The sequence below is a fragment of the Oncorhynchus kisutch genome, unplaced genomic scaffold, assembly GCF_002021735.2.
Source record: "Oncorhynchus kisutch isolate 150728-3 unplaced genomic scaffold, Okis_V2 scaffold3875, whole genome shotgun sequence".
Classification (NCBI taxonomy): domain Eukaryota; kingdom Metazoa; phylum Chordata; class Actinopteri; order Salmoniformes; family Salmonidae; genus Oncorhynchus; species Oncorhynchus kisutch.
The window spans coordinates 189,882-313,324 of NW_022265820.1; the positions used below are offsets into that span (position 1 = coordinate 189,882).

General features: G+C 43.9%; 6 protein-coding genes and 1 long non-coding RNA gene across 9 annotated transcripts; 1 reads left to right on the plus strand and 6 right to left on the minus strand.

The window, feature by feature from the left end:
- Nucleotides 1-11,204: 11,204 nt before the first annotated feature.
- rtn4rl2a (reticulon 4 receptor-like 2 a) lies at nt 11,205-18,281 on the minus strand. Its single transcript, XM_020472425.2, has 4 exons — nt 17,927-18,281; nt 16,493-16,719; nt 16,012-16,245; nt 11,205-15,716 (listed from the first exon to the last, which is right to left on the minus strand). The coding sequence occupies exons 1-4, from the start codon at nt 17,982-17,984 to the stop codon at nt 14,841-14,843; spliced, it is 1,395 nt and encodes a 464-aa protein (XP_020328014.1). The 5' UTR covers nt 17,985-18,281; the 3' UTR covers nt 11,205-14,840.
- Nucleotides 18,282-58,394: 40,113 nt separating this feature from the next.
- On the minus strand, nt 58,395-63,729 carry LOC116372060 (beta-crystallin B1-like). 2 transcript variants are annotated; one of them, XM_031821136.1, is made up of 7 exons: nt 63,647-63,696; nt 63,145-63,200; nt 62,900-62,994; nt 61,737-61,855; nt 61,208-61,340; nt 60,589-60,731; nt 58,395-59,401 (listed from the first exon to the last, which is right to left on the minus strand). In XM_031821136.1, exons 3-7 carry the CDS (start codon nt 62,987-62,989, stop codon nt 59,230-59,232), a joined length of 657 nt encoding a protein of 218 aa, XP_031676996.1. In that variant the 5' UTR covers nt 62,990-62,994; nt 63,145-63,200; nt 63,647-63,696; the 3' UTR covers nt 58,395-59,229. The 2 variants fall into 2 exon arrangements, with proteins under 2 accessions (XP_031676996.1, XP_031676995.1); XM_031821135.1 differs by lacking the exon at nt 63,145-63,200 and having other exon boundaries at nt 63,647-63,729.
- Nucleotides 63,730-71,836: 8,107 nt separating this feature from the next.
- On the plus strand, nt 71,837-77,093 carry LOC109880707 (beta-crystallin A1-like). The gene is made up of 6 exons (XM_031821128.1): nt 71,837-72,269; nt 73,209-73,285; nt 73,369-73,487; nt 74,787-74,928; nt 75,873-76,015; nt 76,508-77,093. Exons 2-6 carry the CDS (start codon nt 73,211-73,213, stop codon nt 76,653-76,655), a joined length of 627 nt encoding a protein of 208 aa, XP_031676988.1. The 5' UTR covers nt 71,837-72,269; nt 73,209-73,210; the 3' UTR covers nt 76,656-77,093.
- Nucleotides 77,094-82,585: 5,492 nt separating this feature from the next.
- On the minus strand, nt 82,586-93,747 carry LOC116372052 (protein unc-93 homolog B1-like). Of its 2 annotated transcripts, XR_004209102.1 has the most exons (14): nt 93,560-93,736; nt 92,995-93,126; nt 91,480-91,621; nt 91,104-91,257; nt 90,366-90,527; nt 90,071-90,200; nt 89,844-89,937; nt 89,049-89,173; nt 88,564-88,746; nt 87,846-88,119; nt 87,437-87,555; nt 86,493-86,615; nt 84,788-86,210; nt 82,586-84,753 (listed from the first exon to the last, which is right to left on the minus strand). XR_004209102.1 is itself a non-coding variant. In XM_031821125.1 (13 exons), exons 1-13 carry the CDS (start codon nt 93,560-93,562, stop codon nt 85,947-85,949), a joined length of 1,905 nt encoding a protein of 634 aa, XP_031676985.1. In that variant the 5' UTR covers nt 93,563-93,747; the 3' UTR covers nt 82,586-85,946. The 2 variants fall into 2 exon arrangements, 1 of the variants encoding a protein (XP_031676985.1); XM_031821125.1 differs by having other exon boundaries at nt 82,586-86,210; nt 93,560-93,747.
- Nucleotides 93,748-93,981: 234 nt separating this feature from the next.
- On the minus strand, nt 93,982-96,320 carry LOC116372053 (mitochondrial import inner membrane translocase subunit Tim10). Its single transcript, XM_031821126.1, has 2 exons — nt 96,101-96,320; nt 93,982-95,379 (listed from the first exon to the last, which is right to left on the minus strand). The coding sequence occupies exons 1-2, from the start codon at nt 96,169-96,171 to the stop codon at nt 95,187-95,189; spliced, it is 264 nt and encodes an 87-aa protein (XP_031676986.1). The 5' UTR covers nt 96,172-96,320; the 3' UTR covers nt 93,982-95,186.
- A 489-nt stretch (nt 96,321-96,809) lies between these two features.
- On the minus strand, nt 96,810-113,924 carry LOC109880710 (uncharacterized). Its single transcript, XM_031821124.1, has 9 exons — nt 113,881-113,924; nt 113,406-113,530; nt 106,282-107,139; nt 106,042-106,133; nt 105,497-105,796; nt 104,849-105,094; nt 104,469-104,721; nt 98,768-103,078; nt 96,810-98,446 (listed from the first exon to the last, which is right to left on the minus strand). Exons 1-9 carry the CDS (start codon nt 113,898-113,900, stop codon nt 98,079-98,081), a joined length of 6,573 nt encoding a protein of 2,190 aa, XP_031676984.1. The 5' UTR covers nt 113,901-113,924; the 3' UTR covers nt 96,810-98,078.
- A 1,131-nt stretch (nt 113,925-115,055) lies between these two features.
- Nucleotides 115,056-121,696, minus strand: LOC116372058 (uncharacterized). The gene is made up of 4 exons (XR_004209104.1): nt 121,556-121,696; nt 121,393-121,476; nt 120,786-120,881; nt 115,056-117,556 (listed from the first exon to the last, which is right to left on the minus strand). It is a non-coding gene; the product is annotated as an uncharacterized LOC116372058 (long non-coding RNA).
- Nucleotides 121,697-123,443: the final 1,747 nt, after the last annotated feature.

Here is a 123,443-nt window from a genome sequence, read left to right on the forward strand (position 1 = left end):
AAACACACTACACTGATATATTTCCTACACTGATATACACACTACACTGATATACACACTACACTGATATACACACTACACTGATGTATATACTACACTGATATACACACTACACTGATATGTACACTACACTGATATACACACTACAGTGATATACACACTACACTGATATATACACTACACTGATATACACACTACACTGATGTATACACTACACTGATATACACACTACACTGATAGATACACTACACTGATATACACTACACTGATGTATACACTACACTGATATACACACTACACTGATATACACACTACACTGATATACACTACACTGATATACACACTACACTGATAGATACACAACACTGATGCATACACTACACTGATATACACTACACTGATATACACACTACACTGATTTACACACTACACTGATGTATACACTACACTGATATACACACTACACTGATATTTACACTACACTGATATATACACTACACTGATTTATACACTACACTGATATTTACACTACACTGATATACACACTACACTGATATTTACACTACAGATAACTAGATAGTAGGGTAACAGAGGGAGGGGAAGAGAGGAGAGAGAGAGAGAGAGAGAGAGAGAGAGAGGACTAAAACACAGACAGAACAATCAGATGTGTGACAGTAAACTGACATTAGTTAATGAGGGTCCATGGAGATAAAGGAATGATGCCAGTACAGAATAAAGAAAGACAGAAATGAATAGGTGAACGATGCTTAAGGGCCTGTGAGAAATGGAAACAAACATGTGCAACAGGGAAAGTGTGAGGGAGAGGAGGAAGGAGGAGAGAGAAGATGATGAAAACAGAAAGAGAGAAGAATGAATGAAATAAAGATAGAGAAGGAGACGTGAGAGTAGATGTTATGTTCCCTGCAAGGTGATATGAAATAAGCCCCAAAATATGCTAAATAGATGAGCACACGTTGCATACCTCACGTGCATGCTGTGTGCATGTGTGAAACTCTGTGTTGATTTTGCCGTTATGGGCATGTGTATGATTCAGTGTAGGTTGTTCATTGTTGGGTGGATGTGTGAATGAGTCTGTCTGGGTGTGTATTGTGTGGGGGCAAGTTGTGACAACTCCCAATTTGGTCACACTGTTGACGTATAACTTCCGGGACCAAAATATTTATCAGACTGCCCAATTGTTTCTCCTTTGACTTTATCCCCCTTCTCCTCTCTACACTTCCCTCCCTCTCTCCCCCTCTCTCATTAATATTCATTGATCTCTCTCTCTCTCTCTCTCTCTCTCTCTCTCTCTCTCTCTCTCTCTCTCTTCTCTCTCTCTCTCTCTCTCTCTCACTCACTCACTCACTCACTCACTCACTCACTCACTCACTCACTCACTCACTCACTCACTCACTCACTCACTCACTCACTGACTCACTGACTCACTCACTCACTCATTAATATGAATTGATCCAGAAACAGATCCAAGGCACTCTCCCCCTCTCTCGTCTGGTTGACTCCAACTCTGCCTCACTGGTGATTGACATGGCTGCTGTCCAATCAAAACCCACTCGGCCCATATTTTAACGTGTGGTTGCGTCATTGTGAGGTCTGTTGGCTCACATGTGTTGCATCCAATGGGAATACAATGTTGGCCGGCCGGACAGTCCTTGGCGTATGTGTGCGTGTTCTGCGTGACGTTCCATTGAGAGAAGTCAGTATATTTCCTTATTTAGATCAGGAAAGCTAGGGATTAGTCACTAATAGTTAATGTGCTGTTCTGTACTATTGATGTCATCCGAGGGATGATTCTGGTCAAAAGTAGTGCAATATATAGGGAATAAAATGCCATTTGAGACAAAGCCTAAATGTGATGCTTCTGATGGTACAATACGAACCGCTTAAAAGTGTCTTCTGTCTTCTGTACAGTACATTGAGTGCATTCATTCACTTTATGACCCCAGAGGGAATCAAACCCACCACACCCTGGTGTTCAGTATATAACCCCAGAGGGAATCAAACCCACCACCCTGGTGTTCAGTATATAACCCCAGAGGGAATCAAACCCACCACCCTGGTGTTCAGTATATAACCCCAGAGGGAATCAAACCCACCACACCCTGGTGTTCAGTATATAACCCCAGAGGGAATCAAACCCACCACCCTGGTGTTCAGTATATAACCCCAGAGGGAATCAAACCCATCACCCTGGTGTTCAGTATATAACCCCAGAGGCAACCCACCACCCTGGTGTTCAGTATATAACCCCAGAGGGAATCAAACCCACCACTCTGGTGTTCAGTATATAACCCCAGAGGGAATCAAACCCAAGCATTTCGCTACACTTGCATTAACAAACCCACCACCCTGGTGTTCAGTATATATCCCCAGAGGGAATCAAACCCACCACCCTGGTGTTCAGTATATAACCCAAGAGGGAATCAAACCCACCACCCTGGTGTTCAGTTTATAACCCCAGAGGGACTCAAACCCACCACCCTGGTGTTCAGTATATAACCCCAGAGGGACTCAAACCCACCACCCTGGTGTTCAGTATATAACCCCAGAGGCAACCCACCACCCTGGTGTTCAGTATATAACCCCAGAGGCAACCCTACCACCCTGGTGTTCAGTATATAACCCCAGAGGCAACCCACCACCCTGGTGTTCAGTATATAACCCCAGATGCAACCCACCACCCTGGTGTTCAGTATATAACCCCAGAGGCAACCCACCACCCTGGTGTTCAGTATATAACCCCAGAGGCAACCCACCACCCTGGTGTTCAGTATATAACCCCAGAGGCAACCCACCACCCTGGTGTTCAGTATATAACCCCAGAGGCAAACCACCACCCTGGTGTTCAGTATATAACCCCAGAGGCAACCCACCACCCTTGTGTTGCTGGTGCCATGCAAATTCCCTTCCCACAGCAGATGAGGCTGTTGGGAGGAGCTATAGGATGATGGGCTCATTGTAGTGGCTGGAATGGAATCAATGGAACGGTATAATTTGCATCAATCATATGGAAACCACATGTTTTACTTTGTTCCATTCATTCCATTCCAGCTATTACAATGAGCCTGTCCTCCCACCAGCCTCCACTGTTCCACAGAGACACCCAGGCTCTGTCCCAAACGGAACCCTGTAGTGCACTACTGTTGACCAGAGCCCTGTGGGCTGTTTTGTTTTTATGTTGTGTACTGTTGTTGGTTTTGTTATGCTGTGGCTGTAATTGTCTATTAATTGTCTATTAATTCATTCAACCAATCAATCAAGTTTCCCAATTTACACTCCGGCAATGCCAGAGCCACCCTTCACTCCGGAGCTGCCAGAGCCTCCCTTCACTCCGGAGCTGCCAGAGCCTCCCTTCACTCCGGAGCTGCCAGAGCCTCCCTTCACTCCGGCGCTGCCAGAGCCGCCCTTCACTCCGGCGCTGCCAGAGCCGCCCTTCACTCCGGCGCTGCCAGAGCCGCCCTTCACTCCGGAGCTTTCAGAGCCGCCCTTCACTCCGGAGCTGCCAGAGCCGCCCTTCACTCCAGTGGCGCCCTCTACGAGGGTCTTCAGTCCGGGGCCCGCTGCGAGGGTCCCGCACCCAAGCCGCCTCCGTAAGGAAGGCCCACCCTGGACCCTCCCCTTTAGAGTCAGGTTTTGTGGCCGGAGTCCGCACCTTTGTGGGGGGGTACTGTCACGCCCTGGCCATAGAGAGGCTTTTATTCTCTATTTTGGTTAGGCCAGGGTGTGACTAGGGTGGGCATTCTATGTTCCTTTTTCTATGTTTTCGTATTTCTTTGTTTTTGGCCGGGTATGGTTCTCAATCAGGGACAGCTGTCTATCGTTGTCTCTGATTGAGAACCATACTTAGGTAGCTCTTGCCCACATGGGGTTTGTGGGTAGTTATTTTCTGTTTAGTGTGTTATGCACCTGCCGGAGCTGTTTCGGTGGTTTCTTTTATTCCTTGTTGTATTTAGTGTTCAGTTTATTAAAATAATGATGAACATTTACCACGCTGCATCTTGGTCCTCACCTTCTTCCACCAACGGTGGTTACAGGAGCGGTCTTCTGGTCAGGCTCCGTAGATGGGCACATCGCGCACCGCTCCCGAGTATACTACTAGCCTGGTTTCTTCACGCATCGCGCCGACAGAAACAAGCATCTCTCTGGTAAGAAGAAGGGCGGGGGTGTATGCCTTATGATTAACGAGACGTGGTGTAATCATAACAACATACAGGAACTCAAGTCCATTTGTTCACCTGACCTAGAATTCCTTACAATCAAATGCCGACCGCATTATCTACCAAGAGAATTCTCTTCGATGATAATCACAGTCGTGTATATTCCCCCAAGCAGACACATCGACAGCCCTGAAAGAACTTAATTCGACTCTCATTCGCGCAAAACTGAAAGCGCGAACCACTGCTTTTAATCAGGGCAAGGTGACCGGAAACATGACCGAATACAAACAGTGTAGCTATTCCCTCCGCAAGGCAATCAAATAAGCTAAGCGTCAGTATAGAGACAAAGAGTCGCAATTCAACGGCTCAGACACGAGAGGTATGTGGCAGGGTCTACAGTCCATTACGGACTACAAAAGAAAAACCAGCCCCGTCGTGGACCACAATGTCTTGCTCCCAGACAGACTAACCAACTTCTTTGCTCGCTTTGAGGACAATACAGTGCCACTGACATGGCCCGCTACCAAAACCTGCGGGCTCTCCTTCACTGCAGCCAATGTAAAACATTTAAACGTGTTTGCCCTCGCAAGGCTGCAGGACCAGACGGCATGCCCAGCCACGTCCTCAGAGCATGTGCAGAGGAGACCCCAGAGGTGTGTTTACGGACATATTCAATCAATCCCTATCCCAGTCTGCTGTTCCCACATGCTTCAAGAGGGCCACCATTGTTTCTGTTCCCAAGAAAGCTAAGGTAACTGAGCTAAATGACTACCGCCCCGTAGCACTCACTTCAGTCATCATTGAAGTGCTTTGAGAGACTAGTCAAGGACCATATCACCTCCACCCTGCCTGAAACCCTAGACCCACTACAATTTGCTTACTGCCCCAATAGGTCCACAGACAACGCAATCACAATCACACTGCACACTGCACACTGCCCTAACCCATCTGGACAAGAGGAATACCTATGTAAGAATGATGTTCATCAACTACAGCTCAGCATTTAACACCATAGTACCCTCCAAACCTGCCCTGTGTAACTGGGTCCTGGACTTCCTGACGGGCCGCCCCCAGGTGGTGAGGGTAGGAAACAACATCTCCACCCCGCTGATCCTCAACACTGGGGACCCACAAGGGTGCATTCCCAGCCCTCTCCTGTACTCCCTGTTCACCCACGATTGCGTGGCCATGCACACCTCCAACTCTATCATCAAGTTTGCAGACGACACTACAGTGGTAGGCTTGATTACCAACAATGACGAGATGGCCTACAGGGAGGAGGTGAGGGCCCTCAGAGTGTGGTGTCAGGAAAATAACCTCACGCTCAATGTCAACAAAACAAAGGAGATGAACGTGGACTTCAGGAAACAGCAGAGGGAGCACCCCCCTATCCAAATCTACGGGACAGTAGTGGAGTGGATGGAAAGTTTTATGTTCCTTGGCGTACACATCACAGACAAACTGAAATGGTCCACCCATACAGACAGCGTGTTGAAGAAGGCGCAGCAGCACCTCTTCAACCTCAGGAGGCTGAAGAAATTTGGCTTGTCACCAAAAACACTCACAAACTTTTACAGATGCATCCTGTTGGGCTGTATCACCGTCTGGTATGGCAACTGCTCTGCCCATAACCGTAAGGCTCTCCAGAGGGTCTCCAGAGGGTCGTGAGGTCTGCGTAACGCATCACTGGGGGCAAACTACCTGCCCTCCAGGACACCTACAACACCCGATGTCACAGGAAAGCTAAAAAGATAATCAAGGACAACAACCGCCTGAGCCACTGCCTGTTCACCCCGCTATCATCCAGAAGGTGAGGTCAGTACAGGTGCATCAAAGGGAGACCGAGAGACTGAAAAACAGCTTCTATCTCAAGGCCATCAGACTGTTTAACATCCACCACTAACATTGAGTGGCTGCTGCCAACATACTGACTCAACTCTAGCTACTTTAATAATGGAAAAATGTATGTAATAAATGTATCTCTAGCCACTTTAAACAATGCCACTTTATATAATGTTTACATACCCTACATTATTCATCTCATATGTATATACTGTACTCTATATACCATCTACTGCATCTTGCCTATGCCGTTCAGCCATCAGTCATTCATATATTTTTATGTACATATTCTTATTTATTCCTTTACCCTTGTGTGTGTATAAGGTAATTTTTGTGAAATTGTTAGGTTGGATTACTTGTTAGATATTACTGCATGGTGAACTAGAAGCACAAGCATTTCACTACACTCGCATTAACCTCTGCTAACCACGTGGATGTGACAAATATAATTTGATTTGATTTGATTTGAATATGAGACCAAATACTAAACTTTTGAGTACTTTAATACACTATAAGTGAATATGTCCCTATATTTATGACACCTTCAAATGGGGGTACTAGATACATAAAGTGAGTTCATTTCTAGACGGTAAAACTGACTTGTATGAAAATCCCCTTAAAAGAAGGTGACATTCTGTACTATTACCTCATATGAAACATTTGATCTTAAATCCGAAATGCTGGAGTATATAAAAGTTTTAGGTTCACCGTCCAAATAAATACGGAGTGGAGTGTATGCCATGGCCATGAAGCTGCGTTTCCCAAACGTAATAATCAACTCATTACCGGCTCTGTTTAAATGTGCACCCCTTGGGGAAACAGCCATAAAGGCTATAGTCTGTTCCACATACATTAAGGCTCATATGAAGAAAACACAGGTCCGATATGATGTAATATTTATGTATATTCATATTATTATCAGTGGCGTAGTGGAGGCTTAACACATATAAACACAGAAACCCACATATTGTAAAAAAAATGCATTGAATATATAGGAAGTGTTAATTTATTCACCACCAAGGGTGATCAGCGTTTACACACCACATCACTACTGTACATTTCTGATTATTACTGTATGTTTAAATATAATATTATTCAAACAGAGCAGGTGTTTCCTGCATGGTGGTGCCATTCTCTGTCTCCACACTGCTGCTCTTACTGCCATCTGTTTGGGAGAGATGGAGGAAGGAGAGAGAGTTGGGGAGAGATAAAGGTGTGAGAGAGAGAGAGAGAGAGAGAGAGAGAGAGAGAGAGAGAGAGGAGAGAGAGAGAGATGGAGGAAGGAGAGAGAGATGGAGGGAGGGAGGAGAGAGAGATGGAGGAAGAAGAGAGAGATGGAGGGAGGAGGGAGATGGAGGAAGGAGAGAGAGATGGAGGAAGGAGAGAAAGATGGAGGGAGGAGAGAGAGATGGAGGAAGGAGAGAGAGATGGAGGAAGGAGAGAGAGTTGGGGAGATATAAAGGTGTTAGGGAGAGAGAGAGAGAGAGAGAGAGAGAGAGAGAGAAAGAAAGAGAGAGAGAGAAAGTGAGGAGGAAGGGACTGTGAGAGCGAAAGGTGGGGAGAGATAAATGAGAGAGGGAGAGAGAATGAGGGAGAGAAAGAGAAAGAGGGGTGGAAGGGCTTGTGAGAGAGAGATGTGAGGAAAAATAAATAGGAGAGATAGAGAGAGAGAGAGAGAGAGAGAGAGAGAGAGAGACAGAGAGAGAGAGAGAGAGAGAGAAGGGGAGAGAGCGGTTGTAGGAGGGACAGAGAGTGGGGGATAAAGAGGGGGAGAAAGAGAGGGAGAAAGAGAGCAATCAAGTAAATAAGTGTGTGAAAGAGGGACTATGCCTTTTAATTAAATGAACTATAGTGGTTAAGGTTCAATGTACCTTGTGTTTTCCAGCACTGTATATACAGTATATTTAAAGCAGAACTGACAGAGTTCTAGCAACATGACATGTTATTACAGTCTGTTCATAAACACGCCCAAGAAGAGCATGAGTTTAAAAATAAATTCTAACAAGCGAGCACTAAGATATGGTCAGTTTCACGTTTTCATAAATTCCTAGAATGTTTGGGGATTACATATACGAAGACATATGTTATAGCAATATAGAGTGGGAAAGCGGCAGAGCGTTTTGACAATTAATAGACACTGCAGGAAATAAAACCCAATGAAAACATGTCTTGTCCAGGACCTGAGACTATGCAGACCAATGCGCCATAGCCAATCAGAGCTACAGCTACACTTTGAACTGGACTGTGTGTTTCCAGGAAGTAGGGCCTGTCCTCATTCACTTTGAACTGGACTGTGTGTTTCCAGGCAGTAGGGCCTGCCATCATTCACTTTGAACTGGACTGTGTGTTTCCAGGCAGTATGGCCTGTCATCATTCACTTTGAACTGGACTGTGTGTTTCCATGCAGTAGGGCCTGTCATCATTCACTTTGATCTGGACTGTGTGTTTCCATGCAGTAGGGCCTGTCCTCATTCACTTTGATCTGGACTGTGTGTTTACAGGCAGTAGGGCCTGTCCTCATTCACTTTGAACTGGACTGTGTGTTTCCAGGCAGTAGGGCCTGTCATCATTCACTTTGAACTGGACTGTGTGTTTCCATGCAGTAGGGCCTGTCCTCATTCACTTTGATCTGGACTGTGTGTTTACAGGCAGTAGGGCCTGTCCTCATTCACTTTGAACTGGACTGTGTGTTTCCAGGCAGTAGGGCCTGTCCTCATTCACTATGATCTGGACTGTGTGTTTCCAGGCAGTAGGGCCTGTCCTCATTCACTTTGATCTGGACTGTGTTTCCACGCAGTAGGGCCTGTCCTCATTCACTTTGATCTGGACTGTGTGTTTCCAGGCAGTAGGGCCTGTCCTCATTCACTTTGATCTGGACTGTGTGTTTCCAGGCAGTAGGGCCTGTCCTCATTCACTATGATCTGGACTGTGTGTTTCCAGGCAGTAGGGCCTGTCCTCATTCACTTTGAACTGGACTGTGTGTTTCCAGGCAGTAGGGCCTGTCATCATTCACTTTGAACTGGACTGTGTGTTTACAGGCAGTAGGGCCTGTCCTCATTCACTTTGATCTGGACTGTGTGTTTCCAGGCAGTAGGGCCTGTCCTCATTCACTTTGATCTGGACTGTGTGTTTCCAGGCAGTAGGGCCTGTCCTCATTCACTTTGATCTGGACTGTGTGTTTCCAGGCAGTAGGGCCTGTCCTCATTCACTTTGATCTGGACTGTGTGTTTCCAGGCAGTAGGGCCTGTCCTCATTCACTTTGAACTGGACTGTGTGTTTCCAGGCAGTAGGGCCTGTCATCATTCACTTTGATCTGGACTGTGTGTTTCCAGGCAGTAGGGCCTGTCCTCATTCACTTTGATCTGGACTGTGTGTTTCCACGCAACAGCGTGACTTCAGATCATTAGAAAACATTCACCAAAAGAAACAAAATACACCTGAAAGTATTTCTGCAGTAATGTAAATACCACAGGAGTCCTCTTACATGTGGGAACTTTACAGTCCTATTGATCAAACAACCATGAACAGGTAGGCTCTCCACCTCAGTTATGAACATCAGGAACAACAAGTCCAACAACTAATGCTAGCCTGAATGAGATGAGCTCAAATCTAACGAGGGAACATTAGATAAATGCTCTCAAACTTTTTCAGCTATTTAACAGTCAAAATGTCAGCACTAGCTGTGCCACTAGAGACTCTGGGTTCGCGCCAGGCTCTGTCGCAGCCGGCCGCGCCTGGGAGGTCTGTGGGGCGACGCACAATTGGCCTAGCGTCGTCCGGGTTAGGGAGGGTTTGGCCGGTAGAGATATCCTTGTCTCGTCGCGCACCAGCGACTCCTGTGGCGGGCCGGGCACAGTGCACAATAACCAAGGTGACCAGGTGCACAGTGTTTCCTCCGACACATTGGTGCGGCTGGCTTCCGGGGTTGAATGTGCGCTGTGTTAAGAAGCAGTGCTTGGTTGGGTTGTGTTTAGGAGGACACATGACTTTCGACCTTCGTCTCTCCTGAGCCCGTACGGGAGTTGTAGCGATGAGACAAGATAGTAACTACTAACAATTCAATACCACGAAATTGGGGAGAAAAAAGGGGGTAAAATTCTAAAATTTTTAACAAAAAAACAAAAAGTAAAAAGTAAAATTAAAAATAAAATAAAAATAAAAATGTCACTGATAAACGATGGGGAATAGTAGGTAACCTGCTGGTCCTCCTGCAACTTGCCTGCCGATGCATGCAGTCCCAACAAAGTACCCAAGCTAACTGGCTAAAGTTGGCTAGATTGCTAGCTACTTCCAGAAGCAAATGAGAGAACACCTCATGCTGACCATTTGACTTGCCCTAGCAGAGCTGGTTAGGCTGTTTACATGTTATCTAGAAACAGTGCCTCCCAAGTGGATGCAGTAAACAGTGTACCAAGCAGGCCTGCTATGATTTACAATCTCATAACAATATTTTTGGGACTACCGAGAAATGTATTTGTGAATTATATTAATCATGCATTGAACTGCATCCATCTATTCTGCCAACAGTGCCTTAGTGTACATCATGGAACATTGAGTCAAATAGAACCTATTTGTAAAAACTCTTATAAAGTTGGTTTTGTAGCTTAAACTGGGAATTTGATATATTTTACTGATATTATTGTCTGTTTGTTTCATATCTGCAAAGTAGCTAAAACGCTGTCAGTTCCACTTTAAGAGACTATTGTAATATTGATGTACTGTACATTAAGAGCCTATTGTAATATTGATGTACTGAACATTAAGAGACTATTGTAATATTGATGTACTGTACATTAAGAGCCTATTGTAATATTGATGTACTGTACATTAAGAGACTATTGTAATATTGATGGTGTTACATGGTAACTGTTATCATCTACAAATGGACATTTACCTGGAAGTCGAAGAAAGTATTGGTGTGTGTGTGTGTGTGTGTGTGTGTGTGTGTGTGTGTGTGTGTGTGTGTGTGTGTGTGTGTGTGTGTGTGTGTGTGTGTGTGTGTGTGTGTGTGTGTGTGTGTGTGTGTGTGTATGTATGTATGTGTGTGTGTGTGCGTGTATGTGTGTGTGCGTGTGTATGTGTGTGTGTGTGTGTGTGTGTGTGTGTGTGTGTGTGTGTGTGTCCCTCTGGACTTTCCGAGGCTGATATCCAAATCCTTCAAATGATACGCCCACGCAAATCATTTTTTCAAAACAAAGTTCAGTATTTATTTCTTTATATAATGTTGCCTCTTTCCTTCCACAGTGAGAAAGATGACAGCAGAAGACAACTCAATCTCCTCACACAGTCAAGTAGATACCAAAATATTGTTTTCTCACACATACATACACTCTCTCTCACACTCTCTCACTCGGTCAAGCAGGCAGGTTTAATTTACAGTCCAATCATTGGGTAAAATGGTATGACTGGGGCTTTGGTCGTCTGAAAGTGACCTGACTGTCATGGCCACAGAAGAGCACCGAGGCCCAGTTTGACCTCACCCTAATGGCTGACATATATGGATGGACACAGTGTTACCACAGCAGAACAGAACACAAACCAATCCCTGGACTCTATTATTAGTGAACAGCGTATTGTTGAGTCCATAGAATCCTGTTTCTATGGTTGACTCACATGTATTGAAAGGCTGTTTCCCAAAGGGCACCTTACTCCCTATTTAGTGGTCTACATTTGAACGAGGCCCATGCATAGGGGACAGGGTGCCATTTGGGATTCATCCCAAAATCTCCAACTGAATAACATAGGTAATGCTTTTCTTTAAAAGCCAGGTGATTTCAGAAAGCACAATCTATGTAACTACTGTAACAGAAATAGATTGGGAGGACATTACATGGAGCTGCAAGACTCTGTCTGTGTCTGTCTGTCTGTCTGTCTGTCTGTCTGTCTGTCTGTATCTCTCTCTCTCTTTCTCTCTGTCTGTCTGTTTCTCACCACGTAAGGTGTGTGTGTGTGTGTGTGTGTGTGTGTGTGTGTGTGTGTGTGTGTGTGTGTGTGTGTGTGTGTGTGTGTGTGTGTGTGTGTGTGTGTGTGTGTGTGTGTGTGTGTGTGCGTGCGTGCATGCGTGCGTGTGTGCCTCTGTTCTCCTCCTACTCATACCCTATCTCGGGCCTGTCCTTGCCCTCTTCACCTCTACTGAAAACATCTATGTAAAAGGAACGGTCTCTCTCCTCCCTCCTTCCTCCCCTCTTTCTCTCTCTCTCCTTCTTCCTTCTGCTCCCTCCTTTAATTTCTCTCTCTCTTCAGAGGGATGGAGCACGCAGGGGTGAGTGCTTTACAGAAACAGGTGACCGGTAGGATAAAGAAAGGAAAAGAGAGAGACAGAGAGAGAGGGGATGATTCGTCAGCACGCCTACCCACCCTCCTACAAAGCCTTGTAGAAACTCAGACAAAACGAGTAGGAAGAAAGGAAGAGGAGAGGAAGTCTGTTTTTGGTCACCTCCTCAGAGGTCCTCCTCCTTTCTCTGACGTTGCTTCAGCTGTCCGCCAATCAGATTCCAGTCTCTCTTTTAAACTGTCTTCCGTCGATCACTGGTCGCCAAGGCATGAATAGGTCAGTCAGTCTGTCTCTGTCAGCATGTCAAGGAATTACGTCTCTCTGTGAGTCAGCAAAGTCTGTGAGTGACAATTTGGTCCCTCTGTTGTTCTGTCCATCTGTCAATCAATCTCAGTAAAGCCACAATGTAAATGTCCTTGTCTCTCCCTGCTGGGAAACTGCCAGGCTTTTCCACCCATTCATTCTGTGCCAGGATCTCTGAGCTCAGTAGTCCAGAACAGTCCTATTGGAATAATATGGCTGGTCAATCACTAGTCGGTCTTATTGGTTTGGACTGTCCAGTCCAGTCCAGTCATCACGTGTGCCATTCTATGTCTCCTTCACTTCCAGTTCTAGATCTCTTCTTGAGTTCTATGCAGTTCAGTTACTGGTTGATTCTTCTGAATCGAACTAAGTTGATTCTTCTGAGTTGAACTAAGTTGATTCTGCTTAGTTGATGTGGGGAGGGGGAGTATTAGACTAGAGATATTGGGGTGGGTATGGTAGTCGGAACTGGGGGGCTGAGTTGAAAACACTTCATTTGTTTGTTTACTCATCATCAAGTTTTTGGCTATAGGACTAACAAGCAGTCATGGGCTCCGTCTGAAATGGCGCCCTGTTCCCTATGTAGTGCAGTGTCAAAAGTAGTGCACTACTTTCACCTTCCAAAGAAGTGAGTGAGCATTCCAAGAGAGAGAACAAATTACTTAAAGAGATCAATTATTGATCAAGTAAAATCAGTTTGAAACACAACAGCTGCTGCACCCAAAGAAAAGTCTCACAAATGTTATTCAGAATCTCAATAGGTCTTTTTATCTCTCAAACGGGTCATGTCACGCATTCCGTCAATGACATCACAAACAAACAGCGATAGCCAATCAGAACAGCGACTGACACTGCCAGACAGGAAGCATCCTTCCCCTGTGGCTTCTATGGTGATGATGTCATATTTACAGGACATGAAGTTATACAAAGACTGAACTTGAATACCTGAAGTGATTGCTTGTCTCTCCTATTAAGTATCTCATGGTCAAAGGACAGTACTGTCATTTTCTCTCTCTCTCTTTCTTTCGTTCTTTCTTCATTTCACCGTGTCTCACATTCCTTTATTTATTTATATTGCCTGTGCTGTCCTTGCTCCCTCTCTTCCGTTCTCTTTATTATTGAGAATCTCGACAACCCTTTCTCCCTCCCTCTCTGTCCTTTCCTGTTGCGCTTTCTTCTCTTCTCTTCCACCCTTCTCCCTCCCTCTCTGTCCTTTCCTGTTGCGCTTTCTTCTCTTCTCTTCCACCCTCTCTCCCTCGCTCTCTGTCCTTTCCTTTTGCGCTTTCTTCTCTTCTCTTCCACCCTTCTCCCTCGCTCTCTGTCCTTTCCTGTTGCGCTTTCTTCTCTTCTCTTCCACCCTTCTTCCACCCTCTCTGTCCTCTAGCTTCTTCCTTTGGTAACTTTTTAACTCCTCACTCTCTCTGCCTTTCTCTCTCTCTACCTTTACATATCTCTCTACATATCCTCTCTGTGTGTCTTTCTCTCTCTCTACCTTTACATATCTCTACATATCCTCTCTCACCTTCTCGTACTCTGGTGACTGCCTCTCTTTCATTCCTTCATCCCTTCTTTTCTCTCTCCCCTTAGCGATTTTTCTGTAAACAATCCATTATAAAGTAGGCATCATGGTAGACAACATATAAGAAGGATATCCCAACTGCACTGCACCATCAAGTACACCCACCTATTTACAGTACAGTTGTCAGAGTTAGTACAACAATAGAAATGTAGATACTGTCGTAACTGTAATCATAGCACTTGTAGTAGCAGACGTATTCGGAATAGTAGTAGTCGTAACATGCATATAATAGTCGTAGCACTTGTAGTTGTAATATTCCTCCAAGTGACAACAGTTATAGCATTCGCAACAGGAAGTAGCACTGGTGTTAGCTGTAGAGCGTTCCAGGTGACCACTGACCCCTGATTGCAGGCGTTGTCACGGCAACCAACACACCAGACAGGTGAGATGCTACCTGTTGTAGTAACAGCCTTGGTTGACTACTGTACTGTACTATATTGTACTATGTACTGTCAGCCATTGGTGTTTAACCCTGCATTAAGTTAGAAGTAACAATCTAACCCCCCCCCCTTTGTATCCCCTGCTGTCCTGTACTACTGACAGAGGTTATCCAGTAGGACATCAGAGGGTTAACTAGGGAGGTACAGAGTCTTTAACAAGGGGTTCCCCGTGCCCTGAGAGGGGCCTGGGGCGAAGACAGGAACGGGAAGTGGGTACTCAGTCTGATTCAGCCAAATATGAGGTGTAGATTGATGGAGACGGCGAGTAGCGAGAGGGCGAGGAGGAGTGAGAGAGAGGGGGATGATGTGGGGGTGGAGGAGGAGTTGGGAGGGAGGCCATCGAAGTCAGGCGGACACTCGAGCTCGAAGCATCGCAGCGTGGTGCCGGCGTCCTCGTTCTCATAGTTCGCCCAGTACTCCTCAGCATCGAGTTTGGGTAGTGCTGCCTCTTCCTCACCGAGCTCGTACTTGACGTTGGTGGAGGACACGATGGGTGGGTTGTTCTTTCCTTGGGGGAACGGGAAGGCCTTGATGGTCTCGGAGCTCTTCTCGAACACTGCCTTGGTCTGGGACTGGGGCTTGTGCTTGGAGAACCACCATCTTGTCTTGGTGCTGAAGGTCCTCGTGGTGGAGCCGGCCAGGGTGCCAGGGTCGGGGAGAGGGCAGAGGGCGAAGTCCATCTCACGGAGGAAGCGGAGGTCCATCCCGCGGCGGGGGGACGGGGAGGAACACAACAGCTCGGACGATGAGACGCGGGCGCCACGGAACCACTCCCACAGGGGGAGGGCCTCGCAGCCACAGGACCAGGGGTTCCCATTGAGACGGAGGAACTCGATGCCCTGGGTGTCACGGAGAGCCTGGCCGGGGAGCTCAGCCAATGAGTTGTTGAACAGGAAGAGCATGGTCAGGCGTCCGAGGTCGCGGAACGCCCGGCGGTTAACCTGGCGCACACGATTGTCGTGGAGAAGAAGGCGGTCCAGGTTGACCAGGCCACGGAACACGTTCTCCGACAGAGTACGGATACGGTTTCCATGCAAGAAGAGCTGGCTCAGGTTGATGAGGTCAGAGAAGAGGTCATCCTGGAGAAAGTGGAGCTGGTTCTCCTACAAGGACAAAACAGGAAACAGGAAGAGGAAGTGGTCAGGTGGGATCAGGTGATGATGGGCTACATCTCAGTAGTGGTGAGGTGAGAAACATTTACACCTTCCACTAAGGGCATCTCATAACTATCACTGATGCAGCATGATTTGAATCATGATACAACACGATGTGATTGTGATTATATAAAATGATGTCATTTTCACAGCTATGAGAATTCCCTGTAGTGTGTGTGTATGCGTGTTGTGTGTGTTTTCATATGTGCCCGTGTGTGCATGAATATATGTGTACTGCCCCTACCTGCAGGTAGAGGAACTGCAGGCTGTACAGCTTGTGGAACAGGTCGTGGGGCAGGGCGGTAAGCTTGCAGCGGTGCATGTGGAGACTCTGGAGTTTCTCCAGGCCCCTGAAGGCGCCTCCTTCCAGCCTGCGCAGGTGAGAGTTGTCCCCCAGGTCCAGCTCCTCTAGATCCCTCAGCTCACTGAAGGAGCCAGCCTCAATCCACGTGATGTTGTTGGAGAACAGCCACAGGACCTATAGGGGAGAGGGGAGGAGGGAGAGGAGGAGGAGGGAGAGTGTGAATATCAATATGTATTCTAGGGTCAGGTATTATTCTATGGTCATATTGTAGGTAAGACTCTGGACTCAAACTTAAAAAGAAAAACAAGGGTTAGGAGCAAAGATAGAGGCAGAGAGAGTTAGAAAGAGAGAGAGAGGGGGCAAAATAATCACACACTCAAACACCCGCCATGTCTCCTTTAAACAATCTATAGTCTCTTACCTGAGTCCCGAAGCCGAAAGAGCCGACTCTGAGCTCCGTAATTCGGTTGTTCTGTAGGAACACACGCTGCGAGTCGTAGGGCACGCCGACGGGCACGGAGGTGAAGTTCTGCGCCTGGCAGCTCACGGTCATGGGAGTCGGGTAGCACACGCATAGATGCGGGCACGCCGCCGACGGACCGGGCTTGCCGAGGACCAGCCACACCACCAGCCATAGGGAGAGTCCGCCTGGGAGAGAGAGGGAAGCGGGGAGAAGTGAGTCTAGATGTGGGGTCGGGAAGGCGAATCTAGCGGGAGCTGTCCGATAGCTGTGGGTGGTTCTGAAACTGTTTGGTGGTGGCCCAGGTGGCAAACTGCTGCTGGAAATGTGGCAGTTGAATCCCAATACAGCTGATCAGTCAAATCTCAGATCACAATCAAAGTGTTGCTTATGTACCAAAGTAGTTATGGATGCAGCAATAGTTTTTTTCCCACATTTGAACACGGAGATATGAGGAAAAGATAGCTGGAGCTGTCCACTAACAACGGTGCTGAAACCGTTGACGCAGACACTCAACTGCTGCACTAAACCACATTACTACCTTCAGTTGATGCTAAATACTTTATGCAAAGCCTTTGTTTAATCTGAATGCCTAAAATGTATCATTTTGAAATAGTTGAAAACATCGCAAAATATCATCATCAATATACTGATTAAACAATTCACGCTCAATTTAGACAATATGAAGCTCATAATCAGTCAAGATTACAGCATCATGAGCCCATATGATGACAGAGATGACGTATGATCACTTTAGAAGGCGTGATTGAGTAACCAAGTCTGTGCGTAAAACTGTCTGTCTCTCTTTGCTTGCGTAAGGCATTACGCACGGCAGTATCGCAAAGTAAACCCAAGTAAATCGCATCTAAAACTATTACAAACATATTAAAAGTCTAAGTTAAGTTCCATATCTTACACAGGCGATATCTGTCTATTGAATAGTTGCAAAGTAGGCCGACATCATAAAGTAAAATCAAAGTACAATCATAGCAAAATTGCAAGTTTAAAACGTCCTGTACTAAATCTATTTTACAAACGTATTGGAATTACAATCCATGCTGATGGCTGCATCTAACATGGCTGCAAAGCCCGCATGTTGTTGAAATATGATCTGTGAATCATGCATTCCATTGCTAACTGGGTGAATGATTACCAAACTATAAAATCAGATACTTTGTCAAAGTCATAGCAGCCTAACTAACGCACAACACCTCTTACACTATTACATTAGAAGACCAACAGAATATAACGGGAAACCGTTAGAAAAGTGGTAGAAACAGGTCAACTGGAGGAAGGATTCTCAAAACAAGTAAGATAGTTTCTAAACGTCATAGTAACTCACAGTACAACAGTCTAAACCAATAGATGGTGGTAAGAACATCCGTAGAAACTTACTTTTGCAGGTGCGCATGAATGAACATTGTCTGCTCCGAGCGGTTGTAGGGGTGTCCATTTCAAACCAAAGCCGAAAGCGAGTTAGCCTGAGAGGGTGAAATACTGCCTGCTATCTCCGCTGACTGGTACTCTGGACGATTGGTTCCCGAGTCGGAGCGACTGAGAGAGTACCGAATGTTGGCTCCCGGTGTCCCATTTATACTCGAGAATCCCGTTAGCGCCTACGGTTGTGGGCACCACGGAATCCCCTACGTCACGGGCCAAGATCGAGGGAGGGGGGTAATTGAGAGAAGAGAAAAAACGGAAAGAGGAGGGACCGTGCACTGTGCGTGCGGGTGATGAGAGGATTCTTGGAGAGACCGCGCGCGCAACCGCAGATAGCCTAGAGGACAGCGCTCCAAGATGGAGAAAGGAGTCGATTCAGACAGAGTCACGCGGGAGGGAGGGATGGAGTGAATGATTGAGTGAGTGAGAGGAAGGGAGGGAGGTACGTAGGCACGATGCCCGGTAATGACTGCGCTTTGTGGAGGAGCGGAGGACGGGTAGAGAAAGCAGCACTAGGTTCGCTGCCTGGCTCGCGATCAGAAGCCTCTATGGTCTGTTTCCGGGCGGCAACCGCACGCCTCTGAGAGAGGGGGGATAGAGAGATGAATGGAGAGCGAGAGAATAGAAGGAAGAGAGAGGAAAGGAGATCAGTGGGATTAAAACCAAATCTGATTAAACAGACGGAGGGGGGGACATTTACCTACTGCCAAAGGGAGGTTGTCGCACAGACATTTCTGAATGAATAATTCTACTTAGCCTATAAGGAGTGGAGACTTAGTAAATAAAACCCACAACACTCTCATATGTGCCGAAGTAGTTGGTGACATGTGACATGAGACAGGAATGAATGAGTAGTCTTAGATATTATGAGTGGGACACATTCAGTTTGAGATACAGAAGGATTTTGGAATGTGAAGGTGGGGGTTCTAACGATATAATTGGGATTATCATTATATGGATCCAACTGGCTAATTGGTAAAACTCAGAACGTTTTGGTGTACCTGGTCTGTCCAGCAGTGTTTGGCTCATTTGGTACTGTATACTTTCAAGCCAACCCAATGACAACCCCTGAAGACTGACTTGCTTTAGCTCTCTAGGCTTTAGTTCAGCGGACTAACACAGTCTTGTGGTGGACAGGAGACCCAGTCGGCTACATACAGACAGACATGTAAAGAGACAGACAGACAAACGTAGAGAGACAGGCTTTAGCTCAGCGGGCTAACTCAGTCTTGTGACATGCAGGAGACGCAGATTCCCCTGACTCTCCCACACTATCAGCTGAGTGCGTTAGTTCCCTAGGTTTTAGCTCAGCAGGGGAACACAGTCTTGTGACATGCAGGAGACCCAGATTCCCCTGACTCTCCCACACTATCAGCTGAGTGCGTTAGTTCCCTAGGTTTTAGCTCAGCAGGGGAACACAGTCTTGTGGCACTCAGAAGACCCAGATTCTAAACCCAGTCAGTCACATATAAAGAGATGAAGGAACAGCCAGTTAATCAGATGAAGGAACAGCCAGTTAATCAGATGAAGGAACAACCAGTTAATCAGATGAAGGAACAACCAGTTAATCAGATGAAGGAACAGCCAGTTAATCAGATGAAGGAACAACCAGTTAATCAGATGAAGGAACAGCCAGTTAATCAGATGAAGGAACAGCCAGTTAATCAGATGAAGGAACAGTCAGTTAATCAGATGAAGGAACAGCCAGTTAATCAGATGAAGGAACAGCCACCTAATCAGATGAAGGAACAGCCCGTTAATCAGATGAGTGATGGAGGGAATCCATGTTGTTGTTTTACACCTCCTCCTCCTGAAGATCTGGAGCTCAGTACTCTACTGCCCACTGCCATGATGCATGAATAAACCACACACACACACACACACACACACACACACACACACACACACACACACACACACACACACACACACACACACACACACACACACACACACACACACACACACACACACACACACACACACACACACACACACAGGCTTTCCCTTACCACTCCTACACACACCACCCGCTCTGTGTGTATGTGTGTGTGTGTGTGTGTGTGTGTCTGTGTGTCTGTGTGTGTGTCTGTGCGCGCGTGTGTGTGGATGCATTTGCTTTCATGGATGCATGCTTGATTTGTGTGTGTGGGTATTTGTGAGCGTGTTTGTGTGAGTGTGTATGTGTGTGAGTGTGTATGTGTGTGTTTTGTTATGTGGCCATTCCAATATCTGTGAATAATTGATGTTTGTGACATAGACAAATAGAAATAGAGGCTTCCCCCTGCCACCCCCACCACCACCAGCTGTACATAGTTTGCCTTCTTGTGTGAGTGTGCGTGCGTCTCTCTCTCTCTCTCTCTATCTGTCTGTACAGTATCCGCCCGTCATGTCTTGCTGCACAGCGAAACCCAACATCTCTGATCCTAACCAGCTGGAATTAACCTGCCACCTTATCAGTTGGTGGCAGGAATGTTGCTACAACGTTGCTCTCTCCAGATGAAGTCAAACAGTCCCACTGTCATAAAGACCCCATTGAGAGTGAGGTGGGTGAGTGGGGGGATGGATGAAGTCAAACAGTCCCACTGTCATAAAGACCCCATTGAGAATGAGGTGGGTGAGTGGGGGGATGGATGAAGTCAAACAGTCCCACTGTCATAAAGACCCCATTGAGAATGAGGTGGGTGAGTGGGGGGATGGATGAAGGGGGCAAGGGGCGGTGTGTGTGTGCTACCAGAGGTGATGGTGGGGCTGGTGTCCGTCCATCTGATCTGAGGTGTGCGGTGAGGGTCAAGCGAGTCGATGTTCGCCTCTGAGCCAACACACCCATGGGGTGTGGAGACAGATGGGGAAACAGGTGGACACACACACACATGGTCGGGTACACACACACACACACACACACATGGTCAGGTACAGTACACACACACACATTCATACAGTTTACAGACGTGGAGAAACACACACACTCCCAGTCAGACACAGAAGCATCTTTGACTTCCGCTATGCAGCTCACTGCTATAAGGCCAAAACAATTGAGCTTTTTTTTATTTCATATAGTCTTGCTCCTTTCCCCTCTCTCTCTCGCTCTCTCGCTCTTCATTCCTTTTGTCTCTCTCTCTTTCATTCACACTGTCCTCTACAGGAGTTTTCATTCCTAGCCTTGGCGTCACCACTTCCGATTCACCATATCTAATTTCACTTCCTTCCACGACACTTACATGACTGGAGAGTGTAGACACACACTCTATCGAAGCATTGTGAAAGTAGTGTATACCCTCTGCACAGGATGTGTGTGTGTGTGTGTGTGTATAGAAGCCCTTTTTCTCAACTGACTGGAATTTCAGTTAACTTGGATGTGACCTCAGCTCAGCTCTGCTGTGTACTCTTCATAGGAGCTCCATTATCCCTCAGCTGTAATAGACAGTATGCATCTGAAACAGCACCCTTTTCCCTATATAGTGCACTACTTTTGACCAGGGTCCATAGGGCTGTGCTCAAAAGTACTGCACTACAGTATATAGAGGATAGGGTGCCATTTTGGACAAAGTCAAAGTCTCAAGGCAACATTATTGGCTTGTCTCTATGCTGCTCTGTGCTGTTATAAAGAAGCAGTAGACACTCCCAGCCATTCAATGAAGAGTTAATAGTGTTCACGACTGTAGTGTTGTAAAGTTGAATTTCCTGGTGATCAGTGCCTCAGCAGCTCTCCTTTGGTGGATGTCTACCTTCTTTTACTAGGACTTCGAGTGCAACTTCCTTTTTCTGAAGTTTAATTTCTGTTTCAACCTTTTGGTTGTGCATCTACCTACTCTCTAAAAGGAGGATGGAGTGAGGGAGGGGGATGGAGAGAGGCAGGATGGAGAGAGTGGTGATGGAGGATGGAGAAAGGTAGGATGGAGGATGGAGAGAGAGTGGAGGGATGCAGAGAGGCAAGGAGGGATGGAGAGAGGGAGAATGGAGAGAGATGCAAGGAGGGAGGAGGGGGATGGAGAGAGAGTGAAGGGATTGAGAGAAGCAAGGAGGGATGGAGAGAGGTAGGAGGTATGGAGAGAGGTGGGAGTGAGGTAGGAGGGAAGGAGAGAGGCAAGGCGGGATGTAGAAAGGGAGGAGAGAGGGAGGAGGGAGGATGGAGAAAGAGTGGAAGGATCGAAAGAGGCAAGGAGGGATGGAGAGAGCGAGAATGGATGGCAAGAGGTAGGAGGGATGAGAGATGCAAGGAGGGATGGAGAAAGTGATGGAGAGAGGTAGGAGGGATATAGAGAGGGAGGAGAGATGGAGAGAGGGAGGAGGGATGGAGAGAGGGAGGAGGGATGGAGAGAGGGAGGAGGGATGTAGAGAGGGAGGAGGGATGGAGAGAGGTAGGTGGGATGGAGAGAGGGAGGAGGGATGGAGAGAGGTAGGAGGGATGTAGAGAGGGAGGAGGGATGGAGAGAGGGAGGAGGGATGGAGAGAGGTAGGAGGGATGTTGAGAGGGAGGAGGGATGGAGAGAGGGAGGAGGGATGGAGAGAGGGAGGAGGGATGGAGAGAGGTAGGAGGGATGGAGAGAGGAAGTAGGGATGGAGAGAGGGAGGAGGGATGGAGAGAGGGAGGAGGGATGGAGAGAGGGAGGAGGGAGCATGGAGAGAGAGTGGAGGGATGGAGAGAGGTAAGGAGGGATGGAGAAAGGGATAGAGAGAGGGAGGAGGGCTGGAGACAGGCAAGAAGGGATGAGAGAGAGAAGGAGGGATGAGAAAGGGAGGAGGGAGGATGGATGGAGATATTCAGATGCTTGTCCTGTAAAACATTGGCCTACATTAAGTCCATACATCTTATCCAGTTTTTCACCTCTCCTTCCCTCTCTCCATCCTCCATCCCCCTCTCCGTCCCTCCTCCCTCTGTGCTGAGCTAATGCTCTCTCTCCTCTCTCCTCCTCTCGCTCACTCAGTGGAATAGCAAGGATTACCCTCTTTTCTCTCTCTCTCTCTCTCTCTGTCTCTCTGTCTTTCTCTCTCTCTGTCTTTCTTTCTCTCTCTCTCTGTGTCTGTCTTTCTCTCTCTCTCTGTCTGTCTTTCTTTCTCTCTCTCTCTCTCCCTCTTTCTCTCTCCATCATTTCATCGAACCACCCAATTGAATGTTTTTTCTCCATACCTGTCACAGGCCCGCAGTGGAATATACACACAACCCCCCCCCCCCCCCCCCCACACACACACACACACACACACTTCTATTCTCCCGCCTGCCCTTCCCACCAAATCCCAATCTCCCTCCACTCCTTCCCTCTTTCTGCTCTCCCTCTCTCCCTCGTCTTTATTTATAAACTCTCAGACACAGGCACATCTCAAGGATGACGCAAATGTGAATGCAATGCACCAAACCATGTGGGGGGTGTGGGGTGGGGGGGGGTGGTGGAGAGAGAGAGATGCGGGTGGATAGGAATACAAAAAGGAAGGGGAAAAAGAGGGAGAAATGGAGATAGAGAAACAATGTGGGGCATTGGAACAGCCAGGACTCTCAAAAACATTGTGCTATCTAGAACCATTTGTCCCTGTAGCAGAACTCCCATAACCAAGGTTCCAGATAGAACCCTTTTAAATCAGATAAAAACCATTTTGGTTACAAATAGCACCCTTTCAAGGGTTCTATTTGGAACTCATGGTTCGATGTGGAACCTACAAGGGTTCCATATGACCAGAAAAGGGTTCTATTTGTTTGAGAGTGTACTCTACTGGATCAGTCAGTACTCATCTACTACCTGACATTTACCAAACTCACACAGCTCCATTTGGCAACAGCAGAATTACAAATTCCAAGGGTACACCATGAGGTTCATGAACTTCTTTACCTGTCATTTACCTGTCAGTACTAACCTACTACCTGTCATTTACCTGTCAGTACTCACCTACTGCCTGTCATTTATCTGTCAGTAGTCATCTACTACCTGTCATTTACCTGTCAGTACTCACCTACTACCTGTCATTTATCTGTCAGTACTCACCTACTGCCTGTCATTTATCTGTCAGTACTCACCTACTACCTGTCATTTATCTGTCAGTACTCACCTACTACCTGTCTGTCATTTATCTGTCAGTACTCACCTACTGCCTGTCATTTACCTGTCAGTACTAACCTACTACCTGTCATTTACCTGTCAGTACTCACCTACTACCTGTCATTTACCTGTCAGTACTCACCTACTGCCTGTCATTTATCTGTCAGTACTCACCTACTACCTGTCATTTACCTGTCAGTACTCACCTACTACCTGTCATTTACTTCTCAGTACTCATCTACTGCCTGTCAATTAATCTGTCAGTACTAACCTACTACCTGTCATTTACCTGTCAGCACCTACCTACTGCCTGTCATTTATCTGTCAGTACTCACCTACTACCTGTCATTTATCTGTCAGTACTCACCTACTACCTGTCATTTACCTGTCAGTACTCACCTACTACCTGTCATTATGATGTCAGTACTCACCTACTACCTGTCATTTACCTGTCAGTACTCACCTACTACCTGTCATTTACCTGTCAGTACTCACCTACTACCTGTCATTTACCTGTCAGTACTCACCTACTACCTGTCATTTATCTGTCAGTACTCACCTACTACCTGTCATTTACCTGTCAGTACTCACCTACTGCCTGTCATTATGATGTCAGTACTCACCTACTACCTGTCATTGTGATGTCATACACTGTACTCTAATCCTGTCAAACTTCTACTCCTGAGTTCTGTTCTGTACTGTCAGGCTTTTTCTTTCCCCATCTCTCTCTCTCTCACTTTCTTTTCTCTGTGAACAGTGAACACACCCACTCGTTTGTCTGAGGAAAAGGGAGAGAAAGAGCAAGGAGTTACATATCAATCTTATATCACTCAACGAATGGAAAACAAGACTTCTCATAGAAGCTGAGACAGAGCATCAACATTATGACGCATAGAACTGTCAGAACTAACTCACAAATGTGTGTGTGTGTGGTGTGTGTGGTGTGTATGTGTGTGTGTCAGCCAACCCTTTCCTCCTCTACATCATTTCATCATGTTTGACGTACAGTTTTGTAGGCCACATACATTATGCGCATACATTTCGAATGTGTTGTGGGAGCACATAGGTTACTCACACCAAACTGATTTATGTAATATTAATAGTTCCTTTTTCATCAGCTAGTCATGAATGGGGATAAGGAGAGAGAGAGATCCAAGGCATTTTTAAAAGAGCAACAAGCGATTTAAACCGATTGACTGATAACAATTACGTCTTATTTCAGTATATTCACAATTGAATGGATGTTAAGTCTCCTATATAGGGGGCTTTGAGTAGTTCTGGAACGGTTCTGACTGGGCTTTTGCAGTTACCATATTACTGCCACACCGGCAGTCATGCGTCAGGACCGCAGTCCAATTCCACATGACCATGGACTCATGGTAATCGCCTCTTATGCACTCTGGACATGCATTGGTAGGACCCAACTCTCTAATGACTGTGAGGTGGTTAATGGCCTGGTACTCAGGGCTCTATTTTCCCTCTACCCACTCTGACATCAATCCAAATGCAATCAAGAATCACAACAAACACTTATCATCAAAACAGTATGATGCTTTTAAAACTCACCGTTAGGCAAAATGCAATTTGGCATACACACAGGCCCATGCACTGAGTTTACAAAACATTAAGAACACCTGCTCTTTCCATCACATAGAATCCAGGTGAACGCCATGATCCCTTATTGATGTCACTTGTTAAATCTACTTCAATCAGTGTAGATGAAGGGGAGGAGACAGGTTAAAGAAGGACTTTTAAGCCTTGAGACAATTGAAATATGGATTGTGTATGTGTGTCATTCAGAGTGTGAATGGGCAAGACAAAATATTTAAGTGCCTTTTGAACAGGGTATGGTAGTAGGTGCCAGGCTCACCAGTTTGTGTCAAGAACTGCAACACTGAAGGGTTTTTCATGCGCAACAGTTTGCTGTGTGCATCAAGAATGGTCCACCACTCAAAGGACATCCAGCCAACTTGACACAACTGTGCATTGTAGTCAGCATATAAAGCATTTGATTCTTCCGTTCTCTTTACAGTGGAGTATCATTTGACTTCCAGTAGTTAAGTAATAGATGCTCTAATATAAGTCACAACAATAGTAGTGTTCAACCCAATGGGTATCTCACCACATCCCCATATGCCATGTCTTGAAATATGCAGACAGAGGGCTTAAAAGTAAACGTACATTGTAAAACTTCTGACAGACAGCTTTCTAACTCTGCCCAGGGTAGCCTGGTGGTTAGAGTGTCTAGGTAAGGGTAGCCTGGTGGTTAGAGTGTCTAGGTAAGGGTAGCCTGGTGGTTAGAGTGTCTAGGTAAGGGTAGCCTGGTGGTTAGAGTGTCTAGGTAAGGGTAGCCTGGTGGTTAGAGTGTCTAGGTAAGGGTAGCCTGGTGGTTAGAGTGTCTAGGTAAGGGTAGCCTGGTGGTTAGAGTGTCTAGGTAAGGGTAGCCTGATGGTTAGAGTGTCTAGGTAAGGATAGCCTGGTGGTTAGAGTGTCTAGGTAAGGGTAGCCTGGGGGTTAGAGTGTCTAGGTAAGGGTAGCCTGGTGGTTAGAGTGTCTAGGTAAGGGTAGCCTGGTGGTTAGAGTGTCTAGGTAAGGGTAGCCTGGTGGTTAGAGTGTCTAGGTAAGGGTAGCCTGGTGGTTAGAGTGTCTAGGTAAGGGTAGCCTGGGGGTTAGAGTGTCTAGGTAAGGGTAGCCTGGTGGTTAGAGTGTCTAGGTAAGGGTAGCCTGGTGGTTAGAGTGTCTAGGTAAGGGTAGCCTGGGGGTTAGAGTGTCTAGGTAAGGGTAGCCTGGTGGTTAGAGTGTCTAGGTAAGGGTAGCCTGGTGGTTAGAGTGTCTAGGTAAGGGTAGCCTGGTGGTTAGAGTGTCTAGGTAAGGGTAGCCTGGTGGTTAGAGTGTTGGACTAGTAACCAGAAGGTTGCAAGTTCAAATCCCTGAGCTGACATGGTACAAATCTGTTGCTAGGACATCATTGAAAATAAGTATTTGTTCTTAACTGACTTGCCTAATAAAATAAATATATACACTTTGGGAGCCATGCCATTCTAAAGAGGTGTATTCTAACAATAATATTTATGGGGAGATGGTTCCATTTAATTAGATCTGCTTTCATGTTGTTGAGTAATGGGATAAAGTAATCTTCATTTATTTGTTGTTCGAGGTCACTTATTTTAAGCATCCTAAGTATTTAATATTTTTCGTTGGTCAACATAAAGGATTGCTGTAGATCATGAGTAATTATTTTTCCTATTGCCATTTTTTCCACGTTAATGTTAAATCCTGAGATCTTAGAGTATTCCGAAAATATTAAAACAAGTGGGGCATTGAGTTTTCAATATTAGTCAGATATATCAGGATATTGTCGGCAGATAAGTTTACCGTATATTCATGTTTACCAGTACTGATATCTGTTACGTTTGGGTACTGTCTAATTCTTACTGCAAGTGGTTCATTTGCCAGTGCAAACAGGAGGGGGAGAGGGGACATCCCTGTCTTGTGCCCCATTCTAAAGTAATTTAGTCAGATAATGTATTATTTGTGTATATTCTTTCTTTAAGATATTTACAGTGCCTTCAGAAAGTATTCATACACCAGGTTTTCCTGTAGGGGTTTGCCTGTGCTTAGCTCTATGCCATTTCTTTTTGTCCTAAATTACTCCCTGGTACTTGCCGATGACAAGCGCAGCCATCACAATACTTGAAAATATGAAGAGTGGTACTCAGTGATATGTTGTGTCGGATGTGCCCCCAACATAACACTTTGTATTCAGGACAAAAAGTTAATTTCTTTGCCACATTCGTCCAGTTTTACTTTAGTGCGTGTTTTAGAAGAAAAAAAATCTGTAAAGGTTTCCTTTATTCCCTCTGTCATATAGGTTAGTATTATGGAGTAACTACAATGTTGTTGATCCATCCTCAGTTTTCTCCTGTCACAAACTCTTTAATAGTATTAAAGTCACCATTGGCCTCAATGTGAATTCAAATCATATCAAATGTAAAATAAAGCCCTTTTTACATCAGCAGATGTCACAAAGTGGTTATAGAGAAACTCAGCCACAGGAAAAACTGCAGAAACTGGATCAGTAGCACGGCCAGGTGGACTGGGGACAGGGACATCAAGGAGTCATCAGGCCAGGTAGACCTGTAGACCTGAGACATGCTCCGGGGGGGGGGGGGGAGAAGGAGCATACTTAAGTTCACACAGGACACCAGATAAGACAGGAGAATTACACCAGATAAGACAGGAGAATTACACCAGATAAGACAGACTGACCCTAGCCCCCCGGCACATAGACTATTGCAGCATAGATACTGGAGGCTGAGGCTGAGGAGGTTGGGTGACATTGTGGCCCTGTCCAACGATACCGGACAGGGCCAACCAGGCAGGACATGACCCCCCCAACACACATTGCCAAATCACAGCTCCCACACCACTAGAGGGATATCAACACACCACCAACTTACTACCCTGAGACAAGGCTGAGTATAGCCCACAAAGTACTCCTCCACCGCACGAGCCCGAGGGGAAGATCACGTCACTGACTCAACCCACTCATGTCGGGTACAGTGAAAGAAAAGCCTGGCACGACGTGGCGCACCCCTCCACAAGAAAGAGCTCTAGTAAGTCAGTGACTCAGACCCTGTAGTAGGGTCAGAGGCAGAGAATCCCAGTGGAGAAAGGGGATTCGGTGAACAGCAAGGGCGGTTCGCTGGCTCCAGTGCCTTGCCGTTCACCTTTGCACTCCTGGACCAGACTACACTCAATCATAGGACCTACTGAAGAGATGAGTCTTCAATAAAGACTTAAAGGTTGAGCCTGAGTCTGCGTCTCTCACATGGGTAGGCAGACCATTCCATAAAAATGGAGATCTATAGAAGAAAGCCCTGCCTCCAGCTGTTTGCTTAGAAATTATAGGGACAATGAGGAGGCCTGAGTCTTGTGACCGTAGCGTACATGTAGGTCTGTACGGCAGGACCAAATCAGAGAGATGGTAGGACCAAGTCCATGTAATACTTTGTAGGTTAGCAGAAAACCCTTGAAATCAGCCTTAGCCTTAACAGGTAGCCAGCATAGAGAGGCTAGCACTGGAGTAATATGGGTGTAAAAAAATGAATTATTGATGATATATTCGTCAAAAGAGAAATCAGGGTCCAGAGTAACGCCGAGGTCCATCACAGTTTTATTTGAGACGACTGTACAAGCTTGAGATTAATTGTTGGATCAAACAGCAGATCTCTGTTTCTTTGAGTTTAAAAATAAATCATTTGCTGCCATCCACCTCCTTATGTCTGAAACACAGGCTTCACGGTAGACAATTTTGGGGCTTCACCATGTTTCATCCAAATGTACAGCTGTGTGTCGTCTGCATAGCAGTGAAAGTTGACATTGTGTTCCCGAATGACATCACCAAGACTGACCTTCATGTCTTAAAATAATGATGGGGTGTCGTTTCTCTTTGCTTATTTGAGCTGTTCTTGACATAATATGGACTTGGTCTTTTACCAAATAGGGCTATCTTCTGTATACCACCCCTACATTGTCACATCACAACTGATTGGCTCAAATGCATTAAGAAGGGAAAAAAATCCTCAAATTAACTGTTAACAAGGCACTCATGTTAATTGAAATGCATTCCAGGTGACTACCTCATGAAGTTGGTTGAGAGAACGCCAAGAGTGTGCAAAGCTGTCATCAAGGCAGGTGGCTATTTGAAGAATCTCAAATATGAAATATATTTTGATTTGTTTAACACTTTTTTTGGTTACTACATGATTCCATGTGTTATTTCATAGTTCTGATGTCTTCACTATTATTCTACAATGTAGAAAATAGTACAACTTAAGAAAAACCCTTGAATGAGTAGGTGTCTTCAAACTTTTTCCTTGGTTCTGTATAGTAGGGCTAAAGTGACTAGGCAACAGGATAGATAATAAGCAGCAGCGTGTGTGTGCGTGCGTGCGTGCGTGTGTGTGTTTCCCCATTCTCCACCCTTCTCCCAAAAAGTACACTTGCATGAATTGAACAACGTCTGAAACTCCATCCAGCGAATGCTTACTCTAATCCCATGCTTTTAAATCCTTGAGTGAAGAATCGGAACGCAGCCTCAGAGCAACTAGAGTGAAGTTGCCCAAAGCCATCAAGGTCAGACGTGTGTGTTTCTCTCCCTAATGGTTACGGTTAGGTTTTGGAGAGAGTAAGCTGATCCTAGATCTGTGCCTGAGGGCGACCGTTACCAGTAGAATACGTGATAGCCTATCATCTTGAGACCTCCCACAGACCTGCATGTTGACTATCTCTCTAGCAGTGATCAGTCCTCTAATCAAGCAATCACACAAACACACACACACACACACACATTAACTCACACACACTCACCATCCAACAGACCCCTGAGGAGAGGTTTAGGCACACACACACACACACACACACACACACACACACACACACACACACACACACACACACACACACACACACACACACACACACACACTTCTGGGAGTACACAAAAACAAATACTGAAGTGCGAGTGCACACACATGCAAGCACACACGTGCACACACAAAGCCAATAAACTCCTGAGGTGCGAAAGAGTGAAAGATGCGAGGGAATTGACAGTGGGAAGGTGCAGAACTAGATACACAGAGAACACACACACATATGGTTTGCTTAAACACACACATACGCACACACACAGTATGCTTAAAGGACAAACACAGCCATTTTTATATCAATATCAAATCATTTCTGGGTAACAATGAAATACCTTACAGTAATAGATATTTTTAGAGAAACATTTTGCTAGGACTGTCTGGGAGTGGGGAGGATAAAACTAAAAACTAGATGCTATTGGCAGAGAGGTTGAGAACTCTGCTATTAACCAATTTACCTCATGATGATGTCACCATGGAAAGCCAAAACACCCGCCATGCAAACCTGCTGATTAGAAGGTCCTGTGTAGATTGTATTTTCAACCATAAACTATCAGGAAATAATACTGATCAAATGTTGTCAGACTTTTTCAGTGTTAGTTTCATCAACTGTTGTACAATATGATACAAAACACAGGGTCTTTAAAAACATACACTGGGCCTTTAAACACATACACTGGGCCATTAAACACATAGACTGGGCCTTTAAACACATACACTGGGCCATTAAACACATTCACTGGGCCTTTAAACACATACACTGGGCCTTTAAACACATACACTGGGCCATTAAACACATAGACTGGGCCTTTAAACACATAGACTGGGCCTTTAAACACATACACTGGGCCATTAAACACATTCACTGGGCCTTTAAACACATACACTGGGCCATTAAACACATTCACTGGGCCTTTAAACACATACACTGGGCCATTAAACACATTCACTGGGCCTTTAAACACATAGACTGGGCCTTTAAACACATACACTGGGCCATTAAACACATTCACTGGGCCTTTAAACACATACACTGGGCCATTAAACACATTCACTGGGCCTTTAAACACATACACTGGGCCATTAAACACATTCACTGGGCCTTTAAACACATACACTGGGCCATTAAACACATAGACTGGGCCTTTAAACACATAGACTGGGCCTTTAAACACAGCTTTCTGAAACACACACTTATCCTCACCCCCATGGGTCCTAGATAAGACCAGATACAAGATATCCCACAATCCCCGGCTCTTAAGAGACTCTGTGTGACGTCACTACCAACTGATCATCATAAGTGTGTCTGGAGCGAGGGCTCTCTGTGTGTGTGTGTGTGTGTGTGTGTGTGTGTGTGTGTGTGTGTGTGTGTGTGTGTGTGTGTGTGTGTGTGTGTGTGTGTGTGTGTGTGTGTGTGTGTGTGTGTGTATGCGTGCGTGTGTGCGTGCGCTCATGCGCGTATCTCTGGGGTTCGGACGGGAGACAAGAGACTGACGTCAACACTTCTCAGTACCCATATTTGGCCTTCTCACAGATGAGGGGAGAGGAGGATGCTGAAACCCTGTAGGTGTTTCTGCCACCAGCGCCACCAAGTATTTATAGATTCATTTAATGGGATGTCGGTAGGTGAAGCAGGTGGAGAAGTTAACCCTGCTAGCCCATAACATAATGACAACCATATGTTTCTTAGAGCTTGGTGAGAGTGTAGTGGTAATACTACATACAGTATATTATATATACACCTCACATGCGGCTCATAATGAGACTCTGCAATTAGCCCATTAAATGAATTATCTGACTCCATAAGATCAATAGCAGAATGCAGGAACACTATAGTTACGGTAATAGAACACTATAGTTGAGTTACGGTAATAGAACACTATAGTTGAGTTACAGTAATATAACACTATAGTTACGGTAATAGAACACTATAGTTGAGTTACGGTAATAGAACACTATAGTTACAGTAATAGAACACTATAGTTGAGTTACGGTAATAGAACACTATAGTTGAGTTACAGTAATATAACACTATAGTTACAGTAATATAACACTATAGTTACAGTAATAGAACACTATAGTTACAGTAATAGAACACTATAGTTACGGTAATATAACACTATAGTTGAGTTACAGTAATATAACACTATAGTTGAGTTACAGTAATAGAACACTATAGTTGAGTTACAGTAATATAACACTATAGTTACAGTAATAGAACACTATAGTTACAGTAATAGAACACTATAGTTACAGTAATAGAACACTATAGTTGCAGTAATAGAACACTATAGTTACAGTAATAGAACATTATAGTTACAGTAATAGAACACTATAGTTGAGTTACAGTAATATAACACTATAGTTACAGTAATATAACACTATAGTTACAGTAATAGAACACTATAGTTACAGTAATAGAACACTATAGTTACAGTAATATAACACTATAGTTACGGTAATAGAACACTATAGTTGAGTTACAGTAATAGAACACTATAGTTGAGTTACAGTAATAGAACACTATAGTTGAGTTACGGTAATAGAACACTATAGTTACAGTAATAGAACACTATAGTTACAGTAATAGAACACTATAGTTACAGTAATAGAACACTATAGTTACAGTAATAGAACACTATAGTTACAGTAATATAACACTATAGTTACGGTAATAGAACACTATAGTTGAGTTACAGTAATATAACACTATAGTTGAGTTACAGTAATAGAACACTATAGTTGAGTTACAGTAATATAACACTATAGTTGCAGTAATAGAACACTATAGTTACAGTAATAGAACACTATAGTTACGGTAATATAACACTATAGTTGAGTTACGGTAATAGAACACTATAGTTGAGTTACAGTAATATAACACTATAGTTACGGTAATAGAACACTATAGTTGAGTTACGGTAATAGAACACTATAGTTGAGTTACAGTAATAGAACACTATAGTTACAGTAATAGAACACTATAGTTACGGTAATAGAACACTATAGTTGAGTTACAGTAATAGAACACTATAGTTACAGTAATAGAACACTATAGTTACAGTAATAGAACACTATAGTTACGGTAATAGAACACTATAGTTACGGTAATAGAACACTATAGTTGAGTTACAGTAATAGAACACTATAGTTACAGTAATAGAACACTATAGTTGAGTTACGGTAATATAACACTATAGTTGAGTTACAGTAATATAACACTATAGTTACGGTAATAGAACACTATAGTTGAGTTACAGTAATATAACACTATAGTTACAGTAATAGAACACTATAGTTACAGTAATAGAACACTATAGTTACAGTAATAGAACACTATAGTTACAGTAATATAACACTATAGTTGAGTTACAGTAATATAACACTATAGTTGAGTTACAGTAATAGAACACTATAGTTGAGTTACAGTAATAGAACACGATAGTTGAGTTACAGTAATAGAACACTATAGTTACAGTAATAGAACACTATAGTTACGGTAATAGAACACTATAGTTACAGTAATAGAACACTATAGTTACGGTAATAGAACACCATAGTTACGGTAATAGAACACTATAGTTACAGTAATAGAACACTATAGTTACAGTAATAGAACACTATAGTTACAGTAATAGAACACTATAGTTACAGTAATAGAACACTATAGTTGAGTTACAGTAATATAACACTATAGTTGAGTTACAGTAATATAACACTATAGTTACAGTAATAGAACACTATAGTTGAGTTACAGTAATATAACACTATAGTTACAGTAATAGAACACTATAGTTACAGTAATATAACACTATAGTTGAGTTACAGTAATATAACACTATAGTTGAGTTACAGTAATAGAACACTATAGTTGAGTTACAGTAATAGAACACTATAGTTGAGTTACAGTAATAGAACACTATAGTTACAGTAATAGAACACTATAGTTACGGTAATAGAACACTATAGTTACAGTAATAGAACACTATAGTTACGGTAATAGAACACTATAGTTACGGTAATAGAACACTATAGTTACAGTAATAGAACACTATAGTTACAGTAATAGAACACTATAGTTACAGTAATATAACACTATAGTTACAGTAATAGAACACTATAGTTGAGTTACAGTAATAGAACACTATAGTTACAGTAATAGAACACTATAGTTACGGTAATAGAACACTATAGTTACAGTAATAGAACACTATAGTTACGGTAATAGAACACTATAGTTACGGTAATAGAACACTATAGTTACAGTAATAGAACACTATAGTTACAGTAATAGAACACTATAGTTACAGTAATATAACACTATAGTTACAGTAATAGAACACTATAGTTGAGTTACAGTAATATAACACTATAGTTGAGTTACGGTAATAGAACACTATAGTTACAGTAATAGAACACTATAGTTGAGTTACAGTAATATAACACTATAGTTACAGTAATAGAACACTATAGTTACAGTAATAGAACACTATAGTTACGGTAATAGAACACTATAGTTGAGTTACAGTAATAGAACACTATAGTTACGGTAATAGAACACTATAGTTACAGTAATAGAACACTATAGTTGAGTTACAGTAATATAACACTATAGTTACAGTAATAGAACACTATAGTTACAGTAATAGAACACTATAGTTACGGTAATAGAACACTATAGTTGAGTTACAGTAATAGAACACTATAGTTGAGTTACAGTAATAGAACACTATAGTTACAGTAATAGAACACTATAGTTACAGTAATATAACACTATAGTTGAGTTACAGTAATATAACACTATAGTTGAGTTACAGTAATATAACACTATAGTTGAGTTACAGTAATAGAACACTATAGTTGAGTTACGGTAATAGAACACTATAGTTGAGTTACGGTAATAGAACACTATAGTTACAGTAATAGAACACTATAGTTACAGTAATATAACACTATAGTTGAGTTACAGTAATAGAACACTATAGTTGAGTTACAGTAATAGAACACTATAGTTACAGAACACTATAGTTACAGTAATATAACACTATAGTTACAGTAATAGAACACTATAGTTGAGTTACAGTAATATAACACTATAGTTGAGTTACAGTAATATAACACTATAGTTGAGTTACAGTAATATAACACTATAGTTACGGTAATAGAACACTATAGTTGAGTTACAGTAATAGAACACTATAGTTACAGTAATATAACACTATAGTTACAGTAATAGAACACTATAGTTACAGTAATATAACACTATAGTTGAGTTACAGTAATATAACACTATAGTTGAGTTACAGTAATAGAACACTATAGTTGAGTTACAGTAATATAACACTATAGTTGAGTTACAGTAATATAACACTATAGTTACGGTAATAGAACACTATAGTTGAGTTACAGTAATAGAACACTATAGTTACGGTAATAGAACACTATAGTTGAGTTACAGTAATATAACACTATAGTTACGGTAATAGAACACTATAGTTGAGTTACAGTAATAGAACACTATAGTTGAGTTACAGTAATATAACACTATAGTTGAGTTACAGTAATATAACACTATAGTTGAGTTACAGTAATATAACACTATAGTTACAGTAATAGAACACTATAGTTGAGTTACAGTAATAGAACACTATAGTTACAGTAATATAACACTATAGTTACAGTAATAGAACACTATAGTTGAGTTACAGTAATATAACACTATAGTTACGGTAATAGAACACTATAGTTGAGTTACAGTAATAGAACACTATAGTTGAGTTACAGTAATATAACACTATAGTTGAGTTACAGTAATATAACACTATAGTTACAGTAATAGAACACTATAGTTGAGTTACAGTAATAGAACACTATAGTTACAGTAATATAACACTATAGTTACAGTAATAGAACACTATAGTTGAGTTACGGTAATATAACACTATAGTTGAGTTACAGTAATAGAACACTATAGTTGAGTTACAGTAATAGAACACTATAGTTACAGTAATAGAACACTATAGTTACAGTAATAGAACACTATAGTTACAGTAATAGAACACTATAGTTACAGTAATAGAACACTATAGTTACAGTAATAGAACACTATAGTTACAGTAATAGAACACTATAGTTACAGTAATAGAACACTATAGTTGAGTTAAAGTAATAGAACACTATAGTTACAGTAATAGAACACTATAGTTACAGTAATAGAACACTATAGTTACAGTAACAGAACACTATAGTTACAGTAATAGAACACTATAGTTACAGTAATAGAACACTATAGTTACAGTAATAGAACACTATAGTTACGGTAATAGAACACTATAGTTGAGTTACGGTAATATAACACTATAGTTGAGTTACAGTAATATAACACTATAGTTACGGTAATATAACACTATAGTTACAGTAATAGAACACTATAGTTGAGTTACAGTAATATAACACTATAGTTGAGTTACAGTAATATAACACCATAGTTACGGTAATAGAACACTATAGTTGAGTTACGGTAATATAACACTATAGTTGAGTTACAGTAATATAACACTATAGTTACGGTAATATAACACTATAGTTGAGTTACAGTAATAGAACACTATAGTTACGGTAATATAACACTATAGTTGAGTTACAGTAATATAACACTATAGTTGAGTTACAGTAATAGAACACTATAGTTACAGTAATATAACACTATAGTTGAGTTACGGTAATAGAACACTATAGTTGAGTTACAGTAATAGAACACTATAGTTGCGGTAATAGAACACTATAGTTACAGTAATAGAACACTATAGTTGAGTTACGGTAATAGAACACTATAGTTGAGTTACAGTAATAGAACACTATAGTTACAGTAATATAACACTATAGTTACAGTAATATAACACTATAGTTACAGTAATAGAACACTATAGTTACAGTAATAGAACACTATAGTTACAGTAATAGAACACTATAGTTACAGTAATAGAACACTATAGTTACAGTAATAGAACACTATAGTTGAGTTACGGTAATAGAACACTATAGTTGAGTTACAGTAATAGAACACTATAGTTGAGTTACAGTAATATAACACTATAGTTACAGTAATATAACACTATAGTTGAGTTACAGTAATAGAACACTATAGTTGAGTTACGGTAATAGAACACTATAGTTACAGTAATAGAACACTATAGTTACAGTAATAGAACACTATAGTTACAGTAATAGAACACTATAGTTACAGTTCACTGGTCACGATGGCAACACCCATCCGTAGCACGCGCTCCAGCAGGTGTATCTCACTGATCATCCCTAAAGCCAACACCTCATTTGGCCGCCTTTCGTTCCAGTACTCTGCTGCCTGTGACTGGAACGAATTGCAAAAATCGCTGAAGTTGGAGACTTTTATCTCCCTCACCAACTTCAAACATCAGCTATCTGAGCAGCTAACCGATCGCTGCAGCTGTACATAGTCTATTGGTAAATAGCCCACCCTTTTCACCTACCTCATCCCCATACTGTTTTTATTTATTTACTTTTCTGCTCTTCTGCACACCAATATCTCTACCTGTACATGACCATCTGATCTTTTATCACTCCAGTGTTAATCTGCAAAATTGTAATTATTTGCCTACCTCCTCATGCCTTTTGCACACATTGTATATAGACCCCCCCTTTGTTTTCTACTGTGTTATTGACTTGTTAATTGTTTACTCCATGTGTAACTCTTTGTTGTATGCTCACACTGCTATGCTTTATCTTGGCCAGGTCGCAGTTGCAAATGAGAACTTGTTCTCAACTAGCCTACCTGGTTAAATAAAGGTGTTCTCAACTAGCCTACCTGGTTAAATAAAGGTGTTCTCAACTAGCCTACCTGGTTAAATAAAGGTGTTCTCAACTAGCCTACCTGGTTAAATAAAGGTGAAATAAAAAATAAAATAAAAAACAGTAATAGAACACTATAGTTGAGTTACAGTAATATAACACTATAGTTACAGTAATATAACACTATAGTTGAGTTACAGTAATATAACACTATAGTTACAGTAATATAACACTATAGTTGAGTTACAGTAATAGAACACTATAGTTACAGTAATATAACACTATAGTTGAGTTACAGTAATATAACACTATAGTTACAGTAATAGAACACTATAGTTGAGTTACAGTAATAGAACACTATAGTTGAGTTACAGTAATAGAACACTATAGTTACAGTAATATAACACTATAGTTGAGTTACGGTAATAGAACACTATAGTTGAGTTACAGTAATATAACACTATAGTTACAGTAATATAACACTATAGTTGAGTTACAGTAATATAACACTATAGTTACAGTAATAGAACACTATAGTTGAGTTACAGTAATATAACACTATAGGTACGGTAATAGAACACTATAGTTGAGTTACAGTAATAGAACACTATAGTTGAGTTACGGTAATAGAACACTATAGTTACAGTAATATAACACTATAGTTGAGTTACGGTAATAGAACACTATAGTTGAGTTAAGGTAAATGGCAATCAAGAAATGTCTGAGAATGGAATTGTATTTAATTACTTTGTGAAATGAATGGATTCTTAAGCATAAAGCTTAAGTTACAAACATGACAAGGCATTATTCTAAGCATGGTCAGAGAGAGAGAGAGAGAGAGAAGCCATAGCTCCTGGGAGAGGGAGAGACAGAGAGTAGGTATCTCACCACAGAAGGACAGGAACATAAGAGAAAGAACTATGAATCTAAGACCATTTTATAAGCTTCTGAGTTGTTTGGATTCTAAATGAGTTGTCGACCAATAGTATTACTGTAAAGTTAGCCACCAATCAGAAACCAGACCTACATGACTGAATCACAACAGAACCTCAGCTTCTCGGAGATGAGACAATTGGGTTGGCAAAACAACACAAAGCATGCTGAATTGCTAAGACAACACAGAGGACATACAGGACATACAGTTGATGAGAAGAGACTCTTCAGGGCTGCCCTGCAAGAGTGTGGCTGTCCTATGGTTATTTTGCGTACTACCTTTCCACAACATTCTGGGAATGGCTCAGGGTACACAGCTAGCACATAACGTTCTGAGAACCATGTTTCTTAGGTGGGAATCTCAGTACTTCAGCATAACGTTTTCTACAGGTTTCTTCATGGATCTATTTAAAGTCATGTTCTCAGAAAATTAAGAAAACGTTCCATAAAAAACACATTAGAAAAAATGTGCAAGGTTGAAAGAATGTTGAACCTTGCCATATATGTACCATTCTAAGCATCAACAAAACTCTATCCTCTGTCTTGTTAAGTGTGGTCAGGTGTGTTGGCCACACCCATCCCAATGAACACTTGTCTCCTTTGAAATGGGCTCTGTTTGAATAGAGGCAAATGAACAGCTTTGTACGAGTTAAACAAACAGAGAACAGAGGATCATAGGTTTGAATCTCACTGACACCATGCCACAATAGAAAATACATGTGTTTGCATGATTAGTGCCTAAGCAGATTCATTTCCATGTGCCCTATAGATGGGTTAGATGACAATGTCAGGAAAACAACGTGAACACGCTTCAATGGGGCAGAAGTTAGTCAGTTGTTGTGATTCTGGATGGCCAGATGGCTAGCAACAATAAGAAGAAACTGCCATGTGGGGAATCCAAGAGGTCCTTTTCATCTTGTTCTTGATACCATGTCAATGCTAATTATGGCAGATTTGCTAGCTAACTAACCAACAGCTAATTGTGTATGAGAGACAATAAGTGCTCACTGTGCAAATGTATTTACGTTTACAATAAACATCAGAGACTAAATATTGTTTACATTTAGTCAATATTCTTAGCCAACCCAAACTGTTTTGCCCCATAGTTGCCCACGCATTTGTTTTGTTGCTAAACAACCAACCTGTCTGTCTGTGCTGGGAGTTCAGAACAGTTAACCTAAGCTAGCAGTGTTATTAAAATTCTTACCTGACTGTCTGTGCTGGGAGTTCAGAACAGTTAACCTAAGCTAGCAGTGTTATTAAAAGTCTTACTGTATGTAACATGATCTCAGAAACCATATTGAATTATCTTCAAATAACCTGTAATTTCCATTCTCAGAACGTTAATAAAACCACACAGGAAAACGTTCAGGGAACCATAGAAAAATGTTCTCGGAACCTCCCTGGAACCTAAGAATGAACATTCCCAGGACAGGCTACATTTTCACTTCCGCTCTCAGAAAGTTTTTAAAAAAGTTCAGTTTTACCAGTTAGGAAAAGCATGGCTTCGTCCCCAGAACCAATGGTTAGCTGGGAAATGTTTTATCCTTTCAGGTTGGAAAGAAGGAAGGAAGGGAGGGAGGGAGGGAGGGAGGGAGGGAGGGAGGGAGGGAGGGAGAGAGAGAGAGAGAGAGAGAGAGAGAGAGAGGGAGGGAGGGAGGGAGGGAGGGAGGGAGGGAGGGAGGGAGGGAGGGAGGGAGGGAGGGAGGGAGGGAGGGAGGGAATAGTGGAGATTCCTGGAGCTTCTTCAGTGAGTCATTGCAATGTTTAGAGTTGTAGGTAGAATGAAATAAAGACATTTGTGCATAAAACAAATGAACTTTATCAGCCCTGTCTCCCCTAGGAATCCAACAACATGTTCACTTACTGGTAGCCCTGTCTTCCCTGGGGATCCAACAACATGTTCACTTACTGGTAGCTCTGTCTCCCCTAGGAATCCAACAACATGTTCACTTACTGGTAGCTCTGTCTCCCCTAGGAATCCAACAACATGTTCACTTACTGGTAGCCCTGTCTCCCCTAGGAATCCAACAACATGTTCACTTACTGGTAGCCCTGTCTCCCCTGGGGATCCAACAACATGTTCACTTACTGGTAGCTCTGTCTCCCCTAGGGATCCAACAACATGTTCACTTACTCGTAGCTCTGTCTCCCCTGGGGATCCAACAACATGTTCACTTACTGGTAGCTCTGTCTCCCCTAGGAATCCAACAACATGTTCACTTACTGGTAGCTCTGTCTCCCCTGGGGATCCAACAACATGTTCACTTACTGGTAGCTCTGTCTCCCCTAGGGATCCAACAACATGTTCACTTACTGGTAGCTCTGTCTCCCCTGGGGATCCAACAACATGTTCACTTACTGGTAGCTCTGTCTCCCCTAGGAATCCAACAACATGTTCACTTACTGGTAGCTCTGTCTCCCCTAGGAATCCAACAACATGTTCACTTACTGGTAGCCCTGTCTCCCCTGGGGATCCAACAACATGTTCACTTACTGGTAGCTCTGTCTCCCCTAGGGATCCAACAACATGTTCACTTACTGGTAGCCCTGTCTCCCCTAGGAATCCAACAACATGTTCACTTACTGGTAGCTCTGTCTCCCCTGGGGATCCAACAACATGTTCACTTACTGGTAGCCCTGTCTCCCCTAGGAATCCAACAACATGTTCACTTACTGGTAGCTCTGTCTCCCCTGGGGATCCAACAACATGTTCACTTACTGGTAGCCCTGTCTCCCCTAGGAATCCAACAACATGTTCACTTACTGGTAGCTCTGTCTCCCCTGGGGATCCAACAACATGTTCACTTACTGGTAGCTCTGTCTCCCCTAGGAATCCAACAACATGTTCACTTACTGGTAGCTCTGTCTCCCCTAGGAATCCAACAACATGTTCACTTACTGGTAGCCCTGTCTCCCCTGGGGATCCAACAACATGTTCACTTACTGGTAGCTCTGTCTCCCCTAGGGATCCAACAACATGTTCACTTACTGGTAGCCCTGTCTCCCCTAGGAATCCAACAACATGTTCACTTACTGGTAGCTCTGTCTCCCCTGGGGATCCAACAACATGTTCACTTACTGGTAGCTCTGTCTCCCCTAGGAATCCAACAACATGTTCACTTACTGGTAGCTCTGTCTCCCCTGGGGATCCAACAACATGTTCACTTACTGGTAGCTCTGTCTCCCCTAGGGATCCAACAACATGTTCACTTACTGGTAGCTCTGTCTCCCCTAGGAATCCAACAACATGTTCACTTACTGGTAGCTCTGTCCAGCCCAAGCACATCATAGATGAAACTCGGGCTGTTCTCCGTGCACCTTACTTTTTGTAGCAGGTTAGGAGAATTAGGGGTTAGGAAATTGGTTAGGGTTAGATAAAATGCTCAAATTGTCCTCGACACAACTCGAACATATAACCCTGCGAACGCCTTGTTTCCACTAACGCGATTCTGCTAATAGACTTGGAAAGACCCATAGAGATAGATAGAGCACTCATCATGGATATTGTCATAGAGGTCTTTCACAATATTAAAGTAGTCAACTGGATGAATTTGGAGCAATCAGCCTAAACAAGAAGAACATGTACTACGAGATAGCCTCAATGGCACTGCCCATGCTGTCACAGACACTATGATGGCACAGACACAAAGATGAGTCCTCTGTCTATCTCTATGGAAATACCCTGCCTGGTCCTTTGAATCCACCTGTACACTCATATACAAATATAATCAAGGTTTGAAATGATTCAGTTTTAGTCAAACATTATATCTGTTTTTATATTTTCTGGTGGTTAATTTTCTGTCTAAAAATGATTTGTATTGATGTTCCGGTCCCACGACCATCCGCTGAAGAAAACGATCTGCCCGCAGGCTGAATCCCTGGTCGACATTAATCTACCTCCTTACCTCCTTACCTCCTTTCCTAGAAAACACTATGTTCATGTTTACTTGAGGTGTTTGAGTGTAAACCCTACACCTGATTTCACCCAGCCATGGAGGGTTTAAGCCCAACTAATATTAAATATTTAATATTTAATATTTAATATTTAATTATCTTGTTAGTTGGGTGGTGAACCTGTAACATTGCATTTATATAAGGGTGTTGGGGGGGGGGGGGCTAGCTCTAGACTGATGTCACCGGTTCTATATTATTATTAGACCAAAGGTGTGGGTGTTATGGAGAATCTGCCAGTAGTTTATGAGTGAGTGAGAAACCATGTTAGCTACCTTGTGTTGAAAGAAGATGAATATTAAACTTTGGAGTGTAAATAGAGGACAGACGACGTCATCGACACTCTCAGAACAGCTCTACTTGTTTGTACAATGTACACATAGAAACACCAATATCTGTTCTACTCTTGTTTTACTTTTTTAATCGATTTCTGTATATTATTTTGGTGTTTTTTCTTTCTCCCCGTTTATTATTTGACTTGCTAAGCACTTTGAACTGAATTTTGTAACGAAATAACTTGCCAAATAAAGTTTGCTTTGATCGTTTCTGACCTGCGTATGTGCAGTGGACATGAGTCATGATGTTCATGGTAACGTGAGGAGGTAGCAAGCCCTGCATGGGGATTTCATGTGGCCCTTGGTCAACAAAGGATTTCCTCTTGATCTGATGGTTTACATGTTGGTTTCTACAGCGGCAGACTGGGGTTCATAACTCGCCTAGAACATATCTGTCTGTGTTTTTGTGTCAGTCCAACACAGGTGGTACAGCATGTGAGCTGTTAACGTTTTCATGAAGAACCCCTCCACTGTGTTCTAACTAGACTGTAGCTATATGAAGAACCCCTCCACTGTATTCTAACTAGACTGTAGCTATATGAAGAACCCCTCCACTGTATTCTAACTAGACTGTAGCTATATGAAGAACCCCTCCACTGTATTCTAACTAGACTGTAGTTATATGAAGAACCCCTCCACTGTATTCTAACTAGACTGTAGCTAGATGAAGAACCCCTCCACTGTATTCTAACTAGACTGTAGCTATATGAAGAACCCCTCCACTGTATTCTAACTAGACTGTAGCTATATGAAGAACCCCTCCACTGTATTCTAACTAGACTGTAGCTAGATGAAGAACCCCTCCACTGTATTCTAACTAGACTGTAGCTATATGAAGAACCCCTCCACTGTATTCTAACTAGACTGTAGTTATATGAAGAACCCCTCCACTGTATTCTAACTAGACTGTAGCTAGATGAAGAACCCCTCCACTGTATTCTAACTAGACTGTAGCTATATGAAGAACCCCTCCACTGTATTCTAACTAGACTGTAGCTATATGAAGAACCCCTCCACTGTATTCTAACTAGACTGTAGCTAGATGAAGAACCCCTCCACTGTATTCTAACTAGACTGTAGCTATATGAAGAACCCCTCCACTGTATTCTAACTAGACTGTAGTTATATGAAGAACCCCTCCACTGTATTCTAACTAGACTGTAGCTATATGAAGAACCCCTCCACTGTATTCTAACTAGACTGTAGCTAGATGAAGAACCCCTCCACTGTATTCTAACTAGACTGTAGCTAGATGAAGAACCCCTCCACTGTATTCTAACTAGACTGTAGCTATATGAAGAACCCCTCCACTGTATTCTAACTAGACTGTAGCTATATGAAGAACCCCTCCACTGTATTCTAACTAGACTGTAGCTATATGAAGAACCCCTCCACTGTATTCTAACTAGACTGTAGTTATAGGAAGAACCCCTCCACTGTATTCTAACTAGACTGTAGCTAGATGAAGAACCCCTCCACTGTATTCTAACTAGACTGTAGCTATATGAAGAACCCCTCCACTGTATTCTAACTAGACTGTAGCTATATGAAGAACCCCTCCACTGTATTCTAACTAGACTGTAGCTAGATGAAGAACCCCTCCACTGTATTCTAACTAGACTGTAGCTATATGAAGAACCCCTCCACTGTATTCTAACTAGACTGTAGTTATATGAAGAACCCCTCCACTGTATTCTAACTAGACTGTAGCTAGATGAAGAACCCCTCCACTGTATTCTAACTAGACTGTAGCTATATGAAGAACCCCTCCACTGTATTCTAACTAGACTGTAGCTATATGAAGAACCCCTCCACTGTATTCTAACTAGACTGTAGCTAGATGAAGAACCCCTCCACTGTATTCTAACTAGACTGTAGCTATATGAAGAACCCCTCCACTGTATTCTAACTAGACTGTAGTTATATGAAGAACCCCTCCACTGTATTCTAACTAGACTGTAGCTATATGAAGAACCCCTCCACTGTATTCTAACTAGACTGTAGCTAGATGAAGAACCCCTCCACTGTATTCTAACTAGACTGTAGCTAGATGAAGAACCCCTCCACTGTATTCTAACTAGACTGTAGCTATATGAAGAACCCCTCCACTGTATTCTAACTAGACTGTAGCTATATGAAGAACCCCTCCACTGTATTCTACTAACTAGACTGTAGCTATATGAAGAACCCCTCCACTGTATTCTAACTAGACTGTAGTTATAGGAAGAACCCCTCCACTGTATTCTAACTAGACTGTAGCTATATGAAGAACCCCTCCACTGTATTCTAACTAGACTGTAGCTATATGAAGAACCCCTCCACTGTATTCTAACTAGACTGTAGCTAGATGAAGAACCCCTCCACTGTATTCTAACTAGACTGTAGCTAGATGAAGAACCCCTACACTGTATTCTAACTAGACTGTAGCTATATGAAGAACCCCTCCACTGTATTCTAACTAGACTGTAGCTAGATGAAGAACCCCTCCACTGTATTCTAAACTAGACTGTAGCTAGATGAAGAACCCCTCCACTGTATTCTAACTAGACTGTAGCTATATGAAGAACCCTCCACTGTATTCTAACTAGACTGTAGCTATATGAAGAACCCCTCCACTGTATTCTAACTAGACTGTAGCTATATGAAGAACCCCTCCACTGTATTCTAACTAGACTGTAGCTATATGAAGAACCCCTCCACTGTATTCTAACTAGACTGTAGCTATATGAAGAACCCCTCCACTGTATTCTAACTAGACTGTAGCATATGGAAGAACCCCTCCACTGTATCTAATACTGTAGCTATGAAGAACCCCTCCACTGTATTCTAACTAGACTGTAGCTAGATGAAGAACCCCTCCACTGTATTCTAACTAGACTGTAGCTATATGAAGAACCCCTCCACTGTATTCTAACTAGACTGTAGCTATATGAAGAACCCCTCCACTGTATTCTAACTAGACTGTAGCTATATGAAGAACCCCTCCACTGTATTCTAACTAGACTGTAGCTAGATGAAGAACCCCTCCACTGTATTCTAACTAGACTGTAGCTAGATGAAGAACCCCTCCACTGTATTCTAACTAGACTGTAGCTATATGAAGAACCCCTCCACTGTATTCTAACTAGACTGTAGCTATATGAAGAACCCCTCCACTGTATTCTAACTAGACTGTAGCTATATGAAGAACCCCTCCACTGTATTCTAACTAGACTGTAGCTATATGAAGAACCCCTCCACTGTATTCTAACTAGACTGTAGCTATGGAAGAACCCCTCCACTGTATTCTAACTAGACTGTAGCTATATGAAGAACCCCTCCACTGTATTCTAACTAGACTGTAGCTAGATGAAGAACCCCTCCACTGTATTCTAACTAGACTGTAGCTATATGAAGAACCCCTCCACTGTATTCTAACTAGACTGTAGCTATATGAAGAACCCCTCCACTGTATTCTAACTAGAACTGTAGCTAGATGAAGAACCCCTCCACTGTATTCTAACTAGACTGTAGCTAGATGAAGAACCCCTCCACTGTATTTCTAACTAGACTGTAGCTAGATGAAGAACCCCTCCACTGTATTCTAACTAGACTGTAGCTATATGAAGAACCCCTCCACTGTATTCTAACTAGACTGTAGCTATATGAAGAACCCCTCCACTGTATTCTAACTAGACTGTAGCTATATGAAGAACCCCTCCACTGTATTCTAACTAGACTGTAGCTATATGAAGAACCCCTCCACTGTATTCTAACTAGACTGTAGCTATATGAAGAACCCCTCCACTGTATTCTAACTAGACTGTAGCTAGATGAAGAACCCCTCCACTGTATTCTAACTAGACTGTAGCTAGATGAAGAACCCCTCCACTGTATTCTAACTAGACTGTAGCTATATGAAGAACCCCTCCACTGTATTCTAACTAGACTGTAGCTATATGAAGAACCCCTCCACTGTATTCTAACTAGACTGTAGCTATATGAAGAACCCCTCCACTGTATTCTAACTAGACTGTAGTTATATGAAGAACCCCTCCACTGTATTCTAACTAGACTGTAGCTATATGAAGAACCCCTCCACTGTATTCTAACTAGACTGTAGCTAGATGAAGAACCCCTCCACTGTATTCTAACTAGACTGTAGCTATATGAAGAACCCCTCCACTGTATTCTAACTAGACTGTAGCTAGATGAAGAACCCCTCCACTGTATTCTAACTAGACTGTAGCTATATGAAGAACCCCTCCACTGTATTCTAACTAGACTGTAGCTATATGAAGAACCCCTCCACTGTATTCTAACTAGACTGTAGCTATATGAAGAACCCCTCCACTGTATTCTAACTAGACTGTAGCTATATGAAGAACCCCTCCACTGTATTCTAACTAGACTGTAGCTATATGAAGAACCCCTCCACTGTATTCTAATACTAGACCCCTGTAGCTATATGAAGAACCCCTCCACTGTATTCTAACTAGACTGTAGCTATATGAAGAACCCCTCCACTGTATTCTAACTAGACTGTAGCTATATGAAGAACCCCTCCACTGTATTCTAACTAGACTGTAGCTATATGAAGAACCCCTCCACTGTATTCTAACTAGACTGTAGCTATATGAAGAACCCCTCCACTGTATTCTAACTAGACTGTAGCTATATGAAGAACCCCTCCACTGTATTCTAACTAGACTGTAGCTATATGAAGAACCCCTCCACTGTATTCTAACTAGACTGTAGCTATATGAAGAACCCCTCCACTGTATTCTAACTAGACTGTAGCTATATGAAGAACCCCTCCACTGTATTCTAACTAGACTGTAGCTATATGAAGAACCCCTCCACTGTATTCTAACTAGACTGTAGCTATATGAGAACCCCTCCACTGTATTCTAACTAGACTGTAGCTATATGAAGAACCCCTCCACTGTATTCTAACTAGACTGTAGCTAGATGAAGAACCCCTCCACTGTATTCTAACTAGACTGTAGCTATATGAAGAACCCCTCCACTGTATTCTAACTAGACTGTAGCTATATGAAGAACCCCTCCACTGTATTCTAACTAGACTGTAGCTATATGAAGAACCCCTCCACTGTATTCTAACTAGACTGTAGCTAGATGAAGAACCCCTCCACTGTATTCTAACTAGACTGTAGCTAGATGAAGAACCCCTCCACTGTATTCTAACTAGACTGTAGCTATATGAAGAACCCCTCCACTGTATTCTAACTAGACTGTAGCTATATGAAGAACCCCTCCACTGTATTCTAACTAGACTGTAGCTAGATGAAGAACCCCTCCACTGTATTCTAACTAGACTGTAGCTATATGAAGAACCCCTCCACTGTATTCTAACTAGACTGTAGCTATATGAAGAACCCCTCCACTGTATTCTAACTAGACTGTAGCTAGATGAAGAACCCCTCCACTGTATTCTAACTAGACTGTAGCTATATGAAGAACCCCTCCACTGTATTCTAACTAGACTGTAGCTATATGAAGAACCCCTCCACTGTATTCTAACTAGACTGTAGCTATATGAAGAACCCCTCCACTGTATTCTAACTAGACTGTAGCTATATGAAGAACCCCTCCACTGTATTCTAACTAGACTGTAGCTATATGAAGAACCCCTCCACTGTATTCTAACTAGACTGTAGCTATATGAAGAACCCCTCCACTGTATTCTAACTAGACTGTAGCTATATGAAGAACCCCTCCACTGTATTCTAACTAGACTGTAGCTATATGAAGAACCCCTCCACTGTATTCTAACTAGACTGTAGCTAGATGAAGAACCCCTCCACTGTATTCTAACTAGACTGTAGCTATATGAAGAACCCTCCACTGTATTCTAACTAGACTGTAGCTATATGAAGAACCCCTCCACTGTATTCTAACTAGACTGTAGCTATATGAAGAACCCCTCCACTGTATTCTAACTAGACTGTAGCTAGATGAAGAACCCCTCCACTGTATTCTAACTAGACTGTAGCTAGATGAAGAACCCCTCCACTGTATTCTAACTAGACTGTAGCTATATGAAGAACCCCTCCACTGTATTCTAACTAGACTGTAGCTATATGAAGAACCCCTCCACTGTATTCTAACTAGACTGTAGCTATACTGAAGAACCCCTCCACTGTATTCTTAACTAGACTGTAGCTATATGAAGAACCCCTCCACTGTATTCTAACTAGACTGTAGCTATATGAAGAACCCCTCCACTGTATTCTAACTAGACTGTAGCTATATGAAGAACCCCTCCACTGTATTCTAACTAGACTGTAGCTATATGAAGAACCCCTCCACTGTATTCTAACTAGACTGTAGCTATATGAAGAACCCCATCCACTGTATTCTAACTAGACTGTAGCTATATGAAGAACCCCTCCACTGTATTCTAACTAGACTGTAGCTAGATGAAGAACCCCTCCACTGTATTCTAACTAGACTGTAGCCTAGATGAAGAACCCTCCACTGTATTCCTAACTAGACTGTAGCTATAGAAGAACCCCTCCACTGTATTCTAACTAGACTGTAGCTATATGAAGAACCCTCCACTGTATTCTAACTAGACTGTAGCTATATGAAGAACCCCTCCACTGTATTCTAACTAGACTGTAGCTATATGAAGAACCCCTCCACTGTATTCTAACTAGACTGTAGCTATATGAAGAACCCCTCCACTGTATTCTAACTAGACTGTAGCTATATGAAGAACCCCTCCACTGTATTCTAACTAGACTGTAGCTATATGAAGAACCCATCCACTGTATTCTAACTAGACTGTAGCTAGATGAAGAACCCCTCCACTGTATTCTAACTAGACTGTAGCTAGATGAAGAACCCCTCCACTGTATTCTAACTAGACTGTAGCTATATGAAGAACCCCTCCACTGTATTCTAACTAGACTGTAGCTAGATGAAGAACCCCTCCACTGTATTCTAACTAGACTGTAAGCTATATGAAGAACCCCTCCACTGTATTCTAACTAGACTGTAGCTATATGAAGAACCCCTCCACTGTATTCTAACTAGACTGTATCTATATAGAAAACCCCTCCACTGTATTCTAACTAGACTGTAGCTAGATGAAGAACCCCTCCACTGTATTCTAACTAGACTGTAGCTATATGAAGAACCCCTCCACTGTATTCTAACTAGACTGTAGCTATATGAAGAACCCTCCACTGTATTCTAACTAGACTGTAGCTAGATGAAGAACCCTCCACTGTATTCTAACTACACTGTAGCTAGATGAAGAACCCCTCCACTGTATTTCTAAGACTGTAGCTATAGAAGAAACCATCCACTGTATTCTAACTAGACTGTCTATATGAAGAACCCCTCCACTGTATTCTAACTAGACTGTAGCTAGATGAAGAACCCCTCCACTGTATTCTAACTAGACTGTAGCTATATGAAGAACCCCTCCACTGTATTCTAACCTAGACTGTAGCTATATGAAGAACCCCTCCACTGTATTCTAACTAGACTGTAGCTATATGAAGAACCCCTCCACTGTATTCTAACTAGACTGTAGCTATATGAAGAACCCCTCCACTGTATTCTAACTAGGACTGTAGCTATATGAAGAACCCCTCCACTGTATTCTAACTATGACTGTAGCTATATGAAGAACCCCTCCACTGTATTCTAACTAGACTGTAGCTAGATGAAGAACCCCTCCACTGTATTCTAACTAGACTGTAGCTATATGAAGAACCCCTCGACACTGTATTGCTAACTAGACTGTAGCTATATGAAGAAACCCCTCCACTGTATTCTAACTAGACTGTAGCTATATGAAGAACCCCTCCACTGTATTCTAACTAGACTGTAGCTATATGAAGAACCCTCCACTGTATTCTAACTAGACTGTAGCTATATGAAGAACCCCTCCACTGTATTCTAACTAGACTGTAGCTAGATGAAGAACCCCTCCACTGTATTCTAACTAGACTGTAGCCTTAGATGAAGAACCCCTCCACTGTATTCTAACTAGACTGTAGCTATATGAAGAACCCCTCCACTGTATTCTAACTAGACTGCTAAGACCCCCTATTCTAAACTAGCTTGTAGCTAGATGAAGAACCCCTCCACTGTATTCTAACTAGACTGTAGCTATACGAAGAACCCCTCCACTGTATTCTAACTAGACTGTAGCTATATGAAGAACCCCTCCACTGTATTCTAACTAGACTGTAGCTATATGAAGAACCCCTCCACTGTATTCTAACTAGGACGTAGCTATATGAAGAACCCCTCCACTGTATTCTAACTAGACTGTAGCTATATGAAGCAACCCCTCCACTGTATTCTAACTAGACTGTAGCTAGATGAAGAACCCCTCCACTGTATTCTAACTAGACTGTAGCTATATGAAGAACCCCTCCACTGTATTCTAACTAGACTGTAGCTATATGAAGAACCCCTCCACTGTATTCTAACTAGACTGTAGCTATATGAAGAACCCCTCCACTGTATTCTAACTAGACTGTAGCTAGATGAAGAACCCCTCCACTGTATTCTAACTAGACTGTAGCTATATGAAGAACCCTCCACTGTATTCTAACTAGACTGTAGCTATATGAAGAACCCCTCCACTGTATTCTAACTAGACTGTAGCTAGATGAAGAACCCCTCCACTGTATTCTAACTAGACTGTAGCTATATGAAGAACCCCTCCACTGTATTCTAACTAGACTGTAGCTATATGAAGAACCCCTCCACTGTATTCTAACTAGACTGTAGCTATATGAAGAACCCTCCACTGTATCTAACTAGACTGTAGCTATATGAAGAACCCCTCCACTGTATTCTAACTAGACTGTAGCTATATGAAGAACCCCTCCACTGTATTCTAACTAGACTGTAGCTATATGAAGAACCCCTCCACTGTATTCTAACTAGACTGTAGCTATATGAGAAACCCTCCACTGTATTCTAACTAGACTGTAGCTATATGAAGAACCCTCCACTGTATTCTAACTAGACTGTAGCTATAGAAGAACCCCTCCACTGTATTCTAACTAGACTGTAGCTATATGAAGAACCCCTCCACTGTATTCTAACTAGACTGTAGCTAGATGAAGAACCCCTCCACTGTATTCTAACTAACTGTAGCTATATGAAGAACCCCTCCACTGTATTCTAACTAGACTGTAGCTAGATGAAGAACCCCTCCACTGTATTCTAACTAGACTGTAGCTAGATGAAGAACCCCTCCACTGTATTCTAACTAGACTGTAGCTATATGAAGAACCCCTCCACTGTATTCTAACTAGACTGTAGCTATATGAAGAACCCCTCCACGTATTCTAACTAGACTGTAGCTAGATGAAGAACCCCTCCACTGTATTCTAACTAGACTGTAGCTATTGAAGAACCCCTCCACTGTATTCTAACTAGACTGTAGCTTATATGAAGAACCCCTCCACTGTATTCTAACTAGACTGTAGCTATATGAAGAACCCCTCCACTGTATTCTAACTAGACTGTAGCTATATGAAGAACCCCTCCACTGTATTTAACTAGACTGTAGCTATATGAAGAACCCCTCCACTGTATTCTAACTAGACTGTAGCTATATGAAGAACCCCTCCACTGTATTCTAACTAGACTGTAGCTAGATGAAGAACCCCTCCACTGTATTCTAACTAGACTGTAGCTATATGAAGAACCCCTCCACTGTATTCTAACTAGACTGTAGCTAGATGAAGAACCCCTCCACTGTATTCTAACTAGACTGTAGCTAGATGAAGAACCCCTCCACTGTATTCTAACTAGACTGTAGCTATTGAAGAACCCCTCCACTGTATTCTAACTAGACTGTAGCTATATGAAGAACCCCTCCACTGTATTCTAACTAGACTGTAGCTATATGAAGAACCCCTCCACTGTATTCTAACTAGACTGTAGCTATATGAAGAACCCCTCCACTGTATTCTAACTAGACTGTAGCTATATGAAGAACCCCTCCACTGTATTCTAACTAGACTGTAGCTATATGAAGAACCCCTCCACTGTATTCTAACTAGACTGTAGCTATATGAAGAACCCCTCCACTGTATTCTAACTAGACTGTAGCTATATGAAGAACCCCTCCACTGTATTCTAACTAGACTGTAGCTATATGAAGAACCCCTCCACTGTATTCTAACTAGACTGTAGCTATATGAAGAACCCCTCCACTGTATTCTAACTAGACTGTAGCTATATGAAGAACCCCTCCACTGTATTCTACTAGACTGTAGCTATATGAAGAACCCCTCCACTGTATTCTAACTAGACTGTAGCTATATGAAGAACCCCTCCACTGTATTCTAACTAGACTGTAGCTATATGAAGAACCCCTCCACTGTATTCTAACTAGACTGTAGCTATATGAAGAACCCCTCCACTGTATTCTAACTAGACTGTAGCTATATGAAGAACCCCTCCACTGTATTCTAACTAGACTGTAGCTATATGAAGAACCCCTCCACTGTATTCTAACTAGACTGTAGCTATATGAAGAACCCCTCCACTGTATTCTAACTAGACTGTAGCTATATGAAGAACCCCTCCACTGTATTCTAACTAGACTGTAGCTATATGAAGAACCCCTCCACTTGTATTCTAACTAGACTGTAGCTATATGAAGAACCCCTCCACTGTATTCTAACTAGACTGTAGCTATATGAAGAACCCCTCCACTGTATTCTAATAGACTGAGCTTATATGAAGACCCTCCACTGTAGTCTAACTAGACTGTAGCTATATGAAGAACCCCTCCACTGTATTCTAACTAGACTGTAGCTATATGAAGAACCCCTCCACTGTATTCTAACTAGACTGTAGCTATATGAAGAACCCCTCCACTGTATTCTAACTAGACTGTAGCTAGATGAAGAACCCCTCACTGTATTCTAACTAGACGTAGCTAGATCTAACTAGACTGTAGCTATATGAAGAACCCCTCCCACTGTATTCTAACTAGACTGTAGCTATATGAAGAACCCCTCCACTGTATTCTAACTAGACTGTAGCTATATGAAGAACCCCTCCACTGTATTCTAACTAGACTGTAGCTATATGAAGAACCCCTCCACTGTATTCTAACTAGACTGTAGCTATATGAAGAAACCCCTCCACTGTATTCTAACTAGACTGTAGCTATATGAAGAACCCCTCCACTGTATTCTAACTAGACTGTAGCTAGATGAAGAACCCCTCCACTGTATTCTAACTAGACTGTAGCTATATGAAGAACCCCTCCACTGTATTCTAACTAGACTGTAGCTATATGAAGAACCCCTCCACTGTATTCTAACTAGACTGTAGCTATATGAAGAACCCCTCCACTGTATTCTAACTAGGACTGTAGCTATATGAAGAACCCCTCCACTGTATTCTAACTAGACTGTAGCTATATGAAGAACCCCTCCACTGTATTCTAACTAGACTGTATGAAAACCCTCCGATATGAAGATATGAAACCCCCTCCACTGTATTCTAACTAGACTGTAGCTATATGAAGAACCCTCCACTGTATTCTAACTAGACTGTAGCTAGATGAAGAACCCCTCCACTGTATTCTAACTAGACTGTAGCTATATGAAGAACCCCTCCACTGTATTCTAACTAGGACTGTAGCTAGATGAAGAACCCCTCCACTGTATTCTAAACTAGACTGTAAGCTATATGAGAACCCCTCCACTGTATTCTAACTAGACTGTAGCTATATGAAGAACCCCTCCACTGTATTCTAACTAGACTGTAGCTATATGAAGAACCCCTCCACTGTATTCTAACTAGACTGTAGCTATCTGAAGAACCCCTCCACTGTATTCTAACTAGACTGTAGTTATATGACGAACCCCTCCACTGTATTCTAACTAGACTGCCAGCTATATGAAGAACCCCTCCACTGTATTCTAACTAGACTGTAGCTATATGAAGAACCCCTCCACTGTATTCTAACTAGACTGTAGCTATAATGAAGAACCCCTCCACTGTATTCTAACTAGACTGTAGCTAGATGAAGAACCCCTCCACTGTATTCTAACTAGACTGTAGCTATATGAAGAACCCCTCCACTGTATTCTAACTAGACTGTAGCTAGATGAAGAACCCCTCCACTGTATTCTAACTAGACTGTAGCTAGATGAAGAACCCCTCCACTGTATTCTAACTAGACTGTAGCTATATGAAGAACCCCTCCACTGTATTCTAACTAGACTGTAGCTATATGAAGAACCCATCCACTGTATCTAACTAGACTGTAGCTAGATGAAGAACCCCTCCACTGATTCTAACTAGACTGTAGCTAGATGAAGAACCCCTCCACTGTATTCTAACTAGACTGTAGCTATATGAAGAACCCCTCCAATGTATTCTAACTAGACTGTAGCTATATGAAGAACCCCTCCACTGTATTCTAACTAGACTGTAGCTATACGAAGAACCCCTCCACTGTATTCTAACTAGACTGTAGCTATACGAAGAACCCCTCCACTGTATTCTAACTAGACTGTAGCTATATGAAGAACCCCTCCACTGTATTCTAACTAGACTGTAGCTATATGAAGAACCCCTCCACTGTATTCTAACTAGACTGTAGCTATATGAAGAACCCCTCCACTGTATTCTAACTAGACTGTAGCTATATGAAGAACCCCTCCACTGTATTCTAACTAGACTGTAGCTATATGAAGAACCCCTCCACTGTATTCTAACTAGACTGTAGCTATATGAAGAACCCCTCCACTGTATTCTAACTAGACTGTAGCTATATGAAGAACCCCTCCACTGTATTCTAACTAGACTGTAGCTATAAGAAGAACCCCTCCACTGTATTCTAACTAGACTGTAGTTATATGAAGAACCCCTCCACTGTATTCTAACTAGACTGCAGCTATATGAAGAACCCCTCCACTGTATTCTAACTAGACTGTAGCTATATGAAGAACCCCTCCACTGTATTCTAACTAGACTGTAGCTATATGAAGAACCCCTCCACTGTATTCTAACTAGACTGTAGCTAGATGAAGAACCCCTCCACTGTATTCTAACTAGACTGTAGCTATATGAAGAACCCCTCCACTGTATTCTAACTAGACTGTAGCTAGATGAAGAACCCCTCCACTGTATTCTAACTAGACTGTAGCTAGATGAAGAACCCCTCCACTGTATTCTAACTAGACTGTAGCTATATGAAGAACCCCTCCACTGTATTCTAACTAGACTGTAGCTATATGAAGAACCCATCCACTGTATTCTAACTAGACTGTAGCTAGATGAAGAACCCCTCCACTGTATTCTAACTAGACTGTAGCTAGATGAAGAACCCCTCCACTGTATTCTAACTAGACTGTAGCTATATGAAGAACCCCTCCAATGTATTCTAACTAGACTGTAGCTATATGAAGAACCCCTCCACTGTATTCTAACTAGACTGTAGCTATACGAAGAACCCCTCCACTGTATTCTAACTAGACTGTAGCTATATGAAGAACCCCTCCACTGTATTCTAACTAGACTGTAGCTATATGAAGAACCCCTCCACTGTATTCTAACTAGACTGTAGCTATATGAAGAACCCCTCCACTGTATTCTAACTAGACTGTAGCTATATGAAGAACCCCTCCACTGTATTCTAACTAGACTGTAGCTATATGAAGAACCCCTCCACTGTATTCTAACTAGACTGTAGCTATATGAAGAACCCATCCACTGTATTCTAACTAGACTGTAGCTAGATGAAGAACCCCTCCACTGTATTCTAACTAGACTGTAGCTAGATGAAGAACCCCTCCACTGTATTCTAACTAGACTGTAGCTATATGAAGAACCCCTCCACTGTATTCTAACTAGACTGTAGCTATATGAAGAACCCCTCCACTGTATTCTAACTAGACTGTAGCTATATGAAGAACCCCTCCACTGTATTCTAACTAGACTGTAGCTATATGAAGAACCCCTCCACTGTATTCTAACTAGACTGTAGCTATATGAAGAACCCCTCCACTGTATTCTAACTCGACTGTAGCTATATGAAGAACCCCTCCACTGTATTCTAACTAGACTGTAGCTATATGAAGAACCCCTCCACTGTATTCTAACTAGACTGTAGCTATATGAAGAACCCCTCCACTGTATTCTAACTAGACTGTAGCTATATGAAGAACCCCTCCACTGTATTCTAACTAGACTGTAGTTATATGAAGAACCCCTCCACTGTATTCTAACTAGACTGTAGCTAGATGAAGAACCCCTCCACTGTATTCTAACTAGACTGTAGCTATATGAAGAACCCCTCCACTGTATTCTAACTAGACTGTAGCTATATGAAGAACCCCTCCACTGTATTCTAACTAGACTGTAGCTATATGAAGAACCCCTCCACTGTATTCTAACTAGACTGTAGCTATATGAAGAACCCCTCCACTGTATTCTAACTAGACTGTAGATATATGAAGAACCCCTCCACTGTATTCTAACTAGACTGTAGCTATATGAAGAACCCCTCCACTGTATTCTAACTAGACTGTAGCTATATGAAGAACCCCTCCACTGTATTCTAACTAGACTGTAGCTATATGAAGAACCCCTCCACTGTATTCTAACTAGACTGTAGCTATATGAAGAACCCCTCCACTGTATTCTAACTAGACTGTAGCTATATGAAGAACCCCTCCACTGCTATTGCTGCCATGATATCACACAATCAATGTATAAAAGGCTCATTATTTGTTCTGTCTAAAACCTGATGAAGTCCAAGACACGAAACACGTTGGTTTTGCTTTTAACAATTAAGAAGCATTCTTATTAACTTCCACTGTCCTCTAAGAGTTTCTGGATCTCCTCTCTGTCACACAATCACCACCACAAGAGAAACATTTGAATAAATGAAGAATCCGAGGTGAAATCAGGTCAGGTTTAGTCTCTTTATTTGGGTTAGGATAGAAGAGGGTGCAGGGTCTGAGGACAAGCTTTTACAGTGACTGTGGCAGAGGTACGCAGCACATCTCCTTGAATCTTAGAACCCTAGAAGTCTAGAACCCTAGAAGTCTAGAACCCTAGATACCGTTCCCTCTTCTAGCCACGGCAACAGACCCACACACACATCCGTACCCCCATAGATCAGAGTCAAAGGAGACACATTAGTCGTCTCTTTTTGGGCTGAATTTAGGTTTGAAGAGAAACAGGATGGTTGGATGAAAAGTAAATTATGCGAGGGGGAAAAAGAGAGAGAGAGAGGGGAAGGGAGGGGTCTGAAAATAACAGAGACGGGGAGAGAGAGAGAAATATAGAGAATATCTAGCTATCTACCTATCAACCCACCACCTCTGGTCTTTGTTGATCTGTGAGTTGTTGTCGTTGTTTATTTACGTCAATAGTCTTAGAATCCATTGTTGTTTCGTGGTGTTGACGTATCTGTCCAATCAGGGCGGATGTACGCCACAAGTCTTACATCTCCCAAACAGGTAGAGGGCGTCGTCTCAAGAGGGGGGAAAAACAAGTACCTCCCTCCATCCCTCGCTCTCTCCCTCCCTCTAAAACAAAATATCTAACCACGGAGAGGATCACCGGGGGGGGTGAGGGGTCGGATGGAGGGATGGAGGGAGCTTTCTATCTTCCTATAGATAGGGTGCTTTCTTCCTGTCCCTTTTAGCCTTCCCCCCTCCTCCTCCTCCTCCTCCTCTACTGTGCCCTTCCTCCGCCTCTCCTCCGCTCACTCTCTTTCTCGCCCTCTGGGACCCTCACTTGCTGGACAAGGTGTAGCAGCCGTGCTGGTGCCACTGCATGTCGCGGATACGCCTCACAGACTGGAACTGGGGGTGCCGGGCACCGAACTCGTTGAAGTGCCGGTACTCACCCTTCTCCAGGAGGTACTGGGAACCACGGTACCCAGGGAACTGGTAACCCACCCAGCTGGAAGAAAACAGCAGAGGACAAGGGGGATGAGTGGAGGGATGGAGGGAGAGAGATAGATGGGAGAGAGAGGAGAAGTTGGAAAGGGCTGAGTGAATGAGGGCTGGAATGGGGGAAGAGAGGGACATAGATGGGAGAAAGAGAGAGGAGGAAGAAGAGATGAACAGAGGCCGAGAAATAAAGACGGAGAGAGAGAATCAATAGTGTGAGATAGAGAGAGAGGGCAGGAGGGACACAGAGGTAGAGAAATTAGCAAAGATGAGTAAAGTAGAAAAGAAAGCGAGAACCGACGGAGACAAAGAGAAAAGATGAGAAGCCGACAGCATCAGAGGAACAGGCAGGGGAGTTGGAAGCTGTGAGGGAGAGAGATGTCTTGTTAAATAGAGGTATTGATCTGTTTGTCACGTTTTGCCTGTTGTGCCACAGGTACCTGTCTGTCCGTTTGATGTTTCAACCAGAGGGGAACCTGTCTACTCACTGTGGGCCAAACACATCTATGAAGGAACTGAACCAATCTCCTCTCTCACTGTGCAGATACACTGGAGAGACGAAGCTCACATGCACACAGATACACACACACACATGTACATGAACGAACACACACAAACAAACTGTGCTATATAAAACCCTTTGTTCTGATTCTGAAGAGGCTGTTTAAAACAGGAAAGACATCCTGACATCAGTCCTGCTGCCTTTCGGAAAGTGAATCACAGATCTTCAGGGATACGTCCCAAATGGTGCCCTAGTCCCTATTTAGTACACTACTTTTGACCAGGGCCCATAGTGCATATGAAGGGTATAGGGTGCCATTTGAGAGGCAGACTAGATTCTATTTGAAGTATGTAGACACAGGAAGCCAGAGGGAAACAGAGAACCTATATATTAAATGATCTTCTAAATGGAACCCCTCTGACAATTAAAACTATTGTGGAAACTTTCGTCATTCCAAACTATTTTAGGAACAGTTTCTGAATTCTATTATTTACATAGAAACGGTGGAACGACTCAGCCATTTGAAATGAATGAATAATTTGTACAATAGATTACAAACGATCTAAGGTATCTAGGTTTGGTGATGCCTAGTTGTTTATGTCATAATGACATTACTGTCTCATCCACTTCCTGCTCTATCTCGTCCTATAGACCAATGGCATGTTTGTCCTTTTGCTGCAGCGAGGACCACTCACCTTCCGCAGCTGACCATGATGCTGCCGACCCTATCGGTGAATCCGTAGGAGAACAGAGAGGGAACATCATCATCCATGATCTCCATCTTACGACCCTTGAACTCTCCAACCTCGAACAGGCAGATCTTGTGCTTCTCAGGGTCCTGAGAAAGAGGGGAGAGGGGGAAAGAGGGGAGGGAGTTGGGGGAGAGAGAGAGGTGGAGTTAAAAACTAACATAACATAACTAACAGATAACAGGCCGAACTGATCAATTTGGATAAATTAATGGATGGATGGATGGATGGATGGATGGATGGATGAGTAGATGGATGGATGGATGGATGGATGGATGAGTAGATGGATGGATAAGTGAATGAATGAATAGATGAATGAATATGGATGGATGGATGAGTAGATGGATGGATGGATGGATGGATGGATGGATGGATGGATGGATGGATAAATGAATGAATAGATGAATATGGATGGATGTTAAGAGAGATGATTACTAACAGCAGAAATACATGATTATCAGATACGTGCATGTAAATGTATTCTGGCCAATGACAGAGATGTAGTGCTGGAGAGATGGAAGGACAGAGTGATGGGGAGAGACAAATGGAGGAGTGTGTGACATACCATGCGGACAGGCCTGAAGGACAGCAGGTAGTCATTCTTCTGACAGTTGCTCCAGGAGTCCCAGCGAGGGTATTCTCCCTTCTCCAGGATGAACATCTCACCACAGAAGTTCATCTGCTCATAACCCACAAAACTGATAGAGGGAGAAAGGGGGAGAGAGAGAGAGAGGGAGAGGGGAAGAGGGGTAAGGGAGGGGGAGGATAGAGGGGGAGGCGTAAAGGTGGGGTGGAGATTGGGGGAGAGAGAGGGACAGGGGAAGAGGAGGGGTAAGGGCGGGGGAGGAGAGGGGAGAGAGAGAGGCAGAAACACATTGAGAACCATGGTTGCAGCAACATTTGATAGGAATAAATGTTAGTTTGTGTTAGATTGACAAACAGGTATGGGTGTATCATAGTAACGTTAGTGTAGGGAAAAGATTTCACTACAAGTGCATGTGGGAATTAGGTGTGTGTTGGTGAAGCTGAGGTGTGTGTGTGTGTGTGTGACACAAATGAGGTGTGTGTGTGTCGAGGGACAGGCTGGTACTCACGGCCCGCAGTCGACACGCAGGGAGCGGACCCTGTCCATGCCCATGTCACACACGTTCATGCACTCATTGGTGATCTCCATACAGCGACCCTGGAAGTTCTCCTGGTCGAAGACACACATCTGAGATGGAGAGAGAGAGGGAGGGAGAGAGAGGGGGGAGAGGGAGGGGAGAGAGAGAGGGGGGAGAGAGAGGTAGAGAGAGAAAGAGGTAGAGGGAGGGAGGGAGGGAGGGAGGGAGGGAGGGAGGGAGGGAGGGAGGGAGTGAGGGAGGGAGTGAGGGAGGGAGGGAGGGAGGGAGGGAGGGAGGGAGGGAGGGAGGGAGGGAGGGAGGGAGGGAGGGAGGGAGGGAGGGAGGGAGGGAGGGAGGGAGGGAGGGAGGGAGGGAGGGAGGGAGGGAGGGAGGGAGGGAGGGAGGGAGGGAGGGAGGGAGGGAGGGAGGGAGGGAGGGAGGGAGGGAGGGAGGGAGGGAGGGAGGGAAAAGATAAAAGAGATAAAAAGAGAGAAATCAGTTTAATTCTCACATCTTTTTCTTTGAGGCTGAACTGTGTAATGTAACAAAACAAACACTTTTTGAATCGCAAATGGTCCCCTATTCCCTATATAGTGCACTTGGGCTCTGGTCAAAAGTAGTGCTCTACATAGGAAATAGGGGGCCATTTTGTACACAGACACTGTCCTTGTGTGATTCTCTTAGAACGCCTCCACACACACATAGCTATGGCAACTGTGACTTACCACCACAGGCAACTACAGGCATTGTGTGGAAACAGTGTGTGAGTAGTTACGTACGAGTGTCAAAGTACCAACAATTATGTAACATATATGTGTGGCCATCTGGTTTTGTATGCATACATTATATGTGTGTGTGTGTATATATACGTGTGTGTGTGTGTATGCATGAATGTGTTTGTGTGTGTATGTGTGTGAATGCGTGAATGTGTGTGTGTGTGTGTGTGTGTGTGTGTGTGTGTGTGTGTGTGTGTGTGTATGCATGTGTGTGTGTATGCGTGTGTGTGTGTGTGTGTGTGTGTGTGTGTGTGTGTGTGTGTGTGTGTGTGTGTGTGTGTGTGTGTGTGTGTGTGTGTGTGTGTGTGTGTGTGTGTGCGTGCGTGCGTGCGTGCGTGTGTGTGCGTGTGCGTGTGTATATGCATGCAGGTGTGTTACCTTGTAGGCGTTCATGCCCATCTCAGATCTCTTCCCCTGGGCGGCCTTGCCGTCGGTCTGGGAAGCAGATTTCGACTTATCTCCAGACATGATGACTGGAACAAAAACAGAGGGAAGGAAATTAAAGGAGGTAAAGAAATGTACGAGGGTTCAACACACTGCTGCTAAGTTTAATACTGTTTAAACTGACACAGCTCATTTACCACTTTATCCCATTGAAGTCTACAACTTTTACCCAAACGTACTGTGTTCTAGACAGTAGACGGTACCCCTGCTTTACTCCTTAGCTCCTTAGCAAAGCCTGTAATTGATCAACGGAACAGAAAAATATGAGTAGCCATCTTGGATGAGGTTTAACCACATGACCCCTACTGGCCACTTAAAAATTTTCCTCGAGTTCCCTTACGATCCAAACGTCAGTAAGAACAGAAATTAAGAGTTTGTTGTTGTTGTTTGCCCATGTAAAGCATGTCCACTTAAAAGTAAATGAATCTCCAATGTAAAAGAGTCAACCAGATATTATAGAAAACAATAACCTACAGATTCATTCAACAATCCCTGTGGAACTAGATAAAACACGTCATTGAAGGAAAATAAGTTATTTATGTGTTCTGTCTAGTTACTATGAGGCCATTTAGAGTGACCTGTATTTGAATTTGACGTTTGAGATACATAATCTATCCCTCTCTCATCCCCCATTTTCCCTCTTCCCCCATCTCTCTGTGTCTCTGTGTGCCCGTCTCTTACCTCTGCTCAGTGTGTGGGTACAGGAGTGGGCTCAGGCAGTCAGTGTGTGAGAGGAGAGGGCCCTCCCGGACCTTTTATATGCTGGCGCCCAGAGAGGGGGGATTAGAGTGACAGAGAGAAACCCGCTGAGCTCACAGCCAGGGAAGAATAGAAATCCCCCCATCATCAAAGAGAGAGAGAGAGAGGAGAGAGAGAGAGAGAGAGAGAGGAGAGAGAGAGAGGAGAGAGAGAGAGAGAGAGAGAGAGAGAGAGAGAGAGAGAGAGAGAGAGAGAGGGAGATGTAAATACTGCATGAGTACAGAGATATGTATGGTAGTTGGTGATTGAAGTGTTGTCATGATGCACAGGTCTGTCTGTGAAGTTTTTAAATCTTATTGATTTTGTACGTTTCTTAAATATTTATTTATTTATTTTTTACCTTTATTTAAGTCAGTTAAGAACAAATTCTTATTTACAATGACGGCCTACCAAAAGGCAAAATGCCTCCTGCGGGGACGGGGGACTGGGGACGGGGGACGGGGGACGGGGGACGGGGGACGGGGGACGGGGGACGGGGGACGGGGGACTGGGGACGGGGGACGGGGGACGGGGGACGGGGGACGGGGGACTGGGGACGGGGGACGGGGGACGGGGGACTGGGATTAAAAATAAATATATAATGTAAATATAGGACATCGTTTTGGACCTGGAACATGTTTTCATGGAACACTGTCATTTCCTCCACTATATATGAAGTCCTTATTCCTTCTCAGTTTTATTCATCCTTGGTTCTACTGTTTCTGTTTCACTCCCACTGGAAAGCCAGGTGTCCAACAGAAACCTGGGCCCATATTCATAATGCGTGCTGATCTAGGATCAGGTCCCCCGGTCCATCTAATCTTATTTATTATGATCTAACAGGAAAAACTGATCCTAGATCAGCACTACTTTGAGATGCGTTATGAATACGGACCCAAATCCTAGATCTGAGCTAAAGGTTATGATTGGTATTTGTAATTGTATTTATTATGGATCCCAATTAGTTCCTGCCAAGACAGCAGCTACTCTTCCTGGGGTCCAACAAAATAAAAAATTAAAAGTAACAAAATGTATACCATTTTAAAAACATTACAGTACATTCACAGATGTCTCAACACACTGGTGTTGGGGTGGGGACATTTGATCCTAGATCAGTAATTAGAGGTAACATCTGTTTGGAGAGAGATTGGTTGAGAGAGCAGAGAGATAGATGGATCTCATTTGATAATATTTGATGGATAATAAAATTGTCTTATGGACAAGAAGATACATGTTTGAAAATCATATGTTCTATGGTAGTATGGTAGTATAGTAGTATGGTCTATGGTAGTATGGTCTATGGTAGTATGGAAGTACGGTCTGTGGTAGTATGGTAGTATGGTAGTATGGTAGTGTGGTAGTATGGAAGTATGGTAGTATGGTAGTATGGTCTATGGTAGTATGGTAGTATGGTAGTATGGTAGTATGGTAGTATGGTCTATGGTAGTATGGTAGTATGGTAGTGTGATAGTATGGTCTATGGTCTATGGTAGTATGGAAGTATGGTAGTATGGTAGTATGGTCTATGGTAGTATGGTAGTATGGTAGTATGGTAGTGTGATAGTATGGTCTATGGTCTATGGTCTATGGTAGTATGGAAGTATGGAAGTATGGTAGTATGGTCTATGGTAGTATGGAAGTATGGTAGTATGGTCTATGGTAGTATGGAAGTATAGTAGTATGGCCTATGGTCTATGGTAGTGTGGAAGTATGGTAGTATGGTCTATGGTAGTATGGTAGTATGGTAGTATGGTCTGTGGTAGTATGGTAGTATGGTCTATGGAAGTATGGTAGTATGGTAGTGTGGTAGTATGGTCTATGGTAGTATGGTAGTATGGTCTATGGTAGTATAGTAGTATGGTATATGGTCTATGGTAGTATGGAAGTATGGTAGTATGGTCTATGGTAGTATGGTAGTATGGTAGTATGGTCTGTGGTAGTATGGTAGTATGGTAGTATGGTAGTGTGGTAGTATGGTCTATGGTAGTATGGTAGTATGGTCTATGGTAGTATGGTGGTATGGTCTATGGTAGTATGGTAGTTTGGTATATGGTAGTATGGTAGTATGGTCTATGGTAGTATGGTCTATGGTAGTATGGTAGTATGGTCTATGGTAGTATGGTAGTATGGTCTATGGTAGTATGGTAGTATGGTCTATGGTAGTATGGTCTATGGTAGTATGGTAGTATGGTCTATGGTAGTATGGTAGTGTGGTCTATGGTAGTATGGTCTATGGTAGTATGGTCTATGGTAGTATGGTAGTATGGTAGTGTGGTCTATGGTAGTATGGTCTATGGTAGTATGGTAGTGTGGTCTATGGTAGTATGGTCTATGGTAGTATGGTCTATGGTAGTATGGTAGTATGGTCTATGGTAGTATGGTAGTATGGTAGTGTGGTCTATGGTAGTATGGTAGTATGGTCATGTGAATAGGCCAACTATCTATAATAGGGATTATTAATTAAATATATAGGGTTAGAACATAACAATGTAGCTTTTCAGCGGTTGTTTTTTAAAACATATTCTTCCTGACTTCTCAGAAATGGCCCCTTAGTGCAGGTAAAGTGACTTCTACATCCCTATTATAGATAGTTGGCCTACTTTTGGTGAGGTACACAACATGAATCATCTCACTGCCCATGTAGCATCGTCAGTAAATGTACAGCTATTGAGTGAATTGTCATCTCACCAACATGGACATGTTCATGTTAAATTGTATGTCTTTTTACATTCGATAAAACAATTTAATGACACATGATCAAGTAGCAGGCCTCATGTTAGACACCACTGAACTATACCAACATGCCAAATATACAAAATACTTCACGACACTGTGACATAGAGTAGGACCAATTAGATCTAAATGGTGATCTAAGGTCAGTTTATATGATTTCCCTCCTAATGATACAGCTTAGAATATGGAGAGGTTAAGCTGATCCTAGAACTGTGCCTTGAGACAGTTCCTAATCCTAAATGGCACCCTGTTCCCTATTTTAGTGCACAATTATTTATTTTTTTACCCCCTTTGTCTCCCCAATTTCGTGGTATCCAATTGTTAGTAGTTACTGTCTTGTCTCATCGCTACAACTCCTGTACGGACTCGGGAGAGGCGAAGGTCAAGAGCCATGTGTCCTCCGAAACACAACCCAAGCCGCACTGCTTCTTAACACAGCGCACATCCAACCCAGAAGCCAGCCACACCAATGTGTCGGAGGAAACACAGTATACCTAGCCAGCATGCACTGCGCCCAGCCCACCACAGGAGTCACTAGTGCGTGATGTGAGGTTATCCCCAAACCATCCCTCGGACGACGCTAGGCCAATTGTGTGCCGCCCCATGGGCCTCCCTGTCGCGGCCGGCTGCGACAGACCCTGGGCTCGAACCCAGAGTCTCTGGTGGAACAGCCTTAGACCACTGCGCCACCCGGGAGGCCCCTTAGTGCACAATTTTTGACCGGGACCCATAGGAAATAGGGTGCCATTTGGAACATAGTCACAGTTTCCACCTCATACCAGAGGTTCATGGTCTGTACAGTAGCCATTTTGGATCTGTGCCCTCATCACTTCTGAACAGTAGCATGTCTGGATGGGAGGAGTCTGTGGCGATGCCACACAACAGAATGTTCAGATAGATATGTATCAAGTAGAACAGTCACATAGAATAGGGATTATGGCAGTGGTTCCCAAACTTGGGGGTCAGGACTCCATGTGGCATCCCTTAAAATTGAAATGGGATTCCCTGAGAAAATCTGTAATCTCATCAAACAAATGAACACCCTTTCCCTATTCAAATGGGCATAGAACCTATTATGGTCAACTAACAGCCTTTTACACTATTAGAATACGCTTTCGTGACATTATTATGTGTTGGGCCAGGCTGCTGGACCTTACATTGTGTGAATATCAACCATAGAGCTGGAAAGAGGTCTCATCTTTGTATCTGTGCCATTATGGAAACTGTGATAGCATGGGCAGCGCCATTGAGGCTATCTCCATTGAAAATAGTAAATGTTCTACTTTTGTGGTGCTGGAGTCCTGAACCAAATGTTGTGTGTCATTCATTCATTGTGGCCACTAAATGATGATATAGAATAACAGCCATTAACAAACCAGAGGCAACCCAATTTGAAGATGCTCTGCTCCCTCCAAACCCTTAGGAATCCCCATCCAGTTGACTACTTTAAAATGGTGGAAGCCCTCAATGACAATGTCCATGCTAAAATGGGTTATAACCGAGTTGATTCCTCTAAATATCTCTATGATATGAACCCACAGCGTTAACTAAGGCATAAAGCCTTTCTAAATGGTATCCTCTCCATTTTCTAGTGTCAATTTGGTGGTCATGTGCATTTTAGGTGTCCCCAACCAATTGTGTTTTTTTGTTTGTTTCTTTGCGTTGTTTGTAACTCTTTTTTTTATTTATTATTTTGCACATAATGTTATTTTTGTAAATAACAGCTGGTGCACGATATCTTAGGAAGTCTTGAGCTATTGCTCGCCTGAGGTAGAGTATCTCATGATAAGCTGTAGACCACACTATCTACCTAGAAAGTTTTCATCTTTATTTCTCATAACTGTTTATATACCACCAGAGACTGAGGCTGGCACTAAGACCCCATTGAATGAGCTGTATTCCGCCAAAAGCAAACAAGAAAACGTTCACCCAGAGGTGGCACTCCTAGCAGACGGGAACTTGAACGCAGGGAAACTTACATCCGTGTTACCAAATTTCAGCATGTTAAATGTTCAACCAGAGGGAAAAAATCTCTGGACCACCTTTTCTCCACACACAAAGAGACGCATACAAAGCTCTCCCTCGCCCTCCATTTGGCAAATCTGACCATAATTCTATCCTCCTGATTCCTGCAAAAATGAAAGCAGGAGGCACCTGTGTCTCTGTCAATAAAAAAAGTGGTCAGATGAAGCAGATGCTAAGCTAAAGGACTGTTTTGCTAGCACAGACTGGAATGTGTTCTGGGATTCCTCCGATGGCATTGAGGAGTACATCACATCAGTCATCGGCTTCATCAATAAGTGCATCGATGACGTCATCCCCACAGTGACCGTACGTACATACCCCAACCAGAAGCAATGGATTACAGGCAACATCCGCATTGAGCTAAAGGCTAGAGCTGCCGCTTTCAAGGAGCGGGACTCTCACTTGGAAGCTTATAAGAAATCCCGCTCTGCCCTCTGACGAACCATCAAACAGCCAAGCGTCAATACAGGACTAAGATCGAATCGACCTATACCGGCTCTGACGCTTGTCGGATCTGGCAGGGCTTGCAAACCATTACAGGCTACAAAGGGAAGCACAGCCGAGAGCTGCACAATGACACGGGTCTACCAGACGAGCTAAACTACTTCTATGCTCGCTTCGAGGCAAAAAACACTGAAACATGCATGAGAGCACCAGCTGTTCCGGAAGAGTGTGTGATCACGCTCTCCGCAGCCGATGTGGGTAAGACCTTTAAACAGGTCAACATTCACAAGCCCGCAGGGCCAGACGGATTTCCAGGACATGTACTGTGACCATGCGCTGACCAACTGGCAAGTGTCTTCACTGACATTTTCAAACTCTCCCTGTCCAAGTCCTTAATAACAAGATGTATTAAGCAGACCACCATAGTCCCTGTGTCCAAGAACACTAAGGTAACCTGTCTAAATGACTACCGACCTGTAGCACTCACGTCTGTTGCCATGAAGTGCTTTGAAAGGCTGGTTATGGCTCACATCAACACCATTATCCCAGAAACCCTAGATCCACTCCAATTTGCATACCGCCCCACCAGATCAACAGATGATGCCATCTCTATTACACTTAACACTGCCCTTTCCCACCTGGACAAAAGGAACACCTATGTGAGAATGCTATTCATTGACTACAGCTCGACATTCAACACCATAGTGCCCTCAGAACTAAATCAATAAGCTAAGGACCCTGGGACTTAACACATCCCTCTGCAACTGGATCCTGGACTTCCTGATGGGCCGCCCCCAGGTGGTAAGGGTAGGTAACAACACATCCGCCACACTGATCCTCAACACAGGGGCCCCTCAGGGGGTGTGTGCTCAGTCCCCTCCTGTTCACTCACGACTGCATGACCAGGCACGACTACAACACCATCATTAAGTTTGCCGTTGACACAACAGTGGTAGGCCTGATCATCGACAATGACGAGACAGCCTACAGGGAGGAGGTCAGAGACCTGGCCATGGGGTGCCAGGACAACAACCTCTCCCTCAACGTGATCAAGACAAAGGAGATGATTGTGGACTACATGAAAAAGAGGACCGAGTACGCCCCCATTTTCATTGACGGGGCTGTAGTGGAGAAGGTTGAGAGCTTCAAGTTCCTTGGTGTCCACATCACCAACAAACTAACATGGTCCAAGCACACCAAGACAGTCGTGAAGAGGGCACGACAAAACCTATTCCCCTTCAGGAAACCGAAAAGATTTGGCATGGGTCCTCAGATCCTCAAAACGTTCTACAGCTGCACCATCGAGAGCATCCTGACTGTTTGCATCACTGCCTGGTATGGCAACTGCTTGGCCTCCGACCGCAAGGCACCACCGAGGGTAGTGCAAACAGCCCAGTACATCACTGGGGCCAAGCTTCCTGCCATCCAGGACCTCTATACCAGGCGGTGTAAGAGGAAGGCCCTAAAATTCATCAAAGACTCCAGCCACCCTAGTAATAGACTGTTCTCTCTGCTACTGCATGGCAAGCGGTACCGGAGCGCCAAGTCTAGGTCCAAGAGGCTTCTAAACAGCCCAAAGCCATAAGACTCCTGAACATCTAATCAAATGGCTACCCAGACTATTTGCATTCCCCCCCCCCCTCTTTTACACTGCTGCTATTCTCTGTTGTCATCTATGCAGTGTCACTTTAATAACTCTACCTACATGTACATATTACCTCAACTAACCACTGCCCCCACACATTGACTCTGTATTGCTATTGTTATTTTACTGTTGCTCTTTAAATACTTGCTACTTTTATTTCTTAATCTTATCCATATTTTTTAAACTGCATTGTTGGTTAGGGCTTGTAAGTAAGCATTTCACTGTAAGGTCTACACTTGTTGTATTCGGCGCATGTGACTAATAAAATATAATTTGATTTGATTTGATTAAGGAATCACAACAGCTCTATGAAAGGCATTTTCATCTGCAACATCTAAGTAGGATGCCCCACTACAGCACGTTCAGATAGAAATATATCATGTAGAATATACATGCTACTCATTCATATAGGAATCATGTCAGTTACAAGACATTTCTATCTGCACCATTTGGAAAGAAATCGGCTCGAGGCTCGGCTCTCTCCTCTAGACCACTTTTAAAATCTTGACATTTCAGTCATCAATTTGCGGCCTGCATCCACATGATTTAAAAATAGCCTCTCTGGTATGTAAATGTGGAATTCCTACCTTAATGTTCTTAGTCTAAAATCTGCAACCTCACTGTTCAAATAATGTTGTTGCACATGAAATATACCAAATATGAAGTTTGTATGGAACCAGCCTGCCATAACCTCCTCAAATGTTCTAGCTCAGAGGTCAAGGGTTAAATTAGGTCATCAGGAACTGTGTGTGTGTGTGTGTGGAGGGGGGGGGGCACCATGACAACCGTGTGAACTCACCAGTACTATGGGCTTGGATAAACAGAACATCATGTATTGGCCTAACATCTCTAGTATAGCCTAGCCTACTGCTGGAACCTACTACAATTTTAGCTCACTTTAAAAAATGTATGGCTGTGACTTGACCTTTTGCTTCTATAGAATAGGCTATATAACTAGGGTTAGTATATTAGGCTATATCAATACTAACATCTAATTTGATTGAAGTCATTGTGATAGGCAAGGCAGCTATTTCATAACATTATCTCTACATTTAACTGAAGTCACACTCTTTGACACTAATTTCTAGTTTCCATCATTTTCCTAAATGTTTTCCTCTAAAAGCACACAGTGGTCTGACCACAGCACAGGAGAGGTAAATTCTTGTCATTCTCTACCTACAGCCAGGTCATTGTTAACGCTCTACCTACAGCCCGGCCATTGTTAATGCTATACGATGGCACTGCTGACCTATACGAATATAACGGCATTCGGCCCAACACTGGGCCCCCCCATTCACTCTGAACGGACCGCGAACATCACTGTCCCACCATGCATTCAACCGGTACTATGTTATCTGCTGAGTCAACAAGGCGCACACCCGACCGCATAGGAAACAAATAAAGGGAGAGAGGGAGAGGGGGGACGGACGGACGGACTCGTGTATTGCTCACACGGCCGCGCGCACCATAGGACACATTTACGCACGGATACATAGAGGGGTGCCGAAATAGAAACACGCGCACGGGCGTGCTAACTTTACCCCCAACTCACTTACACCTCACTCACACAGACATGATGAAACGCGCACACGCACGCACGTTGTCGCCAGTGGAGACACGCGGGCCACCGTGGACTGCCGTATAAAACAGAAGAGCCAGATTCTCACAAAACTCTATGTAAAAGGATTGGCGCGTGAGAGAGGAGAGGAGACGAACCAGGTAAGCCCCCGGTCCTGGTTGAACCGAATAGCCCATGGTGTTTCAACAGAACAGATGTAGGCCTAGGCTATCCACCCGCGTAACACTCATAATTGGATAAACATTTTGAGAAGTATTTCTTAGCCTATATTTATAAAAATATTAAATGTAATTGTAGGCCTAGTCCAAATAGGGTTCGTTGTTGGTGATGGAATAAATATAGGCTGTTATTAGAAATTGATAACGTTAAGTTATTGGATTTTGTGTTGGCTTATGTTACAGTATGTTTTATAAAATGGTTTTAACCAGTTTTTAACTTTTACATTTAAAAAAAAAACACTTTTTGTAAGGATTGTCACAACATCTTTGGGGATATGCTATACTACGCTACCATGACCTTTTATTAGAGTTTGTAAGGATTGTCACAACATCTTTGGGGATATGCTATACTACGCTACCATGACCTTTTATTAGAGTTTGTAAGGATTGTCACAACATCTTTGGGGATATGCTATACTACGCTACCATGACCTTTTATTAGAGTTTATAAGGATTGTCACAACATCTTTGGGGATATGCTATACTACGCTACCATGACCTTTTATTAGAGTTTATAAGGATTGTCACAACATCTTTGGGGATATGCTATACTACGCTACCATTAGCTTTTATTCGAGTTTGTGGATGATGGCAGTAATGTTAGTTGTTTGTGGTTCCATAAATTGGTTCCATCAGAATGGAAATAATATCAGAGTGACATCTCGAACATGAGGACATTTCCAGACATCATCATTAACATATTTTATAGATTACTGGGAATGCTTAAACAATATTAAAGGATTTTAATACATTGAATTGTAATCTATCCTAGTTTAAATGATGAAACTTCCCTCTCATGCCACCTCTCTCTCCCCTCTCTCTCCCCCTTCTCTCTCTCTCTCCCTCCCCCTCTCTCTATAGACATGAATAGAGCTACTAAAACCCACATGACCTCCCCCATGTTTTTCCCTGGCATGGGTATGGCCCCTTTTTTCAAGGTGATCTCACACACACACATATTTAAATCATCGATTATATGATTTACACAAACACACTAATATGTATCTATCTGTCGCTGTAGGTGACTGTGTTTGAGCAGGAGCACTTCCAGGGCAAGTGCCAGGAGTTCACCTCTGAGTGCTGTAACATCCAGAACTGTGGTCTGGACAACATCCGTTCTATCAGAGTGGAGAGTGGAGCGTGAGTCTCTTACAACCCTGGTTGTCTGTGGAGGCTGTGTGTGTGGAGGTATCGGTGTGTGTGTGTGAATGTAACTAGTCAGTAACTCTCTTCTCCTCTCTGTTCTCTTCTATCTCTGAATGTAACTAGTCAGTAACTCTCTCCTCCCTCTCTGTCCTCTTCTATCTCTGAATGTAACTAGTCAGTAACTCTCTTCTCCTCTCTGTTCTCTTCTATCTCTGAATGTAACTAGTCAGTAACTCTCTTCTCCTCTCTGTCCTCTTCTATCTCTGAATGTAACTAGTCAGTAACTCTCTCCTCCTCTCTGTCCTCTTCTGTCTCTGAATGTAACTAGTCAGTAACTCTCTCCTCCCTCTCTGTCCTCTTCTGTCTCTGAATGTAACTAGTCAGTAACTCTCTCCTCCTCCCTCTCTGTCCTCTTCTGTCTCTGAATGTAACTAGTCAGTAACTCTCTCCTCCTCCCTCTCTGTCCTCTTCTGTCTCTGAATGTAACTAGTCAGTAACTCTCTCTCCTCCTCTCTGTCCTCTTCTGTCTCTGAATGTAACTAGTCAGTAACTCTCTCCTCCTCCCTCTCTGTCCTCTTCTGTCTCTGAATGTAACTAGTCAGTAACTCTCTCCTCCTCCCTATCTGTCCTCTTCTGTCTCTGAATGTAACTAGTCAGTAACTCTCTCCTCCTCTCTGTCCTCTTCTATCTCTGAATGTAACTAGTCTGTAACTCTCTCTCCTCCTCTCTGTCCTCTTCTATCTCTGAATGTAACTAGTCAGTAACTCTCTCTCCTCCTCTCTGTCCTCTTCTATCTCTGAATGTAACTAGTCAGTAACTCTCTCCTCCTCTCTATCTCTGAATGTAACTAGTCAGTAACTCTCTCCTCCTCTCTGTCCTCTTCTATCTCTGAATGTAACTAGTCAGTAACTCTCTCTCCTCCTCTCTGTCCTCTTCTGTCTCTGAATGTAACTAGTCAGTAACTCTCTCTCCTCCTCTCTGTCCTCTTCTGTCTCTGAATGTAACTAGTCAGTAACTCTCTCTCCTCCTCTCTGTCCTCTTCTATCTCTGAATGTAACATATCAGTAACTCTCTCCTCCTCTCTGTCCTCTTCTATCTCTGAATGTAACATATCAGTAACTCTCTCCTCCTCTCTGTCCTCTCTATCTCTGAATGTAACTAGTCAGTAACTCTCTCCTCCTCTCTGTCCTCTTCTATCTCTGAATGTAACTAGTCAGTAACTCTCTCCTCCTCTCTGTCCTCTTCTATCTCTGAATGTAACTAGTCAGTAACTCTCTCTCCCTACCCCTGTAGCTGGGTGGGCTTTGAGCATCATGACTTCCAGGGCCAGCAGTTCATCCTGGAGAGAGGAGAGTACCCCCACTGGGACGCCTACAGCGGCTCCCTGTCCTACCACGTGGAGCGCCTCATGTCCCTGCGCCCCATCTACTGCGCTGTGAGGACTGTGTGTGTGTGTGTGTGTGTGTGTGGGAGAGAGAAATACAGCGAGAGATGGATACATAGAGAGCATGGGAAAGAGTGTCAGTATTATATGTTAGTGTTTATAGAAAACAGTGGTCAGTATTCTATGTTAGTGTTTATAGAAGACAGTATTCTATGTTAGTGTTTATAGAAGACAGTATTCTATGTTAGTGTTTATAGAAGACAGTGGTCAGTATTCTATGTTAGTGTTTATAGAAGACAGTATTCTATGTTAGTGTTTATAGAAGACAGTGGTCAGTATTCTATGTTAGTGTTTATAGAAGACAGTATTCTATGTTAGTGTTTATAGAAGACAGTGGTCAGTATTCTATGTTAGTGTTTATAGAAGACAGTGGTCAGTATTCTATGTTAGTGTTTATAGAAGACAGTATTCTATGTTAGTGTTTATAGAAGACAGTGGTCAGTATTCTATGTTAGTGTTTATAGCAGACAGAGAGAAGGATAGAGTACTGTATGTGTCAGTCTGTATGAGAAAGCAAAAAGGAAACTAACTAACTGAGATTGTGTCCTATCGTGTTTATCCCTCCCACTCTCTCTCCCCTTCTCTCTTCCACTCCCTCTATCCTGTCTCTCCCTCTATCCTCTCTCCCCCTCTATCATCGCTCCACCCTCCTCCTCTATCCTCTCTCTATCCTCTCTCTCCCTCTATCCTCTCTCTCTCTCTATCCTCTCTCTCCCCCTCTATCCTCACTCTCCCTCTATCCTCGCTCCACCCTCCTCTTCTATCCTCTCTCTCCCTCTATCCTCTCTCTCCCTCTATCCTCTCTCCCCCTCTATCCTCTCTCTCCCTCTATCCTCTCTCTCCCTCTATCCTCTCTCTCCCTCTATCCTCTCTCCCCCTCTATCCTCGCTCTCCCTGTATCCTCGCTCTATCCTCTCTCCTCCTTCCCCTCCCAGTCCCACCAGAGCAGTCGTATGCAGATCTTTGAGAAAGAGAACTTCATGGGCCGCAGCGCTGAGCTGTGTGATGATTACCCCTCTCTGAGGGCCATGGGCTGGTGCATGCCCGAGGTCGGATCCATGCACATTCAGTGTGGCGCGTAAGTCAACATTAAACACAAGCACACACTCACTAATTAGATTCTGTACAAAAACACAATGGCACAAACCTCAGGAGGTTGGTGGTACCTTATTTGGGGGGGGGGGGGGGGCTTGTGGTGACTGCTGGATCGAAATAAGTGTAATGGTATCAACCACGTGGTTTCTATGTGTTTGATGCCATTCCATTTGCTCTGATCCAGCTGTTATTATGAGACGTCCTCCCCTCAGCAGCCTCCACGGACACAAACACACTCCAATCTTGCTAATAGTGAAACAATTAAAGCAAAACATTGTGTGACAATTCTATTCAATGTCAAGCGAAACTCCACTCTAAGCCAAACATCTCTCCCACCCTCTGCACCCCACCTATCACCCTCTCTCTCCCTCCATCCCTCCCTTCCCCGCTCCGTCTCTCTCCACCCCCCCCCCCCCCCCGCTCCGTCTCTCTCCACCCCCCCACCCCTCTCTCCTCTCTCCCTCCATCCCCACAGCTTTGTGTGCTACCAGTTCCCCGGCTACAGGGGTCAGCAGTACATCATGGAGTGTGAGAGACACAGTGGAGATTACCAGCACTGGAAGAACTGGGGCTCCCACTGCCAGACCCCCCAGATCCAGTCTATCCGCCGTATCCAGCACTAACCGGGCCCAGAGTGGACCGTACCCCTAACAGAGCCCCAGGCTTCGGCCTAGGGCTGGGTCTACTGGGGTCTTGTCACAGCACGGGCAACACAAACACAGTCAGTCAGAACCATCCCACAGTTTCTACTAACACATCTCAACTCCGTCACGGACGTCCTCAGATCCTCTGGTTGATAACACAACAGGGTATTATTCCTACGAGAGGCGACTCGTATATCAGTGCCGTAACGTCAACAGCAACGTGAGACGAGTTGAGTCATCACTGTAACACGTTATAGAGGACCGTTATAGTGTAATAACAGTCTTGCAGGTTGTAGTATATATATCACAGATATATATCAGGGACTTTGGTTGACCAGCACCAATAACAGCAATAGCCAGTAGTGGTGAGAGAGGAGGAGGAGGGAGATCATCACTGACCAATAAACTCATGCTCAACTCAGACCTGGGTCCTGTGTTCTTCTTGGGTAGTATATGTTTGTACACATTCACTATATACCGTACTATACACTGGGTAGTTTGGATACTGGATGCTGATTGGCTAAAACAGCATTCAGCCGTGTGTATGTGAGACCGTATACCATGACTATGACTTTGCGTCTTTTCCCCTTTATTAAAATGGCTACTTCAACAATAGGTTGGCATGACGATGTAGAAAATAAGCGTTTGATGAATTTGAGAGAAAACAAAACGGAAAGAACACTGTGAAACAAAACAGAGTGGGCACTTACCTGCTTAACTGACTGGTGTGTAGAGAAGGGATACATTGTGAGTTTTGGAATACAACAAAAACGGAGCTGTACTATATGTCTTCATACACACATCTACTATATACTGTACTATATGTCTTCATACACACATCTACTATATACTGTACTACTATATACTGTACTATATGTCTTCATACACACATCTACTATATACTGTACTATATGTCTTCATACACACATCTACTATATACTGTACTACCATCTACTATATACTGTACTATATGTCTTCATACACACATCTACTATATACTGTACTATATGTCTTCATTCACACATCTACTATATACTATATACTGTACTATATGTCTTCATACACACATCTACTATATACTGTACTATATGTCTTCATACACACATCTACTATATACTATATACTGTACTATATGTCTTCATACACACATATACTATATACTGTAGTATATATCTTCATACACACATCTACTATATACTGTACTATATGTCTTCATACACACATCTACTATATACTGTAGTATATGTCTTCATACACATATCTACTATATACTGTACTATATGTCTTCATACACACATCTACTATATACTATATACTGTACTATATGTCTTCATACACACATCTACTATATACTGTACTATATGTCTTCATACACACATCTACTATATACTGTACTATATGTCTTCATACACACATCTACTATATACTGTACTATATGTCTTCATACACACATCTACTATATACTGTACTATATGTCTTCATACACACATCTACTATATACTGTACTATATGTCTTCATACACATATCTACTATATACTGTACTATATGTCTTCATACACACATCTACTATATACTATATACTGTACTATATATCTTCATACACACATCTACTATATACTGTACTATATGTCTTCATACACACATCTACTATATACTGTACTATATGTCTTCATACACACATCTACTATATACTGTACTATATGTCTTCATACACACATCTACTATATACTGTACTATATGTCTTCATACACACATCTACTATATACTGTACTATATGTCTTCATACACACATCTACTATATACTGTAGTATATGTCTTCATACACACATCTACTATATACTGTACTATGTCTTCATACACACATCTACTATATACTGTACTACTATATACTATATACTGTACTATATGTCTTCATACACACATCTACTATATACTGTACTATATGTCTTCATACACATATCTACTATATACTGTACTATATGTCTTCATACACACATCTACTATATACTATATACTGTACTATATGTCTTCATACACACATCTACTATATACTGTACTATATGTCTTCATACACACATCTACTATATACTGTACTATATGTCTTCATACACACATCTACTATATACTGTACTATATGTCTTCATACACACATCTACTATATACTGTACTATATGTCTTCATACACACATCTACTATATACTGTAGTATATGTCTTCATACACACATCTACTATATACTGTACTATATGTCTTCATACACACATCTACTATATACTGTACTATATGTCTTCATACACACATCTACTATATACTGTACTATATGTCTTCATACACACATCTACTATATACTGTAGTATATGTCTTCATACACACATCTACTATATACTGTACTATATGTCTTCATACACACATCTACTATATACTGTACTATATGTCTTCATACACACATCTACTATATACTGTACTATATGTCTTCATACACATATCTACTATATACTGTACTATATGTCTTCATACACACATCTACTATATACTATATACTGTACTATATGTCTTCATACACACATCTACTATATACTATATACTGTACTATATGTCTTCATACACACATCTACTATATACTGTACTATATGTCTTCATACACACATCTACTATATACTATATACTGTACTATATGTCTTCATACACACATCTACTATATACTGTACTATATATCTTCATACACACATCTACTATATACTGTACTATATGTCTTCATACACACATCTACTATATACTGTACTATATGTCTTCATACACACATCTACTATATACTATATACTGTACTATATGTCTTCATACACACATCTACTATATACTGTACTATATGTCTTCATACACACATCTACTATATACTGTACTATATGTCTTCATACACACATCTACTATATACTGTAGTATATGTCTTCATACACACATCTACTATATACTGTACTATGTCTTCATACACACATCTACTATATACTGTACTACTATATACTATATACTGTACTATATGTCTTCATACACACATCTACTATATACTGTAGTATATGTCTTCATACACACATCTACTATATACTGTACTATGTCTTCATACACACATCTACTATATACTGTACTACTATATACTATATACTGTACTATATGTCTTCATACACACATCTACTATATACTGTACTATATGTCTTCATACACACATCTACTATATACTATATACTGTACTATATGTCTTCATACACACATCTACTATATACTGTACTATATGTCTTCATACACACATCTACTATATACTGTACTATATGTCTTCATACACACATCTACTATATACTGTAGTATATGTCTTCATACACACATCTACTATATACTGTACTATATGTCTTCATACACACATCTACTATATACTGTACTATATGTCTTCATACACACATCTACTATATACTGTACTATATGTCTTCATACACATATCTACTATATACTGTACTATATGTCTTCATACACACATCTACTATATACTATATACTGTACTATATGTCTTCATACACACATCTACTATATACTATATACTGTACTATATGTCTTCATACACACATCTACTATATACTGTACTATATGTCTTCATACACACATCTACTATATACTATATACTGTACTATATGTCTTCATACACACATCTACTATATACTGTACTATATATCTTCATACACACATCTACTATATACTGTACTATATGTCTTCATACACACATCTACTATATACTGTACTATATGTCTTCATACACACATCTACTATATACTGTACTACTATATACTATATACTGTACTATATGTCTTCATACACACATCTACTATATACTGTACTATATGTCTTCATACACACATCTACTATATACTGTACTATATGTCTTCATACACACATCTACTATATACTATATACTGTACTATATGTCTTCATACACACATCTACTATATACTATATACTGTACTATATGTCTTCATACACACATCTACTATATACTGTACTATATATCTTCATACACACATCTACTATATACTGTACTATATGTCTTCATACACACATCTACTATATACTGTACTACTATATACTGTACTATATGTCTTCATACACACATCTACTATATACTGTACTACTATATACTGTACTATATGTCTTCATACACACATCTACTATATACTGTACTACTATATACTGTAGTATATGTCTTCATACACACATCTACTATATACTGTACTACTATATACTGTACTATATGTCTTCATACACACATCTACTATATACTGTACTATATGTCTTCATACACACATCTACTATATACTGTACTATATGTCTTCATACACACATCTACTATATACTGTAGTATATGTCTTCATACACACATCTACTATATACTGTACTATATGTCTTCATACACACATCTACTATATACTGTACTACCATCTACTATATACTGCACTATGTGTATGTTTTTATATAGATACATCTAAATGTCTTCATACACATATCTACAATACATCTACTACATATAGTATATACTAGTATTATACTGTACATCTGTACTAAACATCTATTGTACTATACATCCGTTTTGCCTCTGGGGGGTGCTCTCGAGCCAAAAGAGGTCCCTTAACCCTCCCGCTGTCCTCGGGTCATTTTGACCCGACACTGTGTTGATTAACCCTCCCGCTGTCCTCAGGTCATTTTGACCCAACCCGGCACTGTGTTGATTAACCCTCCCGCTGTCCTCAGGTCATTTTGACCCAACACAGTGTTGACCCTCCCGCTGTCCTCAGGTCATTTTGACCCAACACAGTGTTGACCCTCCCGCTGTCCTCCCGCTGGGTCAAAAGGACCTGAGGGCAGCGGGAGGGTCAACACTGTGTGGGGTCAAAATGACCTGAGGACAGCGGGAGGGTTAATCAACACAGTGCCGGGTCAAAATGACCTGAGGGCAGCGGGAGGGTCAACACTGTGTGGGGTCAAAATGACCTGAGGACAGCGGGAGGGTCAACACTGTGTTGGGTCAAAATGACCTGAGGGCAGCGGGAGGGTCAACACTGTGTGGGGTCAAAATGACCTGAGGACAGCGGGAGGGTCAACACTGTGTTGGGTCAAAATGACCTGAGGACAGCGGGAGGGTCAACACTGTGTGGGGTCAAAATGACCTGAGGACAGCGGGAGGGTTAAATCAGGATTTCCCAACCCTCTCCTTGGGCTCCCCAGAGATTTCACATTTTCGTTTTAACCTTAAACTGGCACGCATGATTGAATTCGTCAACTAATCGTCAAGCCTTTGACTAATTGAACCAGGTGTGACAATTTTAGGTTAAAACAAAAATGTGAAACGTCTGGGGAGGCCCAAGGAGAGGGCTGGGAAACACTGCCTTAACTCAATGGACAGAAATAGTCCAGGAATGACCTCATTGGAGCACACACAAAGGGGCATACCTCCCCACACCCATGAATTAAAGCTTTTATTACTAGTCTACTAAGGGCTGTGTGGTTTAACAAGGAAAAAATGTATTCATATAATACCATATGTGTATATGAAACATAGTCACCTCTCAAACCAAAATTTGAGTAAAAATAAATAAATGCATTTTACACTCACGGTGTACCTTTAAGTGTATGTGTGTGTGTGTTGACTGTATGCTTGTATACACATTTAGCTGTTGTCATGGAGTCAGCTCACGGGGATCCAAATAAAGATCAAGTCTTATAAAATAAGTGAATGTTTTTTTGTTAATTATGTCTTTCCGGCTACTTACAGTGTAGGAGTGACTTTTTATTTAACTAAGCATATAAGGCGTTCACTTTTATGAACTAAGTATCCATGGTGATATTAGTTGGTCTTTGATAACAGAACACCCACATCAAGAGGCACAAAACCAGCTTTATACTCAGAAAACAACTTCAAAACAGTCATAAAAAACAATTACAATCAATTTATTCTCATTATAATTCATGACTATAATTCAACTTTTTCAAAATCATTGATTGAATAAATTCCTTACAAAAAAACTACATCAAATGTAGGCCACTCAAGACACCTGAGCTAGGAACCATGACAACACAGCTGACTAACAATACAGTGATACTGTTGAAATACAAAGGCTGTGTCCCAGATGGCACCTTATTCCCTCTATAGTGCACTACTTTTGACCAGAGCCCTGTATGTGCCCTGTCAAAAGTGCCTGTGATGTACCTAACTTCACATATGTTTCAGGTGTCTATACAGTATGGGCGAGTCCGAAATGGCACCCCATTCCCTATATAGTACACTACTTTTGGCCATTCAAAATGAGTGCACTATATAGTGAATAGCGTGCCATTTGGGCCATACACCATGTGATCATGCACCGGAGGGAAACTGGTTTATATTTGAAGTGGCGTAAATAACTTCTTCCCTTTTCAGTTGTGTTATAAGAATCCTTCGAAACTGAGTTCCTGTCCTCTCTTCATCCTCTTTCCTTCTGTGTAAAATCCCCCATTCTTCTCTTTCCTCCTGTACCACTCTGTTTTATCCTCCTGTACCACTCTGTTTTATCCTCCTGTACCACTCTGGTTTTATCCTCCTGTACCACTCTGGTTTTATTCTCCTGTACCGCTCTGGTTTTATCCTCCTGTACCACTCTGGTTTTATTCTCCTGTACCACTCTGTTTTATCCTCCTGTACCACTCTGGTTTTATCCTCCTGTACCACTCTGGTTTTATCCTCCTGTACCACTCTGGTTTTATTCTCCTGTACCACTCTGTTTTATCCTCCTGTACCACTCTGGTTTTATCCTCCTGTACCACTCTGTTTTATCCTCCTGTACCACTCTGTTTTATCCTCCTGTACCGCTCTGGTTTTATCCTCCTGTACCACTCTGTTTTATCCTCCTGTACCGCTCTGGTTTCATCCTCCTGTACCGCTCTGGTTTATCCTCCTGTACCGCTCTGGTTTATCCTCCTGTACCACTCTGGTTTTATCCTCCTGCACCACTCTGGTTTTATCCTCCTGCACCACTCTGGTTTTATCCTCCTGCACCACTCTGGTTTTATCCTCCTGTACCACTCTGGTTTATCCTCCTGTACCACTCTCGTTTCATCCTCCTGTACCGCTCTGGTTTCATCCTCCTGTACCGCTCTGGTTTATCCTCCTGTATCGCTCTGGTTTATCCTCCTGTACCACTCTGGTTTTATCCTCCTGCACCACTCTGGTTTATCCTCCTGTACCACTCTGGTTTTATCCTCCTGTACCACTCTCGTTTCATCCTCCTGTACCGCTCTGGTTTTATCCTCCTGTACCGCTCTGTTTTATCCTCCTGTACCGCTCTGTTTAATCCTCCTGTACCACTCTGTTTTATCCTCCTGCACCAATGTTTTATCCTCCTGTACCACTCTGTTTTATCCTCCTGTACCACTCTGTTTATCCTCCTGTACCACTCTGTTTTATCCTCCTGTAACGCTCTGTTTTATCTTCCTGTACAGCTCTGTTTTATCTTCCTGTACCGCTCTGGTTTTATCCTCCTGTACCACTCTGGTTTTATCCTCCTGTACCGCTCTGTTTTATCCTGCTGTGGATGAACCTCTTCAATTATGACTGGGTTTATTATATATATATGTCAATCCCCCTCTAGGTGCATGTCAACAGCCTAGACATACAGTATTGTCTAGGTTCCAAATGGGACCATTATTCATAGTGCACAACTTTTGACCAGGGTTAAAGTTCGGGGTCAAAAGTAGGGCACTATGAAGTGAAAAGGGTTACATTTGAGACACAGCCGTTTTGTCTCTTCTTCTGATTCAACTCCTTTCCTTAATCTGCACTGATGTAAGAGAGCTGGACTGGGGAAAGTACCTAGAGGATACCTAGAGGACAGCTAGAGGACAGCTAGAGGATACCTAGAGGATAGCTAGAGGATACCTAGAGGACAGCTAGAGGACAGCTAGAGGATACCTAGAGGACAGCTAGAGGACAGCTAGAGGATACCTAGGGGACACCTAGAGGATACCTAGGGGACAGCTAGAGGATACCTAGAGGACAGCTAGAGGATACCTAGAGGACACCTTCGAGGACAGCTAGAGGATACCTAGAGGACAGCTAGAGGATACCTAGAGGACAGCTAGAGGATACCTAGAGGACAGCTAGAGGACAGCTAGAGGACAGCTAGAGGATAGCTAGAGGATACCTAGAGGACAGCTAGAGGATACCTAGAGGACAGCTAGAGGATACCTAGAGGACAGCTAGGGGACAGCTAGAGGATAGCTAGAGGATACCTAGAGGACAGCTAGAGGATACCTAGAGGATACCTAGAGGACAGCTAGAGGACAGCTAGAGGACAGCTAGAGGATAGCTAGAGGATACCTAGAGGACAGCTAGAGGATACCTAGAGGACAGCTAGAGGATACCTAGAGGACAGCTAGCGGATACCTAGAGGACAGCTAGAGGACAGCTAGAGGACAGCTAGAGGATACCTAGAGGATACCTAGAGGATACCTAGAGGACACCTAGAGGACACCTAGGGGACAGCTAGAGGATACCTAGAGGACAGCTAGAGGATACCTTCGGGGACAGCTAGAGGATACCTAGAGGACAGCTAGAGGATACCTAGAGGACAGCTAGAGGATACCTAGAGGACAGCTAGAGGACAGCTAGAGGATACCTAGAGGACAGCTAGAGGATATCTAGAGGACAGCTAGAGGATACCTAGAGGATAGCTAGAGGACAGCTAGAGGATACGTAGAGGATAGCTAGAGGATAGCTACAGGACAGCTAGAGGACAGCTAGAGGATAGCTAGAGGACAGCTAGAGGATACGTAGAGGATAGCTAGAGGATAGCTACAGGACAGCTAGAGGACAGCTAGAGGATAGCTAGAGGATAGCTAGAGGACACCAAGAGGATAGCTGGAGGACACCAACAGGATACTTAGAGGATACCTAGAGGATAGCTAGAGGATAGCTAGAGGACACCAAGAGGATAGCTAGAGGATACCTAGAGGACACCTAGAGGATAGCTAGAGGACACCAAGAGGATAGCTAGAGGACACCAAGAGGATAGCTAGAGGATACCTAGAGGATAGCTAGAGGATAGCTAGAGGACACCAAGAGGATAGCTAGAGGACACCAAGAGGATTGCTAGAGGACACCAAGAGGATAGCTAGAGGACACCTAGAGGATACTTAGAGGATACCTAGAGGATAGCTAAAGGACTCGCTCTCTCTCTGTCTCTCTAACTATTTTTCGCTCTTTCACTCTTTCTCTATCCCTCTCTCTCCCTCCTTCTCTCTCTCCTCCCTTTCCCCCGCTTGCTCATAATCATCGTCTCTCCTCCTGCGCCGTCCCCTAGCCCCTCCTCTCCTCTCCCTAGTCGAATCAGAGCCCTGCGACCCTGCGTCTCCCCCAAAGTCCTCCCTGATCACCTCCTCCTGGTGCTCTTCATCATCATCCTCATCACTCTCCTCCGAGTTCGACTCATCTGAGTTTTCCTCCTCCAGGTAACGATAACCTTTGACCTGAGGAGGAAGTGACGCAGTCAACATTATATTACATTACAGACCAAACATGTCAATTGATGACTTTGTGTCATTATCGAAGACACTTTTTGCTCTTTTAATTGTCTTTATTGCCAATGCCAAACCTTAAACAAAGACTGTTTCATTTCAATGTTCTGTTTTGCTTGTCTTTATCGCATTACTAGTGAAGGTGATATTTGCACTTTTCTCTCCAGCCAAATGGTATTTAAAGAAAATAAATGTAAAAACATAGCAAAACATTTACAGATTGTGATAGGTTACCTTGTGTTTGGGGCGGGGAATGCGAGGCAGTCTGAAATGCATGTTCTTGGCCAGTCGTCGCTCCATCGTCCAATAGCAGAAGCACGCCAGCAGCAAGATGACCAATAGAATGGAGAGTTTGGCCTGAGGAGGAGGGACCAGGAATGAGAAAGGAGAGAAAGAGAGGAGTGAAATAAGCACTTTAAATTAATAGTTTTTACACTTGTTCTAACACACAGACACATGGGGACACACACGGACACACACGGACACACACACGGACACACACGGGGACATGGACACACACACACACGGGGACACAGGAACACACACAGGGACACACACAGGGACACACACAGGGACACACACACACGGACACATACACACGGACACACACACACGGACACACACACACGGACACACACACGGACACACACACACGGACACACACACACGGACACACACACACGGACACACACACACGGACACACACACACGGACACACACACACGGACACACACACATGGACACACACGGGGACACACACGGACATGGGGACACACACGGGGACATGGGGACACACACGGGGACATGGGGACACCGGGAGACACACAGGGACACACACGGGGACATGGACACACACACACACGGGGACACAGGAACACACACAGGGACACACACAGGGACACACACAGGGACACACACACACGGACACATACACACGGACACACACACACGGACACACACACACGGACACACACACGGACACACACACACGGACACACACACACGGACACACACACACGGACACACACACACGGGGACACACACACGGACACACACACACGGACACACACACATGGACACACACGGGGACACACACGGACATGGGGACACACACGGGGACATGGGGACACACACGGGGACATGGGGACACCGGGAGACACACAGGGACACACACATACCCTCATGATGAGTCCAGTCCACAGGTAGACTATGAAAATGGCGATAGCCTGCCACCAGTGGTAGATGGTGTAGACAAAGTCCAGTCTCTCTTTATCTTCATACAACATACCCAGGAGAACTGACAGACACGGGGAGAGAGAGAGACAGTGGAGAGTGGGGGGCAGAGAGGGGGGGTGCGGTGGAGAGGTGGGTAGATAGAAAGAGAGGAGGGCGGTAGACAAGGGGGAAGAGAGAGTGAGAGAGGAGGGCGGTAGAGAGGGGGGGTAGAGAGAGAAAGGGGAGGTGGAGAGGTGGAAGATATGAGAGAGAGGAGACATAAATGTTGGAAATGATTAAGTCTGAACTAGGAAATAAAAGAGTTGTGTGTGTGTGTGTGTGTGTGCGTGCGATCATAGTACTAAAACTCACTGCTGAGTCCAGTCTTATTCAATGCAGACCCCATTCCCCAGAGGGCGATCACCACCAGCAGGTAAGGCAGTTGATCAGGTGAGCGTGGAGCCGGGGACCAGAACAGCAGGAACACTAGCAGAGGACCGTGGATCACAGCGCCCCCTAGCAGAGAGACGTAGCGTGGCAGCCTGAGGAGGGACAGGGACAGGCAGGAGAACAGGGAGCAGGACAGACCATAGACCATCACCAGGAGATACAGCCACTCCAGACCCACCGTACACACACCATACGACTGGGAGGGGGAGACATGAGGATAGATTAGAGGAGAGACAAAGACAGGGAAAGTAGGAGAAAAGGGGGGGTTGAACAGGACAGAGAGAGAGATAGTGAGTGAGTGAGTGAGTGAGTGAGTGAGTGAGTGAGTGAGTGAGTGTGAGTGAGCAAAAGAGAGTGAGCAAGCGAGAGAAAGAGCACGAGCGAGCGAGAGAAAGAGCGAGAGAGAGAGAAAGAAAGAGCACGAGCGAGAGAAAGAGCGAGAGAGAGAGAGAAAGAAAGAGCACGAGCGAGAGAGAGGATAGAGAGAGAGAGGAGAGATCGAGCATCATGAATATAGCTGCCCTCCAGCAGAATCTATGTCCACACTAGGTAAAGTGACACAGTAGGTCTGTGAAAGCTACATGGACAACATTCAGACTCCAGCTAGGACAGTTACTAAAGGACTTCCTGTCATGACTACCAGAGTGAGTCCCGTGACAGAGAAGAGTGAGTCCAGTCCACTGTAGATGAAGAAAGGGATGAGGAGTCTCAGCCTGTAGTCTCTCAGGTGTTTGAAGGGCAACTGGAAGATGTTCCCCCAGCCGATACTCCTCAGATCGATCTCCTCTGTAGGGCGGTACGCAGCCCCGCACACTGCCAGGAACTATCGGTAAAACACAATGAACGACTGTGGGAAAGCAAGCAATGGACTCTGGGTAATCTCGGAGGGTGTTGTATTGATTGTTGGGTGAAATAACGCTAGGCTGTTAGGATGATCATTTTAGGTATGCGTGTACACACGTGTCTTTGCCTGTGTGTGTGTGTGTGTGTGTGTGTGTGTGTGTGTGTGTGTGTGTGTGTGTGTGTGTGTGTGTGTGTGTGTGTGTGTGTGTGTGTGTGTGTGTGTGTGTGTGTGTGTGTATTTGTCTGTGTGTGTGTGTGTGTCTGTGTGTGTGTGTGTCTTACGATGATCATGGAGAGGAAGGCGGCCCCCATGAGAACACTCTCCACCTGGATGAGCAGCAGGGAGCGAGGGAGGTGCTTCAGGACGGTCCTGTTGAAACCCTCGATCATACCACTGCCCTCCGCACCTGGGGAGGGGGAGGAGTTATTAAACCCACCAATCATAGCACTGTCCTCTGAACACAATAAAGAGAGAGGGATAAAGAAAGTGATGAAACAAAAACCTGTATATTTGTTAAACCATTGATCAGAGAGAGAGAGAGAGAGAGGAGTGGGGAGGGGAGGGGGAAGGGGGAGGAGAGAGATTGAGGTGCACGAAAACAATGCTATTAAAACCATACATCCTGCTTCTCCCCTGAGAGTCAGGGTAAGGAAATGGAAGTTAACAGACTACTGGTCAGTTTACCACAGTGTTTAACCTTGTACAGATAATAACAGACTACTGGTCAGTTTACCACAGTGTTTAACGTTGTACAGATAATAACAGACTACTGGTCAGTTTACCACAGTGTTTAACCTTGTACAGATAATAACAGACTACTGGTCAGTTTACCACAGTGTTTAACGTTGTACAGATAATAACAGACTACTGGTCAGTTTACCACAGTGTTTAACCTTGTACAGATAATAACAGACTACTGGTCAGTTTACCACAGTGTTTAACCTTGTACAGATAATAACAGACTACTGGTCAGTTTACCACAGTGTTTAACCTTGTACAGATAATAACAGACTACGGGTCAGTTTACCACAGTGTTTAACCTTGTACAGATAATAACAGACTACTGGTCAGTTTACCACAGTGTTTAACGTTGTACAGTGTGTGGTTGTAGTCACTAAGGAACTGGTGGAGGAAGAGGCGCTGGGGGAACTCTGCAAACACCAGGCTGAGCTGAGAGACACAAAGAGAAACACAGCCAGACATCAGAATCCACACACACACACACACACACGCACACACACGGCAATGCTTAACCGATATATCACTCACTGACTGACAAGTGACTCGACCAATGGCAACATACATGGAAGATGATGAAGAACACGGATTGGAAGATGATGACATAGCGATGACACACCCCCTTGGGTAGTTTCTTCTGTTCCTGAACGTGATCCTCCTTATAGTTCACATACTCATAGTACTGTTGTGCCATCCTGAGTGTGTGAGCGAGAGAGAGACAGAAACACAATAAAACACAGTGTGATTAACACTACGTAGCAGAACACAACACAACATAAACACTGCCACCCGTACGAGCTGTACATGTATTCTGGTCTGTGTGACGTTGATGTGTGTGTCTCCATTCTCCACTTCCTAACCTTGTGATGTAGGTCCCTAATGACGCCCACAGCGGGACAATGGCTGCACCAATGGCCACAGCCGATGGTACCAGGGTGTAGTATCGCTCCCAGTAATTGGTTGAGACGAAGAGAGCGTAAATTCCACTTGCCAGAAACATCATCCATTTGGTGCCCAGAAACCTGAAAAAAAGAGAGAAAGAGAGAGAGAGAAAAAGAGAGACAGAAAAAGAGAGAGAGAGAGAGCGAGAGGATAGAGGATAGAGAGAGGAGAGAAAGAATGAGAAGAAAGCAGGAGTATGTGTGTATACCTGATTAGTATGGAGGTGTATAACAGGCCTATGATGGGTGTATATATATATATAGTATACCTGATTAGTATGGAGGTGTATAACAGGCCTATGATGGGTGTATATATATATATATTATACCTGATTAGTATGGGGGTGTATAACAGGCCTATGATGGGTGTATATATATATAGTATACCTGATGAGTATGGGGGTGTATAACAGGCCTATGATGGGTGTATATATATATATATAGTATACCTGATGAGTATGGGGGTGTATAACAGGCCTATGATGGGTGTATATATATATATATATAGTATACCTGATGAGTATGGGGGTGTATAACAGGCCTATGATGGGTGTATATATATATATATAGTATACCTGATGAGTATGGGGGTGTATAACAGGCCTATGATGGGTGTATATATATATATATATATATATATATATATATATAGTATACCTGATGAGTATGGGGGTGTATAACAGGGCTATGATGGGTGTAACGTTGATCCCCATCAGCATCTTCTTGTCGATGTCCTCCAGACCCAGGTTACCATACTTCACCTCCCTGTACGTCTCATCATAGTGGAGGATCAGCTGCATCTGCAACAGTCCTGCAGACACACACACACATATAAATGACTGAACACATGACACACACAAAACATGCACAAAATGGAATACAGGCATATATGAATAGAACAGACAGACAGACAGACAGACAGTTAGACAGACAGACAGTTAGACAGACAGTGAGACAGACAGACAGACAGACAGACAGACAGACAGACAGACAGACAGACAGACAGACAGACAGACAGACAGACAGGTGTTACCCATGTAGACACTGTATATGATCATGCCCCCGACGCTGGCCCCCAGGACGTTCTTCACCACGCCCAGCTTTTTCCTCCTGTAATACTTCTTCTCCTCCTCTTCCTCATCGTACTCCGGCTGGGGGCCCAGGAACTCCTCCATCTGGGGAAGGGGTGAAGAGAGAGAGAGAGAGAGAGGTGAAGGGAGGGGGAGAGGGGGGACAGGGGGAGGGAGAGAGAGAGGTGAAGGGAGGGGGAGAGGGGGGACAGGGGAGGGGGAGGGAGAGAGAGAGGTGAAGGGAGGGGGAGAGGGAAAGAGAGACAGGTAAAGGGGAGAGGGGGAACAGAGGAGGGGAGAGGGAGAGAGGTGAAGGGAGGGGGAGAGGGGGAACAGGGAAGGAACAGGGGAGGGGGAGAGGTGAAGGGAGGGGGAGAGGGGGGACAGGGGAGGGGGAGAGAGAGAGAGAGGTGAACGGAGGGGGAGAGGGGGACAGGGGAGGGGGAGGGAGAGAGAGAGAGGTGAAGGGAGGAGGAGAGGGGGGACAGGGGAGGGGGAGGGAGAGAGAGAGGTGAAGGGAGGAGGAGAGGGGGGACAGGGGAGGGGGAGGGAGAGAGAGAGGTAAAGGGAGGGGGAGAGGGAAAGAGAGACAGGTAAAGGGGAGAGGGGGAACAGGGGAGGGGAGAGGGAGAGAGGTGAAGGGAGGGGGAAAGGGGGGACAGGGGAGGTGGAGGGGGAGAGAGAGAGAGAGGTGAAGGGAGGAGGAGAGGGGGGACAGGGGAGGGGGAGGGAGAGAGAGAGAGGTGAAGGGAGGAGGAGAGGGGGGACAGGGGAGGGGGAGGGAGAGAGAGAGGTGAAGGGAGGAGGAGAGGGGGGACAGGGGAGGGGGAGGGAGAGAGAGAGGTGAAGGGAGGGGGAGAGGGGGGACAGGGGAGGGGGAGGGAGAGAAAGAGGTGAAGGGAGGGGGAGAGGGGTGACAGGGGAGGGGGAGGGAGAGAGAGAGGTAAAGGGAGGGGGAGAGGGAAAGAGAGACAGGTAAAGGGGAGAGGGGGAACAGGGGAGGGGAGAGGGAGAGAGGTGAAGGGAGGGGAAGAGGAAACAGGGAAGGGACAGGGGAGGGGGAGAGAGGTGAAGGGAGGGGGAGAGGGGGGACAGGGGAGGGGGAGAGGTGAAGGGAGGGGGAGAGGGGGTACAGGGGAGGGGGAGATGGGGTACAGGGGAGGGGGAGAGAGGTGAAGGGAGGGGGAGAGGGGGGACAGGGGAGAGAGAGGTGAAGGGAGGGGGAGAGAGAGGTGAAGGGAAAGGGAGTGTGGGAGGGGGAGAGAGAGGTGAAGGGAGGGAAATACAGTGTTGTTAGTGTTGTAGTTTATTATAATTTCATTTTTAATCATTTCAGAGAATAACTGAGAGCAAACTGGCATAACAAACCAAAAAAGTGTGTAATGCTCCTTAAAAATCGCAGGATATTGCATTGTAAACATCGGTAGCTAATTTGAAAAAACATTGTATTTTCATGTTTTTTTTTTTCCACACAACACCTGTCCTTGAATATTCCCCTGAGGACCGTCGGGTAACAGGTCTTCAATATTAATGTCGCCATTAGGGGGCGCAACAGGCGACTCCACCACAGCCTCACGGTACACGTTCTCTTCCGCGTCGGCCTCCGCCATCTGTCGGACGATACAGAGAACAGCAGTAAGCACATGAAGATTGAATTTCTTTTCACACTTCTATGAAAATAGACTACTAATGAAGTACGGTGTAATAAACGTTTTAAAATGACGTTTTAACCATGGGGGAATATGGTTGAGTTGAGCACAGTGGCTTGCTGCTTCATGATCAATCATTCAAAGACCAAAGAAATACAACTATTATTCCATTATCAAAGAATACATATGTTGATAATTAGATTGCATTAAAACGTTTTGACTTCTAAAAAAGTGTGACCAATAAGAACACCATTTTAAATAGTGACCATCTACAATGGCGGACAATACTTCTAACTTGAATATATAAACATTTATGAAAACAAACCTTTAAATCAATGTCGTATAAAATACACGAGTGCGCGATTCAATACATGCAAAGATGCAATACACTCACCATTATTATGTCAGGATCGGCGTCGTTCTGTCGCCCTTCAGGGCTATTGTATTGTCATGTGCACGAATAAAACTGCGTATTCTTTCTTGGTATCCCCGTCTCGTACTAGTGTACTTGCGCTTCTCCTTTCTCGTGTTAAAGCTCAGGTCCCAAATTAAAACTTTCATTAGGGAACCGAAACTCTGTGTGCCCACTTCCTCTTTTTAACCCTATCCATGTTCGTCTTAAAGCTACAGAGCATTTTTAGTTTCACGTTCTATTAGATTGTCTTAAAGCTACAGAATATATTTCGTTTTAAAGTGTATTAGTTATATGTACGCGATACGCATGGTATACATCGTCCTACGAAATGTAGGTTCCATCTGAAAAAGCAACGTGCAGTGCATTGACTGCTCGTGTGTGTTGTAAAGCCAATATGACCCTTGAAATTGACAGTTGATTTTATTTGCAATGGGAGGGAGGTTTCAAGAAACTGAGGGAAACGTCATACAAGTCTACTAAGTAAACATGTTGGAGATTGAACACCTTATTTTTCTGCAATGTTTAACGTTGAATAAGGCTACTACATCACAAACGGCACCCTACTCCCACATCACAAACGGCACCCTACTCCCACATCACAAACGGCACCCTACTCCCTATATAGTGCACTACTTCTGACCAAGGACCAGTGTGCTCTGGTCAAAAATAGTGCACTACATAGGAGAAAGGGTGCCATTTGGAACATAATTATAAGTACAGTGTTATTGTACTACTGTGAAGAAAATACAGTGTAGAATGTATAACTAAAAACTAAAATATATAGTATAACAATATTTATTCAGATTTAAAACAAAAAAAAAGGTTTTTAAAATGTCACAAAAGAAAACTTTGTACAACATTAGAACAGTTTCAACATGAAGAAAATACAAAGCCAATGAACAAACTGAGACTGATCAAAATGTAAAGAAATGACACTCAGATAGGCATGGTCCTCGTATTGACTACAGCAGTGTCTCCATCTATTCCTACGGGACAAGGGCCCGTACTCATAAAGCCTAGATCAGCACTCCTACTCTGAGACACTGATATGAGCCCAACGGGTGTCCTTCATCAGTTGAGACAGGTGTATTAGTCCATGGCTAGAGCAGAAAGGAGCATCTCCCAGGGTCCCCCTAAGGAATGGCTTGAAGAATACTGCACTATGGAACAATGAAAGCATTTTGTTAAACATTATTGGGGGATTTCTCAATTCATCATCACTTCGGACACGCCCACATAACTAAAAAGGGCTACACACACAATGCTGAGAGAGCACTGATTGGCTGAACAGAAAATAGTTAACTCTGCACATTAGTGTCTTTGCTGTGGTAAAAAAAAAAAAAAGATCTTGGCTCAAACCACTGTTCACACAAAACAGGCTTCATCCATCCCAATTTTCCGCTCCACACTAATCACAAACCTTCCTTCCAAGCATCTTGCTCTTTAAACACACCCAACCCACTCTGGACGGCAACTCCATCCCCTCCATAAGAGCCATGAATGTATTAAACCCACCCCATCGCTCCCTCTCTCTTTCCCCCCGCACAGAAAGCATGGTAACCCTAGCACTAACCCACCCCCATCCCTCCCTAAAAATATATATATATTATTGTCCAATAGCGTTCTTCCTCATCATCTCCTCGTCCTGAACGGAGAGCTCGGTGAGCTTGCGGCCCAGCCTCTCGTGTAGATCCAGGTACTTGGCCACACAGCGGTCCAGACAGACCGCCTCCCCTTTAGACAGCTCTGCCTCCTTGTAGTGGGGGGGCACACACTTCCTGTGGCACGCGTTGGTCATCCTGCGAGGAGGAAGATGGAGAGAAAGAAGAGGGCGTTAATAAGACCTTGTAGATTACGATAAAGATGAGGGCTGTATCTCAAGTGTCTTTTCCTTTTTTCCTTGTCAAAACCTTAGAAGGCAAGAGAGGAGAGAGGAATGTCAGGAGAGCATTGGGATGAGATCTCCTCCAGTGCTCTCCTCGCTTCCCTCTGATGTTTTGAGCAGGAGAGGAGACAGCATGCAAGAAATCAAAATCTCCATGTATGTGCAAGGTCATAGAACATTCTGATTATGTTATGAAAAGTCAATGTGTGCACTCCTAGCTGGCAATATAACTAGCTAGCTAAATCAGTTCCATTTGAATGAGCTCTAAATAACATGACTTACTTAGCTAGCTAACTAGGGATGGTCTTCCCTTTGGTTTTGCTTATGCATGTACAGCAATGTAGTCGAGTGTGTGCGTTATACAATAGTACTCTATTCTAAATCGATTGATTTGGTCTGACGTTCAGTAGCACGACAGCTAGCTAACGCTATAAAGCTAGATAGCTAGCCTGAGAATCCATCTAACATGATGCTTTTATCTCACCACCAAAAAGCTAAATACGACAGTAAAAATTAGCTGGCTAGCTACATGCAAATGCAGCGTGTTACACTGTAATTAGCACATTCTAGCATTTCAGTGGAGAAAGGACGTTAACAAGCTAGCTAACATTCCATTGCTAGTTAGCCAGTCTTACCGATTGTACATATCAGCCATCATTTCCACTTCTAGTTCCGCCGCCAGTTGCTGTGCTTTCTCTGGGTCCATGTCTGCGTTGTGTCCGCTCCAGACCGTACTCTCTCCAAAAGCGAACCGTTCAAACGACCACTCTCAGCGGCCAACAAACACACCCGACCACCGGCTTATTTAACCTTCAGATTGAGGAAAACACGTGTGTTGTTCCTTAGCTCTCAAGAACCACTTCCGCTGTCAATAAAGTTGCGCATTCAAACAGCTGTCAAATCAATGGGACAGTTTTTAATATTTTTCCAATGAATCCTTGATCCTTCACTTTTACCTCATGATTGACACAATAAATCTCATAAGAAAAGATTGCTGTAAACTATTTACAAGAACCCTACTTATCCTGCCATGTTCAGTGAGCAATTCTTCAAGGGAGGTAGAAAGTAAGGATGCATTGTTAAAGTATTGGGACTAGGTCTCAGAGACAGCAAGTGACAGTCCATTCTCATTATGGCCCCAACAGAACATCAAACAAACTCCTTTTTGTTAGAACACAGATTGCTTGACTGGGAGGCTTGAAAATTGTAATTGGATGTGAGCAAACATTGAGCATGAGTACAAACATTGAGCATAGTAGGCAAAGTTAAATGTTTACTTCAATAGCTAGGTTTAAGCAAATACAAAATGACCGTGCTTGAGAAAACAAATCTATTGGACAGCTGTGGTCAAGAAAGCCATTTTAATACAACACAATTATTATATTTTAATGACAGGCCTTCTTTCTAATTTACAAAGTTATACAAACAATGAAGCTACAAATAAAAAACTTGTCAAAAGTGGCAGATGTAAACATATTTAAGTGCTTCTGATTGGACACTGACTGATTCTGAAGGTATCAAAATAACCAGCATGAACACCAGGGTCCAGTATTCACCAGCGTCTCAGAGTAGGCCCTGTTACTCATTATGACTTGAAAGGAAAAACTGATCCTAGATCTGCACTCGTACTCTGAGAAGCTGTCAATACAGGCCCTGAAATGTAACAAAAGAGTAGCTGCGTTTGCCGAGTCTCTAGTCTAGGGCTCATAAGGCATTCTGCTGAAGAACAGTTACAACAAAAACAACAAAATCACAATCAACAAAGGTTTTTTTTTTTATATAGCGAGACCCTCATTTTGTGAGTTAGTCTCATCAAGTCAGTGTGGAAGGTTGGGGCTGCTCCGATAGTTAACAGTGTGGAGAGGAGGAGCGGGGAGGTTGCTTAGGAACGGTAGCCTTTCTTCTCAAGAACACACTGTTTAGAATCTGTTGCAAATAACAAACGTTTCCAATGAAGAACACACACTTGCAACGCTAGCCTTTCTGTTGAAGAATACACACTTGCAACGCTAGCCTTTCTGTTGAAGAACACACACATGCAACGCTAGCCTTTCTGTTGAAGAATACACACATGCAACGCTAGCATTTCTGTTGAACACACACATGCAACGCTAGCCTTTCTGTTGAAGAACACACACATGCAACGCTAGCCTTTCTGTTGAAGATCACACACATGCAACGCTAGCCTTTCTGTTGAAGAACACACACATGCAACGCTAGCCTTTCTGTTGAAGAACACACACATGCAACGCTAGCCTTTCTGTTGAAGAATACACACATGCAACGCTAGCCTTTCTGTTGAAGAATACACACATGCAACGCTAGCCTTTCTGTTGAAGAATACACACATGCAACGCTAGCCTTTCTGTTGAAGAACACACACATGCAACGCTAGCCTTTCTGTTGAAGAATACACACATGCAACGCTAGCCTTTCTGTTGAAGAACACACACATGCAACGCTAGCCTTTCTGTTGAAGAACACACACATGCAACGCTAGCCTTTCTGTTGAAGAATACACACTTGCGTTCTCCAATGGTAACGTTGTATTATTTTTTATTTATTACTGGATTCTAAATGAACACGTCCCTAAGAGTACACCATCCCACTTACTCAGTCCGTTTCCTCTCCCATCACGTCTATCTCGTCTTCCTCGGTCAGTTCTGTGACGCCTTGCTCAAGGCCCGCTCCCCACACTCTTGGTCGCACATCCGGCGACCACTCAAGAACGTCCACCTCCACATCCTCTTCCTCCTCTGGCTCCCAGCTTCCTGTTGACCCCGTGGTGACCCTTCGTGATGTCAGCGTGGAAGGCTCTGCCTCCAGAGGGGTCGGAATACTCACGTCGGCCATCTCGGGGGCAGCGGTCGCCATTTTGATTTTCTGAGGGAGGTGGATGTGGTTGTGGGTGATGCCTCTGAAGCTGGCCATGGTGGAACTCACTTGGTCCACGTCTCTGGCGCCGGGAACCTCCTGCCAAGCTACGAATAAAGAAACCCATCGTAAACATTTAAAAGAGGTAACATAATTGAGACTATTTAAGCTCAAACTAGATTAAAATATGAAAAGCAACTGCCAGTAGCGATCTACTACTACACTGAGTGTACAAAACATTAGGAACACCTGCTCTTTCCATGACAGACTGACTAGGTGAATCCAGGTGAAAGCTATGATCTCTTTCCATGACAGACTGACTAGGTGAATCCAGGTGAAAGCTATGATCCCTTATTGATGTCACCTGTTAAATCCACTTCAAAATCTCCCTCAAAATTGAAAAATAATTCAGGTTCAAATTGATTTACCTGCATCAGGATACATCGTTGGACCCATCTCCTCTACATCTATCTCCTCCTCTTCCCCACTCACTTCCTCAGCCCCGGCGTAGCCCAACGTCTGCTGGACCTCATCAACCACATCCAACTCCTCGCTGGAGATCTCCATCTCCAAATATCCATCCTCCATTTTCTCCTCCACCTCTTGGATGATCACACTTCTCCTATACGCCTCCACCACGGATCCTTTCCCCTTTTCGGTCTTCTGTTTTGTCTCTGAAGACGAGTCTGTTTCCCTCGCTCTGTTCTCCTTGGAAACCAGATCTCTTCCTTCCTTGTTGCCTTTGTCGCTCAGATGAGGATCCACAATGTCCTTTGTCCTTGTCATCGATAAGGTAGCCAGCTCCTCTCGGAGTTTGAAAAAGTCTCCTGACGCATCCACGTTTTCCCCGTCTAAAACTTTTTCTGTGTACTCAAAATGTTCTCCATCCTCAACGTTCTCTCTTTCAGTCTCTTCGTAGATCTGTTCTTGATACTCCGTCTCCTGTCCACAAGTGCTGCTGTCGTGTCCTCCATCTTTTTCCTCTGGCTGGTCGCTCTCTGTTCGGCTGGTCTGATGGTCATTATCAACGGTTGGTCTAATGGCCGACTCCCTTTCTAGAGACTGGGAGGAACTTGTGTTTTTGTTCATCAGTCTTGATTCATTTTGACCGTTGTCACTTTCATTGGGTTTCAATAATTTTCTTTCACTTTCTTTTGTCTCCTTGCTTTTGGTGGACTTCCTCGTCTTTTGGTGCCTGTGCTTCAGGAGTTCTTGGAACTTCTTGAGACACACAGTGGGTGCCCGACCCTTGGAGGGGGTCCGCTTGACAGCAGGGGGTCTCAATGGGTCTCTGTCTGATTCAGTCTCTCCAGATCTTTTTGGACTGGAGTTCTGTGGCTGACCCGACGGCTGGGGTTGCAGAATGGTTCCGGTTCCAATCCCTGAACAGTTGGTAGGAACATGCTCTTCATGGGTACTGGGGAAAGTTGTCTGCGAGCTAGGCTTTTGAGCAACTGTTTTAGATTTAGACAGCTCAGGTAGTCTCTGGAACAACTCTGCTCTCTCTCCTTTGCCATGTCCCTCCCTGAGCCTCACCCTTTTCCTGCACTTCTTTCGCTTGTCGTCCTTTCCCTGTGGTTCCCCTCCTCTGTTCTCCTTTCCCTGTGGTTCCCCTCCTCCGTTCTCCTTTACCTGTGGGTCTCCTCCTTTCTCCTTTCCCTGAGGTTCTCCTCCTCCTTTCTCCTTTCCCTGTGGTTCCCCTCCTCTGTTCTCCTTTCCCTGTGGTTCCCCTCCTCCGTTCTCCTTTACCTGTGGGTCTCCTCCTTTCTCCTTTCCCTGTGGTTCCCCTCCTCCGTTCTCCTTTACCTGTGGTTCCCCTCCTCCGTTCTCCTTTACCTGTGGGTCTCCTCCTTTTTCCTTTACCTGTGGGTCTCCTCCTTTTTCCTTTACCTGTGGGTCTCCTCCTTTCTCCTTTCCCTGAGGTTCTCCTCCTCCTTTCTCCTTTCCCTGTGGTTCTCTTCCATTTTTCTTTCTCTGCGGTTCTTCTCTTTTCTTTCTCTGCGGTACTCCTTCTCCTTTTTTCCCTCTCTGAGGTTCTCCTTCTCTTTTCGTTCTATGCGATTCTCCTCTTTTCTTTCTCTGCGGTTCTCCTCCTCCTTTCTTTCCCCGTGGTTCTCCTCTTTTCTTTCTCTGCGGTTCTCCTCCTCCTCCCTTTCTCTGCGGTTCTCCTCCTCCTCCTTTCTTTCCCCGCGGTTCTCCTCTTTTCTTTCCCCGCGGTTCTCCTCTTTCCTTTCCCTGAGGTTCTCCTTCTCCTCTTTCCTTTTTGTGCTCAACAGCTTCTGCGTCATGGATGCCCGTTGTCATGGCACTGGTGGGGAATAAACCACCAGCCTGGGAAACCTGTTTTTTTCCTGGTCGTATCTTACCGGGGGGTCTACCACGTTTCCGTTTCGGGGGTGGTGTTGGTGGGATTTGGAGCAGTCCAACTGCTTTGGCCAGAGCTTGAAACCCGGAGAAGGAGGGACTGGGAGTTTCAGAAGACATGTTGGACTGCTTGTCTTCTTGGTGAAGTTTTACTGGGGAGCAGCTCCCGGTTGCGGTCCAAACGTTAGGAGGGCATTTCACATCTCGATCCCTGGCTCGGAGCACCCTTACTGGGTTCCCCGTTTCCCTTCCTTCTGGAGGTGGGTTGGCTTCCTCCCCAAGGCTGGACAAAGACTTTGTGGAGGTGTTGGAAAGGTACCGTCCTAATCTTTCGCTCGCTAAGACATTGTTGGTTGACAGACTGACAGAGCAGAGGCTTATTTTCACTTGTCCGTTCTCAGTCTTCGTTCTGTCGTTGAGTTTCACCCTTTCAGTCCTCACTAAAGGACTATCTTCTATCTTTGTAGAGGCGTTACGTTTCCTCTTTTTCCGAGGAGGCTCTGGGGTCTCACTGTCCTCTGATTGTTCCTGCTCCGCTTTCAAACCCTCTGTTCTCCTGACACGGATTCTCTTCCTGTGTTGACTCCAGGTTTCATCCTCCTGTCTCCTCTCTGTCTTTGCTTTTGGGGTCTCAGTCCTTCGCCCCTGCTCCGGCTCCAAACCCTCCTTTCTCCTCACACGGATTCTCTTCCTGTTACTGTGGGGCTTCCAGGTTTCATCTCCCTCTCTTATCTTCGCCTTTGCTTTCTCAAGCCTTCGCCCCGTAGTGGTGGTCGCGACCTTCTTCCTTTTCCTCTCCTCCTCGTCCTCTTTTCCGGTCAGTCTTGCGTTGTTGCTAATGCTAGCCTTGTATTGACCATCAGTCATCTGCTCGGAGTTGTTGCTAATGCTAGCCTTGTATTGACCATCAGTCATCTGCTCGGAGTTGTTGCTAATGCTAGCCTTGTATTGACCATCAGTCATCTGCTCGGAGTTGTTGCTAATGCTAGCCTTGTATTGACCATCAGTCATCTGCTCGGAGTTGTTGCTAATGCTAGCCTTGTATTGACCATCAGTCATCTGCTCGGAGTTGTTGCTAATGCTAGCCTTGTATTGACCATCAGTCATCTGCTCGGAGTTGTTGCTAATGCTAGCCTTGTATTGACCATCAGTCATCTGCTCGGAGTTGTTGCTAATGCTAGCCTTGTATTGACCATTAGTCATCTGCTCGGAGTTGTTGCTAATGCTAGCCTTGTATTGACCATCAGTCATCTGCTCGGAGTTGTTGTTGGATTCCCACGGCAGCCCAAGGAATTTTTTAGATTCACACAGATTTCCTGGGGAGCGTGGAGAGTGGATCATGGAGCTCAGTGGAAACTGTAGTCTTCTCGGAGTGCAGCAGAGCCAAGGTGGTAGCTTTGACAGCTGAGGGATTCTATGGAATGGAGTTACAGGATGCCGGAATGGGGATTTAAGGAAGGGTTTCGCCGGAGATGGTGGGGGTAAGGATTCTGGTGAATTTAAGGGTGAGAGACATTTTGGCAGGCGTAGCTCTTCCCATTGTGGAGGAGGAGATTGGGAAGGCTGGGTTTCACTTCCTGGAGACAGCAGTGAAAGGAGTTCTGGGAAATGTAGTCCTCTCCAGGGAGAGGCATCTGGTGGGCATGCTGGATGTTGTGGTTCAGAAGCATCAGTTTCAGAGGGGGGTAGGAAACCGGGGGTGACCGAAGGTCCCTCTTCTTGTGGAACTTCCTGATTCGTACTGGCCTGACTCGGACTCTGACTTGGAATGGCCTCTCTATTCATATGACTTGGGATGGTCCCTCCATTCACTTGACTTGGAGTAGTGTCTCCATTCACATGACTTGGAGTAGTGTCTCCATTGGACGACAGACAATCCGCAGAGGACAGATTACAAACATGGTCTCTGTATGTCGACGGAACGCCCGTCTGGGCAGAACCCTCCCAGAACCCTGGATCTCGGTCCTCTTCCCCTGCGTAAAGTAGAGAGGCCTGGCTCTGAGGAAGGGACTGGTGGGGAGGCCTTGGTGAAGAGCCTGAGTGGACTGGCATGATGCTGCTGCTGCCACCACATCCAAACACCAGGCTCTTGGAGTTCTGGAGTTCCTGGTTTTGAGAGTTCTGGAACCGGATCAGGAGTTCCTGGTGGTTCTTGGCGTTCTCAGAGGAGCACTGGACACCTGAACAATAGGAGGCCCAGTCAGAGGAGTAATCATTACAGGAGAAGTGGGGGTGAGGATGAGAGAGGGGGGTGGAGGGGTGATAGGTGGAACATTGGTGAGGGGTCAGAGGTTGTGGGTCCAGGTAAAGGTCAGGGGTGACTGTGCAGGAGGTTGTCGTGGTGACGAAATGGGAGGAGGTGATGGAGTGGAAGGCTTGAGAGAGAAAGACAGAGAGCTAGAGGTCAGCCTGGTGGTAGCTAAGTGTGGGTGCTAATATCAATCTATTGTAATGGATGACACGTGAGATAAGTGCAAGCAATGCTGTGAGTAATTGAGGAAGGGCAAGCATTTAAAATGTACATGACTTATCATACATAGACTAAGTCAGTGTTTCTCAACTCTGGTCCTCCAGTAGCCCCAACAGCCCAACTCTGGTCCTCCAGTAGCCCCAACAGCCCAACTCTGGTCCTCCAGTAGCCCCAACAGCCCAACTCTGGTCCTCCAGTACCCCAACAGCCCAACTCTGGTCCTCCAGTACCCCAACTCTGGTCCTCCAGTAGCCCCAACAGCCCAACTCTGGTCCTCCAGTACCCCCAACAGCCCAACTCTGGTCCTCCAGTACCCCCAACAGCCCAACTCTGGTCCTCCAGTAGCCCCAACAGCCCAACTCTGGTCCTCCAGTACCCCCAACAGCCCAACTCTGGTCCTCCAGTACCCCCAACAGCCCAACTCTGGTCCTCCAGTACCCCCAACAGCCCAACTCTGGTCCTCCAGTACCCCCAACAGCCCAACTCTGGTCCTCCAGTAGCCCCAACAGCCCAACTCTGGTCCTCCAGTACCCCCAACAGCCCAACTCTGGTCCTCCAGTAGCCCCAACAGCCCAACTCTGGTCCTCCAGTACCCCCAACAGCCCAACTCTGGTCCTCCAGTACCCCCAACAGCTCAACTCTGGTCCTCCAGTACCCCCAACAGCCCAACTCTGGTCCTCCAGTACCCCCAACAGCTCAACTCTGGTCCTCCAGTACCCCCAACAGCTCAACTCTGGTCCTACAGTACCCCCAACAGCCCAACTCTGGTCCTACAGTACCCCCAACAGCTCAACTCTGGTCCTACAGTACCCCCAACAGCCCAACTCTGGTCCTACAGTACCCCCAACAGCAAACCTGCTTCTACTTGTCAACTAATCATCAAGCCCTTGACAAGTTGAATCAGGTGTTTTTGTCTGGGGCTTCAACACAAATGTGTGCTGTTGGGGGTACTGGAGAACCGGAGTTGGGCTGCTGGGGGTACCGGAGGACTGGATTTGGGAAACACTGACCTAAGTCGCTAGAAAGCCTTAAAACATAGTTAACAAGGAGCCTGGTTCAGATTCAAGGCAGCAGGTAGCCTAGGGTTAAGAGCGCTAGGCCAGTAACCGAAAGGTTGCTGGTTCAAATCCCCAAGCTGACTAGATGGAAAATCTGTTGATGTGCCCTTTAGCAAGGCACTTAACCCTAATTGCTCTGGATAAGAGCATCTGCTAAATGTAAAGATGAAGTCTTCTCAGATGTAGATACAACAGTAGAGAAAGGTGGTCAATCACATAACATGTTACAAAACATACCTGTTTCAGTTGACGACGCATCATCACTTCCTGTCATTGGAACATGGGAACACACGCAACGAGAAGCCGAGCCAACTGCGCCGTGCCTTGCGTGGACGGGATGATGCGAGCAGGAGCAGGCCGACGGTCTGTCGTGGCTTTGGAGATGGTGGCGTTGGTCGCAGTCCCTATCCAGAACCACAGGGGGCAGTATGTTCAACCCCATCATGATGTCTTCCAGCATCTTCTCAATCTGCTCATCCGAATCCTCTACCTGCCGGCCAAAACAAGAGGACCACAACGGATATATGTTGTTAAACATTTCTGTGTTAACCTGGATCATTTTCAAATGTGTGGTTGAATTGTTTTTATTTTATTTATCGTCAAATAAATGAAGGTACCGGAGGCTGGGGCAAGGCGAGCTGTGGTTCATGTGTTGGGTGTGGAGTCGGTTGTTGGGTGGAGCTGCAGTGTTTGAGGGAGGTTGACTGGGTGGTGGTGGTTTTGGAGGTGAGTTGGGGGCGGGATCGGGGTGGAGGGGTGAGGAAAGCTGTGTCGAGGTTAGAGCACCAGGGGAGGGCTGGGGACTGGGGCGGGGGGAGAGGCTGGCGTGGTAGTTGTCTTGTCCTCATGCGATCATGCGTTTCCTGCCGTGACAGAATAAAAGGAGACATTTTAGAACACTTAGAGAAGATAAACCACATGGCTCCATTACATTTATATACTAACGTTTACACACCTATTCTGTCTTCAGCAGGGTTTCATCTGAACAAGGTTTCAAAAGTAATGTTTAGGAAATATATATTTGAACTGTTGTGCTGCTGTTTTGACAGCTCAGATTAACTTGAATAATGGACAGTTTATTCAGAAACCCCTCAATGGTTTCCTAACATGGTAATGGCTATTCACTGTATCAAAACTCATGGGCAAAAATGTTCTAGAGTGAAAATGTAGCCCTCAAATTAATCTCTTACTTTGCTGACTGACAACAATCAGTTAGAATGGCATTGGAAGTATTCAAACAGTTTCATAGTTACTGTGTCACTCACCTTCTTCAGAGCAGCGAGGACCAACTGCCTCCGACCAGGTGAGATGGTTCCGTCCCTCTCCTGCCTCTGACCTGGTGAGATGGTTCCGTCTGTCTCCTGCCCCTGACCAGGTGAGACGGTTCCGTCTGTCTCCTGCCCCTGACCAGGTGAGACGGTTCCGTCTGTCTCCTGCCCCTGACCAGGTGAGACGGTTCCGTCTGTCTCCTGCCCCTGACCAGGTGAGACGGTTCCGTCTGTCTCCTGCCCCTGACCAGGTGAGATGGTTCCGTCCGTCTCCTGCCCACTGACCAGCTCCCACAGCTGTTAGACAATCAATCAAATGTATTGATAAAGCAGTTTTTAGATCAAAAGAGTGAGAATAAGGGGTTTTACATTAACCCGGCCTGGACTCCAGACAGCAAGCAGAGGCACACATTAGCAAAGAAAAACTCAACATCCAAAATGGCACCCTATTCACTACACAGTGCACTACTTTTCACCAGGGCCCAGGTCAAAACTAGGGCACTATTTAGGGAATCGGGTGCCATTTTGGACACCCCACCTACCTGTCCCCTGGTCCTCCTCCTCAGCTTGACCTTGATGGAGATCTGAGTGTTCTCCAGCCTCTGTCCGCTCAGCCACTTCCTCCCAACCACACCTCACAATCACATCACATCTTATTTACAGTGCAGTTATTCACGGCAACACACTTTACAGTACAAAGAAACAACATGCTAAATATATGAGATTCAGAAACTAACTAGAAACCCCAAAGGATGTGTAAAATAACTGTCATCCCCTCATACCTCTCCTCTCCAGACACTCCCCTGTTCCTCCTTCCTCTGCTCTCCCAGTGTGTGATGTCAGCTGCTGCTCCCTCTTCTTCTCCATCCTCCTCTCCGTCACAACGTTCTCCGCCACAGAGCATTCTGGGACGGCACTTTCCTCCCGGGGTGTTGTGGGGTGGTCCGAATCGTCACCCTGGGTGACCATGTCACCGCTCAGGACAACAGAGGACGATGAGAGGTTTGTGACCTCCGGTTCGGAGGTCTGAGGGTGGGTTCTAAAGGGAGCTGTTCCACAGTTGACCGGTGCTTTGACGCTGGGTGGAGTGGAACTGGGGTGTGAAGTGGGGGTCATAATCTGGGGACTCAGGAAAGGGAGTGCCGTGTGAGTTGTGTGCTGCTGGCCTTCACTGCTGCTCTGGACTAGTAGGAGGGGTGTAGGGAGAGCATCAGGGAGAGGACTGAGGAAAGTCATGTAAATACCTCCATTACAGTCCACAGTCTGTGTCCCCATCTCCACCAATGCCCCCACCTGTGTCTCTCCTCCCTCCGTCTGCACCCCCACATCTCTGAGACTGCACCTCCTCTCCTCCTCCCCCTCTCCCTCCCTCCCCCGGTCCTTCCACCCCTCCACCAAGCGGCCTATGCCCAGCTTACAGGCAGCGGCCATAACCTCTTCTTGTTCCATGGTGCCCTCTCCCTCCAGCTCTCCGGAGTACAGGAGATCCACCAGCTTCAGCAGGGTCTGGGCCTTCACAGCCTGGAGCTTGAGTGGCCATCTCTGCCCAGCCGGGAGGGGGGATGACTGGTTGGACAGGGCATTGGACAGGTAGGGGCTCAGGGCAGCCAGGATGCAGCTGTGGGCCGGGACTGACAATCCTGTGGGAAGAGAGAAATGTGACATCATTAGCTACATGTATAATGCAGGTTAGGAAATGTGATGAAGGCCTAATGGGGTTTAGGTGTGAAATAAGGGCATGTGGAAGGAGAGGAAGAACGGCAGTTGGATTTGATTGATCCATTTATTTACTATCCTCAATCTAAACCTCATTAGGTCTCCCTAACTTACATCAATCATTTGGTTACTTTACATCCATTCATTACTGTCCCTCCCTCCCTCCCCCTCTCAACATCAGTCTATAGCAGGGTATCACAGTAGAGACCAGTGGAGGCTGGTGGGAGGAGCTATAGGAGGACAGGCTCATTTTATTGACTGGAATGGACTTCAATGTGGTTTCCATGTGTCTGACACCGTTCCATTGATTCCAGAGTATGTGAGAGGAGCGGGCCCAATGTGACTGGAAGGTGGAGCGAGGGGCCCAATGTGACTGGAAGGTGGAGCGAGGGGCCCAATGTGACTGGAAGGTGGAGCGAGGGGCCCAATGTGACTGGAAGGTGGAGCGAGGGGCCCAATGTGACTGGAAGGTGGAGCGAGGGGCCCAATGTGACTGGAAGGTGGAGCGAGGGGCCCAATGTGACTGGAAGGTGGAGCACAATGTGACTGGAAGGTGGAGCGAGGGGCACAATGTGATTGGAAGGTGGAGCGAGGGGCCCAATGTGACTGGAAGGTGGAGCGAGGGGCCCAATGTGACTGGAAGGTGGAGCGAGGGGCCCAATGTGACTGGAAGGTGGAGCGAGGGGCCCAATGTGACTGGAAGGTGGAGCGAGGGGCCCAATGTGACTGGAAGGTGGAGCGAGGGGCCTAATGTGACTGGAAGGTGGAGCGAGGGGCCTAATGTGACTGGAAGGTGGAGCGAGGGGCCCAATGTGACTGGAAGGTGGAGCGAGGGGCCTAATGTGACTGGAAGGTGGACCGAGGGGCCCAATGTGACTGGAAGGTGGAGCGAGGGGCCCAATGTGACTGGAAGGTGGAGCGAGATTCCCAAAGGCTGGAGGGTTGGCCTTCTCGCCCGCTCCACTTTCTCTCCAGTAGTGCTCACTTCACCAGCTCAGGGCATGCCCGGCCCAGCATGCATCTGTAGTCTACTGGTGTGCTGCTACAGCCCCTTGCTTTAGCTACTGTCATGAAGTTCTCTAAATATTGTCATAAAGAAAGTGATCAAACACACAGGTGCCAAATCAAGGTGACTTATAAAGATGAGGACCAAGAGCAAGAGAGGGATGACGTTCTGTCCACAACTAAAGAATCATTGTGGAATCTGAAAAGACACATATCCCAAAAGCATGATGGGGTACTTACTATGTGCACATGCTAACAGAAAGTGGGTATCTAATTAAGTGTGTCACTGTAGTGAAGTATTTCTAAACTACAAATCACTGTTGGTAAAGGGCTTGTCAGTAAGCATTTCACGGTAAGGTCTACACTTGTATTCAGCGCAAGTGACAAATAAAGTTTGATTTGACACCTCTTAAAGGTTTAGTTCATTTCCGTTCTATTATCTACACAATAGGCCATAACTGATTTTGGCCAAACAGGCCTGGCATATTCCCACGTTCAAAGAACTTTCCATTTTGATTGCGTTATTTTGTCTATAAACCTTTAGGCCTACCTATAGAAAAATGTAGAAAACAACCCTGCCCAGTCTGGCAAGAGTGGCCAAACAGGTGTTTATCATCCCCATTGGCTCTGCAAGTGTGGAGAGGATGTTCTCCACTGCTGGTCTGCTCTCCAGGCACCATCACATGGGCCTGAAGCCACCATCACATGGGCCTGAAGCCACCATCACATGGGCCTGAAGCCACCATCACATGGGCCTGAAGCCACCATCACATGGGCCTGAAGTCACCATCGCATGGGCCTGAAGCCACAGACTGGCCAAGCTCAACATTTTCAAAAGGCTCTAATTAGTCAATTTCATTTGTATTTAATTCTCAGTAATTCACAGCCGATATGCACAATTTATAGACTATAATTATTTAATACAACAAAATGTTGTTTAAATGCTTTATGTCCGTACCAGCCTATTGCGTCACACTCGCAAATGCTTCACAATGTATTTCTATGTAGGCTATTGCCTTGAAATAATAATATAGCCTCATTCATTCATTTTCGTTCCTTCTTAGGCTCCCGGTCTGACTCCTGACCTATTTAGAGTGTTTATATGACATGTAGCCTATTAGAAATGTAATCATCCTATTTAGAGTGTTTATATGACACGCAGCCTATTAGAAATGTAATCATCCTATTTAGAGTGTTTATATGACATGCAGCCTATTAGAAATGTAATCATCCTATTTAGAGTGTTTATATGACATGCAGCCTATTAGAAATGTAATCATCCTATTTAGAGTGTTTATATGACATGTAGCCTATTAGAAATGTAATCATCCTATTTAGAGTGTTTATATGACATGTAGCCTATTAGAAATGTAATCATCCTATTTAGAGTGTTTATATGACATGTAGCCTATTAGAAATGTAATCATCCTATTTAGAGTGTTTATATGACACGCAGCCTATTAGAAATGTAATCATCCTATTTAGAGTGTTTATATGACACGCAGCCTATTAGAAATGTAATCATCCTATTTAGAGTGTTTATATGACACGCAGCCTATTAGAAATGTAATCATCCTATTTAGAGTGTTTATATGACACGCAGCCTATTAGAAATGTAATCATCCTATTTAGAGTGTTTATATGACACGCAGCCTATTAGAAATGTAATCATCCTATTTAGAGTGTTTATATGACACGCAGCCTATTAGAAATGTAATCATCCTATTTAGAGTGTTTATATGACACGCAGCCTATTAGAAATGTAATCATCCTATTTAGAGTGTTTATATGACACGCAGCCTATTAGAAATGTAATCATCCTATTTAGAGTGTTTATATGACATGTAGCCTATTAGAAATGTAATCATCCTATTTAGAGTGTTTATATGACATGCAGCCTATTAGAAATGTAATCATCCTATTTAGAGTGTTTATATGACATGTAGCCTATTAGAAATGTAATCATCCTATTTAGAGTGTTTATATGACATGTAGCCTATTAGAAATGTAATCATCCTATTTAGAGTGTTTATATGACATGCAGCCTATTAGAAATGTAATCATCCTATTTAGAGTGTTTATATGACATGTAGCCTATTAGAAATGTAATCATCCTATTTAGAGTGTTTATATGACACGCAGCCTATTAGAAATGTAATCATCCTATTTAGAGTGTTTATATGACATGTAGCCTATTAGAAATGTAATCATCCTATTTAGAGTGTTTATATGACATGTAGCCTATTAGAAATGTAATCATCCTATTTAGAGTGTTTATATGACACGCAGCCTATTAGAAATGTAATCATCCTATTTAGAGTGTTTATATGACATGTAGCCTATTAGAAATGTAATCATCCTATTTAGAGTGTTTATATGACACGCAGCCTATTAGAAATGTAATCATCCTATTTAGAGTGTTTATATGACACGCAGCCTATTAGAAATGTAATCATCCTATTTAGAGTGTTTATATGACACGCAGCCTATTAGAAATGTAATCATCCTATTTAGTGTGTTTATATGACACGCAGCCTATTAGAAATGTAATCATCCTATTTAGAGTGTTTATATGACACGCAGCCTATTAGAAATGTAATCATCCTATTTAGAGTGTTTATATGACATGTAGCCTATTAGAAATGTAATCATCCTATTTAGAGTGTTTATATGACACGCAGCCTATTAGAAATGTAATCATCCTATTTAGAGTGTTTATATGACACGCAGCCTATTAGAAATGTAATCATCCTATTTAGAGTGTTTATATGACATGTAGCCTATTAGAAATGTAATCATCCTATTTAGAGTGTTTATATGACATGCAGCCTATTAGAAATGTAATCATCCTATTTAGAGTGTTTATATGACATGTAGCCTATTAGAAATGTAATCATCCTATTTAGAGTGTTTATATGACATGTAGCCTATTAGAAATGTAATCATCCTATTTAGAGTGTTTATATGACACGCAGCCTATTAGAAATGTTTATTCAAATACTTTTCGTTTAAATCCATATGGTTTGGTTTCAATTGGTAAAAACCAATAGGTAGGTCCAGGTAGTCACAGCAATAGATGGATGTTGGTAAAAACCAATAGGTAGGTCCAGGTAGTCACAGCAATAGATGGATGTTGGTTAAAACCAATAGGTAGGTCCAGGTAGTCACAGCAATAGATGGATGTTGGTAAAAACCAATAGGTAGGTCCAGGTAGTCACAGCAATAGATGGATGTTGGTTAAAACCAATAGGTAGGTCCAGGTAGTCACAGCAATAGATGGATGTTGGTAAAAACCAATAGGTAGGTCCAGGTAGTCACAGCAATAGATGGATGTTGGTTAAAACCAATAGGTAGGTCCAGGTAGTCACAGCAATAGATGGATGTTGGTAAAAACCAATAGGTAGGTCCAGGTAGTCACAGCAATAGATGGATGTTGGTAAAAACCAATAGGTAGGTCCAGGTAGTCACAGCAATAGATGGATGTTGGTAAAAACCAATAGGTAGGTCCAGGTAGTCACAGCAATAGATGGATGTTGGTTAAAACCAATAGGTAGGTCCAGGTAGTCACAGCAATAGATGGATGTTGGTTAAAACCAATAGGTAGGTCCAGGTAGTCACAGCAATAGATGGATATTGGTAAAAACCAATAGGTAGGTCCAGGTAGTCACAGCAATAGATGGATGTTGGTTAAAACCAATAGGTAGGTCCAGGTAGTCACAGCAATAGATGGATGTTGGTAAAAACCAATAGGTAGGTCCAGGTAGTCACAGCAATAGATGGATGTTGGTTAAAACCAATAGGTAGGTCCAGGTAGTCACAGCAATAGATGGATGTTGGTTAAAACCAATAGGTAGGTCCAGGTAGTCACAGCAATAGATGGATGTTGGTTAAAACCAATAGGTAGGTCCAGGTAGTCACAGCAATAGATGGATGTTGGTTCAATTGTGATTTTAACGAATGGAACGAATTTGGGGCAGCAGTTTGTTTTTCTCCTGTGAGAGCAGAGTGGTTTTTAGCTGAGCGGTAGGAAAGGACATGGAGCGCTGAGCAACATGAGAGATGAGCAGTAGGAAAGGACATGGAGCACTGGAGCGCTGAGCAACATGAGAGATGAGCAGTAGGAAAGGACATGGAGCGCTGAGCAACATGAGAGATGAGCAGTAGGAAAGGACATGGAGCACTGGAGCACTGAGCAACATGAGAGATGAGCAGTAGGAAAGGACATGGAGCGCTGAGCAACATGAGAGATGAGCAGAAGGAAAGGACATGGAGCAACATGAGAGATGAGCAGTAGGAAAGGACATGGAACACTGGAGTGCTGAGCAACATGAGAGATGAACAGGATTTCCAACCTCTCATCTCTGCTCATATGCTCTGATTGATTCCACCCCCCCCCCCCCCCCCCCTCTCTCTCCTCCCTCAGTCTGTAGTAGGGTATCACAGTAGACTGCAGTCTCTCCATCACTCCCCTCCTCCCTCACCATCAGTCTGTAACAGGTTATCACAGTAGACTGCAGTCTCTCCATCACTCCCCTCCTCCCTCACCATCAGTCTGTAACAGGGTATCACAGTAGACTGCAGTCTCTCCATCACTCCCCTCCTCCCTCACCATCAGTCTGTAACAGGGTATCACAGTAGACTGCAGTCTCTCCATCACTCCCCTCCTCCCTCACCATCAGTCTGTAACAGGGTATCACAGTAGACTGCAGTCTCTCCATCACTCCCCTCCTCCCTCACCATCAGTCTGTAACAGGGTATCACAGTAGACTGCAGTCTCTCCATCACTCCCCTCCTCCCTCACCATCAGTCTGTAACAGGGTATCACAGTAGACTGCAGTCTCTCCATCACTCCCCTCCTCCCTCACCATCAGTCTGTAACAGGTTATCACAGTAGACTGCAGTCTCTCCATCACTCCCCTCCTCCCTCACCATCAGTCTGTAACAGGGTATCACAGTAGACTGCAGGCGCTCCATCACTCCCCTCCTCCCTCACCATCAGTCTGTAACAGGGTATCACAGTAGACTGCAGTCTCTCCATCACTCCCCTCCTCCCTCACCATCAGTCTGTAACAGGGTATCACAGTAGACTGCAGTCTCTCCATCACTCCCCTCCTCCCTCACCATCAGTCTGTAACAGGGTATCACAGTAGACTGCAGTCTCTCCATCACTCCCCTCCTCCCTCACCATCAGTCTGTAACAGGGTATCACAGTAGAGACTGTTGTGCTTCTGTCTCTGTAGTTCCTCCAGGAGCCTCAACTCAAAGCCAGGCAGACGGTACCTCCACATCCTCCTCTTCTTGGCCTCCACCCTGAGAGGGAGGGGTGGGTTGGGGGAGGGGATATTGGGTAGAATGGAGAGGGGGGATAGAGTGGTAAAGGAGACAGAGAAACAATGGATGTGGGGAGAAGGGGGGAGGCAGCACGGAGAGAGGGATAGAGTTGTGGGGTTTAGAGGATAGAAAGGGATGTAGGGAAAATGGGGAAGAGATTTAAATGACTGCAGATCGATCTGACGATATACAGCATTTGACGAAATGAAACAATGGTAAAACCGGATTTTCATTCATTGTTTCAAAATGTCGTGCTTGGAGAAGACTGGGCTGAAAAGACAAGGTGTGAAGTTGGTTGTGAGATGCTACGGGCAGCAACAATGTCATACTTGTTTGGACCAGACAGCATCAGATAGATGGCCTGCACGTAGAGAGACAGAGGGGCGCTGTTTCGCTCGCTCGGATGCTTTCTCCTGTGATATCCATTCAGCCTCTTTCGAATTGAAGGAAAATTATGAAACACAGAAATACGAAAATGTTAAAATTTTTCTTGGGTAATCCTGGCTTCCCTTGGCCTCCATAAATACACACCACCGGGGTGAGTGGCTAGTACTTTACATGTGGTACTCTTTTGTCATGTATTAGTTAACACATTCGTTTCATGACTAGTATAAAAAAAAGTTCACCTATTCGTATCACTTGTTAGTGCTTTTGCTAGAAAAGACCGCTTGTTCCGTTGGAACGCTTGTTGGAACGCAATGCAATTCAAAGCGTGTTGTGGGCGACCTCCACTTAAGACACACTGACAATAGGCCTACAATCAAAAACACATGTTAATGTGTTGCATTCGTGCACATTAATTTCGTTCTCAAACAACTGCGGTACAGCTTTCTATGTCATTAGTTTAATATGTATACTCTTCAGCACACTCGTGCCGGGGAACTAGAAACGAAGAAAGTCTGGTGACGTTAGCTAAATGTGTTAGCTGGACGGCTAGCTAATGCACATGCTTACCTTTTCGATGCCAGTCAGGGCTTTTTCTTTTCTAGTGACTTGCTTTCTCAAAAATCAGAATATCGCCAACCAATTTGTTTCAAATAGTTAATGTTGACATATTCCCACAACGTGGTCAAATTCACGGACTGACGTCACACTTCAGAAAGGGGTTCTCTTCAACGTCAAAATCGCGAGGGGCGATCGTGCGTGTTCATGCGTAGTTAACGTGGGAAAAGCCAAGCCTGCACATTCGAATCATGGGGTCATTTCGGCTCGTCGTTGATAATCAACGTCTGTCGTTCCGCACTCAACGGAAGAGCCATTTGATCTGATCAAGAGCAAACTTGTTGAAATCTTAAATTCAATGTTGAAAAGTATTCTGTTCGACTTTAGCCAATCAGAGGCGTGCGTTACTTCTCCCATTGATTTCAGCGTCTCAACACTGCATGACATCGTATGATTGATGTGTGTTTATGAAGAGTACTGTACAGGGAGAACTACTAACATTTACTGCAACACATGCATTTCTCAAATCACACACAGAGCTAGAGAGAAAAAAAGTCAAGGCCAGTATTGAAAAAAGCACTTTTTATTTTATTTATTATAAACAGTATTGCTTGTTACATATTCCATTCATGAGAGAAATGTGCAACGTTAAGAGCCAAGGCATAGAAGAGATTAAGGTTTTCATCCAGAATCACATTTTAGATCAGCGGTCCAATAATAAACTGTTGACAGAAATTGAGAGTTGGACTGTCTCCTAAATGTCCCCCATATAGTTAACTACTTTCACCCAGAGCCATATCATGCCATTTAGTAGTGTACTATATTGGGAATAGGGGACCATTTGGAATGCAAAATTGATTTTACATTGTGTTTTGCTTGTTTTCTCTTTAATTAAAATATATAAACCATAAATGTTTCTCAATTCAAAAATAAACCTGATTGCATATGCGTTCACCCACAATACCTGCAAGACGAATAAACCCAAATCATAAAATATAAAAACAATACATAAAACCAGTAAAATTAACAAATATTTATCTTCTATATATAGTTACATTTTGCTTTTTATTTTATTTATTTTTTAAATAGCAACTAGAATCAAAATCAGGTCATTGCACTTATACAAATCTTGCTAATTTAATGTTATGCTCCGCCCCTCTTTAGTCCCACTTTCCCATTGGATTCCACTCCCACATCATTTCCTGTATCAGTTCTAGATCATCTCATTCTAGGACTATATCTGGTTACAAGGCAACTCATTTACATTTTTCTGAGACTGACCATTTGTAGTGTTGGATTGGCATGAAAATAATCAAAGGAACCAAGAAACGCTTTTACCCCTAGTGCTTTAATCTACTGAGAAAATATCTACATCTTACTCTGCACTGAGAATAATAATGTTGTCTACGGTACTAAAGGAACTCAGTCTGGAGGGAAACAACCAGCTAAATGTGTCCTCTCCCCTCTTAGTGTTCTGTGGTCTCCATGGACACCAGCCAGTCCAGCAGGGTAGATGGACACCCAGGCGTAGGTTCAGTAGGCTGGAACACTCCAGTCTGACGTGGAACGTATGGCACTAGAATGGTTCTCTCTGTTCCATATGCAGAGCATCAATCATATCAACTCTATACATTCCATTGTGTTATTATGCGGAACACACACAAAAAACTGTTCTATACATTCCATTTGGATTCAATGTTCTGGAATGTTGCTGCTAGTGAATGATACCCCCAGGGAAACCCCCCATCCCACCTTAAAAACACCACCGAACGAGGCACTCCAGTTAGCCATGAGCCACACAGACGTAGTTGAAGGCGATCACATATTTACACATTCATATATATAGAGATTTGCAGATTGAAAGAAATGCAGTCACTGGATCAACAATCAAATCTGTGGTTTCTCCCATAGCTTCAGGAGAACCATTAGAACCAGAGCGAGTTGAGAAAGGGGGTATAACAATGACGCTAAAGAGCCACACAGATATAAATGTATTGAATAGAGCCGAAACGGTTCACTGGTCTATTATACATGGGTGAAAATCATAGAAATATAATCTGCAGAACAGACGATCAAGAATGTTCTGTGACGCAAGACCCATGTGTAAAATGTTAAAGTGGTCGTCAAGCTACTTACTTTCCCACAACACTGCCCAATGGCACACCAGTGCCTGTCTGACATCACCCAATGATGTCATATACACTAGAACATCACAACAGATGGCTCTGAGAAGAGAAGTAGTGTTCAGAAATACTCTGTAGTAGAAAGTTACTGCAATAGTGGTGTGTAGTTTGGCACGTGTTCATCACTGTAGTCAGAACCACAACTCAGCAATCACACCTCAAACAAAGACCAAAGCAACACTGGCGGTAGATCGACAAACATTGATTCTTTGTTGGGAAACAGAAGTTTAGTGGTAATTAGTTATCACAAGAAGAAAAAAAACCTTGACTGGAAATCTTCACAATCACTTGTAGAAATGCAGTTTGAACCATTCCATTAAAAAAAGGAGTTTGTCAGTTTAAGTTCAGTTACAGTTTGAATCCCATTCCAACAGTTCCCTTTTGATTAGCTTTGTTACTGTGGTGGTGAACATTCCCAGTTCCCAGATGAAGTCACAACTGTCCCTTTTGTGGTGGGAGGAGTTAGTGTAGTGTTGGGGGTTAGTGTGTCACTGTGGTGGGAGGAGTTACTAAATTAGAAGTGGTCTTATGTCATAGTAGTGTGGACAGGTAGAAGAGGGATGTCAGGAGTCCATAGTGTTCCTTTAGTGGCTAAAAGGCACAGTCTAAATAGAGGAATGAGGGAGAGCTGGGGAGGTGAGGAAGGCTGAAGGTCATGCAAGTGGCTTATGTCACAGACCCCGAGAGAGATAAGAGGGAAAGAAGATTAAGAAATTGAGAGGAGAGAGGAAAAAGAGAGAAAGGAAAGAGAAAAAGACACAGAAGGAGAGAGTCCAGTTCTAGTGGAGTCAGTGGTCCCTCAGTGAGTGTCCAGAGGTTCAGCAGGGGCAGTAGGCCGGTAGAGGCTGCTCTCTTCTAGTGATGCACACTATCAGTTTCTCTGTGGGAAGACCAGGACAGAGAGAAAGAGAGAGAGAGAGAGAGAGAGAAGGGTTACTACCATGTGCAATATTCGTAGTAAGAGTGCAACTCATAAACCAGCTGTATAAACTTAGAGGATTGAGAGGACACAGAACCTGCTACTGAAGACAATCGGTCACAGCCTAAACATCACCAATCAATACATGACACACAGCCTAAACATCACCAATCAATACATGACACACACAGCCAACATGAACACACACAGCCTAAACATCACCAATCAATACATGACACACAGCCTAAACATCACCAATCAATACATGACACACAGCCTAAACATCACCAATCAATACATGACACACAGCCTAAACATCACCAATCAATACATGACACACACAGACAACATGAACACACACAGCCTAAACATCACCAATCAATACATGACACACACAGCCTAAACATCACACACACAGCCAACATGAACACACAGCCTAAACATCACCAATCAATACATGACACACACAGCCTAAACATCACCAATCAATACATGAACACACACAGACAACATGAACACACACAGCCTAAACATCACCGATCAATACATGACACACACAGCCTAAACATCACCAATCAATACATGACACACACAGCCTAAACATCACCAATCAATACATGACACACACAGACAACATGAACACACACAGCCTAAACATCACCAATCAATACATGAACACACACAGACAACATGAACACACACAGCCTAAACATCACCAATCAATACATGACACACACAGCCTAAACATCACCAATCAATACATGACACACACAGACAACATGAACACACACAGCCTAAACATCACCAATCAATACATGAACACACACAGACAACATGAACACACACAGCCTAAACATCACCAATCAATACATGACACACACAGACAACATGAACACACACAGCCTAAACATCACCAATCAATACATGACACACACAGCCTAAACATCACCAATCAATACATGACACACACAGACAACATGAACACACACAGCCTAAACATCACCAATCAATACATGACACACAGACAACATGAACACACACAGCCTAAACATCACCAATCAATACATGAACACACACAGCCTAAACATCACCAATCAATACATGACACACAGCCTAATCATCACCAATCAATACATGACACACACAGCCTAAACATCACCAATCAATACATGACACACACAGACAACATGAACACACACAGCCTAAACATCACCAATCAATACATGAACACACACAGACAACATGAACACACACAGCCTAAACATCACCAATCAATACATGAACACACACAGCCTAAACATCACCGATCAATACATGACACACACAGCCTAAACATCACCAATCAATACATGACACACACAGCCTAAACATCACCAATCAATACATGACACACACAGACAACATGAACACACACAGCCTAAACATCACCAATCAATACATGAACACACACAGACAACATGAACACACACAGCCTAAACATCACCAATCAATACATGACACACACAGACAACATGAACACACACAGCCTAAACATCACCAATCAATACATGAACACACAGACAACATGAACACACACAGCCTAAACATCACCAATCAATACATGAACACACACAGCCAACATGAACACACAGCCTAAACATCACCAATCAATACATGACACACACAGCCTAAACATCACCAATCAATACATGACACACAGACAACATGAACACACACAGCCTAAACATCACCAATCAATACATGAACACACAGACAACATGAACACACACAGCCTAAACATCACCAATCAATACATGACACACAGACAACATGAACACACACCCTAAACATCACCAATCAATACATGACACACAGACAACATGAACACACACACCCTAAACATCACCAATCAATACATGACACACACAGACAACATGAACACACACAGCCTAAACATCACCAATCAATACATGAACACACACAGACAACATGAACACACACAGCCTAAACATCACCAATCAATACATGAACACACACAGCCTAAACATCACCAATCAATACATGACACACAGCAGCCTAATCATCACCAATCAATACATGACACACAGCCTAAACATCACCAATCAATACATGACAAAAACAGCCAACATGAACACACACAGCCTAAACATCACCAATCAATACATGACACACAGCCTAAACATCACCAATCAATACATGACACACAGCCTAAACATCACCAATCAATACATGACACACACAGACAACATGAACACACACAGCCTAAACATCACCAATCAATACATGAACACACAGACAACATGAACACACACAGCCTAAACATCACCAATCAATACATGACACACACAGACAACATGAACACACACAGCCTAAACATCACCAATCAATACATGAACACACAGACAACATGAACACACACAGCCTAAACATCACCAATCAATACATGAACACACACAGCCAACATGAACACACACAGCCTAAACATCACCAATCAATACATGACACACACAGCCTAAACATCACCAATCAATACATGAACACACACAGACAACATGAACACACACAGCCTAAACATCACCAATCAATACATGAACACACAGCCTAAACATCACCAATCAATACATGACACACAGCCTAATCATCACCAATCAATACATGACACACAGCCTAAACATCACCAATCAATACATGACACACAGCCTAAACATCACCAATCAATACATGACACACACAGCCAACATGAACACACACAGCCTAAACATCACCAATCAATACATGACACACACAGCCTAAACATCACCAATCAATACATGACACACACAGCCTAAACATCACCAATCAATACATGTCACACAGCCTAAACATCACCAATCAATACATGACACACAGCCTAAACATCACCAATCAATACATGACACACAGCCTAAACATCACCAATCAATACATGACACAGACTCTTGAAAAGAGATCAAACACACACAAGACAAAATGCCATATGTATACAGACATGAAACAAATGAAACAAACATCAAGACACAAGATCAACATCATACTATATCAAATATACAAATCACCAGCAGAGGGAGCAAGAAACAAACACCAATACAATGGGGGACACACACACAGAGAGGTTAGTTAGGCCATGCGGTTTAGTGAGAGAGGCAGGTGTTCAGTCGGTTGACACACATACCATGCGCTCACATGCAGTGTGTGGGAGGGGTGTGGCCTAACCGTCATAAGAGTCCATGAGAGGAACAGAGTCCCGCCTCTCCTCATACAGCCCTCCCTGAGAGGGGGAAGAGAAGGTGGGAAGAAGAGAAAAGGGGGAGAAAGAAAGAACGGGGAGGAGGGGGAGAAAAGGGTGGTAAGTAAGACAGGAGAGAGAAAAGGGGGAGGGAGAAGGGGGAAGAAAGGTGGTGGGTTGAAGCAGAGTGAGAGAAAAAAAGAGAAAGAGAGACGGGTGTGTTCAGAACGAACAATATGAAAACCAGAAAATCAGATGAAAGAGAGAGGGGAAGAGAGAGGGGGGTGAGAGAGAGGGGGGGGTGAGAGAGAGGGGGGGGTGAGAGAGAGGGGGGCAGAGAGAGAGGGGGGGCAGAGAGAGAGGGGGGGCAGAGAGAGAGGGGGGCAGAGAGAGAGGGGGGCAGAGAGAGAGAGGGGGGGTGAGAGAGAGGGGGAAGAGAGAGTGTTGATAAAGTGGGTTAGTGTCAGAAGTTAAGTGAGAAATCGTTTGTGAGAAAAGAAGCTAACCACAGTATTTAGTGAGACATGCGAGAACATGCTCTGTGTGTGTGTACCTGTGCTGTGTCTTTTGTCAGCAGGCTCCAGTGTTCCGTCCAGAGTGTTCTTCCTCCCCCTCTGGTCCAGTGTGGAGTAGGCATCTGGAAGACAAGCCAAGGCCTGTTAACAGCTGTGTGTTTAGGCATGTGTGTTGGTGTGTGTGTGTGTGTGCAGACATACCTGGTCCCATATCATTTAGTGGAATCATGTCTCTCTTATCTCCTCCTCCTGACAAACAAACACAGTCACAGGATGAGAGACAGCTAGTGTGGTGGTGGTTATAGTGTGGTGGTGGTTATAGTGTGTGTGGGTAGGTTATAGTGTGGTGGTAGGTTATAGTGTGGTGGTAGGTTATAGTGTGGTGGTAGGTTATAGTGTGGTGGTGGTTATAGTGTGGTGGTGGTGGTTATAGTGTGGTGGTGGTTGTTGTTATAGTGTGGTGGTGGTTGTTGTTATAGTGTGGTGGTGGTTATTGTTATAGTGTGGTGGTGGTTATTGTTATAGTGTGGTGGTGGTTATAGTGCGGTGGTGTTTATAGTGCGGTGGTGGTTATAGTGTGGTTATAGTGCGGTGGTGGTTATAGTGTGGTTATAGTGCGGTGGTGGTTATAGTGCGGTGGTGGTTATAGTGCGGTGGTGGTATAGTGCGGTGGTGGTTATAGTGCGGGGGTGGTTATAGTGCGGTGGTGTAGGTTATAGTGCAGTGGTGGTAGGTTATAGTGCGGTGGTGGTAGGTTATAGTGCGGTGGGTGGTAGGTTATAGTGCGGTGGTGGGGTAGGTTATAGTGCGGTGGTGTAGGTTATAGTGCGGTGGTGGTAGGTTATAGTGCGGTGGTGGTAGGTTATAGTGCGGTGGTGGTAGGTTATAGTGCGGTGGTGGTAGGTTATAGTGCGTGGTGGTGATAGTGCGGTGGTGGTGATAGTGCGGTGGTGGTGATAGTGTGGTGGTGGTGATAGTTGTGGTGGTGGTGATAGTGTGGGTGGTGGTGGTGGTGGTTATAGGGTGGTGGTGTTGGTGGTGTGGTGGGGTGGTGGTGGTTATAGTGCGGTGGTGGTAGATTATAGTGCGGTGGTGGTGGTGGTTATAGTGCGGTGGTGGTTATAGTGCGGTGATGGTTATAGTGTGGTGGTGGTGATAGTGTGGTGGTGGTGGTGGTGGTGGTGGCGGTGGTGGTTATAGTGCGGTGGTGGTGATAGTGCGGTGGTGGTTATAGTGCGGTGGTGGTATAGTGCGGTGGTGGTTATAGTGCGGTGGGTGGTATAGGTGCGGTGGTGGTTATAGTGCGGGTGGTTATAGTGCGGTGGTGGTATAGTGCGGTGGTGGGTTATAGTGCGGTGGTGGTTATAGTGCAGGTGGTGGGTTATAGTGCGGTGCGTGGTTATAGTGCCGGGTGGGTGTTAAGTGCGGTGGTTGGTATAGTGTGGTGGTGGTTATAGTGCGGTCGTGGGTGATAGTGCGGGTGGTGGTGGTGATTATAGTGCGGTGGTGTGGTTGGTGGTTATAGTGCGGTGGTGGTGATAGTGTGGTGGTGGGTGGTGGTGGTGGCGGTTGATAGTGCCGGTGGTGGTAGGGTTATAGGTGCGGTGGTGGTTTTATAGTGTGGTGGTGGTGGGTTGGTTACAGTGTGGTGGTGGTTTATAGTGTGGTGGTTGGTGGTGGATAGTGTGGTGGTGTGGCGATTAGTGCGCGTGGTGGTTATAGTTGCGGAGGTGGTTATAGTGCAGGTGGTGGGTTATATGTGCGGTGGTGGTTTATAGTGTGGGCGCTGGTGGTGGTTATAGTGTGGTGGTGGTGATAGTGCGGTGGTGGTGATAGTGTGGTGGTGGTGATAGTGCGGTGGTGGTGATAGTGCGGTGGTGGTGATAGTGCGGTGGTGGTGATAGTGCGGTGGTGGTAGGTTATAGTGCGGTGGTGGTGATAGTGTGGTGGTGGTGATAGTGTGGTGGTGGTGATAGTGTGGTGGTGGTGATAGTGCGGTGGGTGGTGGGGTGGTGGTTATAGTGCGGTGGTGTGGGTTATAGTGCGGTGGTGGTTATAGTGTGGTGGTGGTGGTGGCGGTTATAGTGCG

Coding starts and splice junctions, on each gene's coding strand:
- rtn4rl2a (XM_020472425.2), bottom strand. CDS start 17,984: ATGGACACCCCTACAACCGCTCGGAGCAGACAATGTTCATTCATGCGC. Junction 16,720..17,926: donor ATTCATGCGCACCTGCAAAA/GTAAGTTTCTAC, acceptor TCTCTCTCCCAG/GCGGACTCTCCCTATGGCTG. Junction 16,246..16,492: donor CTTTCGGCTTCGGGACTCAG/GTAAGAGACTAT, acceptor TCTCCCCTATAG/GTCCTGTGGCTGTTCTCCAA.
- LOC116372060 (XM_031821135.1), bottom strand. CDS start 62,989: ATGTCTGGAGATAAGTCGAAATCTGCTTCCCAGACCGACGGCAAGGCC. Junction 61,856..62,899: donor TGGGCATGAACGCCTACAAG/GTAACACACCTG, acceptor TCTCCATCTCAG/ATGTGTGTCTTCGACCAGGA. Junction 60,732..61,207: donor CCTTCAGGCCTGTCCGCATG/GTATGTCACACA, acceptor CCTCTTTCTCAG/GACCCTGAGAAGCACAAGAT.
- LOC109880707 (XM_031821128.1), top strand. CDS start 73,211: ATGAATAGAGCTACTAAAACCCACATGACCTCCCCCATGTTTTTCCCT. Junction 73,286..73,368: donor GTATGGCCCCTTTTTTCAAG/GTGATCTCACAC, acceptor CTGTCGCTGTAG/GTGACTGTGTTTGAGCAGGA. Junction 76,016..76,507: donor ATGCACATTCAGTGTGGCGC/GTAAGTCAACAT, acceptor CCATCCCCACAG/CTTTGTGTGCTACCAGTTCC.
- LOC116372052 (XM_031821125.1), bottom strand. Junction 90,528..91,103: donor TACACCCCCATACTCATCAG/GTATACTATATA, acceptor TCTTTTTTTCAG/GTTTCTGGGCACCAAATGGA. Junction 88,120..88,563: donor CTGTCACGGGACTCACTCTG/GTAGTCATGACA, acceptor TCCCCCTCCCAG/TCGTATGGTGTGTGTACGGT.
- LOC116372053 (XM_031821126.1), bottom strand. CDS start 96,171: ATGGACCCAGAGAAAGCACAGCAACTGGCGGCGGAACTAGAAGTGGAA. Junction 95,380..96,100: donor ATGGCTGATATGTACAATCG/GTAAGACTGGCT, acceptor TCCTCCTCGCAG/GATGACCAACGCGTGCCACA.
- LOC109880710 (XM_031821124.1), bottom strand. CDS start 113,900: ATGCTGTCTGGTCCAAACAA. Junction 107,140..113,405: donor TACCCTGTTACAGACTGATG/GTGAGGGAGGAG, acceptor CTCTTCCCACAG/GATTGTCAGTCCCGGCCCAC. Junction 106,134..106,281: donor GGAGTGTCTGGAGAGGAGAG/GTATGAGGGGAT, acceptor TGTGATTGTGAG/GTGTGGTTGGGAGGAAGTGG.